Raw genomic sequence first — 144,179 nt, 5'->3', positions numbered from 1 at the left:
GTTCCAGAGTGCCGGAGCAGCAACAGAAAAGGCTCTATCCCCTCTGAGCTTCCGCTTAGACCTTGGTACCTCAAGGAGCAGCTGATCAGCTGACCTGAGGCACCGGGCAGGAGCATATAGGTGGAGCAGCTCAGAGAGGTAAGGCGGGGCGAGCCCATTCAACGATTTAAAAACAAATAAAAGAATTTTGAAATGAACTCGAAAGTGCACTGGGAGCCAGTGTAGGGAGGCCAAAATTGGCATAATGTGCTCCCTCTTTCGAGTTCCAGTCAAAAGGCGAGCGGCAGCATTTTGAACAAGCTGGAGACGAGCCAATGAAGCTCGTGCGACTCCAGAGTAGAGTGCGTTACAGTAATCCAGCCTAGATGTAATAAAGGCATGGATTACTGTTTCAAAATGCTCCCGCTCAAGAATGGGCTTCACCTTTGCCAGCTTCCTTAGGTGAAAGAAGCTGGACTTAACCACCGCGCCTATTTGTTTGTCTAGTTTAAAATCACCGTCCATCCTAAAACCCAGGTTCAAGACGGTTGGCTTTACAGACAATGCCAGTGGACCCAAGTCAACAAAGGGAGGTTCACGGCAGCCATTGGGGCCAAACAAAATCACCTCTGTCTTCTCTTCATTAAGTCCCAGAAAGTTTAAGGCCATCCAGGACTTAATGTCCTCAAGACAAGACAGAAGTGATTTTAAAGAATAGTCTTCCTCTTTCCTGAGTGGCATATATAACTGGCTATCATCTGCATAAAAGTGAAAGGAGATGCCATGCCTTCTTAAAATTGAGCCCAGAGGAAGTAGGTATAAGGAGAAGAGCAGGGGCCCTAAAATTGAGCCCTGTGGAACCCCATATACCAAGGGAGTGGAGGAGGATTCAAAGCCAGCAAGGCTTACCCGCATGGTTCTGTCTGCCAGATAGGACCTGAACCATCCCAGGGCACTGCCACAAATGCCCACTTGGTGCTGTAGTCTGGAAATTAAAATTCCATGGTCCACTGTATCGAAGGCGGCAGATAGGTCCAGCAAGACAAGAACCACATAATTACCTGAGTCGTTTGCCAGGAGGATGTCGTTGAAGACCCTTAGCAGAGCCGACTCTGTGCTATGCATAGCCTTGAATCCAGACTGGAAAACCTCCCGAATATTGTGCTCATCCAGGAAGAGTTTCAGCTGCGCATAAACTACCTTCTCCATGATCTTGGAGATAAAAGGCAAAAGATAAATAGAAGAAACATGTTGTCTATGAGCGCTCCTAATTGCACGATCGATTTGTTTTCGCACTCTAGTAAACTTGTCCCAGTCCAGTCTTGTACCCCTTTTTTTTGGCCCGGATGTAAAACTTCTCTTTCTTACTGCAGAGACGTTTCAGTTTTGACGAAAACCAAGGAGGACACATGTGGCCCTTAATGTGTTTTTGAGGAACATGATTTGTAACAGTGTTATTTAAAGAGTCTCTCAGCCACACCCAGTTGTCTTTTACGGATATTGTATCTGGTTGCAGGTTGAAGAAATCTTTCCCCAGTTTTGGCAAAATGTTCCTGTGTTTAGGTTGACTCCCTGCCCTCTGAAGTATCGTGCATTGATCCAGGTGTCTGGTTACACATTTTCAGAGTCCTGTATACTTTATTGGGATTGGCATTGCCTGGTCATTAACAAATCAGAGCAGATTTCAAAGCAATAATTATCACAACTACATATTAGAGGTTAGAGAATTAGAGATCATGGATTTTTTTTCTTGTTAATTGCAACTTCAGTAAAACACAATACAATAGTATAGTGCACCATCGGTGTTTCTGATCCTCCTTTTCTTTACCCCTGAAGAGGTTTTATGGCCTTAAAAGAAAGCATTCATTTAAACTGACGTCAGTCTTAGTCAACACAATTATATTGAGTCTGGCATTACTTTACCGAAACTCTTTCATGTATATTTTTCCCATTTTGAAAGGTTTTCTGACTAAGTTACTCATCAAAATCCACACCTAATGCCACAGTGGGGTAAAGCAGCCTGTGTCCTGGGCATGCATGATTTTTCTCAATTTCTCTATTGTGTGAGTTTCTTTCACTGTTGAATTTTGAGTTGAAAGATAATCTCATGAGGCACTGGACTATAATAATAATAATAATAATAATAATAATAATAATAATAATAAATTTTATTTGTTGGGCGCCTTTCAGACATCTCAAGGACACCTTACATAGATTAACAGGAATATAAACATATAATCTGAGTCAAATAAATAATAAAGACATCACAAAGACACAAATTAAAAACAGAATTCAGTCCAAAAACAGAAAATCAAAAACACAATGTGAAGAGAGAGCAGCGGCAGCCAAAGCGCGCCAGCGTCCACTCTCCCTTCACGGCAGCCATCATGGACAAAGACCAACAGGATTACGTAGAGACAGAAAATCATCCCCCCACAATGGTTACCACTGCGGGGGAAGGCACAATGTCCAGTCCCCAACCCGAAGTTCACCCCAAAGTCAGGCCTGCCACCGCAGTTGCCTCTACGGAGGCCCGATGTTCCTGGCCGTTCTCACCGGGTGGTCTTGCCCCGGCGTCGGGAGAGTCCTCTCAGCGGCTGGGCCACCTGGGACGGCCGCTTCCAAGCTGTAGACCGCGGCTTCCGAAGCCGACAAGGCCGCGCCGGTTTGGAGCTCCCAGGCTCCCGATGTTGAAATCGGCGCCGCCCGCTCCGCTCCGCAGACCCGCAGCCCGGAGGTGTTGCTCTCGGCGGTCCAGCTCACCGGAGCTCCAGCACGTCGCTCCAGCGCGGCGACCCAGGCAAGGCATCGCCCGCTCCGCTCCGCGACAGCGCTCCAGCGCTGTGCCGCCACCGAGGCCGAGGTGCTGGGCGGTCCCCGCCAGGAAACGGCGCTACAAGCCCGCTGGTAGGCCGCGAGGACGGGTCGACGGGCAGCCCGGAGAAAAAGCTGCCTCACCGACCAGGTAGGGACCTAGAAATAAAATTGCCCCCTACCCCCCACATTAAAAAGTCAATTTCTCCAAACGGACGAGACAGGACTAACTAAAAAACATTTAAAAAAAGCGAGTTTAACGGACGGTTGCTGGTTAGCAGCCATTCCTCCAAGATGGCTCCTCCTCTACTATGTACTTACAGTGGTGTCAGACCAGTGGAGATTTGGTTGATTGATTCCTAGGTCCTATGAAGAGGGTGAAGAAGATTGGCCTACACTTATTTGGAACTTAGGATGAAATATGACCTTATTAAGATACACAAGATTTTGGAATTGATGAATAGTATCAAGAGCATGCATGGGAAATTGAATCCGATTGCTTCTGCCGAGTATATAAAACATTTGCGTTTCACAGCTACAAGCACGTTCTGAATTCACTTCATAATTATTGGGGTGGAAGTTGATGTGGGGATTGCTTTCCACGCACCACTTCCTCATAGGCTCCAAAGCCACACTCAGCAAAATCAATAACCCCACTCTCACCATCGACGGCACCACTGTCTCCCCATCTCCCAAGGCCCGCAACCTTGGCGTGATCTTTGATTCCACCCTCTCCCTTGAGCCTCACATCCGCCATGTCATTAAAACCTCCATCTTTCATCTCCGCAACATCGCCAAACTCAGGCCCTCTCTCACACCTCCCGCTGCTGAAAGACTCATCCATGCCTTCACCTCCTCCCGACTGGACTATTGCAACTCACTTCTCCTTGGCATCAGCTCCACCTACATCAACCGACTCCAACTGGTCCAGAACGCAGCCGCCCGACTCATCACCCACACCAAATCCTGGCATCACATCACTCCAGTCCTCAAACAACTTCACTGGCTTCCCATCTCCCACCGGATCACGTACAAAATCCTGATCCTCACCTACAAAGCCCTCCACCATCTGGCCCCCCCCCATATCTCACTGACCTCCTCTCCCCCTACCAACCCTCATGGTCCCTCAGATCCACATCAGCCGGTCTCCTCTCCATCCACAAGTCCAACCTCCGCAGTTTTGGGGACAGAGCCTTCTCCAGGGCAGCTCCCAGGCTCTGGAACTCCCTCCCCCAACTGATCCGCAATTCCGTGTCCCTCACCATCTTCCAGTCCCGCCTCAAGACCCATCTCTTCACCTCTGCCTATCCTTAGCCCCACGTCCCCCTCCCTTTTCATCTGTACATGAATTGCCTCATATTGTGCTTTGAATTGTATTTTGTCTTTACTTTGTGTACTAGTCATGTCTCTACTATTTATTTCATTCCCCTTGCATGTTTTTCCTCTACCTGCTAAATTTTTGTAAGGTGTCCTTGAGACTCTTGAAAGGCGCCCATAAATAAAATGTATTATTATTATTATTACCACCTCTAGACAAAATAGATCCAATGAGTGTTGAAGGTGTATGAGATGAGAGTGCAATGAGATGATTCCTTTAGCTGAAGAGTCAGGAAGTGACGCAAGAGAGAACCGGTCCTTTAAGACAAAGGTGAGAAGACATATCTCATAATTTCTTGAGGAGGAGTGTAAATGTTTACATTCTCAACCTCAGAAGATTGGGAATGCTCAGTTGTTGAGTATCCACAGACACAAATGGGGATTCAAAGATGAGGAGAATGGGCAAAAAGTGAACTTGAGGTGGTGGATTAGCCATGATTATATTTGCAGTCATTAATTTATTAGTAGAAACATTAGTATCCACCCTGTCTTGTTCATGTACTTTACTGGATACACTGCAGAATTTTATGGGGGGTGATGACTGGAACTCAAAACTAACAATATGATGGGCATGAGGATGTACATGCTTACAACCAAATGATGATATTAATGATATTGAAACCGGTTTTCCCAAAATTCAGATACATAATTTACAGGATACCGGATGCTTTTACAGGAAAGCATCTTGTCCGGAAACATCACGATTTGGTTTGGGAATTGCTCTGCCCAGGACAAGAATGCTCTGCAGAGAGTAGTGCGTTCGGCCGAACGCACTATGGGAACTACACTCGCCCCCCCTGCAGGAGCTATACATCAGAAGGTGCAACTCCAGAGCCAACAAGATCATGGGAGACCTCTTCCATTCCAGCTGCTACGGTCAGGCAAACGCTTCTGTTGCCATGCTGTGTAAACGGAGAGGATGAGAAGGAGTTTCCTCCCAGAGGCCATTAGGACTGTAAACTCCTATCCTGGGTGCATGAACATTGAATTCTTCCAATTTTGTTAGCCCTTGCTGTCTCCTCCCCTTCCTATCTCTCCCTCAGCCCTCGGGCTCCTCCTCCTCCTTTTTCCTTTCTTCTCCCCGCCCCCCATCAGTCTGAAGAAGGGTTTCGGTCCGAAACGTTGCCTATTTCCTTCGCGCCATAGATGCTGCTGCACCCGCTGAGTTTCTCCAGCATTTTTGTGTATCTATGTAATATGTGAATGTGTTTCTGTTCCATTCTGTTTTGTAGTTTTTGTTTTGTTTTTATTTTTGCACAAAGTCCGCGAGCATTGCCACTTTTCATTTCACTGCACATCTCGTATGTGTATGTGACGAATAAACTTGACTTGATACCTGTATTCCTTTCCATGATTACTTTGCAAGTTATGGTTATTATCCTTAAAATGTTCATACATCAAATCTTGCCAAGCTTTATTGTCTTGGATAAGATCTAGTACTGTCCCAACCCTAATACAACTATATATATGACTATTTATGTACTGGTAAAATAAGTTCACTTGAATGCATTTTAGAAATTCCACCCCATCTAATACTTCAACACAAAGACAATTTCAATTAATATTGATCAATTGGAATCTTACATCCCTCTGAGACTTGCCTGCATATCTGCTGCTTCACTGTGTGGTCCCTGCAAAGTGATGACTCCCTTTTTTAAATTCTAAACACACTCCACATGGTCTTTACTTGAAGAACACCTCAGACATTCTCGCAGTGGTGATCTCCATAAACAATAATGCAATGTTCCCTCCTCTTTTACATCGCTCCCTAACACACGTTTAACTTCAATACTCTGGGATGTTGTATTGTCAGTCCTGTTGTTCTTCTAATTATTACTCGGTGATTGCAATAATACCATATTCCCCTGTGCTGGTCAACATTCTAGGTTCATCCACCTTACCATTCATGCTCCTTGCATTAAAATAGGTCAATTTGACCTTTCAATCCACCTATGTCTCCTCAGCTAATGGAATGCCCTCGTTTTGCTTCGATGTTTGATTAAAGCTCACCCAGAACTATACATCTACTCCATGTCCCATCTCCCTGCTAAATTTGTTCAAAACCTCCAGAACAGCACAAGCAAACCTCCCAATACGGACAGAAACAATGAGCTGTAGAAGCTGGTTGACAAAAAAAGACACAGTTTGGTTGAACGCTTGCACTTGGGATGCCAAGACCTACTCCCGGATTAAGAAGGAACTGCAGATGCTGGAAAATCGAAGGTACACAAAAATGCTGGAGAAACTCAGCGGGTGCAGCAGCATCTATGGAGCGAAGGAAATAGGCAACGTTTCGGGCTGAAACCCTTCTTCAAAAGGCTACACTTCTTCAAATGGTTACTCCCGGTTGCTGGCCATTTTAACTCCTTTTTCCATTCTCATACTGATCTTTCTGCCCTGAGCCTCCTCCATTGCCAGAGTGAGCAACAGCATCTCATATTCCGCTTGGGTAGCTTGCAACTGTACAGTATGATCAATGAATTCTCCAGTTTTAGGTAACTCCCTAACTCACTCCCTCTCCCTTCATCCTCCATATATCTCGCCCCTTCTTTGCCCCCCCCCCCCCCCCGCACTATGCCCCATATGAACACACCTGCGGTCCACGGAGCATCCAGCCGCGGGCGGCGCTGGATTTAAAACACCGCGGAGCCTGGGATCCGAGATCGCCAGAGTCGGACTCCGACCAGCGCGGGGAGGAAGCGGCCACTCCAGACATTCCAAGCCGCTGAGGAGTGTTCACCCGATGCCGGAGTTCCATCTTCCCGGCAAGAGGGCCTGAAAACATCGGACTGGCTGCGGAGGCCACAAATAGGCCCCGACCTCGGGTGATCACAGAGGAAGAGGACTTAACTTTCTGATGCCTTTTCCCACAGTGGAAAATGTTGATTCTGTTGTGGGGGGGACGTTCATGTTGAATTCTATAATGTGTTGTGTCATTTCTCTTTTTTTTTAATTTTTCTATGGATGTACGGAAACTTAATTATTTCTTCTATGTAAAGCACTTTGGTTTCAATGTGAGTTGATTTAAACGTGCTATATAAATAACATTACATTTACTCTCTTGGGGGCGCTGTCCTGTGCACGGCTGCCCAGCCAGCAGCTGTCTGTCTCTTCATCTTTTTCTTTTTATTTTAAGTTAGTTAAAGTGTTTTGTTTGGAGGCCTAGACTTTTTTATGTGGGGGGTAAACTGCCTTTCAGGGTCCCTACCTGGTCGGAGAGGCAGCTTTTCTCCGGGCTGCAGCTTCGACCTGTCCTCGCGGCCTACCAGCGGGCCAGGAGCTGCGTTTCCTGTCGGGGACCGCCCAGAACCTCGGCTTCGGCGGCGGCACAGCGCTGGAGCGCTATCGTGGAGCGGGCGATGCCTTGCCTGGATCGCCGCACTGGAGCTCCGGTGAGCTGAGACCGCCGGGAACAACATCGCGGAGCTGCGGGTCTGTGGAGCGACCAGCTGCGGGTGGCGGCGCTGAACTTTACACCAGGAACCTGGGATCTCTAGATGAGATCGCCAGTAGTGGAGCTCCAACCGGCGCGGCCTTGTCGGCTTCGGAAGCCACGGCCTCCAGTGCGGAAGCGGCCGTCCCAGGGTTCCCAGGCGGCTGGGAGGACTCTCCCGATGCCGGAGCAACATCACCCGGCGAGAACGGCCTGGAACATCGGGCCTCCGTAGAGGCAACTGTGGAGGCCTCAATGGGCCCGACTATGGGTGAACTGAGGTTGGGGACTAGACTTTGTGCCTTCCCTCATGGTGGGAGCCATTGTGGGGGGGATGTTCTATGTGTTTAAGACTCTTATTGGTGTTATGTCTGTATTCTTTTTTTTGTGTGCTGCAAAATGGCAAGAAGCATTTCACTTCACTACACCTGGGTGTATGTGAATGTGACTAATAAAATACCTTTGATACTTTGATACTTACACCTATTCCTCCTCTCCCCCTCCCTCTTGCTTCCCAATTTGTAATTCTTCAATCCTTTTGTCTCACACCTTCTGTCTTTCCACCTCTGGCCTTTGTCCGCCCATCTAACAAAAACCACACTCACCGATATTAACCTATTACTTTTGAGGCTTTGTCCTGCATCTCCTCACCTCCAGCTTTCAGGAGCAGCTCACTGGAGCTGTGTGGCGGTGTCAACAACTAACTGAGTCACTGTGCTGTCAAATGTTTCTGCTCTGTTTGACACCTTGGGCCTTTTTGTATCGGGCAAATGTAATGACCACTGTACGACGGAAACAATAACATGCAGCCGGGAATTAATTACTGATTACTAGTTTTGGTGCTGCACCTTCCCCCAGCATCAGGCCTGGCCCACTGCTACAGAGCTGGGAAACCTGCCCACCAGAGGCAAGCCTCCGAGCCCTGCTTGTACCCAAGGGCTGGAGAGGAGGTGTGAAGAGAGAGCACTGGTCAACGCCGGAGCTGGTCAACTGTGAATTGAAACATAGAAACATAGACAATAGGTGCAGGAGTAGGCCATTCGGCCCTTCGAGCCTGCACCGCCATTCAATATGATCATGGCTGATCATCCAACTCAGTATCCCGTACCTGCCTTCTCTCCGTACCCCCTGATACCTTTAGCCACAAGGGTCACATCTAACTCCCTCTTAAATATAGCCAATGAACTGGCCTCAACTACCTTCTGTGGCAGAGAATTCCAGAGATTCACCACTCTCTGTGTGAAAAATGTTTTCCTCATCTCGGTCCTAAAAGACTTCCCCCTTATCCTTAAACTGTGACCCCTTGTCCTGGACTTCCCCAACATCGGGAACAATCTTCCTGCATCTAGCCTGTCCAACCCCTTAAGAATTTTGTAAGTTTCTATAAGAACCCCCCTCAATCTTCTAAATTCTAGCGAGTACTAGCCGAGTCTATCCAGTCTTTCTTCATATTAAAGTCCAGCCATCCCAGGAATCAGTCTGGTGAACCTTCTCTGTACTTCCTCTATGGCAATGATAAGCTTCAAGATGGCGGCGTCGGTGGATGCAGGGAATTAAAGATGCTGGTAAATGGATTGGGGTCTTACCTATGAGGTGGACTGAGGGAGGCACCCCAGGGAGACAAAGACTGAACAGTGGGCGGGTGAGGCGGGGGACAAAGGTTCACGGGTTGATGTGGCCGGATCAAGGTGTCAATGGAGCGGGACGCTGCTGCAGCCATGGACCCGATTATATTGGGCACCACCACAAGAGGCCGAGCACATGGACTGGGGCACCAGTGCTGGGGATTCTCGTAGAGGATTATGACTGAGAAAATCAATATTGCAGAATAACTAAAGCAAGCGTAGAGTCAGAAGAATAATTAAACGTGAGTTTGTGGCCAGCAGCAAATATAGAAGTGGAGTTGCCATGAGGTAGGTCCATATGACAGCTGAGGAATACGAGAAAATAGTCAATGAAATGACTAAGCCCAAATGAAACTAAGAATTATAGGCATTGGTAAGAGAATTTAAATGAAAGCAGGATACATGGCTTGTGAAATGTAAATGTCACCAGTCGCTCAGTGCAGAGGTTGAAGAATGGGTCAGATATTTTAGCATGTAATGAAGAGATATATGTTCATAGAAGTGATACATGTGTAAATTATGAAAAATGCCAGATAAATAGTAAAACTTCCAACATGGGTGATCTCACAAAACCAATTAAGTGGACATTGGACTGCTGGAAAATGATGCAGGAGAAGTGAAAATGAGAAATAAAGAAATGGCAAAGGAATTGAATAACCTTTTTGCATCAGTCTTCACAGTGGAAGACACCAGGAAAAGGGGCTGGAAGTTAGTGGGTTGGTTATTGCGAAGGATAAGGTGCTTGGGAAGCTGAAAGGGCTAAAGGTGGATAAGTCACCTGGACCGATGGGCTGTACCCTAGGGTTCTGAAAGAAGTGGCTTTAGAGATTGTGGAGACATGAATGGTGATATTTAAAGAATCACTAGAGTCAGGAGTGGTTCCAGGTGATTGGAAAATTGCCAATGTTACCCTGTTGTACAAAAAGGGAACAAAGCAGAATAGTGGAAATTATAGGCCGGTTAGTCTGACTTCAGTGGTTGGTAAGATTTTAGAGTCCATTATAAAGGATGAGGTTACAGAGTATTTAGAGGCTCATGATAAAATAGGCCAAAGTCAGCATGGCTTCGTGAAGGGGAGGGGGTCTCCCATGACAAATTTGCTGGAATTCTTTGAAGAAATAATTAGCAGGACAGACACAGGAAAATTTGTGGATATTTTATTACCTAGGTTTTCAGAAACCCTTTGATAAGGTGCCACATGTGAGGAATATGGTGATATTTGGCCCATGGTATCAAAGGGCAGATAGTAGCATGGATAGCAGGTTGGCTGGATGGCAAAAGGCAGAGCAGCAATAAAGTTGGCTTTTTCGGGTTGGCTACCAGTGACTTGAGGCGTTCCACAGGGGTCGGTGCTGGGGCCGCTGTTCTTCACATATATTAATGATTTGGATGAGGGGATTGAAGGCTCTGTGGCCGAGTGTGCAGATTCATACGGAAATAGGTGGTAGGGCGGGTAGTGTAGAGAAAGCAGGGATTCTGCAGAAGGTCTTGGACAGGTTGGGAGAGTGGGCAGAGAGGTGGCAGATAGAATATATAGTGCAGCAAAATGTGGAATCATGCATTTTGATAGTAGGAACAGAGGTGTGGACTAATTTCTAAATGAGGAGAGAATCCAGAAATCGGACATGCAAAGGGACTTGGGAATGCTGGTATATTAATTTGCAAGTCGAATCAGTTGCAAGGAAGGCAAATGCAATGCTCGCATTTAGAAACATAGAAACATAGAAAATAGGTGCAGGAGTAGGCCATTCGGCCCTTCGAGCCTGCACCACCATTCAATATGATCATGGCTGATCATCCAACTCAGTATCCCATCCCTGCCTTCTCTCCATACCCCCTGATCCCTTTAGCCACAAGGGCCACATCTAACTCCCTCTTAAATATAGCCAATGAACTGGCCTCAACTACCTTCTGTGGCAGAGAGTTCCAGAGATTCACCACTCTCTGTGTGAAAAATGTTTTCCTCATCTCGGTCCTAAAGACTTCCCCCTTATCCTTAAACTGTGACCCCTTGTCCTGGACTTCCCCAACATCGGGAACAATCTTCCTGCATCTAGCCTGTCCAACCCCTTAAGAATTTTGTAAGTTTCTATAAGATCCCCCCTCAATCTTCTAAATTCTAGCCAGTACAAGCCGAGTCTATCCAGTCTTTCTTCCTATGAAAGTCCTGACATCCCAGGAATCAGTCTGGTGAACCTTCTCTGTACTCCCTCTATGGCAAGAATGTCTTTCCTCAGATTTGGAGACCAAAACTGTACGCAATACTCCAGGTGTGGTCTCACCAAGACCCTGTACAACTGCAGTAGAATCTCCCTGCTCCTATACTCAAATCCTTTTGCTATGAATGCTAACATACCATTCACTTTCTTCACTGCCTGCTGCACCTGCATGCCTACTTTCAATGACTGGTGTACCATGACACCCAGGTCTCGTTGCATCTCCCCTTTTCCTAATCAGCCACAATTTAGATTCTAACAGTCTACTTTCCTGTTTTTGCCACCAAAGTGGATAACCTCACATTTATCCACATTATACTGCATCTGCAATGCATTTGCCCACCCACCCAGCCTATCCAAGTCACCTTGCAGCCTCCTAGCATCCGCCTCACAGCTAACACTGACCCCCAGCTTCGTGTTATCCGCAAACTTGGAGATGTTGCATTCAATTCCCTCATCCAAATCATTAATATATATTGTAAATAGCTGGGGTCCCAGCACTGAGCCTTGCGGTACCCCACTAGTCACTGCCTGCCATTGTGAAAAGGACCCGTTTACTCCTACTCTTTGCTTCCTGTTTGCCAGCCAGTTCTCTATTCACATCAATACTGAACCCCCATTACCGTGTGCTTTAAGTTTGTATACTAATCTCTTATGTGGGACCTTGTCGAAAGCCTTCTGAAAGTCCAGATATAACACATCCACTGGTTCTCCCCTATCCACTCTTCTAGTTACATCCTCGAAGACATGATTTACCTTTCATAAACCCATGCTGACTTTGTCCAATGATTTCACCACTTTCCAAATGTGCTGCTATCCCATCTTTTATAACTGATTCTAGCAGTTTCCCCACTACCGATGTTAGACTAACTGGTCTGTAATTCCCCGTTTTCTCTCTCCCTCCCTTTTTAAAAAGTGGGGTTACATTAGCTACCCTCCAATCCTCAGGAACTACTCAGGAACTATTTCCAGAGGGCTAGAATACAAAAACAGGAATGTAATGCTGAGGCTCTATAAGGCACTGGTCAGGACACGTTTGGAGTAGCTTAGTTTAGTTTAGAGATACAGAGCTGAAAGCGCTGTAAGGCAGTAACTCTACGCTGCGCCACCATGTGGAGTAGTGCGAGCAATTTTGGGCACCATATCTGAGGAAGGATGTGCTGGCTCTGGAGAGGGCCCAGAGGAGGTTTACAATAAATATCTCAAGAATGAGTGGCTTAACATCTGATGAATGTTTGACATCCTCCGCGCATTCCACTCTCTAGGCCCTCACCCCCTCATCTTCACCATGGACGTCCAGTCACTCTGCACCTCCATCCCCCACATGGATTTTAGAAGGATGAGTGGAATCTCATTGAAACTTACCGAATAGTGAGTGGATGTGGAGAGGATGTTTCCACTAGCGGGAGAATCTAGGACTAGAGGTCACAGCCTCAGAATTAAAGGACATTCCTTTAGGAAGGAGGTGAGGAGGAATGTCTTCAGTCAGAAGGTGGTGAATCCGTGGAATTCCTTCCCACAGAAGGCTATGGAGGCTGTCAATGGACATCTTTAATGCAAAGATAGATTCTTGATTAGTACGGGTGACAGAGGTTATGGGGAGAAGGCAGGAGGAGTATGAGGTTAGGAGGAAGAGATAGATCAGCCATGTTTGAATGGCAGTTATGACGGGCCGAATGGCCTAATTCTGCTCCTATCACTTATGACCTAAGTTACAGCTATTGAACAGGAGCAACTTTAAGGGGAGTCTCGGCCTGTGTCTTTTGTTTTGTAGGAAAACAATATTTGATTCCTCTCGAAGCCGGCTTCCGACTGCACAGAAATGGTTCTCTGCTCAGGGCAAGATCGTAATCCAAATTCAAGCAACAATAAGATCCAAGAGAGCAGTGATGATGACTTTCATTAGAAAAGCAACAACAAAAGTACAGTAAGTGGCGTACTCTTCAAAGGCTGTGTATTTCACGGGAAGCAAAATCCTAGGATTAATATGCCACATATATTGTGGCATTGGAGAAAGTTCTGCAGAACGTGCCCAAAACTATCTGAATATCATTTGACTCTTTCCTGTGTTTTCCATGGCATTTCTTCAATCAATCAATCAATCAATCAGTTTTATTCGGCACTTGCACATAAAGTGTGACAGAGGTTATGGGGAGAAGGCAGGAGTATGGGGATAGGAGGAAGAGATAGATCAGCCATGTTTGAATAATAATAATAATAATAATACATTTTATTTATGGGCGCCTTTCAAGAGTCTCAAGGACACCTTACAAAAATTTAGCAGGTAGAGGAAAAACATGTAAGGGGAATGAAATAAATAGTAGAGACATGACTAGTACACAAAGTAAAGACAGAATCCAATTCAAAACACAGTATGAGGCAATTCAAGCACAGATGAAAAGGGAGGGGGACGTGGGGCTAAGGATAGGCAGAAGTGAAGAGATGGGTCTTGAGGCGGGACTGGAAGATGGTGAGGGACACGGAATTGCGGATCAGTTGGGGGAGGGAGTTCCAGAGCCTGGGAGCTGCCCTGGAGAAGGCTCTGTCCCCAAAACTGCGGAGGTTGGACTTGTGGATGGAGAGGAGACCGGCTGATGTGGATCTGAGGGACCGTGAGGGTTGGTAGGGGGAGAGGAGGTCAGTGAGAAATGGGGGGGCCAGATGGTGGAGGGCTTTGTAGGTGAGGATCAGGATTTTGTAGGTGATCCGGTGGGAGATGGGAAGCCAGTGAAGTTGTTTGAGGACTGGAGTGATGTGAATGGCAGTTATGATGAGCTGAATGGCCTAATTCTGCTCATAAAGTGCAAGTGAAATGAATTCTGATGATGTTACAGGGAAAGAATCCACATAATATATTATCCCCATTGTTTAGTAGGAGCCTGGTATGAAGAGATTTTTTTATATCGAATTCTGCTGATTTTGCTCAACGAGTTCTCAGTTTTTACACTGTTTGTAAAACATGATGTATTTACAAGACCCAACCTGAATGTGAACTAAAAATAAAATCCCTAAAAAACAGATGTTAGAAGTTTTTTAACTGATTGAAATAACATAAATGTTATTCAGAAGTTTATGCAGGCGGTATAAAAGTTGCAATATGGTAATAAGATCAGCAAAATGTTTGGCTGTTGTACTGTTTCTGGCAAAATGCACTTTTCTACATCAGTTAAGTCAGTTAAATTGTAAGGACATTGTATGATTTATGTATTCTTCATAGAAGGAAGAAAGAGAAAAACAATTATTTTACACAGCTCCTCATTGCCCTCCTAAGAACTGCCAAAGCATTTCACATCAAATTAATGACCCCAATGTCATCATTGTTGATTTGCCGGGCAAAAAAAAAGTTAAAAAACTTATGCATTCTGACTAAGACAAAGGTATTCCACTTTTCCTAAACTTGACACTAACCTAAACCTCAACTTCTCCACTCCCCTGTCTCACTCCAATCGCCCCCCCCCCCCCCCCCCCTGAACGCACTGCCATTGAATCACTCCGCAAAAACCCAGATTGGGTTATCAAACCAGCCGACAAGGGAGGTGCCGTGGTAGTCTGGCGCGTCGATCTCTACAAAGCTGAGGCCACGCGCCAACTCTCGGACACCTCCTCCTACTTACCCCTGGACCATGACCACACTGACGAGCACCAGGCCACCATATCTAGCACCATCACCGACTTCATCAACTCCCACGCCCTGCCCAACCAAGCTTCCAACCTCATCGTTCCCCAGCCCCGCACGGCCCGGTTTTACCTTCTCCCCAAAATCCACAAACCCGGCTCTCCCGGCAGACCCATTGTCTCTGCTTGTTCGTGCCCCACCGAACTCATCTCCACATACCTTGACTCCATACTATCCCCCTTGGTCAAATCCCTTCCCACCTATGTTCTAGACACTTCAGACACTCTCCGCCGCCTCCACGCATTCCACTCCCTGGGCCCTCACCCCCTCATCTTCACCATGGACATCCGGTCACTCTACACCTCCATCCCCCACCAGGATGGCCTCAAAGCCCTCCGGTTCTTCCTCGACCAGAGGAGCAACCTATACCCAGCCACTGACACCCTCCTCCGCTTAGCGGAGTTGGTCCTCACCCTCAACAACTTTACGTTTGACTCCTCCCATTTCCTCCAAACACAAGGCGTAGCTATGGGCACACGCATGGGCCCCAGCTACGCCTGCCTCTTTGTCGGGTACGTCGAACAATCCTTGTTCAATACGTACCAGGGCCCCATCCCCGACCTCTATCTCCGTTACATTGACGACTGCTTTGGGGCCACCTCCTGCACCCACACACAATTGACTGACTTCATCCACTTCACCACCAACTCCGGCACTCCAATACACCTGGACCATTTCTGACACTTCCCTACCATTCCTTGACCTCACCATCTCCATCGCAGGGGATAGACTTCTGACCGACATACACTACAAACCCACTGACTCACATGGCTATCTGGACTACACGTCTTCCCACCCTGCCCCCTGTAAGGACTCCATCCCTTACTCCCAATTCCTCCGTCTACGCCGCATCTGCTCCCAGGATGAGGCGTTCCACACCAGGGCATCGGAAATGTCCTCGCTCTTCAGGGAACGGGGGTTCCACTCCTCCACCATAGATGAGGCTCACACCAGGGTCTCATCCATACCCCGCAACACTGCTCTCTCTCCCCATCCCCACACTCGCAACAAGGGCAGAGTCCCCCTAGTCCTCACCTTTCACCCCACCAGCCGGCAAATACAACAAATCATCCTCCGCCATTTTCGCCACCTCCAACGTGACCCCACCACTCGCCACATCTTCCCATCTCCCCCCATGTCTGACTTCCGCAAAGACCGCTCCCTCCGCAACTCCCTTGTCAATTCTTCCCTTCCCTCCCGTACCACCCCCTCCCCGGGCACTTTCCGTTGCAACCGCAAGAAATGCAACACCTGTCCCTTCACCTCCCCCCTCGACTCCATTCAAGGACCCAAGCAGTCGTTCCAGGTGCGACAAAGGTTCACCTGTATCTCCTCCAACCTCATCTACCGCATCCGCTGCTCTAGATGTCAGCTGATCTACATCGGTGAGACTGAGCGGAGGTTGGGCGATCGTTTCGCCGAACACCTCCGCTCGGTCCGCAAGAACCTACCTGAACTCCCGGTGGCTCAGCACTTCAACTCCCCCTCCCATTCCCAATCCGACCTCTCTGTCCTGGTTCTCCTCCATTGCCAGAGTGAGCAACACCGGAAATTGGAGGAACAGCACTTCATATTCCGCCTGGGGAGTCTGCATCCTGGGGGCATGAACATTGAATTCTCCCAATTTTGCTAGCCCTTGCTGTCTCCTCCCCTTCCTTAACCCTCGAGCTGTCTCCTCCCATCCCCCCGCCCTCGGGCTCCTCCTCCTCCCCTTTTTCATTCCTTCTCCCCCCCCACCCCCTATCAGTCTGAAGAAGGGTTTCGGCCCGAAACGTCACCTATTTCCTTCGCTCCATAGATGCTGCTGCACCCGCTGAGTTTCTCCAGCATTCTTGTGTACCTTCGATTTTCCAGCATCTGCAGTTCCTTCTTGAACACTAACCTAAACCGGTCTGCATACACTTCATAAATAATTCTGAGCTTCGGACAGACTGGTCCATTGTCGGAACCTAAAAGAATCCTTCCTTCCCTCATCTATTTTGTCATTGTTAGAAGCTTTATGAGGTTTGATTTGCATTGTGAAAAGTCAACTCTACCGGGTGTGGGGGGGTGGGTCAATAGACAATAGCACGTTTCTCCAGCACGTTTGTCTACCAATGATGAGAGTGAGTACAGGAAGGAGATAGCCAACTTAGTAACATGGTGTCAAGACAACAGCCTTTCCCTCGGCGTCAGCAAAAATGAAGGAGCTAGTTATCAACTTCAGGAAGCATGCCCCAAACGGCAAGGCTGTTAATCCAAGAAGGCATACTATGCCTTTATTTCCTTGGGAGACTTTTTTTTTTTTTTTTTTTTTAATTTTTTTTAATTTTTTTAAAATTTTTTATTAGAAGTACGGTAAATTACAATAACACACAACACATATATCTTAATACATTTTTTGTACCGCTTCATTTTTTTTTTTTTTAAAGCTTTAAGAAAAAGATAGAAGTAAGGAAAGTAAAGAAGGTGCGCAAGAGTTGTGAAGTGCAGAAGAGTGTTGGGAAAAGAAAGCCCCTTAGAAAAGAAGTTAGAGAAGGAAGTAAAGTAAGAAAGTAGACCCTAGAGAAGAAAGAAAAAGAAAGTAAGGACAATCGCTCTATTATAACATTAAACTCCGCAGAAAGACTACCAACCAAGTCTGTTTTTGTTGTTTTATCTCCCAATGCCAGGTCCTGATACCATTTATTTATTTATTTCTTTTTTTAAAATTACTATTGCACCTCATGCTTGTAATAGGTCCATAAACGTAGACCACGTCTTTTGGAATTGGTTTGCTTTATCTGCTAAGAGGAATCTCATCTCTTCCAGATGTAATGTTTCAAACATATTTGATATCCACATTTTATTTCCTTGGGAGACTTGAGGATATTCAACAATGTGTCCAGTGACTCTTACAAACTTCTACAAGTGCACCATAGAAAACATAATGTTGGGTTGCATCACAGTTTGGTTCGGGTACAGCTCTGCCCAAGACCACAGATAAATTGCACAGAGTTATGGATATAACCTATTCCATCCAGACTTACCACCATTGATTCCATCTACACCAATTAGGCCACCTCAGAAAAACTGCCAACATAATCAAAGACGTCCCACCTTGGGCATTTCTTCTTCTTCCCAGTCCCATCAGGCAGAAGCTTGAAAGCATGAACCACCAGATTCAGGAACAGTTTCTCCCCTCTGTTGTCAGGCTTCTGAATGGTCCTTGTTTTAGCTGGGGTACTGACTGATTCACCTCTACCCCATTTCAAAAATTGGACTTTATCTATGGAACTAATGTGCTGCAATGTTGAGAAATACATTCTGCACTCTATTCTCACCTTTGCTGCATCTATTGTACTTGAGTTTGACTATTCTCTGATTTGATTTGATTACATGCACAACTAAGCTTTCCACTGTTCCTCGGGATGCATGACAACAATAAATCTGAAGATTAATTCATTGATTTCCATCTCAGTTTCAATCTCGGATTGCACTCTGCAGGACTGGGCCAAACAACTAACAACAGCTTCACCACTTCCATATTAGAGCCACACTTGCACTGAAATTGCTGACAGTATTGAGGGCGAATATCAGAAGTTTTGCCATAATTATGTCAAAAGGTCAGACCCTGTTTTCTCCTGTTACAAAAGGGCCTGTCCCACTTACGTGTCCTTGGCACGCAAATTACGCAACCTCGTGGTTGCGTTGAGGCGCACGGGCATCGTGTGGCCGCGCGGGGCCGGTCCCACTGAGAAGCGCGGAGGGTTATGTAGTTGTGCGCGACATCGCGCGGGGCTCCGAAGTTTTTGTAGCCAACAAAATCTTTGCGCGCCAACGGCCTGTCGCGGAACTGACGGCCAAAGTGGGACAGGCTCAAGGCCCTGGCGCGACGCAACATCTCACCTTCAACAGCAGCAGAAGCAGGCAAACGATCGCCGAACTCGGCCTGGGGCTCACGGCCGTTGCGGTCCGGATCCGCCCCCACTTCTACTCCCAGAGCGGGGCCAAGAAAATTGAAGATAGACACAAAATGCTGGAGTAACTCAGTGGGACCGGCAGCATCTCTGGAGAGAAGCAATGGGTGACGTTTCGGGTCAAGACCCTTCTTTTCAGACTGAAGAAGAGTCTCGACACGAAACATCACCCATTGCTTCTCTCCAGAGATGCTGCCGGTCCCACTGAGTTACTCCAGCTTTGTGTCCATCTTCAAATGACGTCACGCGCTCCAGACGGCTGTGCGTACGCATGTAATCACGCCCAACCTTCGCGGGACCGCGCGGCTCAACGCGACCACGAGGTCGCGTAATTTGCGTGCCAAGGACACGCAAGTGGGACAGGTCCCTTTACTTGCAGAACATCAAAGTAATCATTGTGAGTAAATGTTGTCTTTTTGCACATGGCTGCCTCACACCAAAACAATAATTTTAAACCCTCATGATAATAACAATGATCACAAAGTTCCTGATCTTGGAGTGACCATTGTCTAAAGTCTCCATTTACCCATTAAATTATGTAATGGAGCAGATTAGACAAGTAACAGTTATGCCCCTGTCCCACTTAGGAAACCTGAACGGAAACCTCTGGAGACTTTGCGCCCCACCCAAGGTTTCCGTGCGGTTCCCGGAGGTTGCAGGTGGTTGCCGGAGGTTGCAGGTAGTGGAAGCAGGTAGGGAGACTGACAAAAACCTCCGGGAACCGCACGGAAACCTTGGGTGGGGCGCAACGTCTCCAGAGGTTTCCTAAGTGGGACAGGGGCATAAGGGGCAGGAGTCTGATGTGCGAGTTACAGCCCTTTCCAAAGTGTGTGTAGATCACTTGTGAATGGTAGGTGAAACATACTCTACTTCCTGGCTCCCAAGCCGATCTTAGCCACTTCTCTCCGTGCCTATTTCCAATAACTTCATGAGCTTTGAACCAGTTTCTCCGGAGAGTGAATGTGGGTAAAATATCCCCCAATTACACCAATAGCCAATTTAGGCTGATTTTACACTAATCCTACTTTTTACTCTCCCCAATTTCTCATCAACTCCGCTGGACTTTCAAACTCAGCAAAACATAAAAGGCAAGTTAGAATGGCCAATTAATTTACCAACCTGCATGCCTTTTCTTGAATATATTGCTGTATGTAGGTTCCTCTGTCAGAAGTAGCTTTTGATTGACTTTCCAGTGTTGGTGTAAGCATCAAATAAATGACCCGACATAATCTGCATTTCATTAAGTAAATTAAATAATTGCAGTGTCACCTGCTGAGAGTGTATCCTGAATCATGAATCAATTAACATATCTTTTCACTGAAATCATCTGGTATTGATTAAGCCCCCATGGATTCTTGATCCAGATTAATTGTTTTGAGAAGAATAGAAAAGGAGGCAGAGTTCATAAACCTAACAAAAAGGCACAGGATTAAACAACTGCCTGCCTGGCCATCCATAGGTAATCTGCCCCCAGGCCATATCTACTCTTCTTACCCTTAACTCACAATACCTTGATCTTTCAACATTTTCTCCACTTCTTTTATATACCACAATGACCTGGCCCCCACACGCCTCTGGAGTGGAGATCAGATCAGTGGAGGTATATAGTAGAATTCAGGATTTACCGGTCTGAAAAAGCTTGTCTATTTTGACTTTTGGTCTCCAAATCTGAGGAAGGACATTATTGCCATAGAGGGAGTGCAGAGAAGGTTCACCAGACTGATTCCTGGGATGTCAGGACTGTCTTATGAAGAAAGACTGGATAGACTTGGTTTATACTCTCTAGAATTTAGGAGATTGAGAGGGGATCTTATAGAAACTTACAAAATTCATAGGGCTCTAAGACGGGCCCCTGGGATAGGTTCATCGCCCAGACAAATGATTGTAAAAGTGGCCTTTGACCATGTCTTCGAAGAAATGATGAAGATAATAATAAAAAAGAGAAACCTGAAATACGAGGGAGACAACATCAGTATTTTTAGAGACTTCCCAGCAGAAGTGGCCAAGAAAAGAGCACTATTTAAAGAAACAAAAGGTATCCTGAGGAATTTACAGAATACTAAGAATCTGAGATATGGCTTGATGTACCCAGCAATACTGAGAGTAACTTATGATGACAAGGAATATCGTTTCGTTAAGCATACTGAAGCATTGAAATTCGCCCGAGGCATACAGCAGAAGCCAGAAGATGAAGAGAGAGAAGATGCGGAGGAAGAACCCGAGGGAGAAGGAGAGGACTGAACTTTTATCATCGACCTGTGGTTATGAAATACTCACTTAGAAGGAAGTGGAATAATGGGCATTTAGTAGTAGTTCTGTATTAATTATTAGAAAATATTTAATTATTCCATGATAATAGTATTACATATTATAGTATTAAATACAATTGATATTAGTAATTAGCAAATAGTAATATGAATAATAGAAATAATTACTAAGTACTAAGTATATAAAGTTAGTACCCCACCCCAATATATATAGCATTTGAGATAGGAGCTGGTATAATTAACATCTTTTTTTTTAATTAAAAAAACGGAAGTCTTTAGATTAATGGCCACGTTAGTGTGGCTTTCACCTTCACATACTACACACTATACAAGTGTAGTTTCTTTTTTTTCTGAGCACCCTATTAACACCCTTTACTTTTTTTTTATTATTGATATTTCTTATTGTTTTTGTTTTTTATTGATCTTATATTATATATTATTTGAATGTAGATGTGAAGGATATTGTGTATTTAGTTTAAGAAGACATAGATGCGGATTAAGGTGGATAGAAATTCTCATTGGATTGATGTCCGGGTGCAACGGGGAGCTGGGGGAGTCAAGAAGGCTACTCCAAAAAAAGCCGCCCTAATAGTAAAATGCATGATATAAAGGTGAAGACTGGGGGTGATGGAGTAACCTTCTGCAGTTGGAATGTAAAAGGAATTAATGAACCAATTAAAAGGGGAAAGGTGTTAGCTCAGTTGAACAGATTGAAGACAGATGTCATTTTCCTTCAAGAGACTCATCTTAAAAAAGATGCTCAACATAGATTAACAGCTAAATGGATTTCTAAGGTGTATCATTCTACATTTATTCATAAATCTAGAGGAGTTGCAATAATTATTCGCAAAGGTATACCTTTCATACAAAGTTCTATTATAGAGGATAAAGAAGGCAGATATGTAATAATTACAGGGGAATTATATTCAAAAAAGGTAATTTTAATGAATATATATGCCCCTAATTTTGATAATCCATTATTTTTTAAGAAAATATTTAATAATATTCCTATATCCACTCAACACAATTTAATAATTGGAGGTGATTTAAATTGTACTTTAGATAACTATCTAGATAGATCATCTGCAAAAAGGAAAGCTGCCTCGAAATCAAGTAAATTCATAAATGCTTTTATCAATACATCTAATATTAAAGACATCTGGAGGTTAGATAATCCATCCGGACGAGAATATTCTTTTTTCTCGCCCGTACATGGAACCTATTCGAGGATAGATTATTTTTTAATAGATTCTAGATTACTTCCTTTTACGTATGATGCAAAATATCATAATATTATCATCTCGGATCATGCGCCATTAACATTTAAGATAAAATTAAAAGATATATCTAATAAAACTACTACCTGGAGATTTAACCCTCAGATATTAAAGGACAATGACTGTTGTAAATATGTGATGGATCAGATTAAATTATTTTTTGAAACTAATGATAATCCTGAAACTTCTCCATCACTATTTTGGGACACATTTAAGGCATTCATGCGTGGTGCAATAATATCCGCACAAGCACATCTCAATAAAGAAAATCGAAAAATAGAACAAAATTTAGAAAATGAGATAAAACGTCTAGATAATGAAAATATAAAACAGCCTTCCAAAGAGTTAAGTAATAAAATTGCATCAGTAAAATATAGATTAAATAAAATATATTCTAATCAAGTGATTAAACTTTTTCAACAAACTAAGCAAGTGTATTTTGAATTTGGAGATAAGCCACAAAAATTACTAGCACGACAGCTTAGAAAATTAGAAGATGAGAAGATGATACACGGAATTAGATCTGAGTATGGAAATATATTAATTACTCCAAAAGATATTAATGATAGATTTTTACAATATTATAAAAATCTTTATTCGTCAAAACTAACAGGACAAACAGATAGTATGGAAATATTTTTACAAGAATGTCAAATCAATAGCTTAGATCAGGAAGGTAGAGAATTGTTAAATGCTGAAATAACAGTAAAAGACATTATAGAATCAATTAGTTCGCTAAAGAACGGAAAAGCAGCGGGCCCAGATGGCCTGAGTGCAGAATTTTATAAAAAATTTCAAGATCTGATTTCCCCAAGATTACAAATAATGTATAGATATGCATATGACCAAGGAAAATTACCAGAATCTTTAAATGAATCCACAATTACACTCATCCCTAAAGTAGATAAGGATTTGGAAGATCCTGGATCATATAGAGCGATTGCCCTTTTAAATACAGACCAAAAAATATTAACTAAGGTCTTATCTAGGAGATTAAGTTTAGTGATCTCTAAATTAATACATTATGATCAAACAGGTTTTATCCCAAAACGTTACTCATCCCATAATCTCAGACGTTTGTTTAATATTATATATTCAAAAAGAATACGAGATACGGAACTAGCGGTTATATCACTAGATGCAGAAAAAGCGTTTGATCAGGTGGAATGGATGTATTTATTTAATATAATGGAAAAGTTTCAATTGGGGGATAGATTTTGTAAATGGGTAAGAATTTTATACTCGAATCCTATGGCAAGAATTTTGACTAACCAAATTTTATCAGCCAAATTCAAACTCTCTAGGGGATGCAGACAGGGATGTCCGTTATCACCCTTATTGTTCGCATTGGTGATAGAACCATTGGCGGAAAAAATTAGATCTGAACCTGAAATATATGGCTATAATACGGGTACAACAATTAATAAAATTTCTTTATATGCAGATGATGTTTTGATTTATATTACAAAACCGGAAATTAGTATTCCCAACCTGCTAAACATTATAACTAAGTTTGGTGCATTTTCTGGGTATAGGATTAATTGGGATAAAAGCGAGATTATGCCAATAACAGGAATAAATCTAAATACATTACAACAATACCCATTAAAAGTAGTTACAGACAAACTTAAATATTTAGGGATTAACGTAACTAAAACTCATAACTCATTAATAAAATCCAACTATCCTCAACTATTAGATAAACTTAGAAAAAATATTTTATATTGGAAAACACTTCCTATATCCATGATTGGTAGAATAAGTGCCATAAAGATGGTATTTCTACCGCAGTTGTTATATTTGTTTCAGGCTATTCCTTTTTTTCTTCCGAAAACTTTTTTAAAAAAAATTGATAATATTGTCAATAGTTTTATTTGGGATTATAAAAATCACAGAATAAATAAAAAACATCTATGCAAAGCTAAGATAAATGGAGGATTAGCACTTCCAAACTTTTTATATTATTTTTGGGCTGTTCAGATTAAGAATATGAATTTCTGGTGGGTAAATATGGATCATGAACCGTCATGGTTAAATATAGAAAAGGAAGACTGTCTACCTTTCAATGTAGGTTCGATAATTTTTGCACCAACGGAAGTACAAAAAAAATATTATAAAGACAACCTAATAATATATAATAATAGACGTATTTGGAAACAAATAGTTAAGACTCTACATTTGGATAATCTCTCATTTAGATTACCAATTATGAATAATCCATCGTTTAAACCTGCTATATTAGATGGGGGATTTAAACAATGGGATGATTTAGGAATTACAAGGATAGAACACCTTTATAGAAAAGGAAAATTTCTTTTATTCCAGGAGTTACAAGATATTTATGGATTGTCTCCACAACATTTGTTTAGGTATTTACAAATTAGAGATTATATTAAATCCAATACACAAGATTATAAAAATAAAGAAGCAGGATTGTTAGACGAACTGTTTAATTTATATCCAAATACAGAAAAATTAATAGCCTATATATATAACATCATTTTGGATAAGGAGAATCCAATAACGGAAATATATCGTCAAGCATGGGAAAATGAAATGGGATTGGCTATAACAAAAGAAAACTGTGAAGAAAGTCTACAACGAATACACCAGTGTTCATTAAACGCCAGACATATACTGATACAATTTAAAGTATTATATAGGTTACATTATTCGAAAACTAAATTAAATAGTATTTTTCCGAATCTCTCCGCTATTTGTGATAAGTGCAAGAAAGCAGAGGCAAATTTAATACATAGTTTCGTTACATGTCCTAAATTGAATTATTACTGGACAGAAATTTTTAAAGTTATTTCTGAAGTCATCAAAGTTAAATTGGACCCTAACCCAAAGCTAATAATATTTGGAATTCCGGATTTACATCTATCACTTACAGTAAATCAAAGAAATTTCTTTGATTACTGTTTGATAATTGGGAAAAAAATCATATTGAAATTTTGGAAGGGAACATTATCCCCCACAACCAAAATGTGGGCAACAGAGATGATGGAGACGTTACATCTGGAAAGAATTAGATTTGTCCTATTGGACAAGTATAATTCTTTTGAACAGATATGGTCTCCATATATACAGTATTTAGAGAAGTAGCTGTTCTTGGCAACACAGCTCGGCGTGCACCCCGCGGGATTTGGTGAGAATAATTCATTTTTATATTGGAATTAACATATATGTCTTTATTGATACTATCACTTGTAGTAGTGTTATTAATAATACATATTGTGGTTTCTCTTTTCTTTCTTATATATAATCAAATTATTATTTAATCACTATCTTAATGATTTATAACTGTTCTATTCTTTCTCTATCATTATTTCTAAAAAAATAGTAGATAAGTATTACTAGTGTTTTACTTAATGCAAATTGAATTAATTTGATATAAAGTTGTTTGAAGCATTGTAATTGATTACCTTTAATAAAAAAATATAAATAAGAAACTTACAAAATTCTTAAGGGGTTGGACAGGCTGGATGCAGGAAGATTGCTCCCGATGTTGGGGAAGTCCAGGACAAGGGGTCACAGCTTAAGGATAAGGGGGAAATCCTTTAAAACCGAGATGAGAATAACTTTTTTCACACAGAGAGTGGTGAATCTCTGGAACTCTCTGCCACAGAGGGTAGTCAAGGCCAGTTCATTGGCTATATTTAAGAGGGAGTTAGATGTGGCCCTTGTGGCTAAGGGGATCAGAGGGTATGGAGAGAAGGCAGGTACGGGATACTGAGTTGGATGATCAGCCATGATCATATTGAATGGCGGTGCAGGCTCGAAGGGCCGAATGGCCTACTCCTGCACCTAATTTCTATGTTTCTATGTTTCTATGACTCTGCCTTCCATATAACAACCAATGTTCAATCCACATGAATATATTTCCTCAGGTATCTTGGGTTTTCTCCTGGGACACCAACCTTTTATGTGGCACCTTGTCAAATGCTTTCCGATAATCCAAACACACAATATGTATAGATTTTGCTTGTTACAACCTCAAAGACTTCCACCAAACCTGTCATTTATAATATTGAGATAGTTTGATTCCATAAAATGACTAGCTATTTCTTCCATGATTTCTCCAGTACCTATCCCAACAACACATTTTAATTAAACAGGTGTAATAATTAGACACTTTTTGCTTGTGTTTTGAACAATAGTGTCACTGTTGTGGAATCCTAATCCACTGGCATTTTTCTGCAACATTATGTGTTTTGAAAAAAACAACCAATGGCTGCTTCCTTTAAAATGTTTGGTTCAAGTCACGGAACCAGGCAGCTTGTTTGGCTTTAGACCCATTAATTTATTTCGCGCCTTGTCTCTTGCCTAAGTATATAACAAATTCTGACATACTGTTTGAAACAGAGCCATCAAAAATGTTTGGGATATTTCATGAAGACTGATGCAATGTATTGATTTCACAGACAATAGTTGGGCCCTGATTACTTCACAGTAATCAGTATGGTCCTAGGAAATGTTGTAGAGCGGAAATATTATGGATTACAGAGGATTACAGATGCATGGTTCTCTGATAGTGGCTTCACAGGTAGATAGGTTGGTAAAGATGGGTTGGCCTTCATCAGCCAGGGCATTGATAATAGAAGTTGGGACGTTATGTTATAGTTGTATGAGACATTGTTGAGGCTGTACTTGGAGTAGTGTGTTCAGTTTTGGTCACTGCTGTAAGAAGGATAGCATTAAGCTGGAACGAGTTTAGAAGAGATTTATAAGGGTGTCACTAGGAATCAAGGAACTGAACTATAGGGAAAAGTTGGGCAGGCTAAGACTTTATTCCTTGGAGCTGAGGGGTGATCTTATGAAGGTGTATGAAATCATAAGGAAAGCAGAATCTTTTACACAGGGTAGGGAAATCAAGAACCTGAAGACATGTTTAAGGTGAGAGGGTTGCCTATTTCCTTCGCTCCATAGATGCTGCCGCACCCAGCACTGAGTTTCTCCAGCAATTTTGCCTACCTAAGGTGAGAGGGTTTAATAGGAAACTGAGGGGCATATATGTCACCTGGATATACCAGAGGAGGTAGTTGTACCAGGTGCTATAACAGCATTTTCACATGTACGTAGATAGGAAAGGTTTAGATTGATATGGGCCAAACACGGAAAATGGAACCAGTTTAGATGGGGGCTTCTTCATCAGCATGGATGAGTTAGGCCAAAAGGGCCCATTTCTGTGCTATATGATCTATGACTCAATAGGTTATCTAACATTTCCTAAATTCCCATTATTAGCTCATTATGTTTTAATATTACTTGTCAGTTTTTCTCTCATATCAATGTTTTTCCTCCTTATTAACTTTTCGTTTGACGCTGCTGGTTCTGGTGACATTCCAAGTCCTCTGGACTAACACTAGGCCTTGACAATTTGTATGCAATAATCTTAGCCTTAATATTTTCCCTAACCACTTTTATTAACTACGGACGTTTCATCTTTCTCCTTAGAACTGTTTCTAATTGGGATAATTTTCAGAAGGTACAGCCACCTCTATACTTAATCCATCGTAATTGCCCTTGTTTAAATGGAAGGCATTTAGTCATGGATCCCAGCTGTTAACCCTAAAAATGTATCTGGAATTCCGCCATGCTGTGATCACTCCTCCCGAGGGGATCCTTAACCACAACATCTTTTATTAATCCTACCTCAATACACATGACCAAATCTAAAATAGCCTGTCCCCCCAGTTTGGTTCTGCAACATACTGTTCTCATAAAAAATCCTGCTGCACTCCACCAATTCCTCCCAGTTTGATTAGTGCAATCAATGTACAAATTAAAATAACCCATGATAATTGCAGTACTCTTCTTACACGGCTTTGTGTAGCCGGCATTAGTTTACCGCTACTTTTTACTGGTGAGTCAATGCAAGCATTTTATTTGTATGATTAATTCAATCATGGAGATGTAGCAGTGCCTGCTAGCGCACGCAGATTTCGAACCCGGCGTTTGGAAGCCGCGGTCACGTGACTCGGGCGGGGCTGTTGTTTTCGCGCGTTTTTTCCCGCGCGCGGGTTAGTTCAGCGCTGACCACCGATGTGGCCAGACGTGTCTGTTGAACCTGTATGCTGCAACTTGAACTTTCGAATAAAGTATTGTTAAAAACTCCAGGAGTCGTTTATCAGACCTCTAAAGAGACATAAAAACTGTTCAGCACACAATTCCATCCATTGCTTTAATACTGGTCAGAAAAGAGCTATCCAGTCTAATCCAAGCTACCAGTTCTTCAGGTCACGATTCTGGTTGTGGTTCGCAATGTGGTTCAGTTTAAGAAAACTACTTTCAGTACACTAACTGTAGTTTATTAAACTTTTACTACCACCATCATCTGTTCTCTGTTTCGATCTTAGTAGAAAAACATGTTCTGAGCCATTCTATGAAATCGTTGACTTTATTGTTCTCTTCTCACAAGTTTCAATGGGAGTGCAATGTCAACGCCAAAACCAGAAGCTTATATTACTGTAGCTGAAAATACTTTGATAATTCTCCTTTAAGTGGACAGATTTCCTAGATGATATATTTTTGTTAACCATACTTTATGGTTTCCTTTACCAATATGTAAACCAGTGCAACAATCCTTTATTTTACTTCAAGTCTCTTGATCTTTCTACTGTATTTTCGACATACTAGTTTTTGACAACGAACAGCTGTTTTCTCAAAAAACACCAAATATGTTATTGATATGGCTCACTGCGGAAGCTACAACCAGCAATTCATGGGAGTGAGTTCAACAAAACAAAGGTGTTGTTAATATATTTTTGCAACGACAAGATGCACTGTGGTTATAATTAATTTGTTGCAGATCGGGTGAGGAAAGTACAAAATGTCAAATGTTTTAATTGGCATCGAGCAGCACTCGTGCCCATCAGAGGGTTGCGGGTTACTGGTAAATGCACCAGGCAAATGGCATGCCTAAGACATGTATTATGGGCATATGTCCATCCATTGTACTGCCCAGATGAGGTGCACAGTTGGGATGTTTCATATCAAGGCTGGTGCCCACGCAGTCTGCTGACAGAAGAGGATAAAGTATATGTCGGAATCTGGGGGGTTTTGCACATTCACAAGAACAAGCCTTCTTCTTTGTGTGGGATCTCTGACAACCCATCATAGAATGGTTAATAATGCAGCACACAACTTCTTTGATGGCACAGAGAGAAGCCACAAAAATGATTTCTACTTCTTTGTGGTCCCTCAATTATAATTCTTCACCATTGATGTATTATTTGATTTCGCTTTATTGTGAGTGATTTTCAAGACTAGCATATTTCAATATGATCCATTTAGGACAAATATATATTTTCACTGTGTGCAGACAAGTGATATTGATGTGGCAGCTGCTGCTCTTGCTCATTGCTGTGTCACACTCAGACATCAAAGATGGCAAATGATCGAGCTCAGACTAAACAAACACCTTGATGCTGTAAGTATGCCTGTTGCTTTAATTCTCCATTTTACTCCTACCTATCTTTGCCATCCCACACTATTCCAAAGAAGCACAATACCTCATCTTCCATTTTGGTACTTTTTAGCCCTTGGCATTCGATAATGAGTTCAACAACTTCATTTCAACAGCCTTTCCTATTTATCTCTGGACCAGCAAACTCAAATGTAATGTTATCCACCTGTAACATCAATTCAGTTTTTCTCCCTCCACAGATGTGGTCAAACTTGAGCATTTCCAGCATTTTCTTTCCTTTCAAATTTCTGGCAACTGCTGTGTTTTGCATCTTACAGTTCCAGCATGTTTTCTCTGCAAACTTGCACTCGTCCACATAAATAAGCTATGATTAACGCAACAGTCACTTTTCCCTCTTAAGTGGTGCTGAAAACAATCATGGCAACATGAAAAACTTTCATCTTCATCCTACCCAGATGTTTCATCTGTTCGCTTCACCCTTCTCTCTGCCACTTCAAAAACGACTTTTGTCACTTTTTTCAGTTCTGATACTCATTGACCTGAGACTATTTCTTCTTCTTCTTGCGTATGGCATGCACAGCCTAAAGTTGTAAGACAACTTGTTCTGTTTGATCTTCTGTTTGTGCATGCCAAGTTGATGGCATTTGTTGAAACAGGGTGGACCATGTGAAGGTTGCAATCTCCCACCCAGACTATTTCTGATATGCTGAGTATTCCCAGACTTTGCTTTCAATTAAAAAAATTGGAGTCAGTATACATTGGCTCAGGTAGCCTAAGAAATGCTTACTGTTCCACATGGAATAGCCAGCGTTTGAATGTACATGGGGTTAATATATAAAATAAATAAGTTGGGGATTCAGGTCTGAGTTGAAAAGAACTTTATACACGCAGAGGGTGATTCATTTTTGGAATTCTATGCCCAAGAGGGCTATGGAGATTCATTCACTGAGAATATTCAGGCAGATGTTGATATGGTGTGTAGGGAATCAGTATGATGGTTACTGACATGAAATTAACTGGGAAAATAGAGCAGTCAACATAATATTGAGGGCAGAGTGGATATGAGAGGCCAAATGCCTTACTACTGCTTCAGTTATTATGCAACTATAATGATGTTACTCTAAACCGATACTAGCCTAATTGACTAGTTTAAGTTCCCACTGGTGTACATGAGAAACAGGTTGAGCCAATGAGCATGTGGGATATCACAGGCTGCAGTAAATAAATGGGGAATGAGATTAAGGAGATTACTCTGAGAGTCACCATAGACCAAGTGGCCTCCATCTATGTCATGGAAAATAAGGCCTGACAAGATAACAGGTATTATTTGAAACTGCACAAGAAACTGCCATGCTGGAATCTTAAGGCACAAAATGTTGAAGTAACTCAGCGGGTCAGGCACATGTCTGAAGGGTCCTAACCTGAAACCTTATTGTGAGCAGTTTTGGGCGCTATACCTGAGGAATAAAGTGTTGGCTTTGGAGAGGGTCCAGAGGAGATTTACAAGAATTATCCCAGGCATGAGGCCTGAGCTAAAGGGAGAAATTGGATAGGCTAAAGGACTTTATTCCTTGGAGTACAGGAGGTGAGTAATGATCTTATATAGCGGTATACAAACATGAGGGGGATAGGGTGAATGCATAGAATATTTTACACAGAATAGTGGAATCTAGAGGACATAGGTTCAATATGAGTGGGGACCAATTTAATAGGAACCCATGTATATGGAGTGAGTTGCCAGAGGAGGTAGTTGAGGCAGGTATTTTAACAACATTGAAAAGACACTTGGACAGATACATGGATAGGGAGGTTTAGAGGAATATGGGCCAAATGTGGGCAAGTGAGACTGGTGTAGATGGGGCAACTTGGTCGGCATGGACAAGTTGGGCCGAAGGGCCTATTTCTGTGCTGTATGATTTAATGACTCAAAAATAATTTTCACTGTGGAATCTTATTTTCATTGCAATAAACCCACACCACATTGCTTCACGGACACCAAAGCAATTTTATTCTAGGTGAATGGCAGTATTTGTAGAAGTATAGAAAGGTAACATATAAATAAAAGTCACACACTCATGTGAAGTAGCCTCCTAATCCAAACACATTTCACCAAATTACAAATGACAGAATCTCTTTCTTTCCACTAATATGAATCAAACATTCTGGCAATCATAGCAGATGATTGTTGCTGCAACTACAGAAGCTTATTAAATAGATTTTCTGTTATAGTTTGCCATACATGGTGTAAACTCTGGGAAGTAACATATAAATGCAGAGTTTATCGTCCTGAGATTTAAGTTTTTTTTAAGCAATAATAAATTCATTTTTAGAATCATAGCTTGGATTTATAGATGTCTGCTCATAATTCTATGTAGATTATCCCACATTAAGTATCCTGGGTCAGAATTCATAGGTATGTGAGCAAATTGGAAGATCCAAATTTACTGCCTGCATTTCACAGCATTTTTGTGGCTGTGGATGTTTTATGACACCTCCAACGTGACCCCACCACTCGCCACATCTTCCCATCTCCCCCCATGTCTGCCTTCCGCAAAGACCGCTCCCTCCGCAACTCCCTCGTCAATTCTTCCCTTCCCTCCCGCACCACCCCCTCCCCGGGCACTTTCCGTTGCAACCGCAAGAAATGCAACACCTGTCCCTTCACCTCCCCCCTCGACTCCATTCAAGGTCCCAAGCAGTCGTTCCAGGTGCGACAAAGGTTCACCTGTATCTCCTCCAACCTCATCTACTGCATCTGCTGCTCTAGATGTCAGCTGATTTACATCGGTGAGACCAAGTGTAGGTTGGGCGATCGTTTCGCCGAACACCTCCGCTCAGTCCGCAATAACCTACCTGACCTCCCAGTGGCTCAGCACTTCAACTCCCCCTCCCATTCCCAATCCGACCTCTCTGTCCTGGGTCTCCTCCATTGCCAGAGTGAGCAACAGCGGAAATTGGAGGAACAGCACCTCATATTCTGTCTGGAGTCCTTGCGTCCTTATGGCATTAACATTGAATTCTCCCAATTTGGCTAGCCCGTGCTGTCTGCTCCCCTTCCTTAACCCTCGAGCTGTCTCCTCCCACCCTCCCATCCGCCCGCCCTCGGGCTCCTCCTCCTCCTCCCCTTTTCCTTCTTTCTTTCCCCACCCCCCATCAGTCTGAAGAAGGGTTTCGGCCCGAAACGTCGCCTATTTCCTTCGCTCCATAGATGCTGCTGCACCCGCTGAGTTTCCCCAGCAATTGTGTGTACCTTAGTTATAATGTATGCTGGTTTGAGAAGAAATGAATGTTGTGCTAATAATGTTGTTGCCTCTTATCTAGCGCTGAAATTTAAGGTAATATCAGGAATGTTGTAATATCTTTGAAAAGCCTCCATAACTTCATGAGAAAGCATGAATAGCTCCTCATCCTACATCTAAAAGCTGCCTAAGCCAGGTGTGCATTATTTTTTACAGGACTGGTTTGACAATCTGACTGAATTCTGAAGCTATTCAAATGAGAACACACATCCTGACCTCCCTGAAAACTTCTTGCCATCATCATTTGTATCTGATGTTTGACTGCTAGAATCCAGGATCAAATTGCCTGGAAGTTCATCAATCACATTAGTGAATCAGCCCATGAAACCTGCAGAGATATTCCCAGACATCTCAAAGTCTATTAATATGTTTGACAGTCAGTAAGCATGGGGGCATGGCTGTCAGAGTGTTTTTATGTTGGGGGAAGTTGGTCATTTATGGAGGGATTAATTTGCAATCTGCAGCCGCTTGGAAGTGAAGTGCCAGCTATTGGGCGGCACAGTGGTAGAGTTAATGCTCCTGTCCCACTTAGGAAACCTCTGGAGACTTTGCGTCCCACCCAAGGTTTCTGTGTGGTTCCTGGAGGTTGCAGGTAGTGGAAGCAGGTAGGGAGACTGACAAAAACCTCTGGGAACCGCACGGAAACCTTGGGTGGGGCGCAAAGTCTCCAGAGGTTTCCGTTTAAGTTTCCTAAGTGGGACAGGGGCATTAACCGCACCAGCGTGCTGGGTTTGATCGTGACAATGGGTGCTGTCTGTACGGAGTTAGTATATTCTCCGTGACTGCATGGCTTTTCTCCTGGAGCTCTGGTTTCCTCCTACACTCCAAAGATGTACAGGTTTGTAGGTTAATTGACTAACCTACTGTAAATTGTCATTTGTGTGTAGGGTAGTGCTAGTGTATGGGGTGATTGGTGGTCAACACGGGCTTGTTGGGTCGAATGGCCTGTTTCCACACTGTACCTCAAAAGTTTAAACTTTAAACTATAACAACCAAGTGTTAACTGCAGGTGAGCGCAGGTTGGCAGCAGGGAATTCTCGGTGGCTTGCTATTGTTGTTCAGAGTCAGGCTGGGTATGAGGTATCTTTGACTTACTACCTTCATCAGTTTGGTATCAATTTTTGTCTGATATCACTTTGGAAAGTACCTAGTTTGTTTCATTTCAGAAAAATAAATGTTGTTGCTCAAACTAATAGCTGTAATTCCAGTCTGCAAATGCTGCAAAATCATGATCCACTGTTCATCTTGTATATTGCTCTTATGTGCAGAAACTAAAACCACCTGATACATCACAGACGCTTTTAATTTACTCTCCCCTATGGTTGTAGTTCAGAGAAATGAGATGCAAGTGAAAGTTTTATTTTTCTGTCATACTCAAAAAGGAATCCATGACTGATAGGCCAAAAAATAACTAAAAAGGGTGCCAGACTGAAAAGGGAGAAAGCAAATTGTTAAGACAAAAATATGCTTGAAAACAGTGGAATCTTTGCGGTAGAAATCATGTGTTTTAATAATTAAGAGAAGAAAAATACTTAGGTGGAAAAAAATTAAATCAGCCTTGTGCTTCGGTGCTGCAGAAGAGAGACAATTAATCATAATATTCTTATTTAATTTTCCACATGTTCCTGCCTTTCTTTTAACATCTAATGCTGCTTAAATTTCTAATTTCCTTTTGATCTTCCCATACCAGATGTCTGGAATCTTATTAAAAAAAATCAAGCCACCAATAGCTGATGACCATGGCAGCCTTGTGGACTGGAGCAGTATAAATGTAGTTCTTATTGGCTTAGAATTTGCTTTAGAAATGCAAAATTTTGCCTTTAATGAAATCTCCTGTCAATCAACTCATGTATTTTCCTGTGATGATATCGCTATGATCTCAAATCAATCTGCAAAATATATTGCTTGATAATTGGGTTGAATAATAAATAATTCTTGTATTTTATTAAGGTTAGAATAAACTTTGTAAAAATATGGTTGAGAACATGAATATTGAACTGAACTCATGTAGATTTCATATCTAAGTATTGTAACCCATAGCATCAACACTAATAATTAAAAACCAACCCTTGGCAGAAATTACAGCCTAATGATTCACTCGCCATAATTTTGGTGTAGCACAGGATTTTAGAAGGGTTCTGAAAAACAAAGAATAAGAAGGGTCTCGACCCGAAACGTCGCCTATTCCTTCGCTCCATAGATGCTGCCTCACCCGCTTAGTTTCTCCAGCTCTTTTGTCTACCTTCGATTTATCCAGCATCTGCAGTTCTTCCTTAAACAATTCTTCAACATTTGTAAATGCACAAGGTAAGGGAATTTTAGGAAGCATTAGTTGTGTAGAAGGTACACTCTTGGGGTGCAAGAAGATGAGGGATGATCTTATAGAGGTAAACAAGATTATGAGAGAAGTAGATATAGAGTAAATGTAGAGAGTCTTTTACCCAGAGTAGGGGAAATTGAGAACCGGGGGACATAGGTTTAAGATGAGGGGAGAAAGGTTAAATAGGAACCTCAGGGGCAACCTTTTTTTACACAAGGCACGTAGGCGTATGGACGAACTGCCGGAGGAGGTAGTTGAGGCAGGCACTATCACAATGTTTAAGAAACATTTAGATGGATACATGGATAGGATAGGTTTAAAGGGATATAGGCCAAAAGCAGGGAGGTGGGACTTGTTGGTTGGCATGGGCAAGATGGGCCAAAGGGCCTGTTTCACGCTGTATGACTACATTGAATTACATAACACGCGCATTGTTGTACTGCTTGGAATGAGAAATGAAAATAAGATTTAAGTATTAGTCAGAGATATTGGGAAAGATAAGCCAATTGGAAAGAAAGCAACGGCATCTGATTTAGAGTTTTTTTAGAGATTTTAGAATGGACGCATTTCAGAGAAAAATAGCAGTAAGGTAGCAAGAGAGGGCATAGCATTGTAGAGATAAAATGTACAAAAGGAGATACAGGAAAACAATTATTTGTCAAGGTACAAATAAACCTGCAGGTAAGGGCAATTCAATTAATATGACACAAACATTAAGGACAATTTTTCCACTTATGTGGTCTTTTCTGATCTGTTGCTATAACGAATCAATTTAACAGCTTTAGTTGCTCATTTGTATTGTTTACCCAAGATTTGTATCGAAGCTACATAAGAGTATCTGGAACTACCACACAACCATACCTCCTAATAAGCAGCAGATTCATTATTAGCAGCACCATGGTTGCACTGTCACCTTATTTTAAGCAGTTCCAAATGCTTATAAATGTTAAAGTCAATTTGATTGATTTTTGTAAGTTACTTCTGCTAAACATTGTTGGAGTTGGGTGAACATTTTATTGGAGAGCGTTAGTAATATTAGTAGAGATCAGTGCATCTTATGCAGACAAAAGGTTTCTGGTGCACAAATACCAGTTCACGTGACTATTGGCTGCTATATGTCAATCTAGTTTGAATGGAACATGTGTTGTCATAAAAAAAGCACTGGTGGAGATGATAATTATGCAAAATTCTAAATAAACTGTTAAGAAGTTTCCTTGTATTGCTGGTTTTAATCACGCTAATATCCCATATTAGTATCAAGGAAAACATTGATAAACCATATATCACCATAACAAATTTGTTTTTTTTGAGAGACTCTCTTCAATCAAGCAATAAACAATTCTTACGGTTTGCTACCCTCGCACAATTTGGGATACACTGAATTATTTTTGGAAGTAAATTCACACAATCACATACAAGCCAAAATATTGTTGACATTAAATTAAAGTCAACCTGCTGAAAAGCAAATATATTTATTAAGCACTTTACTATACATAAGAATTTTTTGCTCAATATAATACAGAAATAAAATAAAATCTTACAATGCAAAATTCAATGTACATTTAAGCTATTTACAACCAAATACAAAACCAAATGTTTGAAGTGTAAATCTAACTAACTGAAATACTGTTAAGTGATTATTTGAATAAACACAGATTTGCATATCAAAACAAAATTGGATAAAAGATGAAAGAAACATACAGAACTCAAATACTGCCTGGAGTTAAAGATAGAAGAGTAGAGCTTGAGGGTTCCACAGATGTTTTTCATCCAAATTATATATAAATAACCGTAGGCATTTTTCCATAGAATCAAATAAGTGGCTAAACTGGTAAATGAAAGATTTGGAGTCTGGTTCCAGTCAAGAGACTGACTATAAGAATAGATTCAATTGTTTGAGTCTTTATACTTTTATACTTTAAACAATTTACTCACCAACCCCAATCCACTTGACTGGAACTACTGGGAATTTGAAATAAGGACAAAACAGGAATCGGAAGAAACAGAGATTTGGAATTTTTCACTTTACAGTATTTACATAGAAACATTAAAAATTGTATTTCTAATGAGTTCAAACCAAAATATGAATTCAAACACCCTTTCTGAAAATCTTAGCACCTTATGTATCAAGCTGTAGCTATTATCTAACCAGAATGGTTCTTAGAGATATTTAAAAAAACTTAAATAGTAATAAAGGCCGCAGGCATTATTTTAATTTTTAAGCACTCCTGGTGTAATAAAACACAAAGAAGAACCAAAATGAATCTGTGTTTATTACTGCTTCACTGAACCAAGGATTCAAGTTTGGATTCTGTGGTGTAATGGCACATGATAAATCTTGAAGAGCCAAAGTCAACACTTTCAAAATCTGAAACTGCAGGCTTAAAATATTGATCAAAGAGAATAGTCCCACAGGGACAAAAATACTGTGTTAGAATATAAACGTCTAACTTTTCTCCCAAGAGGCTACACCTAATTCTAATCTACAGGACATAAATTGATCCCACTTTGGAATCAGTATTGTCTAAGTATCGACATGCAATACACCACAGTAGTCCTGCCATCAATACCTTCAACACCTTACAGTGACACACCTTTTAATCCACACAAAAAACCACAAACAAATAGCAAGCAATTCTCTTTTCCGTCATACATGTTATGCAGCTGGTTATCGGATACCCTTTTGTCAAAATGGGAAAGAAAACTGTATATAAAAATCACTGTGTATTCTTGAACACCATTACATTTTGTACATCCATCTTAAATTCATTACAAAGAATACAAACCTCTTTCCAAAATCATGAAGTTGCCCTTTGTTTGGCATGTTTTCACGAATACATCAATGCATAATAAGAAAACAAAATAAATATGAGACCAACTCATTCCCGTATCATTTTCATTTCATGTGGATATCATGATTATGAAATCAACTTCTTAAATAATTTAAAGGAGAGATAGGACAAAAACTTCATGTGTAATCATGGTACAAATTCAAATAGAAGCTCATAGTATTTGGCTGAGCATATTTTGCTACAATCTGCAGCCCACTTCAGAACTAGATCATCAGGAATGCATTGTTTTCTTGTACAGCCTTTGTTTTCTCTCAGACAGGACATATTTTAAATTGCATTCTGCATTCTTATCTCTCCCCAATGCAACAAAAAATAACTAGAATTGTTTGAGCATTATATACTGGTTTGTCTTTATGAAAGTATAATGTACACAAATATATAAAGCATATATATATATGTATATGGTTATATTTAAAGAGCAAAACTTGGGTACAGATAAAATAGTTTTTAATGAAACTTTATAATAGTAGTAAAACGTCACTTCTGCTGCTTTCATTGAGTAAAGGTGCATTCAAAACTGATATAGAATAACTTCTTCATAGCCAGGCCAGTTCCACTGAGGGTGCAGTTACTTTAGTGCCTTTGGGTTGCTGGCAGCAAAGGATGATGGGAATGCCGCACTTCAAGGAAATCCATTCTGCTATATCTGTAACATTTAAACAATGTACATATTAAAATACATTTGCATATATTAATGCCAAGGATCACATTGAATTCATGCATGTTAGTAATTAATTATATCGTTTAAATGAAATAATAGTATTTAATTTCATGATAACCTCCATTTTATAAATATTGCAGATGCTCATTGGTACCCCTGCCAATAAACCTATCTTCATGTCAATATAAGTTGTGAAACAGTAAACTTTCTGACAAAGAACCATTGGATATGATCCCAGTGTTAACCCACATGCACACAAGTTCAAGTTCAAGTTAGTTTATTGTCATGTGTCCCTGTATAGGACAATGAAATTCTTGCTTTGCTTAAGCACACAGAAAATAGTAGGCATTTACTACAAAACAGATAAATGTGTCCATATACCATGATATAAATATATACACACAGGAATAAATAAACTGATAGTGCAAATAACAGAAAGTGGTTGGTAATAATCAGAGTTTTGTCCGAGCCAGGTTTAATAGCCTGATGGCTGAGGGGAAGTAACTATTCCTGAACCTGGTTGTTGCAGTCTTCAGGCTCCTGTACCTTCTACCTGAAGGTAGCAGGGAGATGAGTGTGTGGCCAGGATGGTGTGGGTCTTTCATGATACTGCCAGCCTTTTTGAGGCAGCGACTGCGATAGATCCCCTCACACACACACATTTTAAAGCTATGTTCACTGGATAGCAGCTATTTGTTATTATTTTAAGCAAAACTTTCCCCAAAGTCACACATAGTATGCTATTTTGTATCACAGTTGAAGGTGAGCTAATATTCAGGCTTTCGTACATGGGGTTAGTTTGATTGTTTGGCAGAATTCCAAAGTGACAGCAAATTAACCAATGTAGTCAAGAGAAACTAAACATTTCTGAAAATGTGTAGAAAGGAACTGCAGATACTGGTTTACACCAAAGATAGACACAAAATGCTGGAGTAACTCAGCGGATATGGCAGCATTTCTGGAGAAAATGAATAGGTGACGTTTCAGATTGAGACCCACTTCAAACTGAGCATCAGGGGAGAAGGAAACTATATATATGAAGAACTAGAGGTATAAAGGACAAATGAATGAAAGCTATGCAAAAGGATGAATCAAAGCCAGCAACAATGATCAAGGAAAGGTGGAACCCACAATGGTCCATTGTTGGCTGTGGAGAAGGTGATAACGAGTGAAAGTAAGGAGTGAAACTAAACTCTAGGGTGGGGGAGGGACAGAGAGAGAGGGAATGCAAGGTTGACTGCATTCAGCAGTCTTTTGTGTCTCTTTTTCTGCTTTCTGACCTGGAGCAGTCTTTTCTTCCCTTGCAATGTACGTACATTCAGTATACATTTTCAATATAAACCAGTCTTATCTACTTTTTAACACATGTTCAGCACAATAGTCCCTCTCCCCATTTACCGGACCAGAGCCAAAGCATCAGGAAATGTATTCACTGTTGCCTAGTCTGCTGTTTAATGTTATATTTTCCCCTCCAAAATGTTATGCAAATTAGCCCTTGCTTTACATCTGTTAAATCATTCTCCACTTGCAACACATTCTTCACTTTCATTACCAAGCTTTTGCTTCAAATCTTTGAATAGGCACTTTTCTTGATTAATTATTAGGCTAAAGGAAATTCAGCATTGATTTTGAACTCTAAGCCAAGTCACCAACAGTTCTTCTATTTCAATTATCAAACCACCTCAATGCTTTGTAACAATTGCAACCTGCATCAGGGCCAACCCTTTAATGTGCTCGAAAATGCACGCTTTGTCCTTTATGATGGTACCCCGCACTGAACAAATCAAACACAAAGCGTTTGCCAATTTACAATGGCGTGTTCCCTTTTCCTGTTGGCTAATTTTAATTATAATTGCCATTGTGATGGTTTTCCTTTTCTTAAATGCACAGCCATCACGTCTACCATGTTTTACTTGAGAGGTGTGATAATTGCAAAATGCACTGCACAGCACATGTGCATTTGCAAACAATCACAAACGGTGCTCTCAAAGTGGCAACTTCAAGCGAACTGATGTGGCAGCAGGTTCAAGTTGTGTTCCCAACAAGTCATAAAATCGTAGAGCCATACTGCACGGTCACAAGCCGTTTGACCCAACTCATCCATGCCAATCGAGATGCCCATCGAAATTAGTCCAATTTGCCTGCCTTTCGCCTATATCCCTCTAAACCTTTTCTATCATGTACCTGTCCAAATGTAATTTAAATGCTGTTATAGTATCTACCTTAACTACTTCCTCTGGCAGCTCGATCCATATACCCACCATCCTCTGAGTTAATAAGTTGCCCCTCTTGTTTTTGATTCCCCAACCTAGGTAAAAGACCATGCATTCACCCTATCTATTACCCTAATAATTAAGTGCTCTCATTCATCCAATGTACAAAGGAAACGGCTGCTTGTAGAAATGAACGTGATCGGAAGTCAGACTTTTGAATGTATGGGAGCTTGCTTGCATCATACGCTGTTCAGGTGCTTGCAGGGCTGTTACACAGGATACAGCTACTCCATGCCCAGGAACAACAGGAACTTAGATTGCAGTCCGTCCCCATATAGCCTTTGCATTGGATGCACCAAGCTTCAGTGTATATCTCAGTACATATTCCTGTAGTCCTAAATGTGCCAAGCAACATCATTTACTAATGCCCCTGTCCCACTTAGGAAACCTGAACGGAAACCTCTGGAGACTTTGTGCCCCACCCAAGGTTTCCATGCGGTTCCCGGAGGTTTTTGTCAGTCTCCCTACCTGCTTCCACTACCTGCAACCTCCGGCAACCTTCGGGAACCGCACGGAAACCTTGGGTGGGGCGCAAAGTCTCCAGAGGTTTCCGTTCAGGTTTCCTAAGTGGGACAGGGGCATAACTGATATCTCATTGTATGAGAAGACCACCAGATTTCTGGAAGGCCAGAGTACACCTTTCACCGACTAGGTGATCTTCCAGCAGTAGTTTTACCTCAGTAAACATCCCCAAGAACAACCCACAGATCAGGTCGTCCTTGATATGCAGTTACTCAGAATGAATCTCAACAAAGACTCTTGCATCCTTTTCCAGATCTTCTTTGCAAAGTCTATAAAGAGTTGGGCAATTTTCTAATTTTCATTGTAGCTGCCTTGGGAGTCAGAAGGATTTGTGCAGGAAGGATCTGATAAGGAGGGCCTCCCACTGCCAGCCAGGCAAGATTTTGGTACTTTTTGCGAGTTCTGGGATGAGGCATTCTGCCAAATGGTTTTGACAAATTGCCCGAGAAGCCCTTTCACTGGATTCAGCACCTCCCCCCCCCCCCCCCCCCCCCCCCCCCCCCCCCGCAGAGCCTGCAGCATATTCTGTGCTGCTCCCTGCTTCATCAATTTGTGGTCAAGATGTTTGACTGATGGAACTTTCCTACAAAATTCAGGTAGGGTAGCTAATTGAAATGAATGGAATATTGAGCAGCAACAAGGTCAGGCTAATCCTCTAGAACAGTGATTCCCAACCTGGAGCCATGGCAAATTTCAGGGGGGCCACAGAAACATTTTGGGATTTAGGGGGCCACAGGTTCAATGAAGGGGGCCACAGAGCTACCACCCAGTTGCCTCCTAAATTTCTGTTCTAATACATTTAAATCTATGTAGTTGAAATATTTTTGATGGTTGTGGAATAGAATAAAAGAGAATATATGTGCAATTAATAGACACTGATATTTTTATGGAAGGTATTATAATATTGAAGTACTTTTTTTCCGCTAATAATGTCAGGGGGGGCCACAGAAAAATTAAAAGATCCCAAGGAGGCCATGAGCTAAAAAAGGTTGTGAACCACTGCTCTAGAACAGGTAAAACTTCAGAATTCAGTAACACTTGATGTTTACGTATTTAGGTTCTATGCACAGCTTGACACAGCCACAAAAATAGGAGTCAGGATAAGGTAAATATTCCCCCTTCCCTGATATTATTTGGGGACATGTGCATCGTGACATTTTGGGCGTGTTCCATCTTGGATTTTCAGATGAAATGGAAGATGTCTGCCATGGTAGAGAAATGTGGTATCGCCCATACCTACACCATGTCCAGCAACACTGAGATCACTCATACCTGACAAACTTCTTGTTGCCATCAAGAGGGAGCACTGCTCCCATGCTCTTATTTTTTATTGATCTTCCATCTCCATTCCAATCATTTTTACTATATACCCCAGCTCCTCTGAACCAGATCCACAGAAACTGCCGATGCTAGTTAATACACAAAAAGACACAAAGTGCTGGAGTAACTCAGTGGGCCATGCAGCATCTCAGGAGAACATGGATAGGTAGTGTTTCAGATCGAGCCCTTCTTCAGTTGCTCCCAGCACCTTCAAGTAAGTCATACTTGACAGAAAAGGGGATGAAGGATCAGTCAGGCCAGTTGCCAAAGAGCATGGCCTCACTTTTGCGGCAGTTGGCTCTACCCCGTCCTCCCTCCATCCCCAAAGGTCAGCTTGCCCTCTGCAGAACACTCCCTCCAACAATAACGGTCTATGACGAGACCATGTCCCATATCTAAGGAACAACATCTCACTGAAAGTAGACAGCAATGGTGAAATTCTTCACCGTCTTAAGAAAGGCTTTGATTTCTGATGGAACAGGTTGTTTGAAGGCAAATATCTCAAACCCAGCATAAAATAATATGGTCTCATCAGCATCGGCGAATTGTCCTTGTATATGTTTCTGAGACTTAAATTATGTATAGCAGGCCCCTCAGCCTTGGAGGGATGGCACCATGCCACCTATGAATTCTCTGGTAGGCTAAGCAAACCAAGTTCAAAATCCTCTTCCAGTCCAACATTTTCAGCTTCAAGGCTCCTATTACATTAATTTAGCACTGTTATATCAATTGCACTCCCCAAAATAATTGCACAAAACAAAGCCACTCACTTTATCTATGTCTAATGGCCTGAAATTTCCTGGGAATGTTGTGAGCCCCTTGTGCATCCTGTGCCTTAAACTGCCAGACCCCTGTGCCTTGTGAAAGGAAGGGATTACCAGCTTGACAGAGGAATCAATTCAACAATGTTCTCAAACCCTACTTGAAAACATACAACACCCCTCTGACTTCTGGGAATACAGGCCCATGGCAGGTCAAAGGAGAAGTAGTACTGTAGACTGCACGAAATTTCAGTTGTGAACACAGGTCAATCCATCTTGCTAACCAGCGTTCCCAAACCCCCTGCTCCATCCATACTTCATGCTCCCTCGGGAAAGCAACCAAAATAACCACGGACCACTCACATCCTGGGCTTCTCTCCTTTTCCCCCCTCCCATTGGACAGAAAATACAAAAGCTTGAAAACACACACACACACTGCTTGATTCAAAAGCAACTTCAGCTGTGCTGTTATCAGACTGTTGAATGGACCTATAATAAAGATACATTTCTGACCTTCCAATTTACCCCATTTTGATCTTTGCATTTAATTTTTATCTGCACTTTCCCTGTAGCTGGGACACTATTTTCTGCACTATTTCTTTTCAAATTTGCACTGCCTGATGTACTCATGTATGGGGTGATTTGCCCGAATAGCATGCAAAACAAAAGTCTTTCATTGTATGTTGGTACATATGACAATAATAAACCAATATGAAACCAAACTTTATGCATGAAATATCAGATACATTGGGATTTCCATGCATATATAACTTAGCACAGAGGTAACACCATTGCTTGAACAATCCAGCACACTTCTAAAGCTTGTTCTGTTTACAGCCTTTACCAATGCTGTCAAATGAAATTCTGTGAATTTAAGGTATTACAAATTAATTTTAAAATATCCTTTTTGTACAGGATCTAAGTGAATTTAAAAAATACTTATTAGCAATAATTACAACATAGGAACCAATCTGAGCTCAAAAAACTAATTACGTGTGGGCTCTGTAATTTTATTACGATTTTAAAACTAAAAAAATGATTTATGCATCTTGCATAATCTTATATAAACCCAATCTTTATTTAAAATGTTATAAATATTTAAATAGTTAATTAGATATAGTGGTATTTGCTTCTTAGAATGCATGATGAGAATTCTTACTGGACTGAACTGATTTCCAAACATAGCAATAATTGGGAAGGGACTTGTTACTGAGATTGCTCGGTCTTTCTTTAGTTTAGTTTAGACTAGTTTAGAGATACAGTGCGGAAACAAGCCCTTCCGACCGAGTCCGTGCTGATCAGTGATCCACACACACTAACACTATCCTACATACACTAGGGACAATTTCCAATTTTTATCAAGCCAATTAGCTTACAAGCCTGTACGTCTTTGGAGTGTGTGTGGAAACCGGAGCTGTCAAATTTGCCCGTTTTATTTGACAGAGAAAAAAAAATGTTTCTTTCCCCTCCTACAGGTGAGACAAACTTACTGTACTTTTTAAGGTATGCTCAACCGTGAATGGGAATGGAACTGATGTTTGATGTCAGTATCTCTTGCTGAACAAACACCACTCTAAGGGCCAGAAGATTTTTGCTCACCACTTGGACAATAATTTGCAAGATAAAAATATGATTGAGTGATATAAAGATGCATGATCAGGGCCTCGGGTAGTTAAACTGAAAATCTAAAAGTCATCTATATACTTCTGATGTCAAGCAGCTAGACAGCTGATATTTCAGATTCATGATCTTGCATGAGAAATGAAAAACCTTAGAGGCTTAACAGGTATTGACCAGATAGAACAGCAGCGAAATAGGGAAGCTGGGGAAAGAACAAAGTAATACGCAACAGAGTAGGGACCAAATCAAAGGCAATAACATTCACGTTATTTAATTTCTTTTGTTCTCCAACTTATTACAGATCTTCCCCTTTGTTGTTTTTTCTATCCCTCACTCTTTATGTTGCCTTTATATATTTTTAAAACTGAATATATCTCTAATTTTTCCTATGATAGGCACAAAATGCTGGACAGGACAGGCAGCATCTCTGGATAGAAGGAATGGGTGACGTTTTGGGTTGAGATCCATCCAGACTGAGAGTCATGGGAGAGGGAGACAGATATATGGAAGGATAAGGTGTGAAAATAAGACATTAAAGGGGACAAAGTGCAAGGAAAATGTAGAATAGATCATTGGCTCGAGGAAGGGGTCAAGGAAAGAGCGTTAATGTCGCTGGCCTGTTTCCACCAATCTTTCCATCGCCACGGACAAGAAGCACAAGAAGTGACAAGACAGACACCATTGTATGCAGATACCGAGATGTGTGTTCAGCTCTGGCTGAACAACTTCTAATCTTGTGTGTGGTCTCGATAAGAAGAAGGCTCGGGGAAGATTACAAGGAAGCATACGGAGATAAAACTAAAATTTAATCAGGAGGACAGTCAGACTGGTCGGAGATCTAGGATGGGGGAGGGATGGGGAGAGAGAGAGGGAAAGCAAGGGTTCCTTGAAGTTAGAGAAGTCAATATTCATACAGCTGGATTGTAAGCTTCCCAAGCTAAATATGAGGTGCTGTTTTCCCTCCTTTCCTTGTTACTTTTGTTTCTCCAAAGATGCTGCCTCACACGCAGAACATGTTCATCATGTTCCATCTTTATTTCCAATCTCCAAGTCATTTTGTGTAGGAAAGAACTGCAGATGTTGGTGTAAATCTAGATAAGACTCAAAATGCTGAAGTAACTCAGCGGGACAGACAGCATCTCTGGAGAGTAGGAATGGGTGATGTTTCGGGTCGAGACCTTTCTTCAGATTGATGTCAGTGGAGTGTGCGGGACAGAGATAGAATGTAGTCGGAGACAGTAAGACTGGTGGGAGAACTGGGAAGGGGGAGGGGATGAGAGAGAGGGAAAGCAAGGAAAAATTTGTTCCCCTCCGCCCCAACCTCATCGAGTTCCGGGTCCGCCATGATGTAGAGCTCTTCCTCCGTCGCCTCCGCTCCTTTTTCTATGAGAAAGTCTCACCACCCAGTGATGACCATTTCTCCCGTCTCCACCAGACCCCCTCCTCTTGGATTGCCCCGGATGGCCCTCTACCTTCCTTAGACCTTTTCATTTCCAATAGCCGGTGGGACATCAACCGCCTCAACTTGTCCACTACCCTCTCTTTCGCTAACCTCTCCCCCCCTGAACGTACAGCCTTCCACTCACTCTGCAGGAACCCCGACTTGATAATCAAACCGCTGACAAGGGAGGCGCCGTGGTAGTCTGGCGCACTGACCTCTACCGGGCTGAGGCCAGGCGACAACTCTCAGACACCTCCTCCTACTTATCCTTGGTCCCATGTCCCCACAGACGAGCGCCAGACCTTAATATCACACACCATTTCTGATTTTATTACTTCCAGCTCTCTGCCTTCTAAAGCCTCCAACCTTATCGTTCCCAGCCCCGCACGGCCCAATTTTATCTTTCTCCCCAAAATCCACAAACAGAACTGTTTTGGCAGACCCATTGTTTCTGCTTGTTCATGTCCCACCAAATTCATTTCCACATACCTCGACTCCATCCTATCTCCCCTTGTCCAATCCCTCCCTATGTTTAAGTCTCCTCACACACTCTTCGTTACTTCAATGACTTCCATTTTCCAGGGCCCCACTCTCTCATCTTTACAATTGGATGTCCAGTCACTCTACACCTCATTCCCCACCAGGAAGGTCTTAAGGCCTTCCATTTCTTCCTCGACCGCAGAACCAGCCAATTTCCGTCTACCAATACTCTCCTCCGCCTAGCAGAGCTGGTCCTTACCCTTAACAACTTCTCCTTCGACACCTACCACTTCCTACAAATCCAAGGTGTAGCTATGGGCACTCCCATGGGCCTCAGCTATGCCTGCCACTTTGTAGGGTATGTTGAGCAATCACTGTTCCAGGTGCACACTGGTCCTATCCCCGAACTCTACCTTGACTACATTGACGACTGCATCGATGCTGCCTCCTGCACCCATGCAGAACTCACTGACTTCATCAATTTTACGACTAATTTCCATCCTGCACAAATTCACTTGGACCTTCTCCGACATCTCCCTACCGTTTCTGGATCTCACCGTCTCCATCACAGGAGATAGACTATAGACCAACATCTACTGACTCCCCATAGCTATCTAGACTACAGTTCCTCCCACCCTGCATCATGTAAAGACTCTGCCCCCACTCATAATTCCTCCGTCTACACTACATTTGCTGCCGTGAAGGGAGAGTGGACGCTGGCACGAATAGGTTGCCGCTGCTCCCTCTTCACACTGTGTTTTTGATTTTCTGTTTTTGGATTGAATTCTGTTTTTAATTTGTGTCATTGTGATGTCTTTAATTACTTGTTTTACTCCGATTATATGTTTCTATTCCGATCTACTATGTAAGGTGTCCTTGAGATTTTGTATGAAAGGCGCCCATTAAATATAAAATTTATTATTATTATTATTACATTTGCGCCCAGGATGAGGTTTTCCATACTAGATCATCGAAAATGTCCTAATTCTTTAGGAAACGGAGGTTCCCTCTTCCATTATAAATGAGGCTCTCATTAGGGTCTCCTCGATATCTCGCAGCTCTGCTCTTGCTCCCCCTCTCCCCATTTGCAACAAGGACAGAGTCCCCCTTGTCCTCACCTTCCATCCCATCAGCCGTCGCAAACAGCATATAATCCTACAACACTTTCGCCACCTCCAACGGGATCCCGCTACTGGCCACATTTTCCCATCTCCACCCCTTTCTGCTTTTCGCAGAACGTTCCCTCCCCAACTCCCTGGTCAACTCGTCCCTTCACACCCAAACCACCCCCTCCCCAGGTACTTTCCCTTGTAACCGCAGAAGATGTACCACCTGTCCCTTTACCTCCCTCCTCGACCATCCAAGGACCCCGATAGTCTTTTCAGGTGATGCAGAGGTTCACTTGCACCTACTCCAACCTCATCTACTGTATCAGCTGTTCCAGGTGTCAACTTCTGTACATAGGCGAGACCAAGCGCAGGCTCGCCGATCGTTTCGCTGAACACCTCCGCTCAGTCCGCCTTAACCTACCTGATCTCCCGGTTACTCAGCACTGTAACTTCCCCTCCCATTCCCAATCTGACCTTTCCGTCCTGGGCCTCCTCCATTGTCAGAGTGAGGCCCAGCGCAAATTGGAGAAACACCGCCTCATATTTCGCTTTGGGTAGCTTACACCCCAGCAGTATGAACATTGACTTCTCTAACCGCAAATAGCCCTTGCTTTCCTTCTCTCTCCATCCTCTCCCCCTTCCCAGTTCTCCCACCAGTCTTAAGCGGCCTTTTCACGGGGCGACTTGACGCAAGAGTTAACCGGAGTTTAACATCGTGGGAACCTCGTGCGATAACAGTACGGCATTCGTGGACCACCGTGGACCACCGTAGCGCTAACGGCAGGTAGTCGTGTAACTTGGTCACTCGGGAGAAAATTCAAGAAAGTTTGAATTTCTCCAAGATTGACTTGTACACTTGTGGTTGAGTATTGCAACATTATATGAACGTAGTGGCCAGTGCGATATCCGTAATAACTCTTGCGGGTACCGTGGGAACTCCTGCGAACGGTGAACCCGGAAGCTGGACAGAGGGGACAGAAGGTGAGTAAAAATTATCTTCTGTGGGATTGAATTTAAAAAATAAATAAAAATAAAGATTTGCATCCGCATATGGACATCAACTTATTCCTGAGTTATGTTAATGAGATTCAAGAAAATAACTATAATCTTTAAAAGGGACTTTAAAAGGGACTTTACTGAAAGGTTACGCATTTTTATGGTCCGTGAGAAATTTTTCACATGTACTTCTTTGAGAGATACAGGTCGGAGTCCTCGGGTCCAGGGGTCCGGAACGCTACCAATCAATGTTGTACAGAGACCCGTGTAAGGAGTGAACTGCACATGCTGGTTTAAACCGAAGACAGACACAAAAAGCTGGAGTAACTCAGCGAGTCAAGCAGCATCTCTGGAGAAAAAAAGCTGATGTTTCGGGACGAGACACATCTTCAGACTCAATTCCGATTAGGCTGTCTGAAGAAGGGCTCCGATTCGAATCGTCACCTATTCTTTTTCTCCAGAGATGCTGCCTGACCCGCTGACTTACTCCAGCTTTTTATGTTTTTCTTCCCAGATCTGACTTACCTGCTGAGTTACACCAACATTTTGTGTCCTTCTGTGCGTATTAACCAGCATTAACCAGCGTCTGCAGTTCCTTTAGACATTACCTAACTTCAGATTTTAGACATATAGCGCGTAGGAACTCCTGCGAACGGTAAACCCGGAAGCTGGACAGAAGGGACAGAAGGTGAGTAAAAATATCGACAAGGGAACACGTGTCCTTCGAGGACGTCCCACCTAATTGTCATTGTTGGATAATCTTTTTAACAGGAACACTTGCAGAGATGGCTCCCAGAAAATCTCAAAGAAAGGGGGTAAAGCGTGTCAGAGATGTTTTTGCCATGTTGCGCTATTCAGTTTCTATATTGTTTCAGTTTCTATATCTATATTGTTGCTCTATTCAGTTTCCCAGGGGGTCGGGACGGGACTGGAGTTGGGAGGGAAAGGTGGGGGAGTCGAGGGAGAGGAGGGGGAGACAGATGGGGGTGTCTTCATTTACTGGCGGCGGGTGTCTGTCACTGAAACAGGCAGGTGAGATTTCACATCCACCTTGTGTGTGCCTCTCTCTCTCTCTCCCTCCCTCTTACACAGGCTGAGAGACTCTGCCTCTGTGAGTGTACGTCTCTTTCTCCCCCTCTCCCACACAGTAAGACCGAGGTAGCTCAGTCCATCTGTGTCTCCCACATACACAGTAAAATATGTCTCCAAATGAGCCAATTCAACCAAGGGAGGATATATATAGTGTGTGAAAAAAAAAGTTACATCATTTGTGTCACGTGTAGTTCACGATGTTCATTCAAGATTTAACGCGAAAGCTCGGGAAACGGACAAGTCACTCGCACAAATAACAGAAATGCCGAGTACCGTGGGAACTCTTTATCTACCCCCGTTATATCGTGCGAGACTCGTGCTGGACCACGACCTCTTCACTCTGGTGACATCTTGCGTCAACTCGCCCCGTGAAAAGGCCCCATTACTGTCTCCGACTGCATTCTATTTCTGTTCCGCCCACTCCCCTGACATCAGTCTGCAGAAGGGTGTTGACCCGAAATGTCACCCATTCCTTCTTTCCAGTGATGCTGCCTTCCCCGCTGAGTTACTCCAGCATTTTGTGTCTATCCAAGTCATTGTTTTGTTTGCTAAAATATACCCTTTTTGAAGAAATTACTACATTCTATATTTTTCTTCTGAAGATTCAAATCAAATTAGCTTCCACTTAAATTAACAATATCAAATATACAGATTTAGATACAATGAATCTGTCAATATCATTATGTAGGAACTGAGAGAAACCACTGGTGGCAGGGTGGCGCAGCTGGTAGAGCTGCTGCCTCACAGCGTTCGACCTGGGTTCGATCCCGACCTCGGATGCTGTGACCATGTGGGTTTCTTCTGGGTTTTCCGGTTCCCCCCCACCTCCTAGTGCATGAAAGTAAGATAATATAGAACTAGCGGGAACGGGTGATTGATGGTCGGCGTGGACTTAGTGGGCCTCAGGGCCTGTCTCCATTCTGTATCTTTAAATCATTTGAAGAATTGAGTGACAGTACATTTCAGCCATGGCATAACTGAAATGGTGGACATATCATGGGACTAAAATGCCTACTCTCTTTTCTTTGTTCCTTCCTAAATGTTTATTGCATATAGAAACATAGAAAATAGGTGCAGGAGGAGGCCATATGGCCCTTCGAGCCAGCACCGCCATTCATTGTGATCATGGCTGATCGTCCCGTATCAATAACCCGTGCCTGCCTTCTCCCCATATCCCTTGACTCCACTAGCCCCTAGAGCTCCATTTAACTCTCTCTTAAATCCATCCAGTGATTTGGCTCCCACTGCCCTCTGTGGCAGGGAATTCCATAAATTCACAATTCTCTGGGTGAAAAAGTTTTTTCTCACCTCAGTCTTAAATGACCTCCCCTTTATTCTAAGACCGTGGCCCCTGGTTCTGGACTCGCCCAACATTGGAAACATTTTTCCTGCATCTAGCTTGTCCAGTCCTTTTATAATTTTATATGTTTCTATAAGATCCCCCCTCATCTTTCTAAACTCCAGTGAATACAAGCCTAGTCTTTTCAATCTTTCGTCATATATTCCTGTGACAGATGACATCACGTGTAAAGATATTGAACCTATTAAATAAAATTGAGATCTTTAACAGTAATAACTGTATATGTTAGAGAAACCAGAAAATAAGCTTGAAGGTACCTGCTACAATGGCGTCTCTTTCTTGTAATTGAAGCTTGGGTCTGTCCCTTCAATTTGTAATTTTAAGGCTTGCTTCAGACTCAGTTCAGTCTCTGCTAATGGATAACCTTCCAAACAATCATTATGTGCTCTTTCCTGTGCACTCCTTGGAACAGCAACTCTGCTCAAGAAAACAGGATTCCCTTGTAAGTAATTTGGGTTTGTCATTATTCCATTCCGTTTCTTCTGCTCCCCTTGCTGCTGAATTAAGAACTGTTGCTGAGCCCTTGTGTTTTCCTGCGGACTCTGTGGGATCAGGATTTTACACTGTGAATCATGTGGTGTCTGCTTAAGTGATACTGTATTATTCTGCACCACTTTATTTATGGCTGTTCTTTTGTCAAGTTGTGTCATTTCATATTCTAAAACCTTTGGCTGAGGAGAGCTGTTTTGTTTATTCTGTGCTGTTCTTTTTCCTGAAGAAGCAGATTTGGAACTTTCACTGGTCATACTGTGCCCAGTTTTGTTGCTCTTATTAGATCTCACATTGGACTTCATTTGTCCCCATTCATGTTCACTGGATGGGGAGCCAGCATGCTGTCCTATGGAACGTGTAGTAGAAGATGGAGATACAATAGACTGCCTACTTCGACTGCGCGGCAAAGAATGCTGCTGTATCTGTTCTGTGAAGGACATACCATGGAAGCTGTCCATAGGTACAGTCTGGGCTGTGGCTGTGGATGAGGTTGTGCGGAGTGAGGAATTTTTGGAGCTTTTGAGTGAATTATTAGACAGAGAGGACTTCTGTCGATCGACTGTTGAATCTGGTGATTCAGAAGGTGAACTAAAAGGATGTTGAGGACCATTAGAAAAGCACCGCATTGCAGTCTGTAGATCTCCTCCACCAGTGCTGCCTGAGCTATTTGACTTAATTGTCAAAGACTGCATTTTCACAGTGACAGACTGAGTGGCTGTCTGCTCCATTGTATGAACTGGCGATGGGTTACATCCATTTAAACCAGAGGCTCCATATTTTTCCAATAACTTTATAATTTGTGTGTGGCCACCTTTTGCAGCAACTCTCATTGCAGTGCGCCCAAACTGGTCTGCATGGTTTGGATCAGCACCATGTTCTAGCAATATTTGGACAACATCCACATGTCCTTCCTGGGCTGCAATGCAAAGAGCAGTGGCGCCCTGGTTGCATGTATGATCTACCGATGCTCCGTGGTCAATCAGCAGCTGTACAACTTTCATGTGCCCCTGCCATGCTGAAGACTGTAAAGCAGACCTTTTTTCATTGTCGGCAGAATTAACATCAGCATGATAGTTTATCAAAAGTTGAGCCATTTCCACGTGTCCCTGCCAGCAAGAGACATGTAGGGCAGTTCTCCCCTCAGCATCTGTGCTTTCTACATTTGCTCCATTTTCTAGTAAATACTCTGCCATTGCTAGCTGATTTTCAAGTGCCAGGATGTACAAAGTTGGGCGGCTGTCAGCATCCTTGCAATTAACATCGGCCCCATGGCTCAAGAGAAGTTCGACGACATCTCTGTGACCTTCTAATGATGCAACACGTAACGCATTCCTTCCATCATAGCCTCTCTGATCCACATTTGATTTGTTTTCAAGCATAACCTGTACACAGTCATAATGGCCTTCCTGACCTGCCAGTATTAAAGGGATTCGACCATCATTGTCCACCTCATTAGTTCTAGCACCTTGTTCAATAAGTGCTTCACATACTATTCGGTGACCCTCGAATGCTGACATGTGCAATGGAGTCCAACCGGCATCATCCCTATGATTTTCATCGAGTCCTCTGTCCAGCAGAGTACGCACTACTTCTACATTTCCTTGTGCTGAGGCTATACTCAATACTGTTCTTCCTTCACTATCAATGGTATCCACGGCTGCACCCCAAAACAGCAAGGTGTTCACGACAGATGCGTGGCCCATGGAAGCAGCAGCCAGAAGAGGAGTACGACCATTATTATCCGTGTGATCCACATCTGCCCCTCCTTCAAGAAGCAAGTCAACAACATCCACATGACCTTCATAGGCTGCAACTAATAGTGGGGTCATCCCATCTTTGTCACAATGGTCAACTTCTGCTCCTCGGTCAATCAGTAAGCTAACCACTGATGCATGACCTTTGCTTGCAGGGACACACAATGCTGCAACTGACAGAGCTGTCCTTCCATCCACATCTTCATGGTTTATCACAGCACCATGATCGACCAGATGTTCGACTATTTCTCGATGCCCCATGTATGCTGCTGCAATAAGTGCCGTTCTTCCTTCATTATCTGCTTTGTTAACCTCTGCTCCATGTTGGAGAAGATTTAGAACAATGTCCTCATGTCCACCCCATGCTGCTGCTCGAAGAGCAGTTCGACTATCTGCATCCGCACAATCCACTTTTGCTCCAGCATAAAGAAGTGCAGAAACCACCTCAGTGTGTCCTCCCCAAGCTGCTGACCTGAGTGCTGTCCATCCATCTTGGTCAGTATGATTTATATTAGCACCATGTCCAATGAGGCAATTAACAACCTTGGTGTGACCTTGCCGTGCAGCTAGTGTAAGTGCTGTCTGCCCATGATTATCTTCAACTTCCAGATCAGCTTCCCTAGATATCAGCAAATTAACTACATCTAAGTTGCCACTGTAGGCTGCACTACTCAACAGTGTTCTTCCATTAGAGTCAATCTGGTTAACCGAGGCACCATTATCTAATAGAGTTCGAATGGAGTCCTCTCTCTCCAATGCCTGTCGAACAATGCATGATGTGTGGTCATCATCACTGTTCACATGAGCTCCCGCCTTTACCAAAAGCTGTAGTATTTCCTGTTCTTTAGGAATCATTGTTGACAACGCTCCTTTTATAGGTGTACTGTTCCAAATCATCCACAAAGCCAAATGATGCGTCTCGAGCTGTAAGTTAGAACTAAGTAGATGCAGCGCCAACTCTTGAACCTCCAAGGGGGAGAGGTCTTTTGCACGACAAGTGTAACTCATAGCTAACATTCTGTGGCCCTCTGCAGCATTACATAAGTATTTCTGAGTGCAATGCTTCACATCAAGCAACCACTCCGCAAAACTGTAATGAAACAGTATTTTCGAGCTTCCCAAGCCATCTATAAGAACCTTTGATAATATATCTAATTTCCGCTGAAACTCTTCCATGGTTAGGGTCATATTTTTTGTCCAAACGGCATGATATAATTCCAAAGTCGTCAATGGCCTGCAAGCAGCCAAAATTACATTTAAAATAGGTTGCACCTTTGCAAATTGTTTTCGCACAAAAAGCCTCTGACAAAGCCAAAGATAAAGTCCATTCAGTGTTCCTGGAATATCCCTAATCTCTCGCAGCATAATAAAACTTTCCACCACTCCATCAAGGACACGTTCGAGATAAAGGAAACAACCACTGCTTTTAATATGAAGTTGGTTCAACATCTCAGCTGTTTCTTTTGTCAGATGCTGCCTCAATGCTTCTTCCTGGTCCAGCCGATGCAGGATATATTGTTGGACATCTTTCACTATGTAGGCTTTACGTAGATCATCCAAGCTAATTTTTCGGAAGCCTGCAAGAGAAAGAATTGCAGTAAGATAATATTATTAAAGTAGAAGTTCAGTGAACTCGTGGCTGAACTTCTTGATGAACCTTATAAATTCAGCCCTGATTGCATAACCTTTGGCCTTTTATAACATCCCAACAAGTAGGCCATCTGCAACTTCTCTTTTCACTTCAGAGATTTTGAACAATAATTATTTGGCATATGTATCTGCCTTTCCAGACTGCAACAGAAATTATCAGACCATCTTCTAATATCCCCTCCTTGTTACACAGTTAAACAGATCTTACCTCTCGAGTCTAGTGGATAATTAACCATGATTTATTTTCTTGTTCAAACAGTCCTACCTCTGAAACCTCACAAGCTTTTCTTACCTTTAATGTATAGCTATGCCCCAACTAAATATCACTTAAAGACCAGATATACTATGCCGATGATACCCTATTCACCGTCAGCGTAATATATGATTAATTATATATTCTTGAACAGATATATAGTGGCACCAAAGATAGACACAAAAAGCTAGAGTAACTCAGCGGGTCAGGCAGCATCTCCGAAGAAAAGGAATAGGTGATGTTTCCGGTCGAGACCCTACTTTAGACTGAGTCAGGGTAAAGGGAATCGAGAGATATAGAAGGTACATAGAACAAATGAAAGATATGCAAAAAGCAACGATGATCAAGGGTGGAGCCCACAACAGTCTATTGTTGGCTGTAAGGTAAATGATAATGAGTTGTATAGACAGTGAAACTTAACAGGACAACAGTCCTCATGTTGATAAACAGCAATAAAAGTTTCCAAAGGTGATGGAAAGGCTGGAGGAAAGAATAGGTGCTGAGAGCTCTCTTATAACTGAATCAAGTAAAGGCTGACTGAACCGTTCAAAGGTCTCTAAGGTATTTTATTGTCACATGTACTAATTAAGTTACAGTGATATGTGAATTACCATACAGCCAAATGGAAAAAAAAAGACACACAAATACATAAAAGGTAACATAAACATCCACCACATCCGCTGATTCCCCACATTCCTCACTGTGATGGAAGGCAAAAAAGTCCAAACTTCTTCTTCTTTATTTCTCCTGTGGTCGGGGCAGTCGAACCATCCATCAGGGTGATTAAAACTCCCGTTGCCGGCGGCCGAAGCTCCTGCGTTGGGGTGATCGAAACTCCCAAGTCGTTGCAAAGGGACCATGGGCGCTGCGATGTTAAAGTCCCCTAGGCACCCGCGGTAGAACTCTCAAAAGTAGGTCTCCAACAAAGGCCACTAACTTCTCGATGTTAGGCTGCAGTGCGGACGGAGATACGATACGGAAGTAAATCGCATCTCCGTCGAGGTAAGAGATTAGAAAAGGTTCCCCCAATTCCCCCCCCCCCCACATAAAACTAGCTAAAGACATATTTAACATACTATTTAAACACAAAGAAGGAAAGGACAGACAGACTGTTGGCGAATAAAGTTCAGAACACTGCAAAAATAACTTGAGCAAAAATAACTGATGCCAAATAATAAATATTATTAAAGTTATTTCACTTGAATGGAAGGGCAAAAATGCAGGGCATTGTTAAAATAGGCAATAGAGATTAGTAGAAATTCAGTGATTCTGAAAGAACAAAAGAATGTGGCATGTAATTAATTGGTTAGCAAAGGGATACAGTGAATAGACTCCAGACTTATTCCCCATAGATAGTGTCATAAAAGGAAAACGTGCAAATAATCTTCCAGAACATGATCCTGTTTCTCCTCATGAATTCAAATATGACTTAGTCGTTAGATAAGGAATGGACCGACTACTGCCATCTGTAAATCTGCTCCCAAACCAGTTGCCTTTGCGTCAAATCATGGGCGGAACGCATGTCATGGGATGTAAAGCCAAGTTATGAAATCTATTTCAAAAAATAAACTACTGCAGGAACTCAGGGGTCAGGCACTATGTAAGGAAATGGATAATTGATTTTCAGGTTGATTCTTTTGTCTGGGGCAAGAGTTACATGTGATAAGTGGATCCAGGTGGTCAAATGTGGGAGAGAGGGGAGTGATCCCATCTGGCCACCCCGTTTCCCTATTTTGTCCCATACTCCACCTTCTTTTCTCATCAGATTCCAATATTTTCTGACCCTGATTACCCTCACCTATCATATGCCAGTCTCTGTTGTTTTATCCACCTTTCTCCTCCCCCCCCCCCCCCCTCCCCACCTGATTTAATCCATCAATTCACCCTCCACACCCAGATCTACCTATTGCATGCCAACTTTTGTCCCACCTCCCTCACATCTTTGTACTGGCCAGCTCCTCTCCACTCTTTCGGTCGAGATAAAGTGCCTAGACCTGAAATGTTACCTGACCATTATTCTTCACAAGATGCCGCCTGACAACTGAGTTCCTCCAGCAGATGTTTAAGAAAGAACTGCAGATGCTGGAAAAATCGAAGGTAGACAAAAATGCTGGAAACTCAGTGGGTGAGGCAGCATCTATGGAGTGAAGGAATAGGTGACGTTTCGGGTCGAGACACTTCTTCAGACTGATGTGGGGGTGGGGGCGGGAAAAAGAAAGGAAGAGATTGATTGCCTCCAGCAGATAGTTATTAACTCTATATTCCAGCATCTGCTGTCTTTGGTGTCTCGGGGGTTATGAATGATGGGAATATGGGAAGAATAAAATGGGATGAGTTTCGGAGAGGTGTAAATGAGTTTTTGATAGTTGGAAAAGACTTGGTGGGTTAAAAGGCCTATTTCCACACTGCATCTATCTATGACAAACCCCCATTATTCAGGGATAAAGATGCAGATAGGTTGCAGTACCAATAAATATCTATATTTACATTACAATGCCAGTATTAACTGTGCAAAGTGAGATTCAGTTTCTTGTCAAGTGGTGTCACCAATTCATTTTTGTTCTAAGTACTGATTTCCATCAAGTTCAGGTAAAATGAATAAATTAATGCTAAGCCATGACATTATTAGCCTGCTGCTGTTCACAGCAATAACGGACACATTGCTGTTAACTTCACATGGTAAAACCGTAGGAAGTTTGTGGTATTTTTTTATGTTTGTGATTATTGTCCTAAAAACAATGCATAAATTATCTTGCTATGCTGCTGGATAACTGAGCTACATTACTTTTTCAGTCACACCTTAAGGTATTTGTATGCTGAATATTATTGTCTGTGGCTCTTTGTCTCGCTTCAGACCATAAGGCTAGCCCACAGAGAAAATGAAAATCCTAATGAATTCAAACACATTTCTTTCATTAGTTGACAGTCATTTTGCTGCAGGAAGAGGGAGACTTCTGTTCAACCACTTATCTCTTACAATGTGCCTGTAGGCAAATAAGTGCTTTATTTTGATAAACATCTATTCATTTCAGTCAAGTTCCCATGGTTTGGTGCAACCTATCAGACTATGGCATACCAGTCACAAATTACAGTTCCATGACCCTGCAACTTTGTCTCTTACATCATAGTTTGATTTTTTTTATTGAAGATGTTATTTTCAACATTGAATTGGACCTTGTGTATACGTTTCCTTGATTTATTAATGTCCTCTGTTTCACCATAAACAATCCCTACCCAAATACACTTCCTTGTTTCCCTTTGAGGCCCCTGGCTATCAGAGGAATGTCTCCAGTCACACAATACCTCAGGCCAAAGAAACATCCCACAAGGTACAATCTCCTACATCCTCTAAAAGCAAATCTAATTATATGAATACAATCACTGTCTTATGTATTCCACAATGTTTCTTCCACTACTCCTCAGGACATAAGCAATTAAAAAATAAATTAAAAGGATTTTATATTGCTATTAACTTTTTAGCTCCATGGTTTAAGGCGTCATATAAATATTTGTGAAGTCTTAAAAAGCATATGTATAGGAAACTTTAAATAAAAGGAAAAGGTATAAACATCAAAAATAACATCAGAGCAACACAAGGACCACTTTGAGAAGCAAATTAATTTCATTCTATAAGTACTTGAATGTTATCCCTCTGCAGTAACCTCTAAATTCATCATTGCTGCCAACTAAAAATTTCCATGAATGTAGACCATAATACAATACAATACAATACAATACAATTCAATTTATTGTCATTTGGACCCCGTGAGGTCCAAACGAAATGCCGTTTCTGCAGCCATACATTACAACAATAGACCCAAGACACAACATATTTTACATAAACATCCATCACATTGCTGTGATGGAAGGCCAAAAAAACTTCTCTCTCCACTGCACTCTCCCCCCCCCCATGTCAGAGTCAAAGTCAAAGCCCCCGGCGGGCGATGGCGAATTGTCCCGTGGCCATTAAACCACGCCGGGTAATACAAGTTCGCGCACCGGGTTCTTGATGTTAGAGCCCCCGGTGCGCGCTCGCAGCCCGCCGCCATTCCAAGCCGCGCGGGGCGGTGCTGTAAGGCCCCGCTCCAGGTGCTCTTCAACCCCGCAACTCGGGCGGGAGAAGTCACCGTTGCGGGAGCCCCGAAAAGCGGTCTCCCTCCAGGGACCCGCGGGCTCCCGGTGTCACCGCCCGCCAAACCCGCAGTTGCATCCACCGAATCTCCGGGGGTCGGGTCGCAGCAGCGTCCACCACAGCTCCACCCGCTCTGGACTCGGCCAGCTCCGCGACGGTGAGGTGAGTGTCGGCACTGGAGCCCCCGGTCTTCCTGTTGGAGGCCGCTCCTCGTTGCAGCCCCAACGACAACGGAGACCCGACAAAGAAAAGGTCGGGTCTCCCGTGCAGGGAGAGATTTAAAAGTTACCCCCAACCCCCCCACACCACCCCCACCCCCCCACACACATACCCCAACAAAAATAACAAAAACTACATTAAAACATAGACAAAAAATAATAAAAACGCAGACGGACTGCAGAGGCCGCTGCTGGCGAGAGCCGCGCCGCCTACCGGATCATTTTTAGTTGGCAGATAACAGATCAAGATCACATTGGTGCCTTTTCACATGTATCATGTGGTTTGTTCTTGTTCTTGGACATTGCTAGTTTCTAACGCAGTGGTTAAAATGCAGTGTTTGTAATTTTATAATTTTGACCTGGTTGGTAGATTCTTCTGGGTCCATGTGAAAATGTATGGACCCAAGCTCAGTTTTTAAGGTTCACATACAAAATCAAGAAAACATTTAAGAATAAGGAGCATTAAAAATCAAACGTCCCAGTACTCACTATACTGCACCATAACAATTTAATTAAATATCGACCTGCTGATAAAAATCTTGTGCCCCTCTGCCTACTTATTGGATGCAAGCAAATTACTTCTACATTTCCCACATTAAATTGCTATAAGCAAAACACGAAGAGCTGGAGTAACTCCGCGGGTCAGACAGTATCTGTCGAAGGAATTGATAGGCAGAAGAAGGTCCCCAACCTGAATCATCGTCTATCCATTCCCTCCACAGGTGCTACCTGACCCACTGAGATCCTCTGGCACTTTGTGTTGTGCTCATTATTCCAGCATCTGCAATTCCTTGTGTCTCCTCTTCACCATAAGCAGGTTTTCTGAAGGACTAATAATAGGACTAGCAAATGTATCCATCCCTACCCAAAGGAAACTTATGTCAGTTGAGAAGACCCACACCTGACCCAAATGAGATTATTAACTCAAAACATCAGCATAGACTATGAATTACATGGCTCAGTAATAGGCACACTTTACCGATGAACTCAGCATATGTTGGGTATCTTTATGGAAAGCTGTTCAATCCATCATACCTGAACCTTATAGATGATCGACCCTCAAATGATTCAACCATTTGCTGCCTTTATTACCTTATTTGGGATTCCATGTCATTTGTTGACTATTTTCTGTGAAGTGCTGGCTGACATCAATCCTAAATTAGCTTTATAATTTATCCTCTCGCCTTTTCTGAAGTAATGCTCCAATAACTACCAGTTATATGTCATTACTATCTCCCTATTTCCCCTTGATTGCTTTTAAGACTGTCTTGGAGGTTGTTTTACTGGAAAGCAGAAGATAAGTATTCAGCTCACTGCTGGTTCCAATTCCCCTATCCTTATTTCCCTCTCACAGCTCCCCATTTGATTATTTTGCCATTTTTCCACACCGAGATGCAATGCTCAGTTGCCAAAGAACCTCATGAATGAGAGGAAACTGATACATTAGGGGAAAACCCAGAGGAAACTTGTAGAAACTCTACAAACACCACCAGAGGTCAGGATTTAATATGAGTCCTTGAAGATGTTTAGCAGCAGCAGCAGCAGCACCATGCTGTCCACTGTACCTCAATACAACACAGTTTTCACACTCTTCTTTACAACTCAATTCTTTGTAACTTAGTCTGTTTTGTCCATATCTGCTCAGGAATGTTGTAGAATTCAAATGATTTATGTCAAATGCAATAATTAAGTTTATATTTATGAACACTCTATTCCGCTTAGTAGAGCTGGTCCTCACTCTCAACAACTTCTCCTTCGACTCCTCCCACTTCCTCTAAATCAAAGGCAGTGCATTAGCACTCGCATGGGCCCTAGCTATGCCTTCCTTTTTGTAGGGTACATTGAACAATTCCTGTTCCAGGCGTACACTAGCCCAGTTCCTGAACTCTATCTCCGTTACATTGATGACTGCATCGGGGCTGCCTCCTACTCACATGCAGCACTAATGGACTTCATTAACTTCATAATCAATTTCCATCCTGCACGCAAATTCACTTGGACCATATCCGAAACCTCACTCCTCTTTCTTGATCTCACCGTCTCCATCACAGGAGATACACTATCGACTGATATCTATTACAAACCTACTGACTCCCACAGCTATCTAGACTAAACTTCTTCCCACCCTGCCTCCTGCAAAGATTCCATCCCCTACTCCCAATTCCTCTGTCTCCGCCGTATCTGTGGCCAAGATGAGGTGTGCATACCAGGACATCCGAGATGTCCTCATTCTTTAGGGACGTGGGTTCCCCACTCCTATCATAGATGTGGCCCTCAACCACAGGAAATGCACCACCTGTCCCTACACCTCCTCCCTCGACTCCATCCAGGTACTCCGACAGTCCTTTCAGGTGAGGCAGATGTTCGCTTGCTCCTCCTCCAACCTCATCTACTGTATCCGCTGTTCTAGCTGCGGACTCCTATATATCAGCAAGACCAAGCGCAGACTGAGCGATTGTTTTGCTGAACACCAACGCTCAGTACGCTATAGCCTACGCAATCTCCCGGTTGCCAAACATTTCAATTCTCCTTCCTATTCCCATACTGACCATTCTTTCTTTCTGTCCTGGGCCTCCTCCACTGTCACATGCAAATTGGAACAGCACCTCATATTTCGCTTGGGCAGCTTACAACCCAGCAACCCAACTTACAACGATATTGATTTCTCTAATTTCAAGTAATCCTTGCATTTCCTCTCTCCCCACCACTTCCTCGCCCTGCTCTTTTAGTTTCACTGTTTATATTCCTTCGTTATCACCTCCTCCAGAGCCAACAATGGACCATTGTGGGCTCCTTGGTCATCGGTGCAGGCGCTGATTTGTTCCGAACCTTTTCATACCTCTAGTTTTCCTCTCCCCTAACTCTTAGGCTGAAGAGTGAAGAAGGGTCTCAATCCTATTCCTTTTCTCCAGAGATCCTGCCTGACCTGCTGAGTTACTCCAGCATTTGTGTCTATCTTTGGTGTGAATCAACATCTGCAGTTGCTTCCTACCATTTTTTTTTATTCACTCTGCTCAGTATCAACTGAGTTCACTCAATCCTTAAAATGCCACAGATACATTTTCTAAATCTGATGGCCTCTATCCTGTGATTTAAAAAAAATGTGGCTGCAGAAAGAGTAGAGGAATTGATTGTGAATTTCCAACATTTCTCTAGATTTTATAAAGATCCCAATGGATTGAAAAGCAACAACTGTACTGTTCAAGAGTTGTCAAGAGATCAGTTATCTCAATATAATTGGCAAATCCCAGTAATCCATTATTAAGAAAATGATAATACACTACTTCAAAATACAAAATAGAATTAGGGAGAGCTAACATTATTCAATGAAAGGGAAACCATGTTTCCCTTTTTATACATTTGTAAAAATGTACAAGAGAGCTAGAATATTTTCAAACGGCAGACTATAAGGTACTAGATATAAAGTTATTCCACATAAGGGCTCTTAGTATTGAGGGTGATATGAAATCATGGATTGAGCTAAGTGGTTAAGTGTCAATTTAAAGAGTTGAGATAACTGATATAAGAATGAGATTGGCCATATCTTAACTTTACTACATAATCCTTCTGACCTTTCAGCAATTATTTAAAAAAAAAATCTCATTGTTAAATAACCGAAATAAAATTTCACCATTTGAATTAATTAAGTACTTTAAATGTTTTAATGCTGGATAAAAATGATATATACATTTCAGTCTTTGAAAGATATCATTTTAATTAGTTATCATTCAAACATATTTTGCAGTGTCTAAGACATTCAGATATATTTAAGGCTTTTAGAAGACTTGACAGCTGTTAGAACATATTGGTAGTTCTGCTCCCAGGACTTTAAGCCATTTCAGAATGGCTCAGGAAAGGAAGTTCTCACTATGAGAATCAACGTATAGTAAACCCTTGTTTTAACTGATTCCGTTTTTGAGCCCCCACCCTCCCGTGAAGGTGAATGGCTTGATTGTAATCATATATTGTCTTTCCACTGACTGGTTAGCACACACAAAAGCTTTCTACTGTACCTCAGTGCATGTAATAATAAACTAAACTCAAACTTAATTGCTAACCTTATTATAATTAGGAAACAAAAAAACTTTAGATGCTAAATATAGACACAAAAAGCTGGAGTAACTCAGTAGGACAGGCAGCATCTCTGTAGAGAAGGAAGGGTGATGTTTTGGGTCGAGATCCTTCTTCAGACCAAAGGAGTAATGGGCCTGTCCCACTTAGGCGACTTTTTAGGCGACTGCAGGAGACTCTGCGGCCGCCACATGGTCGCCACGTGTTCGCGGGTGGTTGCCGGGGAATCGCCTTCATGGTTGTGAGGAGTACCCGCATTCTGGGAAACTAGTCGCGGCCTCATTATGGTCGCCGTGGATTTTTCAACATGTTGAAAAATTAGCAGCGACTAGAATGAAGCCGCCATGGAGTGTAGCGAGAATTCTTGTGCTGTAGGTGGGTCGCCAGGTGGTCCTAGTGGGTTGCCAGGAGGTCAAAGGTTCTCGTAGGTGTAGCTGGTGCTGACCAGTGAATTGGGAAAAAAAACGTAAGCAGTAGTTTTAATGTCCGCCGAGCATCCCTGGCTTCTTAAAGGTTGTCTCCACTCGTTCTACCCCCATCTTTTAAAGAACTTACCACACACTGTGCTTTCACCGTCTTAATTACAGCGCCAACCTTCCTGTTCATTGTGTCTGTATCACATTGGCTCTGCACGTGTGAATTTCACTCAGACAGCACTCCCCCCGCTTGCCCTGTCTCCCGCCTGCACAACAGGCTGGTGAAGGAAGTGTCTGCGTGTGTGTTCCACTATGACAGTCGCCGTTCCAGTTGCCGGTTTTTCAGGCAACTGCCGGCAACTTGACAGTCGCCTGAAAAATTGCCTAAGTGGGACAGGGCCATTAGAATGGTTAGCAACCAGGAGATCCAGTCGGCCTTGGCAGACCAAGCACAAGTGTTCGGCAAAGCAGTTGCAGTCTACCCCCGGTCTTACAGATGTACAGGAGGCCACATCGGGAACATCGGATGCAGTAGATGAGGTTAGAGGAGATGCGCGTAAGCCTGTCTCATCTAGAGGGACTACAGGTGTCTCTGGAAGGTGGTGAGGGAGGACATATTACATCTCCTGCGATTACAAGGTAAAGTCCCTGGGGAGGGGGTGGATTGGGTGGGAAGGGATAAGTCAACCAAGGGAGTCGCATTGGGAGCTACTCCACGGAAGGCGGAAGGAGATTGAGTTGGGAAGATGTGACCTTCTCCCCTCCCCTTCCTCTCCACCTACATCCCTTCCAATAGCTACATAATTCGCAACTTTTCTACCCTCGAGTTTCACAATTCACCACTCTTTATCCTTTTGGGCTCACACCTGTCTTTGTTCTCTGCCCTTTGTCCAACAATCTGTCAAAAATGACCATTGCAAATGTTATCCTATTACTGGCCATGCTCTGTCCTGCCTCTTCTCTTTTCCAGCTTTTTTCCCCCAGTACCCCTGCAATCAGTCTGCAGAAAAGTCCCAACCCAAAACATCACCTATCCATAGATGCTGCCTGGCCCGCTGAGTTAGTTCAGTATTGTGTCTCTCTTTATCTTTGTCTTTCTTTATCCGGCACCTACAATTCCCTTTTATTACAATTTCTTCTTGATCCTGTCTTTTCTTCTCATGGCTTGTGCCAAATGAGAAATAGTTAGCTTTAAAAAATATACAAATGATCTGTTGGTGTAAATTCATATTTACTCTCTACACGCGAGTTGAATTTGAGTTGACCCATGTTATTTTCATTCAGATTTTGTTTTGTGGAAAATTGAATAATGAAAACATTAAATAATTTACAAGCACTTTTGCAACTGGCATTTTCTTGTGAGCCAAGGTCAGCAATTAAATCATTGGATGCATTTTAAAGTCAAGACAATTCAACTTCCGCAAGTCATCCAAGGTAAGAAATAATAGGTTAACAAGGTGTTCTACAAGACATCCAATTTGTTAACTCTTTCGTTCACCAAACAATGCAATCTTTCAGTTAATGTATACTTTTGCATCAAATGCCAAGTGATAAATATTTTCTTTTATACAGTTAAAGCAAGAAAGATGTGGGCCTCAGAACTCAGTGCTTTCTTAATCAATCCAAGGCATGAAGTAGTAGAAAGTAGCAATTTCACTATTCTTTAATAATAAGAGATAAAACAAACTTGGTAGTGAAATACTGCATGGTAAAGTATACTACGAACACGACAGTGGAAATATGCAAGTACAATTGACCCATGCATACTTCTCCAATCACTAATTAAATATGAATTGTGTATAACAGTTTTGTTCTTACATCCTTTCTCATGTGGGTTGGAAACTCATGGAAATAAGCTTCCAAACCACATGAGAGAGACAAGCACCCCAGGATCCAAGCTGTTCTGCATCTTTCGAAAATCAGCTGTTGCGACTGCAGGAACTGGAGATAGGCCAAAATGGGTTGAGATACAATAATGGCATTAAAAAATAAATCCACACAAGGTCAACTGATTCATCTTTCAATGATAAATGGCACATGGCTTTATGTTTGGTGCTTTTCATTCAATCCCACCAACTGCAACTGATAGTTCATACAAATGATTATATGACCAAGAAATGGCTGAATGAAAGAAGTCATTGATCATGAATCCAGACACCAACAAACAACAGGGCAACAGCTGAATTATCATTTTTTAAAGCGTTGTATACTTGTGAGGTTTAACTAGCAGCTTTTCATCCGGAAAACCTAAGTATATTTTTGCTGCATTCCAATCCAACATCATTGACCTGCTGTCAAAAAAAAGTCAAGTCAAAGTATCCTTTATTGTCATTCAGACCTTTCGGTCTGAACGAAATTTCGTTGCCTTGCAGTCCTACAAATAATAAAATAACAAAACACACAATAAACACAAATTTAACATCCACCACAGTGAGTTCACCAGGCACCTCCTCACTGTGATGGAAGGCAAAAGTCTTAAGTCTTTGTCTCGTCCCTCCTTGTTCTCCCTCTGCGCTGAGGCGATCCAGGCCTCCGATGTTGTGACCCCACCGGGTGATGGTAAGTAAGTCCCGCGGCTCAACCTTGCTCCGCGAACGGGCAGGTTCAAACTCCGCGGCCCGGGGTGGTCGAAGCTGCCGCCCTCCAGTCCAACGGACGAAGCTGTTGCCGTGGGCGCTCTGGAAAAACAGGTCACCAACCTGTGACCTGCGAGCTCCCGACGGTGTCGTCCACTGGGCCCGCGGCCGAACCTCCGAAGTCGGGTCGCCGCCGCAACATCCCCGAGCAGGGCCGCCGCCGCCGGAACACCGCCCCAGCCCTGAATCGGAACGCCGCCACAGCCCCAAAGTCAGCCAGCCTCGTGTTGGTAAGTCCTGACTGGCTCTGCCTCCGGTCCCAGTTGGAGGCCGCCAGCTCCGCCATTAGGCCTCAGCGCAGACGGAGATGGAGACGGGGGATACGACAAGAAGGGTCGCACCCACCCGAAGGAAGAGACTAAAACAAGTTTCTCCCACCCCCCCCACACATACACAACCTAATAACTCAAATTAACTAGCTAAAACAGGACAAGAAAACAACAAAAAAAGAAAGAACAGACGGACTGCAGGCGAGCCGCAGTTACTGAGGCAGCGCCGCCACTTCCGGATATGTCATTCCGGTCACATCTCATCTATCTGGTCATTCCGGTCACATCTCATCTATCGTGAACAACACTGACAATGTTTCAATGCAGGTAACCCTTGTAATTATGTCGTAAGAAGTCTGCCTCTCTGCACAAGGATAACATATTCATCAAAAGAAAATAGTTACAGAATCATTCATTTTATTGTTACTGCTGGAAGTCAATATTATACATGCTCAGAAATAAAGTGATTAAGAGATATTAGAATAAAATGTATTCTCCAGTCTGAAGAAGGGCCTCGACCCGAAGTGTCACCTATTCCTTTTCTCCAGAGATGTTGCCTGACCCGCAGAGTTATTCCAGCTTTTTGTGTCTATCTTCCATATTACTTCCTTTTGTCTTCCTTTCACTCCATCACTTTCTGTACTCCATGAGACTTTCTGTCATATTGAACAAATCTTTATTCAACAAATGCCCCTTTAAAAAAAATATTTGCCTTGCTCTGCATGTTCTTTTATATCCTTTACAGATAAAGGATATTCATATTACCAGCACTTTTTCTTTATTTTCAGATTTTTAGCACCTACTGTTATTTACATATCAGAATTTCGGCATTATTTTCTCTCAACTGCCTTCATTAATCTTCGCTATGTTGCAGATAGAGTAGCTAAGATTAAAAAGCATCTGTTGCCTACTTTATATCACAACAGCATTTCTACCAGCTGGATAATGTTATGTTCATCCTTTTGCAGACATTCTTGTTGTTCTCTTCATCAATCCCCTACACAGCAACTTTAAAACAACATATATTCTCAATCTTCCAGTTCTGATGAAAGATCATAGATCTGAAATATTAAATCTCATTCTCTTCACAAACAATGCCATAATCTGCTGAGTATCTCCAGTATTTTCTGCGTTTATTTCAATTTTTCTGTATCGCAGATTTTTTGTTTTTCAGTTTTTTCGCAGGTGGTAAAATTGACTTTCCGCAATAGAGATCTTTTATTCCTGATCTATTGTTTGCCTACTCATGGTTACTCATTGTTACGCTAAATCTAACCAAATCATGATGCAAAAAAGCTTTATAACTGTACTGCTTCATTTCTTAAAACTTCAGTGAAGATCCATATCGTATCTTGATGAGTTGGTCATGCATTGTTCAAAAAAATAATTATCTACATGTATTTTTTTAAAATAATTTTGCATGCTCAATAGCTTTTACAATGATTTCATCTCAGATATTATGATAATGCTGGTAACCTCTACTGAGAGGTTCCAGATATTTAGCTACAATCATGTCCTTGAATCTCTCTGATGGATTGTAGACCAATGATTCATTTCAATAAGATTTATCTGTTTTCTATTAATTTCACCTATTTGGTTTCATTAGATAGTTCTTCACAGCAATAAATTGTTGGTTTAATCAATCAATGTTTACCCTACAGATCATTAGTCTAGGTCTTTGGAATACTAATCCAGTGGAATAAACAGTATGATGCTATACCCATTAAGATTGGAGGCAGATTCCTGCTGAGGTCTACCATCTATTACAGACTGACGAGAGACAATACAACTGGAAATATATCCAATCTCAAACCCGTTTCCTTTATTGTCCAGAGACAATGCAAGATTAATTAATGTCTTGCGCAGGTAGTCTAGTGAAAAGTCCAAGGGTCCAGGCATAAATAGGGTAACCAGTTAGAACCTTTTTCCCAGGATGCAAATATCAAGGACTAGAGAGCATAGCTTTTAAATGAGAGGGGCAAGGTTAAAGGAGATGTACGAGGTAGTGAGTGCCTGGAACACTCTGCTGGGGGTGGTGGCGGAGGCAGAGACGATAGTTGTTTCTAAGAAAATATTGGACAGGCACATGAGGGAGTGCAGCGTAGGTTCACAAGGTTAATTCCCGGGATGGAGGGACCGTCATATGATGAAAGAATGGAGATGAAATAATTTTAGGAGTTCCATTATGTCAAGCAAAATAGATTCTACTTTCAGTGTTAATCAAGCTAGTTTGCAAAAATGGCACTGAAGGTTTCAAATTAGCCTTCAGAAATGCCATATATTGAATTTTACTTTCCTTGAATTGGCATGTTTTGCATTGTTATCTACTTATTTCTTGGTTTAATTTCATATTCCAAAATTAGATGATGCAGGGTGGATCCAAAAAAAATAATGCCAAAACACGCGCATGAATTGAAATACGGCATCGACCTCTGTGACGATGTTTGGATGGAAATGTAGAGAAAATGAATCGCAGGGAAACTTTGCGGGGGGGAAATGTGCCCCTTTGGTGCGAAAATATGAACTTATAACAGGCACATGAATGGCACAGTTAGTACACCTCCTGCCTCGTGGACAGGAGGTGTACTTCACCTCCAATGTTGTATGTGTGCAGTTTGCATAGTTTTCCCGTGATTATACAAGTTTCTTTAAGGTGCTCTGATTTTCTCGCATATCCTAAAGATGTGCAGGTTAATTAGCCACTCTAACATATTCCTAACATTATAGGTAAGTGGCAGAACAGTGGGCAAGTTGAATTAAATGTTGGGAGAATGGATCACAGATAAAATTAGCAGGGACCTGTGATTGTTCTGTGGGCTGGCATGTTCTCAACAGACCAAATGGCCCTGTCGCACAGGAAAATATGGAAATAATTAAAAGAAGTGTAAGATTGCATACACTCAGCTTGCATCCATTTGTGGATAAAACCTTTGTCTTAATACGATGCAAATATATTTTTTAAGAGAATTGAGCCTATATCTACTCTGGTGAGAGCATCCACAATAATGCTGCATAACGGTGAGAATTAGAGGGCTGGAAATCATAAATCATGCTGAGATGGGAGTAATTTTGTTATTCAGTTAGATAATTGTTAACATTGAATCAATCGAGACTCACAAGACTGGTATCATTGCATTTATGTTGGTAAGAGTAAGCACAAAGGGGGTCAAAAGCTTGTAAACAAATTTAAGATTGAAAAAAAATGGTTATGATGTAACTAAATGACGAAACAGAATAGTTATTCCTGGTCGAATGTGTAATGTTGAAGCTACGAATTATGCTGTAAATATGGAAAAATGTGCTCCCTCTTTTTCTACCTGGACATCTGTTTTAAATGAAGGTTGGGATTGTTCGATGATAGTGTTTGATGGCGGATCACTTGCGATTTTAAACAACTGCCCGCTTCACTGTCGTCTTTGACCGAACAACTTGCTTCTGAGATAGACAAAAATGCTGGAAAAACTCAGCGGGTGAGGCAGCATCAATGGAGCGAAGGAAATAGGCAATGTTTTGGGTCGAGACCCTTCTTCATAAAGTCCCTTCTTCAGAAAGTTTTCGTCACTGACCTAAATTCAATCCAATTCAATTCCTACACTCAGTAGACAGTCTCCAAAATGGGTTGAACGCAAATCTCTGTGGGCTAACCAAGTTACTGTTAATCCTGTGAATTTAATCTTCTGGACCAGCCTACCATGGGGACTTTATCAAATAATTTGCTAAAATCCATGTAGACAACATCCTCCACTCTACCCTCATTGATCATCTTCATCACCTTCAAAAAAACGTCAATCAATTTAGTGAGACACGACCTGCCCCGTATAAACTATGCTGACTGCTCTTTATTAACACATTCTCTTCCAATGGGAGTTAATCCTATCCTAAACAATTCTCTCCACTAGCTTCCCTACCACTGATGTGAGGCTAATTCCCTGGCTATAATTCCCTGGATTCTCGGTACTTCTCTTCTCACACAAAGGAATCGTCTCCAGTCCTCTGAGACTTCACTTATGGTTACTGAAGACACAAATATCTTTGTCAAAGCATCTACAATCTCCTCTTTTGCCGTCAACCACAAGGGATGAAGGCACTTTATTGCACTTCAGAAACCCCTACACCTCCTCCTTAATCTCAAATTGCCCTTGCATATTAATATTCTGCACACTGATTCCAATGTGCTGTATGTCTTTCTCCTTGATGTAAACAGATGCAAAGTACTCCAAGTACAAATTCACTCTATCCTTAAGCAACCCTATCTTCTCCCTCCTAGCTCCCCTGTTTTTAGGTACACAAAAATGCTGGAGAAACTCAGTGGGTTCAGCAGCATCTATGGAGCGAAGGAAATAGGCAACGTTTCGGGCCAAAACCCTTCTTCAGACTGATAGGGGGTGGCGGGGAGAAGGAAGGAAAAAAGGAGGAGGAGCCTGAGGGCTGGGGGATGGGAGGAGACAGCTCGAGGGCTAAGGAAGGGGAGGAGACAGCAAGGGCTAACAAAATTGGGAGAATTCAATGTTCATGCCCGCCGAATGCAGGCTCCCCAAGCGGAATATGAGGTGCTGTTCCTCCAATTTCCGGTGTTGCTCACTCTGGCAATGGGGGAGACCCAGGATTGGGAATGGGAGGGGGAGTTGAAGTGCTGAGCCAGCGGAGGTCAGGTAGGTTCTTGCGGACCGAGCGGAGGTGTTCGGCGAAACGATCGCCCAACCTCCGCTTAGTCTCACCGATGTAGATCAGCTGACATCTAGAGCAGTGGATGCAGTAGATGCGGTTGGAGGAGATACAGGTGAACCTCTGTCGCACCTGGAACGACTGCTTGGGTCCTTGAATGGAGTCGAGGGGGGAGGTAAAGGGACAGGTGTTGCATTTCTTACGGTTGCAACGGAAAGTGCCCGGGGAGGGGGTGGTACGGGAGGGAAGGGAAGAATTGACAAGGGACTTGCGGAGGGAGCGGTCTTTGCTGAAGGCAGACATTGGGGGAGATGGGAAGATGTGGCGAGTGGTGGGGTCACGTTGGAGGTGGCGAAAATGACGTAGGATTATTTGTTGTATGTGACGGCTGGTGGGGTGAATGGTGAGGACTAGGGGGACTCTGCCCTTGTTGCGAGTGCGGGGATGGGGAGAGAGAGCAGTGTTGCGGGGTATGGAAGAGACCCTGGTGCGAGCCTCATCTATGGTGGAGGAGGGGAATCCCCGTTCCCTGAAGAATGAGGACATTTCAGATGCCCTGGTGTGGAACGCCTCATCCTGGGAGCAGATGCGGCATAGGCGGAGGAATTGGGAGTGGGGGATGGAGTCCTTACAGGAGGCAGGGTGGGAAGAAGTGTAGTCCAGATAGCCATCCGCTGCTCCAGATGTCAGCTGATCTACATCGGTGAGACTAAGCGGAGGTTGGGCGATCGTTTCGCCGAACACCTCCGCTCGGTCCGCAAGAACCTACCTGACCTCCCGGTGGCTCAGCACTTCAACTCCCCCTCCCATTCCCAATCCGACCTCTCTGTCCTGGGTCTCCTCCATTGCCAGAGTGAGCAACACAGGAAATTGGAGGAACAGCACCTCATATTCCGCTTGGGGAGCCTGCATCCGGTGGGCATGAACATTGAATTCTCCCAATTTTGTTAGCCCTTGCTGTCTCCTCCCCTTCCTTAGCCCTCGAGCTGTCTCCTCCTTTTTTCCTTCTTTCTCCCCGCCACCCCCGATCAGTCTGAAGAAGGGTTTTGGCCCGAAACGTTACCTATTTCCTTCGCTCCATAGATGCTGCTGCACCCGCTGAGTTTCTCCAGCATTTTTGTGTACCTTCGATTTTCCAGCATCTGCAGTTCCTTCTTGAACAACTCCCCTGTTTTTAATCAAGGTATAGAAAGCCTTGGTATTTTCTTTAATTGGACTTGCGAAAGCTATTTCGTGACCCCTTTTGGTCCTAATCAACCACTCGAGTTCTTTCCTCGCTTTATATTTCTAAAAGGTCCTGTCTAATTTCATTAAGCACCATCTTCTTAAACTTCCACACACTTCCATTTTACAACAGCTTTGGTCACCTAACATTCCCTCTTTGTCCCTCCTCCTTACTGGGACATATCAATCCCGAACGTTTATCAATTGGCCTTTAAACGACTCCCACATGTTGATTTACCCAACAGCAACTGTTCCCAATGTATCCTCCCGAGCTCCTGCTAATTTACCTTAATTGTAATTTGCCTTACTTCAATTTAGTATCTTCCTGTAAGGTCGACATTCCAATTCAAAATGATGAGAGAATGGACAGCTGGGCTTGTACCCTCTGGAGTTTAGAAGGATGAGAGGATATCTCATTTGATAAGGTCCCACATAGGAGATTAGTGGGCAAAATTAGGGCACATGGTATTGGGGGTAGTGTGCTGACATGGATAGAGAAGTGGTTGGCAGACAGGAAACAAAGAGGAGGGATTAACGGGTCCCTTTCAGAATGACAGGCAGTGACTAGTGGGGTACCTACCTCAAGGCTCAGTGCTGGGACCACAGCTATTTACAATATACATCAATGATTTGGATGAAGGGATTCAAAGTAACATTAGCAAATTTGCAGATGACACAAAGCTGGGTGGCAGTGTGAACTGTGAGGAGGATGCTATGAGAATGCAGGGTGACTTGGACAGGTTGGGAGAGTGGGCAGATGCATGGCAGATGAAGTTTAATGCGGATATATTAGAACATTTTCAGTTAGGCTTTTGTTACATTGGTAAAGACAGCTTATCCTCAACGATGGGTTTCCTTGCAGCAATGTTGGCCTTGAACCAATCATCATCTTTCCATTTGTATTGTTTATATATTGAGAAAGCTGCACTACAAATAAAGTTTTTTATTACTTTCCACCAGTTTTTTATTACTTTCCACCAAGCCCTGAGAGTAAACATCAGCAAAATAGCAGGAGTAGGCCACTTGGACCCTCAAGCCTACCTTGCAATTCAATATGACTGTGGCCGATCTGCCCAAGCTCATCTCCACTTCTGTGCAGTTCCCCATACTGTCAATTCCAAAAATAATATAATTCTTCTTTAAAACTCCTAATTCCTTTCGGAAGTGGCGGCGCTGCCTTGCAGCTGCGGCTCGCCTGCAGTCCGTTTGTCTTTTCTGTTTTTTGTTTTCTTTTGTCCCGTTGTTGCAGTTTATTTCGGTTTATTTAGTTGTGTATGTGTGGGGGGGTGGGTGTGGTATGTTTTTTTACTCTTCCTTCGGGGGGGGATGCGACCTTTCCTGCCGTATCCTCCCGTCTCCGTCTGCGCTGAGGCCTATCGCGGAGCTGGCGGCCTCCAACTGCGACCGACCTCGAGGCTGCGGAGGCAGAGCCAGGACTCACCAACGCGAGGCTGGCCGACTTCGGGGCTGTGGTTGCGGTGCGACCCGACTTCCAACCCGACTTTGGAGCCTCGGCCGCGGGCCAGTGGACGACATCATTGGGAGCTCGCAGGTCACAGGTGGTGCCCTGTTTTTCCGGAGCTCCCGCAACTACAGCTGCGTCCGCTGGACTGGAGGGCGGCAGCTTCTGCGGCTTCAACCGCCCCGGGCCGCGGAGTTTGAACCGGCCCGTTTGCGGAGCTCGGATTCAGCCGCGGAACTTACTTACCATCACCCGGCGGGGTCGCAACATCAGAGGCTTGGATTGCCTCAGCGCAGAGGGAGAGCAAGGAGGGAAGAGACAATAACTTTGGGACTTTAAACTGTGTTGAGTGTTTGTTATTTATTCTATGTTATGACTGCAGGCTAAACCATTTTGTTGCACTGAAAAGTGCAATGACAATAAATTGAATCCAATCCAATCCAATCTAGCCTCCATGATACTCCAGAGCAAAGAATTCCAGATATTCGCCAGCATCAGGAGGAAGTTATACATGTCAGTTCCACCCCCTAATCTTGTAAATATATCCATTATTTGAGATTCTTCCTCTATTGGAAGTATCTCAACATCTGCTGTCGGGTTCCTTAAAGATCCCATATGTTTTAACAAGATCACCCCATTCTTCTAAACGCCAAAGAATATAAATATATTCTTGAAGTGCTTGTGATAGAACAACCAGGAATTGGTCCACTACATCCCTTTGAACTGCCTTCAATTGGTCTTCCAGAAGAAGCAAACTGGTTGCAATATAAAACTGAATGTTTCTTTGTTATGGAACTGTTTTGCACTACTAACTTAATTTTCACACAGAGTACTTAATGAATTAAATTCTGGATTACCAGGCATTCAATCAACAACCTTACTATTTCGTTCACTGGTCAGGTGGGTTGGTTGGTATGGTGCAAGTAGCACATTTAGATTATTCGGAGGTGCAGAACTATACTGGCATCAAAAGTACATTGGATTGCTTCTGATGATGAGATTTACAGATTACATTGTTCAACATGCTATCAAAAGCCGAAAAAATGTGGACCAAATCATTTATGTATATTGTTTGCCAATTTAAGATCAATTGCGGTCAACAAAGCATACATTGTAAAGATGTTGTAGATTAGTCTGTAGCTATATCATTCCAGGATTCACAATATAACTTAGCATTGTGTATTCTGCCATCGCAGACAAAACCTTCTTCAATATATTGTAGATTCTGTATCCATCTTTTGTTAAAATATCTGAATACATCTATGAATTCATTAATACATCTGAAATGCTTTTGAAAGAGTTAAGGGCCTGTCCCACTTTGTGATTTTTTTCGGCAACTGCCGGTGTCATATCAGTGTCGCCAAAAGATTTCGAACATTTCAAAATCCAGCAGCGACAAAATGGTGCGACATTTGAAAAAACACCGCGCCTCATACGTCATCAAGCCGCGTCACCGTCGCATCACGCCGTAAAATTTTCGGTGACCTGATACGTCAGTCAATGATGCCGGCAGTCGCCAAAATAAATTGCCAAGTGGGTCAGGCCTTTTACTTCCTCATTCCACGTGGCAATCCAGAAGAATTAATGAAAACCCTGTCACTGTAATTTCTCTCAGAAGTATGAAATTGTCTTATTTTAGAAGTTGCCTGTCTAGTTAAGATTAAGACTTTACACAATATACATCCACAAACTAAGTTAATCGACAAGTTTATATAGTATAAATCACAATTAATCTAATCAGAATTCATTAAATGGACGGGAAAGTTACAGGAAGTGGAAAACAGATCGATTCAGCTGCGCTGCTACAGTTGGTAAGAGAGTCATTTTCTGTCTCGACACTTCAATTAAATACTTTTATATCACAACTACCATAAAATTGTATGTCAATTTCATTGCAAATTCTGTTATAACACAGGTTTGAACTTAGATTATTGCGCAATACCTGGGACAGGCATAGTTATTGCTTTCAATATATATGGTGATTATTTATCCGCGTTCTACTCTGCATTCCATCTGTCATGATGTTATTTTTGGAAGGAATCTAAACAGGGAGTGGGCGGCTCTGACCCTTCCTCAATACTAAGATTTAATACTATCAGCAATTATTTAAATTTATTTACTTTCTTGTTCATGTTGATATTGCAAAAGGTCAAGGAGAAAAGAATGTAAACCAGTTTTTTTTAAAATTGCTACAATATACATTCATTGATGTCAATGGCATTTTTTTGTTTAAATCTTGCAAATGGTATTTTAAGACGACAGGCTTTCAAGCTGGCGGACAAAACCTTCATTGCAGAAATAATTAAATCTTCAAACCAAAGATCTGAGAAGTATTAAAGACTGGCTTTCCAATTATAATCACCCAGTACAAATATGCTGAAGGGGTAAACAATTGCTCAACAAAAACAAAACTGCATACTTGAAATAAATCTACACAAAATGTACTTAAAACATATTTGACACACTGATAAATTTATGTTTGCAGATATGTGTGCAATCCTGTCCTGTTTATGCAAAATTAACACTTCACAGGATGGATATTTTGCAACTTCATTTGCTCAATTAATTCTTCTACAGCTCATTTTTGTTTTCTCAACTAAGTTCAAACTTCATATAGAACTGTAAAATCTGGACTGTACAATATCAGTTCTTTGAAATGCTTTTGAATCGGGTACATGGAACAGCAGGTTTGTACCTACCCTAAACCTATTCCATGACTTAATAAAATAATGGCTAATGTGGATTCAAATTCCATCTACCTGCCTTCAATCTGAGTTCCTTCATGCAGCTAGCAAAAATCTGGAAATCTCAGATTTAAACTTTAACTGTGCGAGAATCTGTTTTTTGAGAGAATATCTTCATAGGCGATCCCAGTGATATGGATGGAAGGAGGGAGGTGGTTTCAATCATAGATAGTAGGCTAGAGACACAGCCTGGAAATAGGCCCTTTGGCCTACCAGTGATAATTCATATACTCGTTCTATCCTACACACGAAGGACAATTTTCAGAAGCCAATTAACCTATAAACCTGCATGTCTTTCGGTTAATGGGAGGAAACTGTAGCACTCCAGAGAAAATCCATGCAATCATAGGGAGAACGTACAAACTCAGTACAGACAGCACCCGTCGTCACAATCAAACCCAGGTCTCTGGTGTTGTACGGTGTAAATCTACCGCATGAAGCTGCTTCATCAACACATACGTCGAAAATCGTATTTGGAATTAAAATCAATTTTGCATTGATTTATTTATTTTCTTCCGCATGATTTCTTTGAATGATTTGTGAATTCTGGAAGGGTGAATTTCCATTAACCAAATGCCCATAACACATGGTCACCTACACTAACATTTGCATGAAGAAGCGTTTCTTATCTACTCTTCTGAATGTCTTGGCTCCAATTTGAATATCAGTCTCCCTGAAGCAGACAAAATGTGTAGGAAGGAACTGCAGATGCTGGTTTACACCGAAGATGTACACAAAAAGCTGGAGTAACTTAGTGAGCCAGGCAGCATCTCTGGAAAAAAGGAATACGTGACGTTTCAGGTTGTACATAAGGGTCTTGACCCAAAACGTTACCTATTCCTTTTCTCTAGAGATGCTGCCTGACCTGCTGACCTGAAGGAATGGGTCGAGACCCTTCTTCAGACTGGTTAGGGAGAAGTGAAAAAAGAGATATAGATGGTGATGTGGAGAGATAAAGAACAATGATTGAAAGGTATGCAAAAAAGTAACGGTGATAAAGGAAACTTGTCGTAAGCTGTTTGTAGGGTGAAAATGAGAAGCTAGTGCGACTTGAGTGGGGGAGGGATAGAGAGAGGGAATGTTGGGGCTACCGGAAGTGAGAGAAATCAATATTCATACCACAGGGCTGTAAGCTGCCCAAGCGAAATATGAGATACTGTTCCTCCAATTTGCATTTAGCCTCACTCCGATAATGGAGGAGACAGAAAGGTCTGTGTAGGAATGGGAAGGAGAACTAATGTGTCCTGCAACCGGAAGATCATGTTGGTTCACGCGGGCTGAATGAAGGTATTCCGCGAAACGATCGCCCAGTCTGCGTTTGGTCTCCACATCTTGAACAACGGATACAGTAGATGAGGTTGGAGGAGGTGCAAGTGAACCTCTGCCTAACCTGAAAGGACTGTCGGGGTACCTGGACAGTCGAGGGAGGAGGTATAGCGACAGGTGTTGCATCTTCTGCGGTTGCAGGGGAAGGTACCTGGGGAGGGAGTGGTTTGTGTGGAAAGGGATGAGTTAACCAGGAAGTTGCGGAAGGAATAGTCTCTGCGGAAGAAGGAAAGGGTGGAGATGGGAAAATGTGGCTAGTGGTGGGGTCCAGTTGAAGGTGGCGGAAATTTCAGAGGATTATGTGTTGTATGTGACGGCTGATGAGGTGGAAGGTAAGGACTAGGGGGACTATGGGGAGGGGGAGCAAGGGAGTAGCTGCGGTGTACCCTATATCGCTAGGATTTTTTCGCCACATTACTCACCATTCTCCTCCAAGACACCAAGTTTTGTTCTGACCAGTGAAATATGGAAAAAGTTATGAAGGTTTAAAAAATCATGAGATCAGCAGATTGGTCTTCTCGTCTGTCAGTCACCATGAAGGTAATGCCCCTTCCTGCACCCGCTGGAGAATAAAGTCCCGGAGGCGGGGCTGAGCAAACAAGCTGTGCTAATTGAGTCCGCAAGAGTGGAGTTGGGAAAGCCGTTGTGTGGCTAATTGTAGGTTAATTGGCTCCGGCAAAAATTGTAAATCGTCCTTAGTGTGTAGGACAGTGCTAATTTGTGGGGTGATCGCTGGTCGGCGCAGACTCGGTGGGCCTAAAGGCCTATTTCCGTGCTGTACCTCTAAATTAAACATCAATTAATCAAATGCCTACAGTGAGTTTAATGTCAGTTGAAGAAAAATGTTTGTCAGGTGACAGGGGAAGCATCTCTGGTTTTGTCAATGAGGTTTGACTAGGAGGACAAATAGCACCTTCAATCGATGTCTCATACAAAAGATGTTACATCCAATACAGCAGTGGTCCCTTAACATTGTAGTTGTTTGCTTAATATGAATAATGTTTGTAGTGGCAAGAGATTTAAAGATTATTGGATTCTGAGAAGTAAACAGCAAATAAATGTTGGCAATGACATTAACATGTGTTTGTCTTTGGGAACAATCCTTCAGCTAGACAGAATAAGATTGGGTAACTCACCTATCAATCAAGCCGGAAGCTCACATTCTCAGAACATAAGAGTGAATTTTGAAGATGTCTACTGAACAATACAACACAGTTGGGGTTCATATTATGATAAGGTAAGAAAAACAAGCTCACCTGTGAACATTTTTGTCACCATTTTACTTTGCCTCCTGGAAGAGCAGACAAGCATTAGCCACGGTGGGAAAAAGTCATGATGAGATGCTAGAAGCTCTGCAATAGTCCTTGTCAAGCCTGTTGGTCTTTGCTCTCCTTCAGCATAATTGCAGCCTTCGTCAATTGAGTCCACAATGATGAAGAGATTCTGCTGAGGTGGTTTTATTCCCAAAAGTGGCAAAAGCACACACCTTAAAGAAGGAAACACGAGACCGGTTACTCAAATCTCACACATCTTTGAAAATACAATTCCTTAAGGTAATGATACAAAAATAGATGAGTTAGCAAATTATAAGGATCAAACCTGGATAGGGAGAGAGGTAGATTAAGTGACCGGACAAGCGCATAGTTAACAAGTTGATTGACTACAATATAAAATATGAACATTTGTGGCAATCCATTTTGGATGAAAAACTCGAAGAAAAAGAATAAGACTATAAGACATTGACTACACAAGGATCTGAGGGTCTTAGTGTAAGAAACATAGGTACAGCAATTACAAAGGGTAATGGAATATTGGTCTTTATTACACAGGATATAAAGTATAAAAGCAGAAGGTTTTGATGCAATGATACAGGGTAATGGTGTGCTGTACTTGGAATACTGCGTAAATTTTAATCTCATATTTAAGAAAGAATAACGATTCGCTCCAATGAAGGTTAAGCAGATTTATAAACCTTAAGAAGATTAACCCTCCACACACTGCAGTTTTTTATGGATATGAAGTGAGTGACCCGATTGAATCATACACAAATTGGTAAAGAGGATGCTGAGATGACGTTTCCCCCATTTAGGTTACTTAGAACAAGAGCGTAGTTTCACACAACTTTATTAAAGTTACTTAGTTGAGGGATCCCTGTCGCCTATAAAGTAAAAAGTTGAACTTTCATAAGCTAGAGAAATTCCTTTAAACATCATTTTGATATAAAGCGTTTAAGTTTATAGGTTAAATTGTATCTCATTGGGAATATGTACTTACCCGACTGTAAACATTTGAATTATTTCATGTATACATGCAATATTTGGAAGTAATGACAACCAATGGTTGGAGTGTTTTTGGAGAAGCCAGTACATTAGTGTTTTCCCTGCTATAAAACTTTGTTCAACTGATTTGAGCATTCTTCACCAAAGGATTCAGTATTTTTGTAAATTCAATGTAAATAATGGGGCATTTGCAGCTCGAACAGTAGGCCCACAGCTGCTCTAATGGACTCTACCTGGAATCCAGCAGCAAATATTGTTGTTCGTGAGCTACCCAGCTCTCAGGGACAAACATACCTATCACCATTCAAATCAATGTGAGTCATTAGTGGCCACATACAAGTAGTCTTTTGTTATTGAAGTTAGCTTCAATGGTTTCAATCAACTGTAGTGCATGAAAATGTCTACAGTGCTTCAAATGTAATTTCCTTTACACTATTTTTCATTATTTTGCCATTTATTTTAGAAAAGGAAAATATGTCTCAAGACTTCGACATTTGCAGTCACACACAGTACACAAGTCTGGGGAGGAATGGCTTTGCTGGCTGTCAAAGGAGTTCTGTGAATGCAGTAGGGCACCTGTGTCAAGGAAGCCCCAGTACTGATCTGGGCATTTCAGAGAAATGCTACACTCTGAGAAGCAAGTTGGAAAATCAATAGCACAGTTGTACAGCCCTTCCAGTATTGAAACATGTTAACAGTTTAGGGTCTTGTTCTATGACACAAGTAAAGGGAATGTTGATGGTAACCACATAGAATTCCAAATAAAAATGTATATTCACTATTGTATTTGCTAACTAAACTTTCAAATTGGTTTTCAGGAAACATGCACAACTTCAAGATAAGCATGTGTAGGAAGGATTATTCCTGGTTATTTGAGGAATAAATAAATGGTGTTATTTGATGAATAATCTATATTACTTGTCACTTAAAAATGAATCTTCCATATAAACTTTCACAGTGTAACCATAGATCCGAACAAAATTCCTCTTTGGATCAAAAGTGTAATTAATTTCTAAATAATTGAATCCAGGGACATAAAGTGTCTGATGAAAGGTACCAACCTGAAATATCATCTAACTTTCTTCTCCAGAGATGCTTCCTGATCTGCCAAGTCACTCCAGCACTTTGTGACTTTTTTTGTAAACCAGCATCTGTAGTTCCCTGTGTCTCCATAAAATCATCCACTGAATCTGTTACTTTCAATATTTGAACTCTGAGGAAATAGCATCCCTGTGTACACCCTATTAAGTCACATAGAGAGTCAGTCATACAGCATAGTCAGGCCCTTTATCCCACATCGACCATAACAATTTATAACAAGAGGAATCAAATATAGAAACAAAGAGGTCCTTCTGCAGTTTTTCTCCAAAGAAAAAGTTTTTTTTATAAGGAAGCCAACCTGAGCAGGGTCAAATATAGACTTTCTTTCAAGTAATTGTTCACTTTTAGTCTTGATTACGATAAGAGCATTCTCACCATCGAATTAAAGTGGAACTGTAAATTTAATTAGATTTCTTATCTATTACCATTCAAGAATCATGATCTTTTAAGCACATATTAAAAGCTAAGTAGTGGCTTCTACTTAGAGATTAGACAGGTCACATAGTACTCCAACAATTCACCTGCCCTCCTAGATCCCTCTGCTCTGCTCTACAATACTCACCAGAGCCCTGTGTAGGTCCTGCCTAAGATTTTCCAAAATGCAACACCTCACATATCTCTGAATTAAATTCAATCAACCATTCCTCAGCCCATCTGCACAATCGATCAAGACCCTACTACAATTTTTCGCAACCATCTTCACTATCTGCATAACCACACACTTTTGTATCATCAGCAAACTCGCTAATCTTGCCATGTAGGTTCTCATCCAAATCATTGATATAGATGACAATCTATAGCCAGAATGAAATCCTGAGGCACACCACTAGTCACAGGCCACAGGTCTGAGAAGGAACCTTCCACCATCACCCTCTGCTTCCTTCCATGAAGCCAATTTTCAATCCATTCAGCTATCTCTCCTTGGAGCCCATGTGATCTAACCTTCCAGAGGAGCCTACCATGTGGAACCTTGTTGAATGCTTTACTGAAGTCCATATATACAACATCTACAGCTCTGCCCTCATTTACCTTTTTGGTCACATCTTCAAAAAACTCAATCAGATTTGTGAGACATAACCCCCCACGCTAAAAACCATGCTGACTATCCCTAATGAGCCCTTGTCCATCTAAATGCCTGTATATCCTATCCCTCAGAATACTCCACAGGTAGAAGTGAAAAAAAGGGGAATGGCCAGACTGGCAGGCATTCTCGATGATACATCCAAGCCTTCCTGATTCAACACACCATAAAGATGACCTGGATGGAAGGAAATGATGAGCATGTGATGGACAGGACTGTGTACAACTTTCTATTCAGGTTTGCCCGTCAAGAGCAGACTGGTTACCATATCAGGCACATCCTATCAGTATATTTTATACAGTGCATCTGTAGAAGATCAAAATAATCCCTGTGGACCTGCAGAATCTTCTCAGTGGGGAGATCAGGAACCTTTTGTCATGGTGCCAGAATAACAAATTAACCCTTCACATCAGCAACATAAAAATCTGGGTGTACACCCAAGGAAGCAGGGGGACGAACACACCCTGTCCTCATCAATAGAGCTGCTGCAGAGATGGTCAACAGCTTCAAGTTCCTCAGCATCCAATATCACAAGAAACCTGGTCCCTTCACATTGTTGCAGTGATTAAGAAAGCACCCAAGAAACTAAAGACACTGATGTGCTTTCTTAATCATGGCATCAATGTGAAGGAACCAGGGTAGGTTGCTTCTCTACAGCAGCTCTGTTGATTGGGACACGGTGTATTTACCCATCTGCTTCCTTTGGTCAACAACCACCCTTCCTGTCCTGCTGACGTAAAAGGCTATTTTTTTTTTCCTTTTGCACCATAACAATAGTTCCTGATCTCCCTTTTGTATTCTGAAACATCATTGTTGCTGTTATCAATAGTTAAGTAAAATATTCAGGTCTCACAGACCAATTAAGAAGGAACTGCAGATGCTGGAAAATCGAAGGTACACAAAAAAGCTGGAGAAACTCAGCGGGTGCAGCAGCATCTATGGAGTGAGGGAAACAGGCTCCATAGATGCTGCTGCACCCGCTGAGTTTCTCCAGCTTTTTTGTGTATGACCAATTATTTATGTTAGTTTTATATTACAATGGTGGTTCCAAAAGGTGTTAGCACTCTACTCTTTATTCCTTCTATAGTGTTTTCCTTCTGAAATTCTATAGAACTACTGGTCCTGTCATGAGGTCTGGCAAATCAATTTTCTCTTCCTCAGCAGCAAACAGGTAAACTCAGATAAAACTACTTGAGAAATGTAAACAAGCTTACAACTGATTAACACTATGTTATGACTATGTTAGTGCAAACATCCTGCAAACTACATTTAAGTACACATGAACTATCTTGTTTAAAGCCGTTAACATGACTCGACAGACAATAGTGGACTGCTCGACTGCATTACAATCATATCATACCATTCTATCCTTTATCCTCAACATATCTACTATCAAAATTAATCCCCAGGATTTCTATATAGATCTAACCTCGTAGATCTGAATAAGGATCTCAACCCGAAACATTACCCATTCCTTCTCTCCAGATTTGCTGCCTGTCCCGCTGAGTTACTCCAGCATTTTGTATCCAGCCTCCAATTGTCCATTTTTGGTTTGATAGTGATATTTAATTCAAAAAGAACATTTGAAATAAAGATTATAAAGAAATGAAGAAAAGAACAATTATTAATTCACTATATGGCCACAGTAATTACCTCCATTAATATTACAGTGCCAACAGGGAAACTACTCAACTGCTGCTTTAGAAATGTCTTAAACATTTAACAATTTATTGAAGAATATACCAAAAAACTGCAGATGCTGGGAATCTGAAACAATATGCTTTAAATACACAACATCACAAGTGACATCCGTAGAAGGAGAAACAGTTAACATTTCAGATATGGATTTTTGTCAAAACATCTCCAGTTCTTGGAAAGGGTGCTGGACCCTTCTACCAAAAGAACTACCCAGCTTTCAACATTTTCTATTTTTCTTTAATCATCTGTTGACTAAAGTCATTGTCACCAGTTCTATTTTTCAGTTCTCTATGTGGACAACAGTATTAAATTCAGCAAGAAAGTTGCAACGAGATAAAGGATTGGCTACAAACGTAATACATGGTGGATTAAGTGTAGGGCAACATAACATTGAATTCTCCCAATTTGGCTAGCCCGTGCTGTCTCCTCCCCTTCCTTAACCCTCTAGCTGTCATCCGCCCGCCCTCGGGCTCCTCCTCCTCCTCCCCTTTTCCTTCTTTCTTTCCCCACCCCCCATCAGTCTGAAGAAGGGTTTCGGCCCGAAACGTCGCCTATTTCCTTCGCTCCATAGATGCTGCTGCACCCGCTGAGTTTCCCCAGCAATTTTGTGTACCTTCGATATTCCAGCATCTGCAGTTCCCTTTTGAACACATGTAAATACATCAAACTCTTTCTGCATATGTGTTTTTCAAATGGTTACTGGTAAATCATTTGAAAGCCTGGGCTATTTTTAATTGTATGCCAAATGTCCTCGGGAATAATTACTTGCACTTATTTTGCTCATCAAAAGGAAATAAACTAAATTGTTGAAAATGTGAACATGTGTGACATTTTGGATGCACTCACAGAATACATCACAATAAATTCATAACCAAGGATCACAGTTTAAGAATAAGGGGTAAGCCATTTAGGACTGAGATGAGGAAAAACCTTTTCACCCAGAGAGTTGTGAATCTGTGGTATTCTCTGCCACAGAAGGCAGCGGAGGTCAATTCACTGGATGTTTTCAAGAGAGAGTTAGATCTAGCTCTTAGGGCTAAGGGAATCAAGGGATATGGGGGGAAAAAACAGAACGTGGTCCTGATTTTGGATGATCAGCCATGATTATATTGAATGGCGGCGCTTGGTCAAAGGGCCGAATGGCCTACTCATGTTTCTATTGGTATCATGCTGCATTAGGGTTAGCATTCTGTTCAAACTGGACAAAATCCTCCGGATTTGCAAGAGGCAAGCATCTGAAAAAGCAGCCCAATAGTCAGATTTTTTTTTTTTTTGCACTTCAGCTCAAAATATTTAATAATCACAAATTACCAGAAGTGATAGAAAAAAGCTATAAACGCATCTGGGATATTTTATGTATCTGGGTTGTTTAATCAATGAACATTAATGACAGAGATTGAAACAAGAACAGGAAAGGAAACAGTTATAAAAACAATCAAACCCAGTGTTTTTTTTTTTAAAGGAACAATTAGATGGAGAAAAGAACAAAGGCAAGATGGAAAAAGTAAGAATTGAGACATTTTCCACCTCTCAAATCTCATTTGTTCAATTTCTGGGCCAAATCTCATTTATTTAGATCCTGGCTATGAAAGATTTAGAGGGATGTGGGGCAAAAGCAGGCAGGTGGGACGCATAGATGGAGCGTCTTGGTTGGCATGAGCGAGTTGGGCCGAAAGGCCTGGTTCTGTGCTGTATGACACAGTAGACACATAAATATAATCATTACAAGGATTCTTATATCATTAAATACCAACTATTTTATTTGCAAGGAATTGTAGTTTAGTTTATCATTGTCACATATCGAAACATACAGTGAAAAGCATTTGTTTGTGTATTATTCAGTGAAAAACTCTATATATGTTTACAAGCAGGATGTCCACAGTGTACAGGTAAAGGATACAACCAGAGAGTTCAAAGGTCTCCAATGAGGTAGCTGGGGGGGGGGGGGGGGGGGGGGGGGGAGGTCAGGACTGCACTCTAACTGATGCGAGGACCGTTCGGTTGCCTGATATCAGCTGGGAAGAAACTGTCCCTGAATCTAGAAGTATGCGTTCTTAAACATCTGTCCCTCTTGCCTGATGGGAGAGGGAAGAGGGAGTGACCGGTGTGAGACTGGCCCTTAATTATGCCCATGGCCTTGGCGAGGCAGCGTGAAGAGTAGATAGTCAATGGAATGGAGGTTGGTTTGTGTCATGGTCTAGGCTGCATGCACAATTCTCTGCAATTTCTTGCGGTCTTGGATGGAGCTGTTCCCAAACTGAATCGTCCACAAATAAGCCATTTAGAGAGGAGATGAGGAAACACTTTTTCACACGGAGAGTTGTGAGTCTGTGTAATTCTCTGCGTCAGAGGGCAGTGGAGGCCGTATCTCTGGAAACTTTCAAGAGAGAGCGAGGTAGGGCTCTTAAAAGATAGCAGAGTCAGGGGATATGGGGAGAAGGTAGGAATAGGGTACTGATTGTGGATGATCAGCCATTGAATGGCGGTACTGGCTTGAAGGGCCGTATGACCCACTCCTGCACCTATTGTCTAATGGTTGTGATGCACCCCGATAAAATCAATGGAGCTGTCAATGTTCCAATTTTCAGGAGGCCCACAGTAAAGTGATACACATTGTCCAGGAATTTGGAGCATTTTGCAGTTCCTCTCCAACACATTTTTGTGAGTTTTTTGTATGCGAACAATAGCGTGTGGATTAAACTGACTACCATTTTCACCTGAAGATGCTATCTCAATATATCCATGACTTTTGTAAATTAAAACAGCCTACCTACAAAGATTAATTTGAAAACTTACAATTTAAACTCCACGTTGGATGAATTATGCCAGACGATGCTGAAAAAACAATAAGCCTTGCAATATGACTTGTGGTTGGAGCAACATTCATCTGGCAGCATGCACAAAGCTTCACTGAGAAGTTTAAAAACTTGTGCAAAAATTCTCACATGTCACAATAAAACAATTGTTTTGAATTATATATCTGCCATTTAGTTCTATAAAGTCCTTCCACCAAAATTAAAACTGACAACCCAGCAAATGATTCCCACCCACCTAGTTACCCATATCACACAAAGCACTTCTTGTATACCTGACCATGCCCTCATCTAATACACTATTTTTGCCTGCCACCCCTCCACCCAGTCATCAAATCAATTTTGCCGTCAAAGTGCAGCAGCACCATCCTCTCAGGCAAGGAAAAGAACAGATAATTAGGTTATTTGGAAGAGAATGGAATAATTAGAGCCAGTCAGCATGACTTTGTCTGTGGACGATTCCGTTTTTTGAAAAGGTGGATGCCTGTATGAACCTCTAAACCTCTTCACCATTCTACTGATTTGTATCTTCTAATGCAGAGCTTCCATACCCAGACAAACAGATGTACTCACACACATCCTTTTGTGTGTAAACAGCTGATGTGGCAAATTTCTCACACGCCAGATACAGAGAAAACCTGCACGAGGTGCTCTTGGAGGTTTGGGGGCGGGGGGGTGGTGATGGGAAAATCACATTCTTTTAGATACATCAAAAAAGATTTTTCCATTGATTTGATTTAGGCTCAATATATTTTCAACCAATTTATATACAGTAATTATAAAAATAGTGTTTATCTGCAATGCCGCAAATAAGATGTTTTGGTTAGATAAGTAGAGGGCGTGTGGCTTTCTGATGAAACTAATGTTATGGTTATCTTTTGTGACAATATGATTCTTCATCTGTACATCGGCTTGAATATCAATTCTAACCTCCTTCTACGAGTGCACGAGTCATTATTATATCCCATTTTAACTATGGAACTTCCTCTCTGGGGATGACCTACTCAGTATTTCCAAGGGCTCTATAGCATGCTTCTTTAATGCGGTTTTTTTGTTCTTAGTGTGGAGAATGATGACGTTCGGAGAAAATAACAAATCTGCTGGGTATAAAAGAAAAAATAATCATGCCATCCACATGATATGCTGAGATTCATTTATCCTGTCATTTATTAATGTCTAAGGACCCACTTTGTGAGGCTGGTCTCTTCACCTAAGCCAAGGATAGGCCAGTGATAATATAGTGATATTACAAGAAGATCCTTGTTATCAAAGGCGTGCATAAATGAATGAAGACAATTCTTTCAGTAACTAGATTGCATATATTTATCACATAAGCCAACTGACTGGGATTGTTTAACCTTGGGACACTTTTACCATGAAAAAAAATACTATTGTGGTGGTAAAACGGATTCATACACTAAAGCATCTGATTATATTTTCCCTTCAATTTGTATGGTCATTACAACTACATATTTTGTGTAAATTACCCTCCACAATCAAATCACTGCATTTATTTAATGTTTGCTTGGTTCATTCATTAAAAATGCTACTGTCCTCCCTAGGAAACAGGATGAAGTGATAGCAATAATTATGAAAAGGTTATCTGGAGAAATGTTAGAATGTAATTTTCTACCAGAGAGCATTCACTGCCATTTTTAAGAAATAAAAATTGTACAAATAGAAGGATCAAAAGCTTAGCGCTAATAGAGCTGGACGAAAATGGATGGAGGAGGCTCATTTATGGTATAAACCATGCTCAATTGGGTCAACGGACTGTTTCTGTGCCATAAACCATGTGTAATTCAATATAAAACAGTGATCTTCATTGAAGTATGAGTCTTTTTACAATATTGGAGAAATTTTGAGGAACAAGATTATTATTCAGGTTTTTACAACATTACACTGTACTTCACAAAAATCTACCTATCATGTGAAACCTTACGAATAACAGTTATAAATTAGATTACTTCAAGACCGAAAGTCAAAAACTTTTTTCATAACAGACAACTTTTCATCTTTTTACCACCATTTTGGACACCAAAAATGTGACATTAAAAACTCTGCCACATTTAGTCATGAACTTCATATGGCCCCTCATACATATACGTTTTGTTAATGATCTAAGGAAATATATTCATCAATACCAGGAGAAATATATTCATCAATACCAGGAGAAAAATACAGTAGCACGTCTGGTATTCCGCCTAGCAAAGATCCCGTAATGGTCGTTGTGCTTGGTGCCCATTGTCACGTTATCGACCGTTATCGGGGTTGGTACCTCCGTAAGTTAAACCACGGAGGCTCCGAACCTCTATTGCTTTTCAAAAACCCAACGAGGTATCCTATGGTAGTAGTAATTTTTGGCTGAGTTAATTATTTTTTCTTATTTTCCAATTTAATATATCAAAAACATCATGGTGTCAAAAACGCAACGACCGTTTACGATATATTTTCCGACTTAAAATCAATTATAAAAAAATTTTGGACATAAATTGGTCATCAAAACTAAGAACTAAAAACCAGGAATAGCTACTTCCCCTCAGCCATCAGGCTATTAAACCTGGCTCGGACAAAACTCTGATTATTAGCAACCACTTTCTGTTATTTGCACTACCAGTTTATTTATTCATGTGTGTATATATTTATATCATGGTATATGGACACATTTATCTGTTTTGTAGTAAATGCCTACTATTTTCTGTGTGCTTAAGCAAAGCAAGAATTTCATTGTCCTATACAGGGACACATGACAATAAACTCACTTGAACTTGAACTTGAAAGACAAAAAAAACAAGCCAATCTTCAATTTGGCAATAATAATAATAATAACGGATGGGATTTATATAGCGCCTTTCTAATACTCAAGGCGCTTTACATCGCATTATTCATTCACTCCTCAGTCACACTCGGTGGTGGTAAGCTACTTCTGTAGCCACAGCTGCCCTGGGGCAGACAGACGGAAGCGTGGCTGCCAATCTGCGCCTACGGCCCCTCCGACCACCACCAATCACTCACACACATTCACACACAGGCAAAGGTGGGTGAAGTGTCTTGCCCAAGGACACAACGACAGTATGCACTCCAAGCGGGATTCGAACCGGCTACCTTCCGGTTGCCAGCCGAACACTTAGCCCATTGTGCCATCTGTCGTCCCGGCAATACACTGTCTCTTGTTTCTCTTTCGTACAGACCAAGTCGCTAACTTCATTCCTTCGTGTCAACTTCCAGAAGCTCCACAACGATCATTACGGAGACATTTTACTTACTAAAAAATCATCCCTAATCAAACCTTCTGACGAATCGTCGGCCATCGAAAGAGGTCAAATCCATAAGGTAATGTACCGTTTAAATCACATTGGTGAAAATGTTTAGTTTTCGCTAATAATGTAACATTCGTTTTCTGGGATACCAAACCTTTGAGTGTCCACCACAACGTGCATTTGTGTGTATGATGTGTGTCGGGAAAGGAATAAGAAATATGTGTCGGTGGATACCACGTTACAACAGTTACACAAAATGTATTTGTGTATTCTGATGCCATTTTCGGAAACATGCCATCAATATGCTATCTTTTCTTATATTTTTTTGTTGATACTATGTTAGGCATGAACCCAATAAAATGCGTGTCAACTTTTTTGAAGGAATTTGAAATTTGACTCCCTTTGACACATTATTGCGTGCAGTATTGTAAAAATACAGGGTTTGCTAACATACTAGCAGGATAAAATATCAAACTACAAGATCTCTTTTTAATATGGTTTGCCATACATATAACAAGCACTTAAGAAGTCCATTGTTATGACTTACATTTAGTATTTTGATGAATATCCTGACCACCTAAGGGTGCATTGATCAGGGTATGGATTTAACAGAACATGAACCATGTAAAAGTATATACGGAGACAGATCATGTTAAATGCCTATTTGGTTTGGAAGCATGTTGGTTACATGACTCACATTTCCAAATAACAGTGAAACCCATCAATACCAAAGATAATACCAGGATTTAGCTGCATATCCACGCAGAAGTTCTGGGTTCAGCACAGCCGTCAGTTTAAATTGACAGAGACATCTTCTGACCAACTGCCTGTGCTGTTTTAGTGGACTTCACATGGCATCCAATAGGGTGATGTGATCTTCCAGAGTTCACAACTCTCAGGCTGGAACATTATGACTGAGCCTGTGGAACCTCTGTCGCACAGTAGATGAGGTTGGAGGAGATACAGGTGAACCTCTGTCGCACCTGTATCTCCTCCAACCTCATCTACTGCAGGCTGCTCTAGATGTCAGCTGATCTACATCGGTGAGACCAAACGGAGGTTGGGCGATCGTTTCGCCGAACACCTCCGCTCGGTCCGCAAGAACCTACCTGACCTCCCGGTGGCTCAGCACTTCAACTCCCCCTCCCACTCCGAATCCGACCTCTCTGTCCTGGGTCTCCTCCATGGCCAGAGCGAGCAACACTGGAAATTGGAGGAACGGCACCTTATATTCCGCTTGGGGAGTCTGCAGCCTGCGGGCTTGAACATTGAATTCTCCCAATTTTGTTAGCCCCTGCTGTCTCCTCTCCTTCCTTAGCCCTCGAGCTGTCTCCTCCCATCCGCCAGCCCTCGGGCTCCTCCTCCTCCTTTTTCCTTCCTTCTCCCTGCCACCCCCTATCAGTCTGAAGAAGGGTTTCGGCCCGAAACGTTGCCTATTTCCTTCGCTCCATAGATGCTGCTGCACCCGCTGAGTTTCTCCAGCTTTTTTGTGTACCTTCGATTTTCCAGCATCTGCAGTTCCTTCTTGAACACTTCTAAGTTTCCATGTTTAATCCCATTTGAAAGAATTGAAAACAGAAATTTGGTAAATAAAAATTCTGCAGGTCAGAATGCTAATGTCTGACTTGCTCAGTGTTTCCAAAACTTGTTTTTTATTTCAGATTTCTTGATTTTTGAACACTTGATTTTTTATTCTATTAATATGAATTGTGGACATCAGCTCCCAAGAGAAAGGTGTTTACATTTTTATCATTTATTTCAACTCGTTTTAATGATCTTGATCCTTTTTTCATGTTTTATTTTTCTTTTTGGCTTTGTAATGGAATAGATAATTTCAGTTGCGAGAACTGGGCTGAATTTGATTCCTTGAAGTAGAGACGATGGAGAGGAGATCAGAAAAGATTAAGAGCTGTACAAAATTATGAGGGACATACGCAGGGTGGATAGAGTAAATGTTTTCTCCATAGCAGAGATAGCTGAAAGAGGGCATTGGTTAAATATAAGGAGCGAAAGAGTTAGAGGGAATCTGAGGAAGTAAAAATCAGCATTCTGCAGCACACTGCTTGATAAAGTGGTAGAGCAGAGACTCTCATAACACTTCTGTATCTAAAAGGATATGAATCGCCAAGGCAAAAAAGGTTCTGGACCAACTACTGGTAAATTAGATTAATGTAGATGGGTGCTTGGTGATTTCCAGCGAAAGTTGCATTTCTTGCACAGGCAGCCCCTGCGCCAGTTAACAAGTTGCTCGCTAAAGTTCCAATAAGGGTTAGTTCAGAGCCCACCCGTGGGGCCGAGGCACTGCATGATCTGCATGCTGGTTATATTTGGGTGTGGCGGCTCCCAAGGACGCCCTTACGCTGGACGCCTCGGAGTTGGCGGTTGGTGCCGTGCTGGAACAACTGATGGACGGGGGTTGGCGGCCCCTGGCCTTCTTCAGCCGACACCTCAACCACGCCCAGACGAAGTACAGCGCTTTCGACGGCGAGCTCCTGGCTCTGTGCCTGGCGGTGCGCCACTTCTGCTACCTCCTGGAGGGCCACCCATTCACCGTTTACATGGACCGCAAGCCGCTCACATTTTCCCTGGCAAAGGTTTCCGACCCCTGGTCCGCACGACAGCAGCGGCAGTTGGCGTACATCTCGGAGTACACCACCTCCATCCGCTTCATCGCGGGGAAGGAGAACCGAGGGGCCGACGCGTTGTTCCGCCCCGCCGTTGACGTTGTTTTCGTAGTGGCGCCCGGCAGTGACTATTCTACCCTGCCTCTAGAGGAGCAACAATCCTGTGTGATGTGTCGTCCTGTCAGCCGAGCCCCATCGTCCCTGTTGCATGGCGCCGGAGGGTTTTCAACATGATCCACGGACTGGCTCACCCATCCATCAGGGCGACGACGGCCCTTGTGGCTGCTTAGTTCATGTGACACGGCCTGCACCTGAATTCCGTGCCAGACGGCAAAAATCCAGCGCCATGTCCGAGCTCCCCTCCAGGAGTTCGGTCTACCACACCGGCGTTTCGACCACCTCCACGTGGACATTATGGGGCCACTCCCGCAGTTCCAGGGCATCACCCATCTACTTACGATGGTAGACCGCTTCATGCGGTGGCCGGAGGCCATACCTCAACGGCTACATGCGCTCGTGCTTTGTCCGCACACTGGATTGCTCACTTTGAGGTGTCGGTGGACATCTCCTCGGACCAGGGGCCACATTTCACCTCTGAGCTGTGGTCGGCCATGGCTCACTTGTTGGGTGTTCGGCTGCACCACACCACTATCACCAGCAGGCAAACAACCTGGTGGAGAGGTTCCACCGGCAACTCAAGGCAGCGCTGAAGGTGCGACTCTCTCCGGCCCGGACTGGATGGACTAACTGCCGTGGGTCTTGCTGGGCATCCAAACTGCGCCTAAGGAGGACTTGGTCTCATCCTCAGCGGAGCTCGTTTACGGGTAGCTACTCAGTGTCTGGGGAGTTTGTGCCGTCAGTGCCGGGGCAGCAGGGAATGCCATCATCCACTCTACAGGCTCGTGCCCGTGCTGACGTCCCGTCATGGGACATTCCGCCCACACGTACCATCGGCCCTCCAGGACTGCCCCTATCTATGAAGGCCCGTTCAGGGTGCTGGAGCACGGACAGGCAACCTTTGTGTTGGACATGGGGGGCTGGCTGGGGGCCGACCGGAGGCCGTGTCGATTGACCGGTTAAAGCCGGCACATTTGGACATTGACCAGCCGGTGGTTGCCAGTCGGGTAGTACGCCCGCCGGTGCGTTTTGTGCCTCCTGTTCTGGCGGGGGGGGGGGGTCCTGTGGCGGCTCCCAAGGGTCGGGCCATTTCCACTATCGAATCCCTCGGCACGGGAATGGATGAGTCCGGGGGCGGCAAGAAAATAGACCACGACCGCGACCCCAAGGAGCAGCACAAAGCATTCACTGAAATGAAGGTCTGATAACCAAAGATAACACACAACAGATCCAATGTTTATCTCCAGTGACCCATGACCTAGGCATGCGTAGTCGGAATACCAAACTCGCTTATAATGAAAACCCCCCAAACACCTGTCGGACAGATCAGAAACACTCTACAGCAGTCAGGTGTGGATATGTCAATGATCACTTTCTGCAGAAGACTTCATGAACAGAAATACAGAGGCTACACTGCAAGATGCAAACCACTGGTTAGCCGCAATAATAGGATGGCCAGGTTACAGTTTGCCAAGAAGTACTTAAAAGAGCAACCACAGTTCTGGAAAAAGGTCTTGTGTACAGATGAGACGAAGATTAACTTATACCAGAGTGATGGCAAGAGCAAAGTACGAAGGAGAGAAGGAACTGCCCAAGATCCAAAGCATACCACCTCACCTGTGAGATACGGTGGTGGAGGTGTTATGGCCTGGTCATGTATGACTGCTGAAGGTACTAGCTCAATTATCTTCATTGATGATGCAACTGCTGATGGTAGTAGCATAATGAATTCTGAAGTGTATAGACACATTCCTATCTCCTCAAGTTCAAACGAATGCCTCAAAACTCATTGGCCGGCAGTTCATTCTACAGCAAGACAATGATCCCAAACATACATCTAAAGCAACAAAGGAGTTTTTCAAAACTAAAAAATGATCAATTCTTGAGTGGCCAGGTCAATCACCTGATCTGAACCCAATTGAGCATGCCTTTTATATACTGAAGAGAAAACTGAAGGAGACTAGCCCCCAACACAAGCATAAGCTAAAGATGACTGCAATACAGGCCTGGCAGAGCATCACCAGAGAAGACACCCAGAAACTGGTGATGTCCATGAATCGCAGACTTCAAGCAGTCATTGCATGCAAAGGATTTGCAACAAAGTGCTAAACATGACTACTTTCATTTACATGACATCGCTGTGTGCCAAACATTATGGTGCCCTGAAATGGGGGGGGGGGGGGGGGGGGGGGGGGGGGAAAGAAACCACTATATATATATATACATAGAGATATATATAGAGATATATATAGATATATAGATATAGATCTATAGATATAGATCTATAGATTATATATATATATATATCTATATCTATATCTATATCTATATAGATAGATATAGATATATAGATATAGATATCTATAAATAGATATCTATATATAGATATCTATATATCTATATCTCTATATAGATATCTCTATATAGATATCTATATCTATCTCTATATACTGCTGTAATTCCTACATGGTGAAACCAAAATGTATAAAAATGGCCTTAATTAAAATCTGACAATGTGCACTTTAACCACATGTGCTTTTTTCTATTACAAATCTCAAATTGTGTAGTACATAGGCAAATAATTAAATGATGGGTTCTCAAACATTATGGAGGGCATTGTAGAAACAAAAAACAACCTAAAACAGAAAAAGTTTCAAGACCTGAACTTCAATTGTTACAAGACAACCTTCTTACGCTTTTCACACAGAGGTGGTGGACATATTGAACAATCTGTCAGAGGATATAGTTGAGGCAGTTACTATAACAACATTTAAAATATATTTTGACAGGTTCGTAGATACGAAAGGTTAAGCAGATTATACTCAGGCAGGTACTACTGTGCTGTACAACTGTATATAAGCATCTTTTCCATGCTGTGTGACTCTATGATCCTAACTCCTTCAAAATTACCATCATGACTTGTGATACCTAATAACGGGAATTTAAATAACCAGATTAATAGGAGGGATCAATGGGATAATTATCATTTAGGCATGGAAATGCTTTATTTGTCATGAATTAAATATATATGTCCGGCTTGTAGAATCTGCAAATAAAGTACAGGTGCACAACCTTTTATCCGAAGATCCAAATAACGAAAACCTCCGAATAGCGGCCATTTTTTCGGTCCTTGAAGAAAGGTCCTTGAAAACGTTCACCGAGGGCGGCCCGCAGAGGTGACAGCGGAACCTCCGGTCGGTCCTCGAAGAAAGGGGAACTAAATCCCCATTCATAAAAGAGAAGATGAGGGTATATTGCGCGGGAGGGTTAATAATTGACAATATGCTGCTGCTTGCCCGCTGAATTAAAAAGTTCCCACGGTAGACTCACGATATACAGTGTTTCGTGAGTCTTGCGTGGGAACTTTTTAACTCAGCGGGGCAGGCAGCAGCAGATTGTCGCTCGCTTCAGTATCACCCCACCTACACCCCTCTGCTTCCCGGCCATGTGTGTGACCCCTTCCCTCCCCTCTCCAGCTCCCCGCCCATTGCACCGGCGCGGGGGCTTTGCACTGTCTTCACGTCGGCGATTGATGCAGCAGGACCGTGTCAGGACCAATTGGACACCGACCACCAGGCCCACCGCAAACACGGAGATCCCAGAGACCAGCCCAGCCCCACTCCAACTACAGAGGAACCTGGGTTGCGGATGACGGGGCGCAGCTCGGGGCGTCGTAGGGGCCCATCGGGGAGCGGCCACTCAAAGCCACGCCGGGAGATGTAGGGCCCTGCCCCGGTCTTGATGTTGGAGCCCCCGGCGGGCGCTAGCAAGTCCGCGGCAATTTACAGCCGCGCCGGGCGTTGTAAGGCCCCCCTCCAGGTCACTCTCAACCTCTATGATGTTTGCTCTCAACCCCGTAATTCGGGCGGGAGAAGTCGCCGCTGCCGGTGCCCCGCAAAGCAGTCTCCAACCGGAGACCCGCGAGCTCCCGGTGTCACCATCCACCGGAGTCGGGTCGCAGCAGCTCGCCCCCGCAGCTCTCCACGCTCCGAAGCTGGCTAGCTCCACGGAGGTAGGTCCGTAGGTCCACAGCTCCCACCGCCGCCCACCGACCCCCAGGCCCACTGCAAGCACGGAGATCCCAGAGACCCACAGCCAGCAGCAACTGCAGCCCAGCCCCGCTCCAACTCCAGAGGAACACGTAGGGGCAGAAGCTGATGGTGTGCAAGGTACGTCTTGTTCTTGGGGTGGCGGATGAGGGGGCGCAGCTCGGGCTGTGGGCAAACTGCCACTTGTCGCTGTAGCGGCCAAAGATCATAGAGGAGCTCCTCTATGATCTTTGGTAGCGGCCCATCGGGGAGCGGATTCCTCTGGAGTTGGAGGGGGAGGGGGGTATTGTGCTGTTTGATCGCCCCCTGCTATCCCAGGGACAGGGAGACACAGCGGCTTTTTAGACTGGTGGGCAATCACTTCCAAAGTTCTGCCCACACAGTCAGTACACTTCTCCTACACTGTATTTCATACAAACATTTATTCTGCAAGAAAAAACGACATTGAAGACTCAAACTCGCGATCGAGTAACTGCCAGGATCAAGGCGCAAACTCGCGACCTTGCGGATATGAGCCGAGCACTCTACCACTGAGCCAGCCATTAAAATCTACGCTAAATAATTTCCATTCCGAAGACCGACAAATTCTGAATTACGAAAAGTGTCTGGTCCCAAGGCTTTCGGATAAAAGGTTGTGCACCTGTACAACGTTTTAATCAAGATAACAGTAAATATATTTTTCTATAAAAACAAAAATTAAAGCTAACGAATGGGAACCAGATAAATGTAGAACTGTAGTACGTCATACATCACACCTATGCTATAGATTGGACAGATTACTGAAATTGTAGTTAATGAAAAGGCTAATTATTTATTATAACCTAGGTTCAGTGCAAAAACAAATGGGATTAATGCTGTGATCTGCATTCACAAGAATAACTTTCGCCATCTTCTGTTCTAATATAACAAAGAAGCCAGTAACACAGTTCTTTAATGCAGCAGAAACACGCACTAAATTACCCTGTCCATGTGTACATGTGCATACACGCGGCTCTTTGTGCTGTACACCTAAAACATGTGCACAAAATGAGAACTGGAGTGGCACACCAGCAGAGCGTTTAAAAATGTGTTATTAAATTATCTGATTTGGTGGTGGTGGGATAGAGTTAGTCACATGTGCCTGTGTGGTGTTCTGGAGGATGACTAGGAGTGAGAGGTAGGGATGGCAGTCGATATGGAAACATGGAAAAGCATAAAGGATGAAAAAAATAAGACACTTCCATATTTGGATCCCACCCTGTGCTGCACAGGAAAGATCAGGTTGGACTTCGAGTGCCAAATGACAGTCTTTCCCTGGACAGCATGCACCCGTGATGCAATAACACCTCTGGCCACAAAGGAGGCGCATGCATGGCTGTCCAAGAAATGTTAACATTTTGCACTCCAAGCAAAATTATATTGTCACGTCATACTCAGTTCTACTTTTTATTTATTTCTAACTTTCTTCACTTATCAGTTTTGTTTTTAGTTTAGAGCGCGGAAACAGGCCCTTCGACCCACCAAGTCCGCACGAACCTGCTATTCCCGCACATTAACACCACCCTACAACCAGCAATAATTTTGCAATTATACCAAGCCAATCAACCTATAAACTTGTACGTCTTTGGAGTGTGGGAGAAAACTAACGATTTCAGAGAAAACCCACGCAGGTCTTGGGGAGAACGTACAAACTCTGTGCAGACAACATCCGTAGTCAGGATCGAACCCGGGTCTCGGGCACTGTAAGGCAGTAGCACTATCACTATGGCATCGTGTCAATCATTATATCTTCACAATTTTAAGAATGACCCTGATTCTTTAAACATTATTGGCAAGATTCTATTTTTCATATGCAAACATAGATAGCATGAAAACCACAGTTGTTTCCCATTACCACCACCTCACACCCATAGAACTGTGCATGCTAGAGTGCTATTGCAGGGTGACTAGATAGAGAAACAATGCTTTATATTTCTCTCTCTCCTCCCCACACCTACCACCACCCTGAGATTCAGGGATCAGCACAAACAGAGAGCCTTCATCTAAATTGAGCTAATTTAACCATGGGGTCACATAGCCAAAATAAGCATCCCGATCAAAACCAAATGCAACTTCATTCAATTTTGTCTATCTGCATTGCTTTAGTAGTAGCCATTAGGAATGGGAATTCTGCCTACTTTTAGCCTCACTAGTGTGGGAACATCCTAACAAATTTCGTAAATCCAGAGATCAGTTAATTCATCAGAAAGCAGAACGCACAATTGCTTTATGGCTTAGCACTTTACCAAGGATTACATCAACCAACAAAAATGCTACTGCATTACAATTTAAGAAAACCATTAGGTTCACGTAGAGGCACTAATGCTGCCTGACCAGCATCTTTCATTTCAGATTTCCAGTAACAAATAGATTATGCTTATCAATATATAGTGGGTCATTTGTTTTGTGTCCTTTCAAAGCTCATTACAGTGCTTAATATGCTCAGATTTATTAGCACCACCAGTTCATTTCAGTAAAAATGGCAAACAGTCATGCTATTGCAATGTTATCTTGCATTTATAGAGGAGGTTAAGTTGACTTTGAGTAACACATTATCATTTCAAATACTGATATCCTCTTGCCCTAATGAGTGTTACAAGTTTGGAACTCCTCCTGTGTAAAACTCTTGTCTCAAACCACCAACATAAACTTGCAATTGACTATGTTATCAATCCATTCAACATGACATTGTTTATTTTAAATATTCATCACTGAATCAACATGTATTGGGTACAAGACAGCAATTACTCCATTTGCAACTCAATTATGCCTGAGCAATTCTAGTAAGTACAGCTGTATGAGAGATTGCTTTGAACTGTGAGCGTGGACAGGTGAATCAAAATGGATCTTCATACTTCTGCTCGTACCAGCAAGATCAGACTAGACAATATACTGGGCAGTGATTTACCTCACCACATTTGCTGCCCACTAAGTACGGTGGTGACACTGGATTACAGGGAAAGGTTTTTTCGGAAACCACCCTCAAAAAGATAACTAATGTTATATAATCAAAAAATATTAGAAATGAATTGTGGGACTTCTAATTTCAAAATGAGCATGTTGATTACGTTGGCTGCTTTCTTTTAATGCTGTCATTCAGCACTTACATGCTAAGAAATGCTAAACCAGTAACATATAAGGCCAAGTTTTCAGCATTTAATAATTTACACTGCTACTTAACATGACTTCACAAATACTTGCTGCTGGTTACCCACGCAGCCTTTGCAAAATCGCAGTTGAGGGGTACTTAACAAAACTCCTCCAACCTCATCTACAGCATCCGCTGTTCCAGGTGCCAACTTCTCTACTTTGGCGAGACCAAGCACAGGCTTGGCAATTACTTTGCCCAACACCTCCGCTCAGTTCGTATTAACCAACCTAATCTCCCGGTTGCTCAGCACTTCAACTCCCCCTCCCATTCTCAATCTGACTTTTCTGTCCTGGGCCTCCTCCACTGCCAGAGTGAGGCCCAGAGCAAATTGGAGGAACAGCACCTCATATTTCGCTTCGGTAGTTTACACTCCAGCAGTATGAACATTGACTTCTCTAATTTTAGATAGCCCTTGCATTCCCCCTCCTTCCCCTCCCCCTTCCCAGCTCTTCCACAAAGCCTACTGTCTCCACCTCTTCCTTTCTTTTTCCTGTCCCCCACCCTCCCCGACATCAGTCTGAAGGGTATCGACCCGAAACGTCGCCTATTCCTTCTCTCCATAGATGCTGCCTCACCCGCTGAGTTTCTCCAGCATTTTGTATCTACCCAAGTTGACAGTGCTCCTTCACTAACAGCAAGGAACAAAATTCTTAAAATTACAGATTTAAAGTTTTTTTTTGCCAACGCATTGCTCAGAGCTTATTTGACTTATTCTGCGGGCATCACAAACTGACATAGATCCAAGGTAAACATTAATAATGCATTCTGTTCAAACTGGAAGATAACATTTTAATTCTATGTATATATTAATCTTTGAACTTCACAAGCCACCTGAGCAAACCTCAAAATATACTTAATTTGCACTTCATGAAACACTGCAATGCTTGCACAATGCTGGTTTTTAGCTTTTAGTTGAATGCATTTGTGAATTTGCCATATTATTTTAATCTTAAGCACATTCAAAAAAAGTTTCTCTTAATTCTAAAATCTCTTATCAAGGAGAACGTAAATGTACAGGATTATAAAATGATTAGAGATTTGTATCCAATACAAATTTAATATATAGAGATCCTGCTAGCCTAAATGATAAACGGTCAAAACACTGAAAACTGTACCGATATGATGTATGAATACCTGATAAATATATCAAGGGATACATGGAGGTGCCTGTAAAGCTATATTCTTAATGTAATTGGGAATATGTCAAGTCAAGGAGTTTATATTATAGCATTTAAATCATTCTGTTGTGCAACAATATTAGTGGGAATCCTGTACTTAAAATATTAAAAAAATTGTGAGGTGCCCATCTGCAAACAACACAACGGAGGTTTTTGTCAGTCTCCCTACCTGCTTCCACTACCTGCAACCTCCGGCAACCACCTGCAACCTCCGGGAACCACACAGAAACCTCGGGTGGGGCGCAAAGTCTCCAGAGGTTTCCGTTCAGGTTTCCGAAGCGGGACAGGGGCATAAAGGGTAATCAAATAGCAGGTACACAAAAATGCTGGAGAAACTCAGCGGGTGCAGCAGCATCTATGGAGCGAAGGAAATAAGCAGTCTGGATTTTGCAGCAAAATCAATATTGTAATTATAAGTATGATACAGTAGGTATGTTGCAAAGCGTACCTGAAGCGTCACTGAAAATCTGTCGCTGCGGGTGTGCGCGATTTTGGCGCCGTTTAGAGGGGGGCGGGTTTAAAACACGATTTTCCCTAGGCTGTTCAAATCGAGGATGTTCAGCCTAGTTAATTATTAACGAAAAATCGCTGGAAGATTCCGTCGCTTTAGCTATTATTACTTTTAAGGGCTTTATCTAATTGTTATAGTAGTTTAAAAATTAACCTCTAAACCCGCGACCGCCGGCAACCGGATCTCTTACAGGGGACAACAGAAGGTAGGCTGTTTATTTTTACATTAAAAAGGACTTCTTAAGATCCCTTTATACAAAGTTTAATGTTGCGAGTAGCTAATTTGGGCCCCATTATATCCCGCAGTATTTTTCTGGACATTTGAGGGCACAAATCTATCGCAATGTGAACGTTCTAAACCAGCGCGTTCACAGGATCCCACTAGAAAGCTGATTTAAATGGACTTTAATTTACAGCAATTGAACACTAAATTCCTTCCATTTGGCCTATAAATTAATTTAAATGAGATTTAAAAATCATGTTTTATTGTGAATTATTTGTGAATATTATTTGGACACTTAGGCTATTTAAAAATGAGTAATTAACTAATTATATGCTTTAATTTCAGGTCATCCAAGTAAGATTATTTTATATTTGTTTCAGAATGCTTCAATCTATGATAACTGAAAATTTCATTCAGTTCTCTTAATTTTTAAGAAGGTTATGGGCTTTTGACTGTCCACGATCACAGCTTTTTTATTATGTCCATAGAAAATCAATAGGGAACAAGATGCTAATTTCCGAGTATGAAAATAGCCATAACATTTTAAATACTTGAGATATGAAAGTGAATTAGGTGTCAAATTAAACTTCTTTTTATGCTTTATCTGATGGGATAAATTGCAGCCTTGATTCTTAAAATCTCAAAATTTTGTAACATTGCTAGATACAGGCGAATCGGACAGCTACTTTCCTAATTGCACATGCATCTCAAATGTGGAAGCTGGGGGCTCTTGTCCAGGCATGTTCCACTTCTCCAGTAAAGTGTCATCAAAGATCACTGATACTTGCATTCAAATACAAGTGTGCAACACTGTAGTACACACGTATAAAAACGGTTCATAGAATGATAAGCTCCAATTACTGTCGAACTGTCTTTACTTTCACATTAATTTTCCCTTTTCTTTCTTGCCACTTTGCTACATTTTCAACCATATTCTTCTTTCCCTAATTGTATTTGCAGGATGCAATTTGACATTAGAATTCACATTCTAACTTTTATTTAAATGTTGCTTTAAATTCTGTCGGGGCTAAACTTTATATAGCCCACAAAAACAGAGATAATAATAATAATAATATCTTTTATTGTCATTGCACATAGGTGCAACGAGATTTGGAATGCAGCTTCCATCCAATGTCATAACTTAAACAACTAATAAAATTTAGATACCCAGAGAAACACGATTTATAAATAGTAAAATAGTATAAAGTGCAAATAGGTCTGTGCCTGGTCGATGTGCAACATGACCATCCGAGGGAGACAGTGCATATGTGGGGGGGGGGGGGGGCACACAGCAGGGCCGGCTCAGAGCAGCAGATCAGGATGCCCGATTAGCCCAGGACCATTCAAAGATAGCATTGGTTGTACTCTGCAGTCATTATTATTGAATTCTGCAAGCAGCCTGAACCAACTGCATTAATTCTGTTTGCATGGGGAAAACAGAATTAATGATGGCATAATTTTAAGTTCAGCTTCACTAAATAAAGCTGGTCTGTGCCTCAAAGGGAAGGTACATTGCGGCTGCAACAGATGCTGGTGGTTCTTTGTAATCCGATTCAGATCTGGAAAAGAAAGGATAATGCCTAAACATGGGAAGAGCACTCTTTAAGGGTTTATAGCTACAATGGATATCTTGCCACAACCGCATGAAAGAGTAAAAGAACAAGGTGGCTCAGCCTCAGGAAGCTGATTGGGGAAGGGTGGGCAATTCTCCAGCCTGCAATAAAAAGGTAATGAATGTGAAAAATTTAAAAAATGCAGAAACTGCAAATCTACAATTAGAAAATGCTGTTAATACTCAATAGGACAGGCCACATCCTTGGGAAGAGAAATACAGTTAACTTCTCAGGTTGACGACTCATCTGAAACATCAACTCTGTTACCCTTCCCACATTCGCAACCTGACCTACTGTGTATTTGTATTATTTGCTATGTTTATTATAAGGAGTAGACATGGAGTTTAATGTTAGGACCTTGGCCCCAAAGTCCAAAGTGCAGCACTGCAAGAAAGTTAATGGATGGATATGTTGCAGCTGAACTTCATATACTTAGGGCCAAAGATCCTATAGCGAGCAAGATAGTCCACTCGACGAAAAAGACGTAGTACGGTCATGGGCAGAATCATGGGTAATTTAAGGCCCCATTTCCGTAACCGGCTTCTGTCTCCGCACCAAAGATCGTAGCCGGTTACGGAAACATCCTCGTTAAAATAAAAGTTATTTGGAAAAAATCTTCTCCTCTTTTTCAACATTTAAATTTATTAACACAAACTGTTCCCCCGCAACGTTGATTACACTGCGAGTCGGGTCGGGTCCGGTTACGGAAATGGATGAAAAAAAGGCTCACGTTCCGTTCCGTTGCGTACTACACGTCAGCCTATTGCATTTAGCAGGAGTGTCCGCTATAGGATCTTTGCTTAGTGTTATTTCAAACCTCAGAATGGCATCGCAAAGCTTATGTGTACTATGAGATATTTCTTGACTATAACCACATAACAACCACATCTATAATTACGCAGAATCCTGATTAGACTGTGCAGATCAGCTTTTTCTATTTAAAGATATACTTGCATAAGAGGGACCACAATTAACATACAGCAGATTGATTCAAAGGATGCAAGGTCTGGTCTATGAGAAGTATGTAGGAGCCATTTATGTTTAGGCTAGTTACTGTTGGCATATTATATTATTTGGTCTAGATATTTCTAGCAGTATTATTTTGGACACTTGGGGGCAGTCATTTGATGCATAGAGGGGCATAACATATGGGCTTAGGGGACAGGGAGTGTTCAATAATAAATAATAATAAATTTTATTTTCGGGCCCCTTTCAAATCTCAAGGTCACCTTACAATGATTAAACAGAAGAGAAAAAAAACCATATAGTCGGAGAAAAATAAATAATAAGGACATCATCAATACACAAATTAAAGATCGAGATCGCTCCAAAGACACAAAATCAAAAAAAAACACAATGTGAAGAGAGAGCAGCAGCAGCTAAAGCGCGCCAGCGTCCACCCTCTCTTCCGACAGCCATCTTGGACACAGACTAACAAAGTACCTTACACACAGAAAAGTCATCCCCCCACAGTGGTTACCACTGTGGGGGAAGGCACAAAAGTCCAGTCCCCAACCCCAGTTCTCCCAAAAGTCAGGCCTATTAAGGCCACCGCTGTTGCCTCAACGGAGGCCTGATGTTCTTGGCCGTTCTAGCCGGGTGGTCTTGCCCCGGAGTCAGGAGAGTCCTCACAGCGGCTGGGCCACCTGGAATGGCCGCTTCCTAGCAGGGGATTGTCGGCTTCCGCAGCCGACAAGGACGCACCGAGTTGGAGCTCCCAGGCTCCCGATGTTAATGTCGGTGTTGCTCTCGGCGGTCCAGCTCACCGGAGCTCCAGCGCGTCGATCCAGCGCGGCGACCCAGGCAAGGCATCGCCCGCTCCGCTCCGCGATGGCGCTCCTGCGCTGTGCCGCCACCGAAGCCTAGGTGCTGGGCGGTCCCCACCAGGAAACGACGCTCCAAGCCCGCTGGTAGGCCACGAGGACGGGTCGACGGGCAGCCCAGAGAAAAAGCTGCCTCACCGACTAGGTAGGGACCTAGAAGTAAGGTTACCTCCTTCCCCCCCACAATAAGAAGTCAATTTCTCCGAAAAAACGACGAACAAACTAACTAAAAACTGGGAAAAAAATGAATTAAACGGACGGCTGCTGGTTAGCAGCCGTTCCCCAAGATGGCTCCTCCTCCTTGTGACAATAAACCTGATCAGACCAGGCACAGGAATTGGAGAGTACACAGTTATCGCCAGATCAGGGAGAACAGAAAGCTATAACTTGTATGAGAATAAGGAGAACTTGGGATGTTCATCTCTTTGTTTGTACAACTACTTCAATAAATAACCAATTAAAACTGGAAATAATGACTGGAAGAGCTGTTCTTTTTGGTCTGCGTAAGATCACTCCTACTTACCTGTAGTAATGGCAATGGAAAGGAAGACACTGGAAAAGCATGACATTGCCATTATAAAGTGGTTAACCAGATAAGGTCTTTATCCGTTTGAGTTGTTTAGTTTATTGTCACTTGTACCAAGGTACACTGAAAAGTTTTTTTGTTGCGTGCGATCCAGTCAGCAGGAAGACTATACATAATTACAATGAATCCGACCTCAGTGTTCAGATACAGGATAGAGAATAACGTTTAGTGCCAGATAAAGTCCAGGAAAGTCCAATTAAATGTGTAGGACGGAAATGCAGATGCTGATTTGAACCGAAGATAGACACAAAAAGCTGGAGTAACTCAGCAGAACAGGTAGCATCTCTGGAGAGAAGAAATGGGTGACGTTTCGGGTCAAGACCCTTCTTCAGACTCTGAAGTCCAATTAAAAATAGTCCGAGGGAGATGGTAGGTCAGGACCACTCTCTAGTTGGTGATAGGACAGAAATAAACACATTTCTGACAGGGCTTGACAAATAAATACTGGGGTAATTTTATTTTCTTAGGATTATCTTCAACCAGTTTTACAGTTTCAAAATAAATTAAGAATCAGCCACAAGAATTGCACAGCAGACATGAGGAATGAAAAACTACATCCTTCTGTTTTGTTGTTCTGATGTTCTTCTGGCCTCACTGGCAGCTCAGTTCATCTACCTACCTAATCCCTTATCCACTTGTACCAATATTAATATGTTGCAATAGAATTAACTAAGAACTCATCATTTAAAAAAATGGAACGGGTGCAAAGTCCATAAAAACATTTGTGGACATGTTTATGATTTAAAAAATATCTATTGGTCTATGTGTCAGCTTTCATTGCTGCACAATCAACTTAAATCAAAAATTTGAACATTGCAATGGAAGCTCAGACTGGTGTCAAGCAAGTTCAATCTTGCCGTTGTGCATTTTCAGATTACTACATTGACTCTGGATGTAAGTGTTTGAAGGGACTTGCTGGACTGACATAACATCCTGCAGAACCACCCGTGACAGATTTCAAGGATTTCTGGCCTGTTGCCCTGGAGAAGCCCAAACCTAAGTGACTCAATAATGTCTATCACTTTCTCCATTGGTTCCACTATCTAATTTTATCAAAACACGAGGGCATGAGTTTAAGGTGAGCATAAAGTGTTTCAAAGGAGAATTGAAAGAAGTTAAAAAATAAATGTTTTACACTGAGAGGTTACACTCACTGCCAGAGGAGATTGTGTAGTCTGACACGATCACTACATTTAAGAGACATTTAGACAGGTATTTAAATAGGAGAGTCATGGTAGGATATGGATCTAATGCAAGCAAATTAGATTAGTGTATAGTCAAATAGGTCAGCATGGATGTGACGGTCATTTCCATGTTATACAACACTGTGATTCATCCTTACTAACTCAATAGCTTCCTAAAACATAATCCTCAGAATTTCTACACTTTGAGAAAGTTACAAGCCTCTACTTTTCATATAACATTAACCATGATATTGTTAGTTGACATGGATTACTTGCTTTTACCTTGGATATTTTTAAATTTTATTTTTGTTATGTAATATGTGTTGAAAATACTGAATTTTTTTGTCATCATTTACTGATAAATGACACATTTCTCACCAGTATACTGCGCAAGTACATAGGTGGATTTAAATTCAAAATTCTAATTTCTGATTGTGTGCGTCTTAATCATAATGTGATAACATTTTCCAAGAGTATCTCTTACTAAGAGATTATCAATTAACACTGGCTCACTGCACTAGATAAAAGTCTAAGATAACCTTTTCCTCACTGCTTTCATCACGTTATTTTAGGAAACTGCTTCAAAAGTACTTTAACACACTACTCGTCCAATTACCTTTGGCAATTTGACTTGTTCGGTGTTTATAAATATTAAATTCCCTCATGATCATAGTATTCAGAAGCTTTTCTTGATTTTCTGCACAAGCTGTTATTTACGCCTTGTCAGCTTTTATTGTATATTCTTTCTGACTATTCCTGTTTATATGGCACAATTTAAAAATAGACTTAAAATAATTTATCAATATCATCAACATTATGTGATCAGATCTTCCATACCCTTCAACATCTTCATCCTTCAAATTCCCAAACATTCACAAACTTTTCTGCCCTGTCCTTTCCATTTTGCTTGTCCTTTCTACACACACACTGTGGAATAATTAATTTTCAACTCTGATCACAATGTACTCTGCTGCTGTGAGAGGTATGAAATCAAGCCCATGTGCCTCCAGTTTGCTAGCTCCACCTACATCACTCGCTCCTGTATAGACCACAGAATCTGGAACCTCCCGATTCAAGCTCTGACTCACCTTTGAGACTCTCATTCAAGGCTGCTAAGAACAGTATCAATTATCCCAAATCTGACCCTTTCCACTAAATTTTCATTCTCTCCTCGAGATGATATAGGAATCAAATTTCTCATCCATACATATTCATTCAGATAGCAAGTACCTCAGACATATTGGACTAAGTTTACGGCATACTCTCCTGCATCCTGGGTCCCACTTCTGCATGATGCCAGTGGCCTTGACAACCACCATCATGAAATGCTTTGAGGCTAGTTATGGAACGCATTAAATCCAGTCTACCAAGCAGAAACATTATACCTCCCGAAACATTCACAAACCCTGCATCAGAAGCACAAACAGCACTTCTGCCTCACTAACCAAATTGATGACTTTAGAACTTTAACAATGGAATCCGTTTAAATCCACTCTGCATCAGCAAAGCCTACTCATTTACAAATGTATTTAAACTAATCCAAGTTACTCAAGTACTCATTCAACGCCTAGACAATAATCATTTATTCACGCACTGCTCATGTGTTATGAAAGTCTGACCTATGGACACTTTTATATACGAACGAATCATAACAATCAGGGGATAGAGCCGAGCATAGTTGGAGGCACGAAGCAGACTCACACACTGAGCCAGTGAGTTGGCCCTTTCCGGGCCTGCTTGTTCTCTGTCACAGCAGTTACTGTGACTCTCTGCTGCACTGTATCTGTTCATTTCCAATTTGCAAACAAATTGGGTTACGAACATTTCTCAGAAACATAACCCTTTCATAACCCAGGGACTGCCTTACCCAGTCACCAGATCACCTGATTAACTTAATTGCCACCTCCAGGCAGTTAGTTTACAATCAAAACTATAAATAATGTGCAAAATAAATTAATTTCTAAATCAAACAATTTTAAGATTCACCAATTGACAAACAAACTAATTTCCCAATTTCTGAACTCATTGAAAGGCACATTTTGTTCGTTTACTTAGTTTAATTTAGTTTAGATGAGATGAGATACAGCGTGGAAACAGGCCCTTCGGCCCACCGAGTCCGCGCCGAAGAGCAATCCCCGCACAATAACGTTACACACACTAGAGACACTTTACAATTATACCAAGCCAACTAACCTACACACCTGTACACCTTTGGAGTGTGGGAGGAAACTGAAGATCCTGGAGAAAACCCAGGCATGTCACGGGGAGAACATACAAACTCCATACAGACAAGCACTCATAGTCAGGATCAAACCCGGGTCTCTGGCAGTGTAAAGCAGCAACTCTACTGGTTTACTTAGATGTTTTTAGCAGCATTTGCTATACGAAAAACTCCCAAAGCCACGGCATGGCTATTCTTATACCAGATATGTGTTTCTTCAAAGACAAATAAAGCCAATCAGTTATTGACCATCATTGGGGTGGCTGGTTTTTGAATTGCACGAACAGTACAATAATACAATCTTTAACATCAGAAAAGGTAATCAAGACAAAATTAATAACAATTAATGAACAATGTCTCGGTCTACAAATCCAAAAACAAAAACATGAATTCTCCACACAAACAATAGTTGGAAAAGAAACCACACTTATTATCTATTATAACTTCACATTAAGATGATGACCTACAATTTATGCAATATCCGATGCCAAGCTATTTCAATTAAAAATGCTAGAAAAATAGTCTATCACCTTGACAATGGTATGGAGAGGACTGTCGTACTCGTTTCGAGTGACCGCCAATGATCACCCATGAGAGACAATTTAAATTTTAATTAGTATATATAATGTAAATATATATAATGTATAAATAATGTGAATAAATGAGCTGGGTATCAATGTTGATTGGTTAAGTTTAGTTTCGAGATACAGTGCAGAGACAGGCTCTTCCGCCCACCGAATCTGCATCGAGGAAGGAACTGCAGATGCTGGTTTACACCGAAGATAGACACAAAAGCTGCAGTAACTCAGCGGGGCAGGCAGCATATCTGGAGAAAAGGAATAGGTGACGTTTTGGGTCGAGGCCATTCTTCAGACTATGAGTCAGGGAAAATGGAAATGAGAGGTGTGGGAAGGTACGGAAAAAATGAGACGGAAACAATGGCCCAGGAAAGGCGGAGCCCACAATTGTCTATTGTTGGCCATGGAAGAGATACGAACAGGGAAACGAGCAGAGCAATAAAGTGGCGGTGGGAACAGAGAGAGGGAAAGCAAGGGTTACTTGTGGTTAGAGTAGACCATGTTCACACCACTGGGGTGTAAGCTGCCCAAGCAAAATATGAGGTGCTGTTCCTCCAATTCCGTTGTTTGTAAATACGAAACACCAGTATGTAACTAGCTATCCATTCTGTAGCCATGTACCTAGCTACCCAGTTAGTAGCTCAGTCTAGCTAGCTACCTAGCTGTCCATCTAGCTAGCTACCTAGTTATACAGTATGTATCCATCTAGCTGGTTCAATTGTGATCATGTTTTGTCTTTCTGCTAACTGGTCTGCTAAAATCTTTTTACTTTACCTCGGTACACATGAGAATAAAGTAATGAGGGGGAAACAATTATATTAGATGATTTATGTGGATCGGTGTAACAACACAATAGTTATTGCAAAGCTTCAGTTGTTGCTCATATTGTATTGCTCCTTCACAGGTGCTCTCCCCTAAATCTACATTTTCAGTTGCCTTCCCCAATGTACCGTTTAAAGGTGCCCTCCCCCAATTCAACATTTACAGATGCCCTCCCCTAATTCACCATTTAAAGATGCCCTCCCCTAAATCCCCCTCCTATTTACATGCGCTCCCCTAAATCCACATTTACAGGTGCCCTCCCCTAAATCCCCCCTATTTCTCCCCCCCATCCGTCTAGCTACCTAGTTTTCCAGTATGCCTCATAGCTAGCTAGCTATTTATCTATCCAGTATGTTGCTGTCTAGCTATCTATCTAGCTAGCCACATATAGCTCAATCTAGTTAGCTACCAAGCTATCCAATATGTAGCCATCTAGCTTGCTATCTAGCTATCCAGCATATAGCTCATAGCATGCTACCCAGCTATCCATTATCCATCTATCTTGCGATCTAGCTATCCAGTACATAGCTCTGTCGAGCTAGCTATCCAGTATATAGCCATCTAGCTAGCTGTTGCTATCCAGTATGTAGCTCAGTCTAGAAAGCTATCTAGCCATCAAATATGTAGCTGTCCAGCTAACTAGCTATCCAGTATGCAGCTTAGTACAAACCATCCAGCTAGCTACCTGGCTACCTAGCTCAGACGAGCTAGCTATCCAGTATGTAGCTCAGTCTAGCTAGCTATCTAGCTATCCAGTATGTAGCTCAGTCTAGCTAGCTATCTAGATATCCAGCAAGTCAGACAAGTTAGCTACCTAACTATCCAATATGCCGCCATCTAGCAACCTATCTAGCTATTCAGTATGTAGCTCGATCTAGCTACAGAATTTTGGTTGTATTTCGCGTCTTGAATTTTCGTCACTTTTCCAGTCCTGAATTTTCGTCGCTTTATACGTCCCGAATTTTCGTCGCTTTTCGCGTCCTGAATTTTCGTCTCTTTCCGCATCCTCAATTTTCGTCGCTTTTCGCGTGCTGAATTCTTGTCACTTTTTGCGTCTTGAATTTCCGTCGCTTTTCGCATACGGAATTTTTGTTGTATTTGGAGTCTTGAATTTCGTCACTTTTTCCGTCCTAAATTTTCGTTGCTTTATCTGTCCTGAATTTTCGTCGCTTTTCGCATCCTGATTTTACGTCTCCTTTTGTGTCCTCAATTTTCGTCGCTTTTCGCGTACTGAATTTTCATCGCTTTTCATGTCCTGAATATTTGTCGCGTTTCGTGTCCTGCATTTATGTCGCTTTTCACATCCTGAATTTTCGTCGCTTTTCGCGATAAAATTTTAGTCGTTTATCGATCCTGAATTTTCGTTGCTTTTCACATCCTTGAAGTTTCATCGCTTTTCGCATCTTGATTTTGGTCGCATTTCGCGTCTTCAATCTCTGTTGCTTTTCGCGTACAGAATTTTAGGTGCATTTCACGTCACTTTTCGCGTCCTGAATTTTGGTCGCTCTACACGTCCTGAATATCTGTCGCTTTTCGTGTCTTCAATTTCGGTCACTTTTCGCGTACAGAATTTTAGTTGCATCTCACATCTTAAATTTTCGTCACTTTTCGCATCGTGAATTTTCTTCTATTTTCGCGATCTGAATTTTCGTCTCTTTTCACGTCCTGAATTTTCATCGTTTTTCTTGTCCTGGATTTTCGTCGCTTTTCCCGTCCTCAATTCTCATCACTTTTCGTGTCCTGAATTTTCATTGCTATTCACGTCCTGAATTTATGTCGCTTTTCGCATCCTGAATTTCCGTCGCTTTTCGTGTCCTGAATATTTGTCGCGTTTCGTGTCCTGCATTTATGTCGCTTTTCATGTGAACAATAGTCTATCACCTTGACCTCATCTTTGTCAATAAGATGACTATGGTACTATTAAGCAAGATAATTGTGGATCCAATCCCACACACTATCATCTCATTCATGATTGAAATCTGACCCACCTGTAACATCAAAAACTGCTCCATTCTGTCAACTTGAAAACTTGATGGAGCGATGGCAAACATGAAATCAAATAAACTACAAGCAGTTTCTGTTAATGCAATGTGAACATACAGCAATGTTTATACATAGTCCCCCATTTCAGAGCATCATAATGTTTGGGACACATGGCTTCACAGGTGTTTGTAATAGCTCAGGTGTGTTTAATTGCCTCCTTCATGCAGGTATAAGAGAGGTCTCATAACCTAATCTTTCCGCCAATCTTTCCATCACCTTAGGAGTATTTATTGCTGTTTATCAACATGAGGACCAAAGTTGTTCCAATGAAAGTCAAAGAAGCCATTATGAGTGGGAAACAAGAATAAAACTGTTTGAGACATCAGCCAAACCTTAGGCTTACCAAAATCAACTGTTTGGAACATCATTAAGAGGAGAGCACTAGCGAGCTTACTAATCAAAGGGACTGGCAGGCCAAGGAAGACCTCCACAGCTGATGACAGAATTCTCTCTATAATAAAAAAGAATCCACAAACACCTGTCCAACAGATCAGAAACACTCTTCAGGAGTCAAATGTGGATTTGTCAATGACCACTGTCCACAGAAGACTTCATGAAAAGAAATACAGAGGCTACACTGCAAGATGCAAACCACTGGTCAGCTACAAAAATAGGATGGCCAGGTTACAGTTTGCCAAGAAGTACTTTAAAGAGCAACCACAGTTCTGGAAAAAGGTCTTGTGGACAGATGAGACGAAGGTTAACATATCAGAGTGATGGCAAGAGCAAGGTATGGAGGTGAGAAGGAACTGTCCAAGATCCAAAGCATACCACCTCATCTGTGAAACACAGTGGTTGGGGTGTTATGGCCTGGGCATGTGTGGCTGCTGAAGCTACTGGCTCACTTATCTTCATTGATGATACAACTGCTGATGGTAGTAGTATAATGAATTGTGAAGTGTATAGACACATCCCATCTCCTCAAGTTCAAACAAATGCCTCAAAACTCATTGGCCGGCAGTTCATTCAACAGCAAGACAAAGATCCCAAACATACTTCTGAAGTAACAAAGGAGTTTTTTTAAAGCTAAAAAATGGTCAATTCTTAAGTGGCCAAGTCAATCACATAATCTGAATCCAATTGAGCATGCCTTTTATATGCTGAAGATAAAACTAGCTTCCAAAACAAGCATAAGCTAAAGATGGCTGCAATACAGGCCTGGCAGAGCATCACCAGAGAAGACACCCACCAACTGGTGATGTCCATGAATCGCAGACTTCAAGCGGTAATGGCATGCAAAGGATATGCAACAAAATACTAAACATGACTACTTTCATTGACATGACATTACTGTGTCCCACACATTATGCTGCCCTGAAATGGGGGGACTACGTATAAACACTGCTGTAATTTCTACATGGTAAAACCAAAATGTATAAAAAATACCCTTTATTAAAATCTGACAATGTGCACTTTAACCACATGTGATTATTTTTCAATTACAAATCTCAAATTGTGGAGTACAAAGGCAAATAAATAAATGATGGATCTTTAGCCCAAAGTATACTGGATACTAAGTTGGATGATCAGCCATGATCATATTGAATAGCGGTGCAGGCTCGAAGGGCCGAATAGCCTACTCCTGCACCTATTTTCTGTTTCTATGTTAACATTAGGAGGGAACTGTATGATTGCTGCAGAAAAGTGTATTGGATGGGCAGAAGAAAAAAAATGTCATGCTAGGATTAATGAAAACCACAAATTTAAGTCATAATAGCGAAAAAGCATGGTCCATAATCAGGAAACCAAGCAACAATCCGTAGAAAACAGAGGCATCGTTGTCACGTAATAACCAAGAACAAAAACCACTATAATTTAGAGCAAGTAATTTGATAAATTCATCATGAACTACTACAAATCATTTTGAATTCTTGTAGCTTTAGTAACAATTAGAGATGTAACACCACTAATTAAGATGAAGAAACGCTGGAACTCCTAGAGTACATGATTCAGTCAATCATCAAATACTGCTTTGGAGGACCTTAGACATGGTTGGACTCTTATCTGTAGCAATGTTACAACATTTTGAGATTTTAAAAATCAAGTCTGCAATTTATAAAGCACAAAAATAAGTTTAATTTGACACCTAATTCACTTTCATATCTTCAGTATTAAAAAAGTTATGGCCATTTTCATACTCGGAAATTAGCATCTTGTTCCCTATTGATTTTCCATTGACTTAACACAAAAGCTGTGATCGAGGACAGTGAAATGGCCATAACTTTCTTAAAAACTAAGAGAACTGAAAGAAATTTTCAGTTATTATAGATTGAAGCATTCTGAAACAAATATGAAACAATCTTACTTGGATGACCTGAAATTAAAGCATATAATTAGTTAGTTACCCAATTGTAGCTAATTCCAAACTTCAATTACTAGATCTAAACATCTATCCATTTCTTAAGAAAAGATTAACATTTTTAAATAGCCTAAGTGTCCAAATAACATTCACAAAGAATTCACAATAAAACATGATTTTTAAATCTCATTTACATTAATTTATAGGCCAAATGGAAGGAATTTAGTGTTCAATTGCTGTAAATTAATGGCCATTTAAATCAGCTTTCGAGTGGGATCCTGTGGAACTCTGTGGAACACGCTGGTTTAGAACGTTCCCATTGCGGTGAATTTGTACCCCATATGCCCAGAAAAATATTGCGGGATTTAATGTGGCCCCAAATTAGCTACTCGCAACATAAAACTTTGTATAAAGGGATCTTAAGAAGCCCTTTTTAATGTAAAAATAAACAACCTACCTTCCGTTGTCCCCTGTATGAGATCTGTCCCATTGTCGGCGGTCGCGGGTTTAGAGGATAATTTTTAACCTACTATAACAATTAAACTAACCAATTAAATTTAAAAATAGCTCCAGCGAACGAAACTTGAAGCGATTTTTCGTCAGCAACTAAGTAGGCTGAACAACCTCGATTTGAATAGCCTAGGGAAAATCGCGTTTTAAACCCGGCCCCCTCTCAACGGTGCCAAAATCGCACACACGGGCTTGGATAAGATCTGCAGCGACGCTTAAGGTAGGTTTTGCAACATACCTATTATCTGACCTCAAATAATTGCAGAAAGTTTCAGAAGCAGCCAGTTCATCATACAAACCAGCCTTCCCTTTCATCAACTCCATCTGTACTTCATGCTACCTTGGGAAATTAGCTGCCATGATCAAAGACCATGAAGGTCATTCTTACTTCTTTCCTCTCCCGTTGGGCAGAAGAAACAAAGCTTGAAAGCACTTACCAACACATTTTAAAGGACAACTGCTCTGCTGTTATCAAACTTTTGAATGCACCTCTCATTTGCTAATGATATGTTCCTGATCTTACAATCTACCTCATGGCGTTCCTTGCACATTTGTTTAATCTGCACTTTGTCTTGAGCTGTAACACTGCACTTGGTTTCCTTTCTCCTTTTGCACATCCTGTTGTACTTGCATGATATAATCTGCTTGGTTAGCATGCAAAAAAAATTCTCAATGTATCTCAGTGCACTTTACAGGAATAAACTAATGTAGATTCTAACCTAAGCATGATCAAAAATAAATCTTGGTAGTATATGGAACTTGGAGAGAAATTCAGCCGCGGTATTTGCAATGGAACTTCCTACCAAGGAAATAAATCTACGGAAAGATTTTAACATCTGCAAAAATGGTGAACAAATTCACCCAAATACTAACCTAGAAAATGCAGGTCAATAAACAAATTCATCCAAATGAACATACACTGGCAACTGCTTCTTTCCAGATTACCCACTGTGCTGTCAATTAACTTGACAGCAAATCGAAGCAAAACATAGGCCAAACACGTGCAAATAAAGGGCTGAACATCAAATCGAAAGTGTTCTATTAGGCAGTGAAGAAAGCGAATGACATGTTGGCCTTTATAACAAGAGGAATCGAATATCAGAGCAAAGAGCTCCTTCTGCAGTTGTACAGAGCCCTAGTGAGACCACACCTGGAGTATTGTGTGCAGTTTTGGTCCCCTAATTTGAGGAAGGACATTCTTGCTATTGAGGGAGTGCAGCGTAGGTTTACAAGGTTAATTCCCGGGATGGCGGGACTGTCATATGCTGAGAATGGAGCAGCTGGGCTTGTACACTCTGGAGTTTAGAATGATGAGAGGTGATCTCATTGAAACATATAGGATTGTTAAGGGTTTGGACACGCTAGAGGCAGGAAACATGTTCCCGATGTTGGGGGAGTCTAGAACCAGGGGCCACAGTTTAAGAATAAGGAGTAAGCCATTTAGAACGGAGACGAGGAAACACTTTTTCTCACAGAGAGTGGCGAGTCTGTGGAATTCTCCGCCTCAGAGGGCGGTGGCGGCAGGTTCTCTGGATGCTTTCAAGAGAGAGCTAGATAGGGCTGTTAAAAATAGTGGAGTCAGGGGGTATGGGGAGAAGGCAGGAACGGGGTACTGATTGGGGATGATCAGCCATGATCACATTGAATGGCCTACGCCTGCACCTAGTGTCTATTGTCTCACAAAGACACATGCTTTCAAGACCCACAAAATGATAGGAAGATATGATTGTCCCAAAACAGCACCTTTCCCAAGTTTGCACTCAAATATAAGGATTGCACCCAAACATGATTAAGAACCTCATGTTCACTGAGTGCTCAACTGTAATAGGAATGTTCTGCCGACTCCAAGAAAATAGACTCATTGTTGAATCACTAAAGCTACCTTGAATCAAATCACCAAAGCTGCATTACACAAACTAATGTCAACTACTTTTATAACATCACTGGATTAGCTAGAGTCTGCCAGTGATGTTATAAAAGGCTTGTGCATGTAGAGAATTCTTAATTATTAAAGTTAATACACTGAGGTTGTACGAGAGATTTCTAATGATAATGACGTTCGTCAATATCACCTATGATCACTGATAAGGAGATCATGTCAGGTTCAAACTGGGCATCATCCTGCTATGATCAACATGGGATGGGGATGTGGTATGCAGCAGGGTGACAGCCTCAAACCCAAGTTAACAGGTCAGAGTGGCATAGCAAAATGGACATATTACACACAAACCAAATATCTGTAGTTATGGCCAGAGACAACTTATTGGTCCACCTTCTGCTTAAAGATGGATTTGGAAGGTACAAGAACTTTCCAATGTCAATGTGAATATTATGACATACTCTTAACAGGAAAGAAAAAATATTCTGGAGAACTATGAAATCCATTCTTGTCCTACTAAAGTTGGAGTGACAGCTAGCAGATTTTCACAAAACGTCCTTATCAAAGTATAATCTTCTCAAGTATTGTAGGCCACTGAGGAGAACTGATTCCTTAAAAATCTGGAAAATTATAGAACTATTGTGAGCAGTTTTTTCCTATCTTCCATCGTCCAGCAACCTACCCTGCCCTGCATGGCTCAATTTAAGCTCTCACTCATCTTCAAAACAGCAGAAATCTTCACATCCTATTGCTTAAACATGTATCAGCATTCATGTTTACAGTGCATATAATCGGCTACAAACAGGGTTTTTAGCTAATCCTGTACAATACCATGCACAAAGATATTTCCCTGATCTTCTCCAAGGGAATGTAACTTTATGTCCTTCACGGGTTAATACCCTCAAGGCAGATATGTTTCTCTTGAGTGTACCCTAAACTGAACTGGGGAGATTTATGAACAGGTGAAAATAATACTTATATATTTTGCATAATTAGACAAACATTTTATAGCATTTTTAAACAGAGAAAGCATATCATGCAGCCAATTAATGGCAAAATTGAAGAACTACATTATACACATGTACAAATCAGTCCACCAAGATAGAAAATTTATAAAATAATGCCAAATGATAATGTAATTTCATACCTGCTTTTAATAGCAAGGAATTCAATAGCAAAGCCAACCAAGACTTACCAGCAAATCATCCAGACAACTGGTGTAGTGGGTCCACTTGGCATACAAACACAATCAAAATCACATTTGCTAAGAGCACAAGCTTGATGAAAAAATGTTGACACCATTTCTTCAGCAAACTTTCCACTATAACACTTGATTCTACTTGCAAGCATCAAGACCAAAATAATTATTTTCCTTGGTATAAAGACAGCAGCATTGCTTTTCAACAGCTACAAATCTTCTGCATATCATTTCAATTTTACTCCAAACGTGCATCAAAGAGATCAATTGCAAAGGCAAAATGAGAGGCTTTTCTTGACGTCACTAAGTGTGACATCGAGGAACCCTCGAGTCAATAGGCATCAAGGGGCTGGCATACCAACAGCAATGGACAATAGTGGTGGTAATCGGAGATGTATCGCATTAGCACTAGGACATCAGTGCAGGAGTTTCACAAAACGGTTCCCAAGGCCCGCCGTTTTCTATTGCTTTGTTGAGCTTCTTTCCATAATAATTGGAACATTGGTTAATAGTTGCATCATGTTCACCAACTCTGCAGCAAGTAAATCGGTGCATAACTACATGTAGATAGAACTTCAAAATAACTGATAAATGGGGAGGAGGAGGAGATGGTGGTGGTGGGGGAGATGGGGGCAGCAGTGGTAGGGGGAGAAAGAGGGAGCAGTGGGTGAAGGGGGGAGCCACGGCTTCAGACTTTCTGGTCGCCGCCTCCTCCACCCCCTCCCTTTATCCCCCAACTGCCTTCAGCCCATCACCACCATGGTCTCCCTCCCCCAACCACTGCCGCATCCTCCTCCCTCGCCAACCCAATCCACCTTTGAAGCGACAGCAGGTAAGGGGGGGCGGGGCGAACGGTGATTTATGGGGAACATGGAAACCCAAAATCTGGAGTAACTCAGCTGACGGAAACAGTCTGAGGAAGGGTCCCAATGCCGCTTCTCCATGTTCTCCAGAGATCCTGACCCGCTGAATTACTCCAGCACTTTTTATCCATTCAGTGGGTGAAAAAGAGTTTGAGAGTTGGGAGCGGCGTCAGAAAAAAGCTCTAAACGGGTGGGGAGAAGGAATGGGTCAGTAGGTCCGTCCTCTATGTCCAACATCTGTTCTAACGGAGTTGTTAAAACGAGAGTTTGCTCTAGTGTCTTTGAGATTGAGAGCATTGTTAATTATTTAACAACTAAGGTACACGACCGGAAAGGGCGTTCACCACTGGCAATGCCATCAGTGGCCCATTAGGGAATTTCAACTGAGCTCTCATTATTTTGTCCATATTGTAGGGATGGGCGGACCATCAGTTGCCAGAAAAATCTGTGTTCAACCTGTAGAATACTCCCCACTTGCCTGACTGAATGCAGCAACAACACATACAACCCAACACTATCCTAGACTAAGCTAACTACCATTTTGGTACTCTAGTCATATCCAACCCGTACACAAAAGGTACACTATGGCTGCAGTGAGTGACATTTTGACTGTGGATAGAGGTGCACTGCAGTTATTTGGCTACGTTAGTCTGACAGCATCTCCTGAATTCACAACTTCTACCACCAAGGAGGAGAAGAGCAACAAGTTTAATGTCCAATAATGGCCCGAAAATGTTCCTCAAAAGTTGCATCCCATCCTGACATAATATATTGCCCAGTACTTCATTGTTGTTCAATCCAAGTTCCTCTCCACAGCCCTATATGAACACCTTCATGAGAAGGATGCAGTGAATCAAGAAAGCAGTTCACAACCAACTCCTAAAGGGAAAATTGGGAAAGGCAACAATGCCGGCCTTATCAGTGGCATCCCTAATCTACAAAACATATAAATTAAAAAAATATATACAAATTAACAAGAAAGTCAAGTTACTTTTCTTCCCCAAACATGTCACAACAAGAGCTTGGCTCATATTTCAGATTCAGGATAGATCTCTCTAACTAAGTGAATATTTAAGTATTGTTTTGTTCTGAATTCCTTCTATTTTTGTGGTAGACAGAAGCAAGAGATTACATTGCACTTCCATTAAGCACAGCAAAACACAAATTAAATACTCAAGGCATGTGCCTCCATCAGTTTCCAAACTAGATCAGACACAGCCATTCCAAGCATGCATTTGATATTTTGTAATTTGGCTACAAGAAAAACTCAATTGTACCAGATGATAAATCATCTCAATTGTATACAATTGAATACAAACTTGATTTTGGTTTTTTTCTTTCGAATGTTTAAATTTTTTTTTTTTTAATGCTTAAGATTTCCAGAAAGAGTCACTTTGATTGTTCCAACAAACACAGGAATGTTTCACCTTCCTGTGTGAGAAGGCCTTATTGGCCTCATTGGCATAACTTCCCTAAGTTATTATGTTTGCTTTAATTCCTTGATTGTGTGCTGCCAATTAATGTCAATGTAATCTTTCGATATGAACAAATGCAGATTCAATAAATCTGCTCCGTATAATTAACAAGAGTTATTAAGTCACTGTACTGATACACCCAACTGTTAAATAGATAACTAAATTCAAAATCTACAAACTGCATTGCCAAACAAAAGAAGGGTACTTAATTTAGAGCAGTAATTCAACTTCATTAATGCAAATAGTGTAAGATGCATGAAGGACAGAAGAGAGAGAATGGCATCTAATGTCAAGTATAAAAGTTAACACTGTTGATGTGCATCTTTTCACATTGACATAACTCTTTCCATTTACAATGATATTGATAACAAATTCTCAATAACATTCTAGATTAAAACCATTTGCAAAATAGATTTGGTTCATATTGATGCTATATCTCAACATTTACATAATTTAAGGCATCTGCACATTTATGTTTTAAATGTATGCAATTGAACAGGGAATTAATTGATAACAAGGCCAAGATTTATTATCCATCCCTAAATGCCCCCTCCCAGCTTTTTTTCTTTCTTAGGAAGAGTTTTCAGGATATCACTCCAGCTGAGATGTTTCTATAAGATCGTATGTGATTTGGTGGAAATCATGAAGGAGCTAACATCTGTCTACTGACCCTAATTTTTCTTGTTGTGCGCTTGGAAAATCCTTGTTAAGACATCCTAAATTGCTGTAGGATTTCGAATTGATGGCAAATACAACAACCTCAATGCATCTGTGGTGGAGGATGTTTATATTTAAAATAATGGGTTGGGCATTTTGTTGCATGGTTATAGCTTCAAGAACGGTGGGGCTGAACTCATCAAGGTAATTAGAGAGCATACCATCACTCAGTACAATGTATTTTATGCCCTTCGCTTGCATTATGCAGACAGTGCAAGAGCTGTGACAAGTCAAAAGATTCCAGTGGTCTGTGCCACTGAATATGAAGTTTCTATTTAATGTCAGAACTCATGATGTCGGTGGAAGGAGACGAATGACAGTAAGAGAGACACAGGAGTCTGCAGGTGTGGAATCCTGTGCAAAAAAAGTGCTGGAGGAAGTCAGGACAGACAGCATATATGAAGAGAAATGGATTGGCAATGTTTTGACCTGACCAACTAAGTTCCTTTAGCACATTTTGCTAATTATAGTAATGTTAATGAATATTGAGAGGTGTTTTATTTCTCTTTCTGGAGGTGAAATTTCCCTGGCAATTGTCCTTTATCAGCCCATTCCAGAGCAAGCAGCATAAAGATGCACTTTTTTAAAAACTATATTCAGTGCATTCAGCCCTTTGTTGATTAAAAAAATTAGCCAGCTGGAATTAATTTAATTGGCTGCATTAGCTTCTATGATAATGAGTGCCTCAAGATAGAGACAAGATGAATCATTCAGCATTTCCTATCGAAAGCAAATGCAAAAGCCACATCGTTTATACTTTCTTGCTCAGTTCATGAATGGGATGTGCATGGCAGATTTAGTTTAGTTTATTATCATATGCAAGAAGGTGCAATGAAATGTCTTGTTCACACAATGCTAAGAGTAAACAGTATACATAATGACCGACTGAGTTCTGCTGGCCAGTTATACTAACTGACTGAGTTCTGCTGGCCAGGGAAACTAGAAGTCAGTTACAGATGGAGGCCCCTAAAGCCAAGGCCTAGAAGTTTAGAGATAAGCTTATTTGGTTTTATGGTTCAATGCTGAGCTGTACTCCTTAAATAACATCCTGACATAATAGTTCTTATTGCCAAAGTGATCCAGAGCTAAATGCAATGCAAAGTAATGGAATCCTATGTAGATCTATTTTCCTATTCCTCCTGTTTAATTGGTAACCACTATTATCAACTGCAATCCTGCCATACCAGAGCTTTGATCTTATCCTTTGGTTTTGGTGTGGCTTTTGTCAGTTGAACGCATACTGCTTCTGCTACTTAAAATCCACTCAGTGCTATGATTTAGCTTTCAACATTTGGCACCATATTTTTAGGTGCATTTTGTGCTACCTTTGGTGTGCATTTATAATCCTGATTGAAGGAGGATTAGTTCCTTGGATTGATAGTAAAATGCATACACAAATAGTTAGAACTTGTTAATCTGACCACAACCTTTCATAAAGCCTAAGAAAAAGTTTATTCATATCAGAAATATGGAAACCGTGTTACTGGTCTACATAGCTGGAAGCCAAGTTCAAAACAGCAAACCAGGCAATAAATGCCGTTGGCAGCAGCTATTTATTTGCTGCCAATGGAATTTTTATTTAAAAAGGTTTACAATGGCTCTGTCTGCCAAATGCATAAAACATTATTTAGGCCACAGCTATAGTACTAAGTGCAGTCTGGTCATTGGATTACAGGAAGCGTGCAATGACACTGAGGGGGGTTGCCAGGGGGTGGGAATCAGGGGAGCTTTTAAAACATGTTGTCAAAGCTGGAGTAATTTCATTACTAGGAAAGAAGGGCTTGAGTTAGATCACTTTGGAATAGAGAAGGCTGAGGGGAAATTAGACTGACAGTCAATAAATAGTCAATGAAGATTTATGCTTAAGAGTAAACTCAGGAAAGTTATGAATTTCTATGTTTGTTACCCAGTCTTGGAGTCTGGAAGTGTGGTAAAGGCACACTTAAAAATAATTACATAAATGAGCAGGATGTCCCATGATCTACAAATCAACAGCTGTATAGTGAGATTTGGCTGAATAGGGCTTATTCAGCTGGCTTGGTCATGACTGGCCAAATGGCCTCCTGGGTTGGAAATTTTGAAGACAATAGTGGCACTCTCTGGCACTCTCTTTTCTAAGATAGTGGCACTCTTATTGAAAACATACTTTTGAAACAGATTATACCAATTTTTTTCTCATTTTATAAAACATGTGGTCAGAACGCTGTCATATATGTACTCAGATTACACCGATTGTCTTTCATCCACAGAATGACTTGCAGCAGTTTATGAACCTTATCAACTCCCTGTACGTATTCCTAATATACACAAAAATATGCAAGATCCTAAATATATACGAATTGAGATTTTATAGACTACAAGAGACTATTATCCAAGGGTAGCTGTAAACTTTAATGGTCAATGTAAAAAAAAGCAAGATTTCATCTGAAATAGCTACATGAAATGGCAGTCAGTTATTGGAAAAGTACTGACGCTTGCTAAACCTTAAAACTATCAGTTTAGGTAGCTGGTTCAACAGTGCACAAGCAATGTGCAAGAAGGAACTGCAGATGCTGGTTTAAAAAGAGGATAGACACAAAAAGCTGGAGTAACTCAGCGGGACAGGCAGCATCCCTGGAGAGAAGGAATGGGTGATGTTTCGGGTTGAGACCCTTCTTCAGACTGGCAAATGCACAAGCAATTTTTAAGTACTTTCCTTTCCAGAAAGGAAAGAAAAATGCAAACTAGTTGGAAATGTAAGCATTTCTCTCCAGTACCTAAATTGATAGAGAGGGAACTGAATCTCAGAAAATAGCCTCAAAAACTTTTATTGGAACTCAAATATTCTCCTGATTTCACCTTCTATCACAGTTTGCTATAGGGTACATTAGGGTTGCAAGGAGGTCAAAACTGTCAAGACGCCTTGAACTGTGCAATCATGACTTGATGCTTCCATGTAGAGATTTGTAAGCACGGGTGAGAATTTATAAATGGGAGCTCGTATAATAAAGCAAATACAGGAATGATGGATGAATAGTACATGTTAGGACATAGTCAGCAGCGCTTTGGCTCCTTATGAGAAAGCTTTATCTTTACAATGACTCAGGAGAGCAGGAGGAAACCTCGACACAATATGGCCAGCACAGTTAGTTTGCAGTATAATTATATACAGCACCATTAAAACATCTGACATTGTATCTTTTAATAGAGTATAGTCTACCCCAGTTAATTTTAATTGGTTTGAATATTTCATATTTGGATATTGAAAATGTGTCAACTAATGAACTGTTAGATAAAAGATTTAAGATAGTAGGCAAGCTGGATATGGTGCAAATCAGTTATGATCTAAGTGAAGAGGTGTGAGGGACTAAATGTCAGAGCATCATAGAAGCATAGAAAATAGGTGCAGGACTAGGCCATTTGGCCCTTCGAGCCTACACCACCATTCAATATGATCATGGCTGATCATCCAACTCGGTATCCTGTACCAGCCTTCTCTCCTTACCCCCTGATCCCTTTAGCCACAAGGGCCACATCTAACTTCCTCTTAAATATAGCCAATGAACTGGCCTCATGTAGAACAAGAGTGCACTCTGGGGTTGCCATTCCATCATGAGAAGTATCTATTGACAAGATAAATGTTACATTGACATGGTGGAAATTTTGTAATGTAGGTTTGCAGAAATAGAATCCCGGCTTTGTCTTTACAATCAGCACAATATTTGTTATTCACAGAAATTACACAATAATTTATGGATATTTTTGTAAAAGCAAAAGACAATATCCCGAATTAAATCACTCATTTATGTACACACAATAAGCATTTTTTTTTAATTGAAGCATCTTCCTTAGAAGGCTTCTGCTCACTTTTTTGCACACTGTACCTTTTAAACGCTTCCCCTTGATTCCTCTCACACTCGCCAACCTGCAGTAGGCTATGGACGGCCGGATCTCGCAGTTTCTCTTCATATCCTTGGACCAGGCTGCTGTTGCGAATCTGAGAAACGAGGCTCCGAATGAAGTTGCTAACGCAGAGCGTGTCTGCATCCTGGGCTTTACAGAAGTGAAAGGCGAGTGTCTGACGATGCAATCCCCGTTGAACCAGCTGCGGACAGGTGGGCCAAACCAACTCTGTGCACAGTGCCGTCTTCCCACTTCCAGGTCCCCCGACCACCAAAATACCCCCGATTCCTCCGATGTGTTTTCCGGAGGATCCAGTATTTCCGCTGGAATTAGAGGTCCCAAATGTTTTTTCATTGTTCTTTTCTTGAAGACAATGCTGGAATTTATGGAAAACCCACTCCCGGCAGAAAAATCGTTTTCCTTGCAATAAACTCTGAGACATTTTGTGTGTGCAGAGCCGATTTTCTTTCGGTGCGACGTTTACAGTTGGCTCATTGCATATTGCATGGGAGAAGATTTAATATCAAAACAGACACAAGATTTAACTAAAAAAAAAGAACTGCAGCTAATATTTCCTGCAGTCAAACACCTGCAGCGAAAGTTGAGCCATTTCCCTCTTTCTCCGGCTACTCTTTGTTGGTTAAACAGTGACAAATCCAGTAAATGTGTTCACAATGTTACCCATTAGCCACATCATAACGAGAGGACGCTGGATGCAATACCCAACCATTTGCACGCTATTTTCAATCTGCCTGGTCGTTTCCTTCAGTTTTATTCTTCCACCGATCTCAAAATAATCAATATCCTCGATGCTCTCTTCATCGCTCTCTTCATCGTAGTTCCATGCGGATTATTTCATTCGCAGACCGGTCCCAATTGTCCGCGATCTCTCGGTGCCTTCCACATCGTAAACTCGGCACAACAAAGATTCTTCGAGAGGAAGACGAACAGTTTCCAGCGGGTGCAAGGCTCTGGAGTCTTTCCCCCACTCAGTGAGAGCCTTCCACTTCAAATGCTCGCCGTCCTTTCGCTTGTTCGATAAGACTGCGACCCAGGCAAAGCCACTCCACAAAGTCTCAAAACATTACTGGACGGTCTTGTCCTGGGTTAACCTCGCCCCTGCTCGTAGTCCCAACGCCGGGCTGATCTCAATCGTCTGCTCCTGATCCCGATCCTCTGCCCCGTTTCCACCTCCTAACACCCGGGCGGATTCCGATTCCGATCCCTCGCCTGTGTGTGTGTGTGTGTGTGTGTCCCGGTTGATCCCAAATCCTCCGCCCCCACTCCCTGCTGATCCCAACCCCCCTTCCCTGCTCCAAACACCGGGGCAGGTCTCGACCTCCTTGCCCAGCCCAGCCCAGCTGATCCCGGTCCCTCCCTCCCTCTCTCCCTGCCCCGCTTTCTGTTTCCCCGGCTGCTCCCGTCCCGATCCCTCGGCTCCACTCCCAGTGCCAGGAAATCCTATCGCTTTCTCCTTCAGACTCGGTCTCTTTCTCTCTCTCTCCCTCTCTCTGTGTGTGCTGGCTGGAGCCTAATTGGAGGCAGTCCCACCCCGGGCAGAGAGTTCCGCCCCCGCCCCCTTGCCCCTGTAGGGAGGGAGGGAGGGAGGGAGGTGGGTGGAGCGGCTGCCTGTTGGCGGTTCCTCGCCTCCTGCCGGCGGCGGCTCGCGCTCGCTCTCGATCCTTCTCTCCCGTCTCCCGCCCGCTCGCTCCCACCCACCCGCGCGTGCGCGCCGGCTCGGGGACGGCCGTTACTCCCCGAGGCTGCGCGAGCTAGTGCTCCCCACCCAACCCCTAACCAACCGCCCCTCGCTCTGTCCACCCGACCCCTCTCTGGGACTTGTAGTATATTGACCCCCCCCCTCCCCCCCTTGGGTCTCAGTGCCGCGCAGACACCCCAGTGAAGCGCAACCGGACTACAAACCCCAGGATGCACTGCGCGGCACATGCGCAGATTTCGCCCCCCTTGCAGCGAGACATTCTATTCGGGAGGCGGTAAGGGAACTAGTTGATTGGACATGGAGTCAATGAAGGCTGTCGTGCTCGTCTCATGAACCACTACTCAGTATTATTTGTGTTTGAAACTCACAGTTCAATATCTGTTCTGCAGAGTTTTGGTGGCCACAATGCAGGAAGGAAACATAGAAACTAGGTGCAGGAGTAGAGGCCATTCGGCCCTTCGAGCCTGCACCGCCATTCAATGTGATCATGGCTGATCATCCAACTCAGTATCCCGTACCTGCCTTCTCTCCATACCCCCTGATCCCATTAGCCACAAGGGCCACATCTAACTCCCTCTTAAATATAGCCAATGAACTGGCCTCAACTACATTCTGTGGCAGAGAATTCCACAGATTCACCACTCTCTGTGTGAAAAATGTTTTCCTCATCTCGGTCCTAAAAGATTTCCCCCTTATCCTTAAGCTGTGACCCCTTGTTCTGGACTTCCCCAACATCGGGAACAATCTTCCTGCATCTAGCCTGTCCAACCCCTTAAGAATTTTGTAAGTTTCTATAAGATCCCCTCTCAATCTTGTAAATTCTAGCGAGTACAAACCGAGTCTATCCAGTCTTTCTTCATATGAAAGTCCTGAGGTGGTGTTACTATAGAGAGAGTGCAACAGAGGACCTCCTGGTTTAGAGGGCTGAGGCTACAAGGAGAGACTGGATAGCGTGGGGTTCTTTCCCACTGAAGTTTGGGATTCATACAATTCTGTGGGGCATATGTAGGATAAATTAATTATTCTTCCCAGAACAGAGGAGTCTAGAACTAGAGAGCACAAGTTACAAGGTGAGGATAAATTTGAAGGGGATCTGAAAGGAGCAACTTTTTACACACAAGATCTGGTGAACATTTGGAATATGCTGCCAGAGGAGGCAGTAGAGGCAGATACAATTAAATATTTTTAAAAGGCACTTGGGGAAGTATTTGGTTAGGAAAGAAAAAGAGGGACACTGGCCTAACATGGGAAAGTGGGATTACTGTGGATAGATAGGTTACTGTAGATTTGCATTCATGATGTGAGCCTTAAGAGCAATTTCTATGTTGAACATTATGCAATTCTATGAATACAATTACAGTTGTGACTCGATAAATTGAAATATAAAGTTCCCAGTTTTGATAAGGTCAAGAATGAGGGGCCAAAGATGCAGTATTCAGAATCGTAGAACAGTTGTGGCACAGAAATAATGCATTCTTTCACGTGCATCCATCCTGTCCATAAGAGTAAAACCAACGAGCTCCATTCTCGTGTTCAAGCTTTGGGAAACGACGGGCAGGGTGTGAGGTTATTTTAACCTCACACCCTGCCACAGTTTAAGAATAAGGAGTAAGCCATTTTGAACGGAGACGAGGAAACACTTTTTCTCACAGAGAGTGGTGAGTCTGTGGAATTCTCTGCCTCAGAGGGCGGTGGAGGCAGGTTCTCTGGATGCTTTCAAGAGAGAGCTAGATAGGGCTCTTAATAATAGTGGAGTCAGGGGATATGGGGAGAAGGCATGAACGGGGAACTGATTGTGGATGATCAGCCATGATCACATTGAATGGCGGTGCTGGCTCGAAGGACCAAATGGCCTGCTCCTGCACCTATTGTCTATTGTCTATTGTTAATGCTCCAGAAAGATTTGAGTCATGTTCAGATCTCAATTATGTTTGAGGAAGGAATGAAGTATGTGCTGCAGAGGAACTTTGCCAGTGATTTTTTTGGCAGGAACCTCTACCTCCAGTCATCATTCAGCTTCATTAATGTTAAGTATGCAGAATAACTTTGAACAGCCAGTGCGTTTCACACAATTAGGATAAATTAAATAAAGTTTGGCAAATAGAAACCACCTCAATTTAAGTTTGAGCAGATATGTAATATGATTTTAGGAACAACAACTGGAATTATATGGTATGTTTAATAAATGAAAATGTGATCAGATTCTTCACAGCAGCATTATAACCTGCAGATTAGTCAGTTAAAAATTAGAAAGGGGGTTACCAACACCTGCAAAAGAGAGAAAAGATTATGATTAAGAAGTGGAGAGGAGGACAGGTTATGAAGTAAGTCCATGGTTTTTTAAAGATTAGGGTTTTTAAAGACTAGATGTGAGTCAATGGACTTCAATGATAAGACAAAGGAAGCTGACAATGTACAGCCTGTTGGAGAAGATTAGTTTTCAGAAGGGGAGTTGGCTGATGAAAATTAAAGATTAAGAGGTATATGACTGAAAATCAGACCTATGATTGGAAGCCAAAATAGGTGTGAGTGATGGTAAATGAAGGTGCAAGATCCAGTTCCTCTTCTTTCGTGTCCTTGTGCTATATAGTGGCTCGCCACTGCTGTACACATCTTTGCGCTATTGGAGTATTAAGTGAAAGGTCTGCAGTGGTACATGGATTATCCAGCAATGGGCATTGCAGTAGGTGTTGCATTGTCTGGGTCTGTGTGCCACAGTCACAGGTTGTTGTACCCTCCATGTAGCCCCATTTGTGCATTGTCACCCTTGACCGCCCGATCCCGGTTCGCAGTCGGTTGAGACGTCTCCAGCCGGTGTTCATCAGCACCTGGTGGTAAGCGCTGGTGTGTGCCCATCTTGGTGGAAATAGGGACAGTGGCTAGTCTGTTCTTCCACATCTGGAGGCAAGCTTCAGTCGGTGTTGTTTCCAATCGGATGACGCTGGTTAGGCTCTTACAGGATTTTAACTGCCTAGGAGGGGGCACAATCAGTGCAGCATCCAATTTGAAGTTTCCATGTTTCTTGTGATCTTATGAGCAATGAAATGTATTAAATAATGTTCTCATTCAGTCTACAATATTTATATATCAGCATATCTGTTTTACAGGGTTGTTGCTGGTGGCTTAATTTGCATTTGGGGAGAAAAAAAAATCAAAAACAACCAGTACATTACAGTGCAGTATGGAACACCACAAACGTTCTTTTTTAAGTATTTGGTGGATATTAATTATTTATATTAATTTATTTTGTTATTAGTTATTGTATATTTATTTGTGTGTTATTGCATTAATGGATCTGAAAAGCTGTAGCAAGTAAAAATATAATTGTTATGTTGCCAATACATATAATAATATAACTATTATAATAAGGCCTGGCATCATTCTGAAGAAGGGTCTCAACCTGAAACGTCACCCATTCCTTCTCTCCCGTGATGCTGCCTGTACCACTGGGTTACTCCAGCATCTTGTGTTTACCTTCGAATTAAACCATCATCTGCAGTTCTTTCCTACACATATAATAATTAAACACTTTTGACTCTCTTGACATATGTGTTCATGATTAAACAGCAGCGTATTTCTATACATGGCCCATGTGTAAGACAAAACCTAATATGAATGACATCACCAAAATAAAACAATATAATAAGTTCCCTTAATGTAGGAGACGCCACAAAACAATAGATGAGATAAAATAATTGAGATGCCCTGCAGAGGGTATGGAAAACAGGAAAAAAAGTATAAGCAAGTAGTGACTACAAAGCTTAAGGTTTAAAACCCTGAAGGTTGGTGTGGGGAAACGCCAGCCAAGTAGCTTACCACAGACTGCCAGGGCAGAGATGATGGCCAAGCGAGCATGATGCAATTCAAGTGTATCCAGCAGATGGGGTGTGTCAATGAAATAATGCTATGTGAAGAGTATTAGCTGACATGTATGTGGACAGCAAAGGAAAGCACGTGTCACTGAAGCCTCATTATACAAAACTATTTCTTTTCAGTTTTCAGAATTCTTCACGTTAATAATGATTATAGCAATGGTAGCTACAATAGATGAGAGTTATGTGCTGTGAAAGCCCGTTGTGCTCTTATTGTTTCCAGCCCCACTGGCATATGATTTTGATTTTGATTCTGATTCTTATCCAACTTGTATTTGATTGCCAACAATATTTAAGAAGTCTGAGTAGGCAATGCTTTGAGATCACATTGCTTTTGACAGTGAAATACTTTATCCTTGCATCGCAGAAGGGAGGTACTTTAGATGGTTTGACAATGGGGGAAGTGATTATGCCAAAACAGCATTTAAAACTATTTTCACACTTTAGACAACCACTATAAAATGATTTTTTTTCCTTACAATAGTAGATAAGGTTTGGAAATGGGCTTCTGGGAAAAAAATGTAAGTTTTGCTTTTGAATTATAAATTTGTATATATATCTACCAATGTAGGAATGCAATCTCATTTAAATATTAACAGTGTATTATAGAGATCAACATGTATAAAAGCCCAAAACATAAAATCTGTCATGAGTTCTGGAAGTCACGGTCACTGGCCAGAAATTAAGATATCAAATAGTGGACATTAGCATAAAACTATCTAGTACTTGAAAGATGCAATAACTATTACTTCTTGTGTCGTGATGTTCAATAATTAATTATAATTGTATAAATTAGATAAGCTTTTCGACTCTTAGAATTACCATCACACATTATACGAACAGACTAAAAATGGAAATGTATTATGGATGAGTTAATTCAGATTGCCAGTTTCATACAAAAATCATCCAAACCCAGTTATCTTATTCAGTGATGCAAATGTTCATGTATTTATGAAGAATAAAGTAGTAGAAAAAGGTTCAATTTCCATTACAAATGAAAAGAAATGACCTTCTTCTTGCGTATGGTGTGCACAGCCTAAAGTTGTAGGACAACTTGTTCTAATTGATCTTATTTGATTGTGCACGCCAGGTTGATTGCATTCCTTGAAACAGGGAGGACTACGTGAAGGTTGCAATCTCCCACCACAAAAGAAATGACCTGAACAACTATTACTTAGTATTTACGTTAAGGAAAAGTGCTGTAGAGTTGAATTGCCCAAATATTCACATCTTTCTCCATCACAGTTGTAAATGGCTAAATCAGTGTCCTGTAACTACCTATTCCTTTTGGCATCTACCTTGTCCATTCTCTCTCTCGGAATCTTAAATATTTCAATTAGATAATTTCTTCAAAGTTCTAGCTTGAGCAAGTCAATTCTCATTTCCCATTCCTCACTGTCCATTCCAGGATTCAATCTAGTGAATCAATGCTGCAATGCTTCCAGGATGAGCATGTTTTTTATTTTGAAAATGTATTGACATGAATTGTTAATAAAATTATGCAAAGCATAGATAGGGTAGACAGTCGGTATCTTTTTCCCAGGATCAAAAAATCAAATATTAGAGGGCACAGCTTTAAGGTGGGAGGGGCAGAATTTAAAAGATGTGTGGGGCACATTTGTTTAAACAGAGGGTAGTGAGTACCTGGAATGTGCTGCTGGAGTGGTGATTGAAGCAGATATGTTAATGGTATTTAAAAGAGTTTTGGATAGGCATAAGGATTATGCACGGAATGGAGGGATGTGGGTTATGTGCCAGCAGGTAAATAATGGTCTTGACATCATGTTCAGCACAGACATTGTCAGCTGAATGGCCTGTTCTTGTTTTGTACTGTTTTATGCTAAGTATATCTCCACGCACCCTATATTTTGAACATTTTCAGCAGTCTCTTAACGTCAAATGTCCATTGCTTCCTAAACCTTGTAAAGAGTGCAAATACACCATTTGCCTTCCTAATTGCATGCTGTGTCTGCAAGTTAAATTTCTGCACTCCATGAACTAGCTTAGTCAGGTCCCACTACATCAATGTTTAATAGTATGTCACAATTTAAACATGTCATAAATTAAGCACGTGGACTCCATTCAGTTAATTCCAGGCACAGGCTACTCCACCGTGGAAAGCATCTACACAAGGCACTGCCTCAAAAAGGTAGTGTCTTTCACCATGGATCCCCATCATCTGGACGATGCCTTCTTGCTGCTTCCATCGGGCAGGAGATACAGAAGCCCGAAGTTACACAAAACCAGGTTCAGGAACAGCTACTTACCTCAGGGCTGCCAACTCTCATGCTTTGAGCGTGAGAATCACGCCCTCTAGCAAACTCTCACGCTGATCAGAAATTTCTCACGCTCTGTGGTGAGAAATTCTGTGATCAACGAAAATTTCAAAACTCGGATAAACTGCATGGTCCGCGCGTGTTGGAGAGCCGGGGCCGAGGGAGGGATGGGAGCAGAACCAGCGGCGGGAACAGATGCGGGGAGCCGGGACTGGCGAATGTTTGCCGGGCAGTCGAGTGTTTGCGGGGCTGGCAAGTCGCCCGCAACAGCTCCGGCCATCGAGCAGCTTCAGTGTGAGTGTCCCGGGCCGTCGGAGGCGTCGGAAGCGTTGCGCCGCTGCCGCGAGAGTCTCTGTGCCGAAGGGACAGACTCTCAAAGGGAGGTGGAGAGAGAGAGCGGGGAAGGAGACAGGGTGGAGAGAGAGAGAGGGGGGTGAGAGGAGAGAGGGGAGAGACAGAGCGGGCGGGAATGGAGTGAGAGAAGAGGGAGGGGGTAGAGAGAGGGGTGGTAAAAGCGAGAGGGGGAAGGAGAGAAACGGGGAAAGAGAGAGAGATGGGGGGCAAAGAGAAAGAGGAGATAGAGACAGAGGAGAAAGAGAGAGGGGAGAGAGAGCAAGGGGGAGAGTGAGGTGGGAGGGAGAAATGGGGGAGAGAGAGATGAGAGAGGGAAGGGGAGAGAGTGAGGGGGTGAGAGGAGAGACAGAGGGGAGGGGAGAGAGGGGGAGAGAGAGGGTGGGTTGAGGAGAGAGAGCGGAAGAGGGGGGAGAGAGAGGGATGAGGGTGAGGTGGGAGGAAGAGAGAGGGGAGAGAAAGAGGTGGAGAGAGAGCGGTGGAAAGAAGGGGACAGAGAGAGGGGGGGAGAGAGAGGGGGATAGAGGGATAGAGAGGCAGGGCTGCCATCTATGCATTGAGCGTGAGAATCACGCATTTCACCAAATTCTCATGCTGATCACAAATTTCTCGCTCTTGTGAGATATTCTGTGATCAACGAAAATTTCAAAACTCATATCAACTGCATGGGCCGCGGGTGTTGGAGGCAGAAGCAGCGGCGGGGACAGATGCAGACGGGGAGCGGGGCTGGCCAGTGTTTGCTGGGCTGGCGAGTCGCTCACTGCAGCTCCGGCCGTGGAGCAGCCTCAGTGCAAGAGCCCCAGGCCGTCGGAGGCGTCGAAGCGTTGCGCCGCTGCCGTGAGAGTCTCTGTGCCAAATTCGCCCAGGTGACCGGCATGGATCAGGCTGCCGCTCGGTGCATCCTGGAGGACAACCAGTGGCTGCTGGAAGTACCAAGCACTGGGTAGAAATGGTGGAAGTTAGTGGACTTCTACAGTGCACTAAAACATGATTTTAATACATCAAATTTCAAAAAGTTCCTACCCTGTAAGGGGGGGACACCCTTCTTCCACACCCTCTCCCCACTCAGTTGCTCCACTCCCTCACCGGGTACCCCCAAGGCCAGTGATCAGTGATCGCACAGCCTCCCCCCTTTCAAAAACGCTCCAATCCAATTTAAAGCATATATATTGCATTCAAGTGTAAGTTAAAAGACTCGCTACAGTAAGCACCATATTGCACAATTTCAAGCTGAAAAATGCGAATGTTCCGTACCAATGGGAGGGGAAACCCCTCCTCCCAGCCCCGGTCGCTATGCTCCCTCGGGCTTGGTCTCTCGCAATTTCTCACTCCCAATTCTCACCCAATGTTGGCAGCCCTGTACCTACAAATATCAGGTTCTTGGTAGTCGCACAACCATAATCCTATCTCAATAATGAAACACCTGGCTACCTCTTGCATTACCATGGACCTGTTTTTTTTCTAATTGTGTTCTGCACTAATGTCTTTTTTTTTGCAGTCTTTTTACTTTTGCAGAATTTTAGGTGTAATTTGTGCTTGTTTGAGTCCATGTGCTTGTGAAGCATTTGCAAGCATGATTTTCATTGTACCTGTACTTCACCAAACTTGTTTATATGATTGTACATGATTGTATGCTTTAATTCTTACCAAACCAAGTAACCTCTCAGTGTCCCAAATTATGCTTCAGTTAATGTCATTAGATGAAATAGGCAAGGAAACCTCCAATTACCATGGATAATACCTCCTCACCTACTGAATTAGTATTCTTCCAAGACAAACACCTATTTTTTTTTTAAATTTCAAAATAGACTTTATTCAATTAATAAATATATACAATACAGGAACAGTGCAAAAAAAACATCTGACATTCTCAGAGGCTATATAAACATTTAATACTGTTTACACAAATTTATCATCCACACTTACCACTCATGTGGCCACTGGTGTGGAATCCCTTCCCTTATTTTTGAGGGGGGTCTCCACCACACCCTGTCCCCCCCCCCCCATGTCCAGCAGCGGAAGGACCTTAGACTGTGGTCCTCCCCCACAGAGCCTTGGCGTTGGCTGCACCAATCTTCAGTGTGTCCCTCAGCAATCTGCAGCGGGCCAGTCGGCAACATATCTGGAAGGACATCTCGCTCCGCTGGGAGGATAATAAAGTTTGGGCAGACCAAAGGGCGTCTTGATGACCTTCCACCAGCACTCAAAGTCAGTCACTGAATGTGTCCCTGGGAACAGTTCGTAAATCACAGAGTCCTCTGTGACAGAGCTGATCGGAATAAATCGTGACAGGAACCCTTGCAAACCTCTCCAGACTCGCTTTGCAAGTCCACACTCTGCAAAGAGGTGGGCAACCTTCTCCTCAGCAGCCGTCCCGAGGGCAACGTGTGCTGGTAGTGAGGTTCTGACGGTGCAGGAAGGATCTGCCAGGGCTTGGTGCTCGTTGGTGAGTTCTGGCGATGAGGCATTTCGCCAGAAAAGCTAGGCAGTCTGCTCTGGGAACCACGCCACAGGATCCATGGAGTCATTTCTCTGCAGTGCCTGCAGGAAGTTCCATGCTGACCACTGCCGGATGGACTTGTGGTCAAAGGCGTTGGTCCAGAAGAACTTTTCCACGTGCGACAGATGGGGCGGCAATGTCCAGCTGACTAGCACATTTCATGACATCTGTGCCGGGCCCATCCTTTGCAACACCGGGGACAGGTAGAACCTCAGCAGGTAGTGCCACTTGGTGCCCACGGCTCTACGCTCCACCTGATGCAGCCACACACAAAGGTGGCCATCAGGGTGAGGGCCACGTTGGGCACGCTTTTACCCCCCTTGTCTGCCGACTTGTGCATTGTGGCCCATCGCACCTGGTCCATTCTCGACCCCCATATGAACTGGAAGACGGCCTGGGTGATCCCTGTGGTGTAGGAGGGAAGGTCAGGCCACACTTGCGCCAAGTACAGCAGCCCCGAGTGTATCTCACACCTGATGACCACATTTTTCCCGATATACAGAGGGAGCGCTGCTTTCACAGCTCCAGTTTCTTCCCCACCATGCCTATTCGCTCCAGCCAATTGTCACACACCTCCGCCCCCCCTTCCCCCGAACCAGATCCCCAGCACCTTCAAGAAGTCAGGCTCAATGGTGAAGGGAACGGAGATTGGTCAGGCCTGTTGTCAAAGAGCATGGCCTCACCCTTCCAGCAGTTCACCATGGCTCCCGTGGCCGACTCAAACTGGTCGCAGATGCTGATCAATCTGCAGACTGACCCTGGATCTGAGCAGAAGACGGCGACATCGTCCATGTACAGGGAGGTTTTGACCTGAGTGCCCCCACTGCCTGGTTGCAAGAATTGTGCAGAGACTTTAAGAATCATAGGAATGGATGATCGGAGCCAACCATGTCATCTCTGGGTGCCCGCTCTACCACCCACCAAATGGTGCTCAGGGCCTGGCAGACATTGACGCAGAGACAACCTGGATGCTCAACACCCGGCTTGAGATCTAACTATTCCTTTGGTTTATGTTTCATCCGCAAGAAGAAGAAGATGATCGGATGTACTAGGGCAATCTGCTCCTTCTTCCTACTCTGTATTTCAGTAAGATTGTGGCTAATCTTTTACTTCTGTACTACTAATCCCATAATTCCCTGAATATCAAAGTATTTCATCTTGAACTTCCATAACTCATGAGTAGAAAACTTTAAACATTTGCTAGATGGCTAACACATTAATTTCAAACAAGTTTGCTAGATGGCCAACACATTATTTTCAAGGAAGATACCCTTGCCAAGCCCTGAATTTTATACTTAAAGTGAGATCACCTCCCATTCTGTAAAACTCAAGAGAATTTCCCCAGTTTGTTTTATCTGTTCTCATTGGATCACGGGTGCCATCACAGGAATTAATCTGGTGAACCTTTGCTACACTCTCTCAATTGCAAGCATATTGTTTCTTAGCTTGGGAGATTGTACTGGCTACGAATATTTTAGATGTAGTCTAATTGGATTAAGACCTGTATTCTTGCATTCAAATCCTCTCACAGTGAAAGCCAACATACTGCTTGCCATCCAAATTAGCACTTTCAGTGATTCATGCAAATCACTCAGAATACAAACACATTTTAATCTTTAGCCATTCAAAAAAACATTTTTTTGAACCAAAATTAATGACCTCACAATTTTTCATGTTATATTCTATCTGCCATGCTTTTGCCCATTAATTTAACCTACGTTAATTGCCAATGAGGTTTCCTGCATCCTCCTCACCAGCTACATATCGATCTACTCTTGCATCATCAGCAAACATGAATATATATTTGCACCCTTCATCCAAACTGTCATTGTAGATAGTGAACATTTTGGTACACAATCCCCAACCCAGCATCCCACTAGTTACAAATTAATTATTTTGATTTTTTCTTTTTAAATTAATCCACAATCCATGCAGTATATTCCTAATACACTGCTTTGATTCTGATTAATAATCTCCTTTGGCATCTTATAGAAGACCTCAAAGTCCAGACACCTCACACCCAATGGTTTGCCCTCATCTTCTGGTTACAAACTTAAAATATCCAACAAATGTGTAAACTGCCATTGTTTATTTACTCTCATATCTTTAAATGTAGTTTTTAATTTATCCAGAGCTGACGGACATCACATGTCTTTACTGTCCTTTGCTTCACTGTTATTCAAGATATTAGTTTCAGTTTGAACTAAATAATCCTGAAAGTTATATAAAACTATCATTATTATCCTTGCCCCTCAGCTACCACATCATCAATTAACCTTTTCTCATTGCACAATAGATGTAAAATAGCCTGTTCCCTCAGTTCCTCAACATGCTGAACTAGAAAACATTTTCTTATATCCTCCACACTAATTTATAATTTAGTTTTGAGAGAGAGAGAGAGAGAGAGAGAGAGAGATAGAGAAACATATGCTTAGTTACACAAGGGACCAAACCAGTCAAGTCACAAAGCATATGACTTGCAGATTGGGCCTGTGGGTGGTGGTGTGAGAATCAACAAGAGACTAATTTTATCATAGATGAATCTGTTTATATCACAATTGCTAAAAGTGGCTGCCACACAGTTTTTTTTGCAAGGGCTAAATTGTTTCTTCACATAGAGAGACTTTGTTGTGTTTAACGGTACTACCATTGTGTTAAATGGGATATATTCAGAATAGACCCAGCAAGTCAAATTTCAAATCTCTGTGTTCAAATTTAAGTTGATGTGTAACAATTAATATTTGCGTCATACAAGTGCCAGAGAGTGTTATTCTATACATTATAATCGTCATCCAGGGGAACACAATTGACCAAATACTAATTTGCACCTATGATATAGGTTACGTTACTAGAAGGACAGGTCTGATGTTTCATAGTTTGTAAATATATTTCATCACAGTCATTATGGGAAAAACGCCTACACACGATAGCTTCCTGCAGATATATTCACTTTTAAGAATGGTGATTAGTGTCTGTAATCTTGGACTCAGGCAGATCACAATATAGTGTTAATGAGACTGTGAAAATAGTTTGATTCCCACTTAAAAATTCAGTGCAGTGATTGCAAATTGAGCAATGGCAGCTCTTCAACAATGGGAGCTAGTCAGAGATGTCCTTTTTTGTCCAACATTCAACATCATGTAGGAGATTCAAATGTTTCAAAGGTACTTTATTGTCACGTGTACCAATTAAGGTACAGTGATATGCGAATTACCATACAGCCATACGAAAAAACAATTGAATCCATAGGGGTGAAATTATATCCACAGGAGGTAGAGTTATTACCAGTCTTGGAATTGGTGAAAGCATTTAGCTGATGGATGAGGAGGAACAATAATTGTAACAGGACTGGAAAAAGAGCTGGCACTTATAGGATGAAAAATAATTTTGAACCAAACAGCATTTTAATTAACAACTTTCAATTCAATAATGTTAATTAGCAATGAACAGCATGCATTTGAAAAAGCCAAGCATGTTTAAATACCAAGATTTCAACTTCACCTCCAAGAAGACATCAGCTGTTGTAGTAGACTATGGTTAGCAATGGGAACTGCAGAATGATTAACAGTATTTTTGCATGCAGTAGCTAAATCCATGAGGTACACATTCCACATATAACTGAAATGTGGACTTCAAGCCAGAAAAAAATGTTTGCAAGCATAAGATCCTGAGGATTTTGTATCTAGAAATCAAACAAATACAAAGAAAAAAATATTTTATAACAATAAACAAAAGAAAACCAGCATGTTATGGGTGGCACCAACTTCTCAAAATGAATGTTTAATAGTTCAGTAAAAAGGGGAAAAAGAGAAGAAATTAAAGGTGTGGTTAGAAAATATCAAGTGATGGATTAACATCATAATATATCCAAGCTACAGCTGTACCTCAGAAGTCAAAGACAACATTTGTTGATATTTATTACCTACAGAAACAATGGAGAGTTTTCCCAGTTAATGAACCAGGCAAAGAATCCATAGCAGCAATAGTCACTCACCTCCTCTTTCCATATCTTTCTGCCATGTGCACAATTCAAGTCAGGAGTATGATGAGATATTGAATGAGAGCAATACCCAGGCTTGGCTAATAACAGTGTCCAAATGCCTGGAGATGAACAAAAATTGTTGGTTATAATAACAATACATTTAGGTCAAAGCATCCAGTCTGATTAACTCCTCATTGACTGCAATAAATATGCACCAACTCCATCACAGCACCCAATTCTGCAGTATGCATCAACTACAAAATACACTGCAGCAACTCGTCAATATATTTTCTTTTGCAGCACCTCCTTCTTTATGATCTGTACAATCTGGAAAAACAAGGGTAGTGGGCTCATGAACATAACATCACCCGTAAATCCCCTTCCAAGTTCACACCATTTTAAGTCCAAAATATATTACATTCCTTCTTGGTCGCAGGTGGAAATCCTGAAGCAACAAGTGGAAGCACCAGTTGGTCCAGAAGGTGCACAATCTTGCCTTCTCTAAGACAAAAATGATAAACACCAAATACTGGGTTTGTTCCCATCTGTGTGGTTTTAATAATAATGACAAGTAGGCTGAGCAGCCAATATGATTCTCACAGACAGCCAAATGGGAAGTAAAGGTTGCTGAGATATTATTGCACAGTTCTACCATGGAAAAAAATTACGGTACCTAAAGAAAGCTTGTTACAAAATATATGATGGGATTTGTTTCTGAAGTAATGTGAAGCAACTTTTTAGGTAAAAGTAAATTAATGATAATGTGTTTATAAAGCTTGTTCATATTTCATTTAAGTTTTGTGTGCTGTTTTAAGTACTTTGGTCAATGAGTTTTTATTCACGATAAATTGTACAGTATCTGTATTTAAAAAATGCTAACCAGAATATTGTAATTTTTGAATGTTGTGATATAACAATAAAATACAATTTCTAATCAAAACAGTCAGAAGAACATTCCACAGTTGTTATTTCTGGATCGGAGACCATCATATATAGCAAATGGCAATTCAAAGAGAAATAAATAGATTTGGGTTTGACTGCCATATCACTTTGAGCACTCCGAATTAAATTGATGCCAACAAATCATCTCAACTGGATGTCAGGGATTTTTACAAAACAAAGCTGAAAGGCCTCAACTTTAGCTGTGTTGGCAAAAATTGGCTGAAATATAAAGATGATAACTGAACAAATTGTTACTAAGATGTTTCTGCAGTAGTGAGAACAATTTGTACAGTAAGTGACAATATGCTGAAATTCAATCGGGCTGTAAAAGCTCAAGGTAGAAACGTTACTCTTGGTTCAGATGTAATAAAAGTTGCCCGGTGTCTTGTGGTTGACATCACGATGCCAACAACTAGAAATCGTTTAATTACCAAGCTCTTAGACTCTTAGGATATTGTTGTTTTTCAACATTTTAAAATTTAAGAATTTACACATATTTGATGGGTTGTTTTTCAGAACAAGTAGAGAGATATTAAAAAAGAATTTGTCTTAGGCATGAAGATTATAATTATATCATCGAATTTATGGATAGGATAACCTTTTTATCCATTTTAAGATCTGTAAATATTCATTCCGTACTGATAACCCGTTATATTAACCTTCAAAGCAGACCAATAATGCTTTTTTGTAAACACTTCTTTGAAGTTTTCATTATTGTGTTCATAACTACGAAGATTCTGGCTTGTAAGTATATCAAGAAGATTTGATAAGATCATTTCAATTTCTGGGCACATCCATCGGTCCAGTTTTGAAGAAAAAAGTACATAGATGAAATGATAGTATTGGCATTAGTAACAGTCTAGGTTGATCTGTGTTGTGCTTATTACTGCTGTGGTAACCCAGAGCTTTTAAAACAGCTGAAGATCAGATAGATCTAAATTCAGTCGGATTGAAATCTATTCTGAAGTTTTTTTTTAACATCTATATACAACATAGGACAGGTGTCAGACAGCAATCTGATACAGTACAACAACCTTCTGCTTCAGAAACATGCAGCTTTATAAACAGTCTGCAGGATCAGATTTAGTTAGGTACATGAATTTATTTATGGGTTGGTTACTGTGAGGTCCAGTGTCATAAATCTAGATTCTCTGGGGCTATCAAAATGTCTCTATCACCAGTGGAAAAAACATTTAAAAAAAAAACAAATATAGCTATTCCGTTGGTGTAGTCTATAACTTTTTTCAAGCAAGACTAATGAATTATTAAGACTAGGAAAATCTCAACGT

General features: G+C 42.1%; 1 protein-coding gene across 2 annotated transcripts; it reads right to left on the bottom strand.

Moving 5' to 3' along the window:
• Positions 1-37,109: 37,109 nt before the first annotated feature.
• On the bottom strand, positions 37,110-128,476 carry ankrd50 (ankyrin repeat domain 50). 2 transcript variants are annotated; one of them, XM_033015402.1, is made up of 4 exons: positions 127,229-128,476; positions 80,709-80,938; positions 52,398-55,963; positions 37,110-39,151 (listed from the first exon to the last, which is right to left on the bottom strand). In XM_033015402.1, exons 1-3 carry the CDS (start codon positions 127,687-127,689, stop codon positions 52,401-52,403), a joined length of 4,254 nt encoding a protein of 1,417 aa, XP_032871293.1. In that variant the 5' UTR covers positions 127,690-128,476; the 3' UTR covers positions 37,110-39,151; positions 52,398-52,400. The 2 variants fall into 2 exon arrangements, with proteins under 2 accessions (XP_032871293.1, XP_032871347.1); XM_033015456.1 differs by lacking the exon at positions 80,709-80,938.
• Positions 128,477-144,179: the final 15,703 nt, after the last annotated feature.

Source organism: Amblyraja radiata, chromosome 1, assembly GCF_010909765.2.
Source record: "Amblyraja radiata isolate CabotCenter1 chromosome 1, sAmbRad1.1.pri, whole genome shotgun sequence".
NCBI classification, from domain to species: domain Eukaryota; kingdom Metazoa; phylum Chordata; class Chondrichthyes; order Rajiformes; family Rajidae; genus Amblyraja; species Amblyraja radiata.
Note: the sequence above shows the minus strand (reverse complement) of the source record. Positions and strands in the feature narration are given on the sequence as shown.

Excerpts from the sequence above, each read along its gene's own strand:
- ankrd50 (XM_033015402.1), bottom strand. The coding sequence starts at position 127,689 with ATGTCTCAGAGTTTATTGCAAGGAAAACGATTTTTCTGCCGGGAGTGG. Across the intron at positions 80,939-127,228 it reads CAAGGGGAAGCGTTTAAAAG|GTGTGTGCTTTTGCCACTTT; the intron begins GTACAGTGTGCA and ends TCCTTCTTTAAG. Across the intron at positions 55,964-80,708 it reads GGTGACAAAAATGTTCACAG|GCTTCCGAAAAATTAGCTTG; the intron begins GTGAGCTTGTTT and ends TTTCTCTTGCAG.